General features: G+C 42.8%; 4 protein-coding genes across 5 annotated transcripts; all 4 read left to right on the top strand.

Annotated features, from left to right (window-relative positions):
* Positions 1–29331: 29331 nt before the first annotated feature.
* On the top strand, positions 29332–63689 carry NPFFR1 (neuropeptide FF receptor 1). The gene is made up of 4 exons (XM_032232222.1): positions 29332–29347; positions 42672–42983; positions 59764–59863; positions 62798–63689. Exons 1-4 carry the CDS (start codon positions 29332–29334, stop codon positions 63687–63689), a joined length of 1320 nt encoding a protein of 439 aa, XP_032088113.1.
* Positions 63690–69486: 5797 nt separating this feature from the next.
* PPA1 (inorganic pyrophosphatase 1) lies at positions 69487–95216 on the top strand. Its single transcript, XM_032232314.1, has 11 exons — positions 69487–69605; positions 78582–78646; positions 82075–82128; positions 82836–82955; positions 84952–85038; positions 87696–87822; positions 90482–90609; positions 91382–91467; positions 91682–91751; positions 93675–93714; positions 94631–95216. The coding sequence occupies exons 1-11, from the start codon at positions 69533–69535 to the stop codon at positions 94654–94656; spliced, it is 876 nt and encodes a 291-aa protein (XP_032088205.1). The 5' UTR covers positions 69487–69532; the 3' UTR covers positions 94657–95216.
* A 6125-nt stretch (positions 95217–101341) lies between these two features.
* Positions 101342–111061, top strand: SAR1A (secretion associated Ras related GTPase 1A). Of its 2 annotated transcripts, none has more exons than XM_032232044.1 (7): positions 101342–101540; positions 104186–104261; positions 105140–105259; positions 106130–106195; positions 107307–107410; positions 107974–108105; positions 109515–111061. In XM_032232044.1, exons 2-7 carry the CDS (start codon positions 104204–104206, stop codon positions 109629–109631), a joined length of 597 nt encoding a protein of 198 aa, XP_032087935.1. In that variant the 5' UTR covers positions 101342–101540; positions 104186–104203; the 3' UTR covers positions 109632–111061. The 2 variants fall into 2 exon arrangements, with proteins under 2 accessions (XP_032087935.1, XP_032087936.1); XM_032232045.1 differs by lacking the exon at positions 101342–101540 and adding an exon at positions 101616–101866.
* Positions 111062–129211: 18150 nt separating this feature from the next.
* TYSND1 (trypsin domain containing 1) lies at positions 129212–140127 on the top strand. Its single transcript, XM_032231476.1, has 4 exons — positions 129212–130621; positions 134636–134766; positions 137989–138174; positions 139779–140127. Exons 1-4 carry the CDS (start codon positions 129474–129476, stop codon positions 139994–139996), a joined length of 1683 nt encoding a protein of 560 aa, XP_032087367.1. The 5' UTR covers positions 129212–129473; the 3' UTR covers positions 139997–140127.
* The last annotated feature ends 4052 nt before the right edge of the window (positions 140128–144179 follow it).

Genomic DNA, 144179 nt, shown 5'->3' with positions numbered 1-144179 from the left:
ACTTATCTGATTTGCACAAGCTTCCCACGGATCCACTTCTTCTGAATTCACACAAATAGGAGGCACCTAACAAAAGAAACCGCAGGAGTAAAATCAATGAGCCAATCAGTTTGAGCTCTTGTCGATCCAACTGGGTAGAAATAGGGAAAGAATAGGAAGTGGAACATGATTTTTTTCCCCTACTTGTATCATAAAGATCTTTGTTATAGAATACAGCAAGGGAAAAACACTTCCTGACAGCTGTGTTTCCTAGCTTTTCTGAAGGGTTTTGTAGGAGATGACCAGGCTAAGCTTGAGCGGGGTGGATGGGGGTGTCAAATGTGTCATCAGTCAAGAATCCCTTCATGCCCACAAGAGATCTAAGTCCAGTTACTATGAATACGATTGACTGTTATCCCCTGCTAATTTCACTTGGCAATTATTAATTCAGATTCATGTAGAGAGCTTAAGCCAGGGATGTCAAACTCCCAGCCCGCAGACTGGATGTGTCACGCACTGGCCACGCCTAGGTCTGGTTTAGTGGAGGTGGTGGGGGGGAGGGGAAGTCCCGATAGTTCATGTGACACCGCCATGACGACGTGAGTTTAACACCTTTGGGTTAAGTTTACAATAAACCTTTATACCCATTTGAACTGTCTGGATCTTCTGAAATTCCTAGTGCTTAATAAGTTCCTAAGTTTAATCAATATCCATGCCAATAGGACATTGATCAGAGTTGAGCACCAAAAATGATGACTCGATGGCCCCTAAGAGTGAGCTTTTCTATATCTTTGTGCTACTATCTAGTGCTTATCACAATTTTTACAGCCCATATCTGGTAGCCCTCAGTAAGGTAGTCATCAGATCCATTACAGTAGTCCTCAACAACTACAATTGGGACTGGAATGCCCATCATAAGTTGGTGCAGTTTTAAAACAAGTCAACCCATGACCAGACCAAATTTTATGACATTTTTACTATAGTCATTAAACAAAGCACCATGGTCATTAAGTGAATAATGGGGTCATTACGTGAATCACATGGTTGTAAAGCAAATGTGGCTTCCCCAGATGACTTTGCTTGTTAGACAATCACAAATGACAATCACGTGACTGCAAGATGTTGCAATTGTCATCAGTGCACAAAGTGTGATCACCTGACTGCGGACATGTACAACAGTCATACATGATGAGTTATATCACTGTTGCTAAGCCTGTTGTAACTTTGAACCATTAAACAATGATCATAAGTAAGGATACCTGAAGCTGGATATAATGGCTCTTTAATAAACTTAAGAATCAGGGAGAATAGCAGACTAATAGAGTTGGGAGGGACTTTGGAGGTCTTCTAGTCCAACCCCCTACTCAAGCAGGAAACCCTATATCATTTCAGAAAAATGGTTATCCAACATCTTCTTAAAAACTTCCAATGTTGGAGCATTCACAACTTCTGGAGGCAAGCTGTTCCACTGGTTTATTGTTCTGACTGTCAGGAAATTTCTCCTTAGTTCTAGGTTGAGTCTCGCCTTAATTAGTTTAGCAATAGCAATAGTTTCCACCCATTGCTTCTTGTCCTGCCCTCGGGTGCTTTGGAGAATAGCTTGACTCCCCTCTTCTTTGTGGCAGCCCCTCAAATATTGGAACACACAGCTATCACGACATCCCTACTCCTTGTTTTCATTAAACTGGACATGCCCAATTCCTGCAGCCATTCTTCATATGTTTTAGCATATGAAGATGATATATAAGAGGATATAAGGTATATAACAGTGATGGCTAACCTTTTCCAGACTGAGTGCCCAAAGCACCCAAATCCCCAAACAACGCACATGCTCCCTATACTCACACATGCATGTGCGTCCCCTCTTCATGCCCCCTTGCATGCACGGGTAGGTGTTCGCACGCCCCCATCCCCCAATGCATGTGTGGCAGAACCCTGAAGATCAACTGGCTGGCAGGGGCGCACACGCATGCTCAGCGAAGCCGAACCGGGGTGACTGCTGGCGTGCCCACAGAGAGGGCATGTGTGCCACCTCCAGCATGCATGCCATAGGTTCACCATCACGGGTATATAAGAAGAGCCGCAGCCAAAACAATGATCAGATAAGAGAAATCTTAGTCCAACAGCCAAAGTTACTTGAGAAAGTATCCCAGATTTGACTCTTCCTACTTATGTTTAGGAAAAAGAGAGAGGGGAGGCACATCCAGACTTGCAAGTTTCTGTTCCTTAAATCTATAATAAAAGTAGTATTAGCTTATTAATCTTCATGACTTTCTTAATCTGATCTATCCTGAAGGACTGATGCTGGTGAGGAAACAATTCCATCTAATTGACTATCCTGCATCAGAAGTTGAGCAATATTTCATCCTTCTGATGTTGGGCTGGACGTCAATAGCTATCATGACCTGTGATGAAAACAAAGAGCTGTGTTGCATTTATTTCCTCAAGAGCAGCTAATGACTCCCACAAAGCGATTGCATTATTTAGATTTGCACTACTTGAAATGATATTTCTATGGAAAATAGAGTCATTGGTTACATCTTGACAGATAAGAAAACATTTTAGGGATTCGTTTTTGTATGCATAATAATGAAACATTACAGTTAAGGATAAAAAGAATTCACTTATAATGTAAATGTATGGTTAACAAAGCCAGAGTAGTTATAGAAAAGAAAAGAAAAGCAAAAAAAAAATCTACTGTATATTCCAGCAATCCTGTCCTATTTTGCGATACTATGCTAAACACTCACCTTATTCAATTACGGTACATTAAACATTTGCTCTAATGTAATAAGAAATGTATTTTATTTATTAATTTATTTTGTCAAGAATGTATAAGATAACAGATATAAGGATAAACAGGATTATGAATTACAGGAAATGGATACGAATAAGGGTTCCACCACAAATGCGCGAACAACAAAAGCGCGCCTGACTAAACCGCGGTGAGAAAACCGCGCTGACAAAACCGTGCTGACAAATGAGCGCTGAAGCGCGCCGACAACAGCGCGCCGACAGAAGCGCGCTGTAACCCTAACCCTAAACCAAACCCTAACCCTAACCCTAACCCTAACCCTAACCCTAACCCTAAACCTAACCCTAACCCTAAACCTTACCTTAACTTAAATCGCGCTTCTGTCGGCGCGCTTTTGACATCGCGGTTTTAGCGCCGCGGTTTTGTCGGTGCGCTTTTGACGTTTGCGCATTTGTCGGGTCACGACGAATAAGTGGGGACAGTAGGACAGGGACAGCAGGCACATTGGTGCACTTATGCACGCCCTTTACAGACCTCTTAGGAATGGGGTGAGGTCAACAGTAGAGAGTCTAAAGTTAAAGTTGTGGGGTTTGAGGATGAAACCATAGAATCAGGTAGTGCATTCCAGGCATTGACCACCCTGTTGCTGAAGTCATATTTTCTGCGATCGAGTTTGGAGTAGTTTACCTTAAGATTGTATCTATTGTGTGCTCGTGTATTGTTGTGGTTGAAGCTGAAGTAGTTATTGACAGGTAGGACATTGTGGCAGATAATTTTGTGTACTATGCTCAGGTCAGACCAAAGGCAACGTAGTTCTAAGTTGTTTAAGCCCAAAATGTTAAGCCTGGTGGTATATGGTATTCTGTTGTGAGCAGACGAGTGGAGGACTCTTCTTGTAAAATATATCTGGACTCGTTCGATTGTATTAATGTCTCATATGAAGTGCGGGTTCCAGACAGATGAGCTGTATTCGAGAATAGGTCTAGCAAAGGTTTTATATGCCCTAGTTTGCAATACAATATTACCGGAGAAAAAACTTCGCAAGATTAGGTGAACAACTCTTAATACTTTTTTGGCAATGCTGTTACAGTGAGCTCTGGCACTTACCGTATTTTTCAGACTGTAAGATGCATCGGAGTATAAGACGCACTGTGATTTTGAAGAGGTAATTTTTTTAAAAAAAAGTTTTTGCACTTTGCAGACCTCCCAAATCCTCTGCACACCTCGTTTTTTGAAGGAAAAAAAAAGGCAGAGGGTTTGGGAGGCTTATAGAGTGCTCCTGGGGCTGGGGTGGAGGGGCTAAAAACGAGCAAAAACATCCTGTTTTTTGCAAAAAAAGGGGGCATGCAGAGCTTTGGGAGGCCTTGGGAGGCTTCTGGGGGCTGGGGAGAGCAAAAATGGCACATGTAATCTGAAAAATATGATAAATCATTAGAAATGAGCACTCCAAGGTCCTTGGCAGAGTGAGGGTCATCCATGAGGTCGCATCCACCCAGCTTGTATTTTGTGTTCTGATTTCATTTGCCAATGTGTAAGACAGAGTATTTGTTGGTTGAGATTTGGAGTTGCCAATTGTTTGACCATTCTAACACACAGTCAAGATCTCTTTGTAGGGCAGCAGCATTGTCAGTGGTGTTGAATAGTTTTACATCATCAGCGAAGAGAACGCACTTGCGTATGATATGATCACAAAGATCATTTATGTAAATAGATTCCGAAACAGAATTAGTTAAAGATTGTATGATAAAGTGGGCACAAAATTTTGAAGAACCAATAATGATAGATATATGGTAAAAGATATGGGTAAGAAATGTAAAATTTACGCAAGCCCAAAATCTGAGGGAGAATTTCTACAAGATGTTTTATAGATAGCATTTAGATTGCAAAAAATTGGCTTGTATGTATCCGAACCTACAACCTAAATGCTGGAGATGTGATTGTGCAGATGCTATGTATTATCATATATGGTGGACCTGTAAAAAGGTCAAAGCATTTTGGATAAAAATATGGTGGATTATGCAAAATATCTTTAAAAAGAGGATAAAGTTTATCTCTCAGTTATTCTTGTTAGGTATAACTACTGACTGTGCTGTTATAGAGACTAATTTGATTCTGAACCTAACAACAGCAGCAAGACTGTTGGTGGCGCAGTACTGGAAGAAGGAAGATTTGCCTACCATTCAAGAATGGACATTAGCAGAGATGGCTAAAATATCAGCATATCTCAAGGATCATTCAGACGAGAAATATAAGCTGGAGTGGAGAAGATGGATTGATTATATTCAAAATAAACATGGGACTAAGAAACTCCAGATAGCTTATGATTGAAGGAGCAAGGAATCATATAATTTGTTTAGAGTTAGCTTAACAAAAGGCGAGTTAAAGTACAAGTGAGGGATGATGCTAAAGTCTCTTAGTTTATTTTGGAATATGATTGTTAAAGATTTATACCCTGTATTTGCTCTGGGAGGTTGGGGGGGAGGTGGGTTTGGGTGGGGAAGGGGAGGGGAGGTAAATATTTGTAAAACTTTTTCAAAACTTTTAATAATAATAAAAAAGATCATTTATGTAAAATATAGAGAGTGTGGGTCCTAATAGAGCCGAGGTGGCGCAGTGGTTAAATGCAGCACTGCAGGCTACTTCAGCTGACTGCAGTTCTGCAGTTCGGCTGTTCAAATCTCACTGGCTCAAGGTTGACTCAGCCTTCCATCCTTCTGAGGTGGGTAAAATGAGGACCCGGATTGTTGTTGGGGGCAATATGCTGACTCTGTAAACCGCTTAGAGAGGGTTGAAAGCCCTATGAAGCGGTATATAAGTCTAACTGCTATTGCTATTGCTATTGCTAATAGGCTGCCTCGGGGGACACTGCTGTTAACGGGTGCAGGGTTTGACAGAGTGCTCCCTATTTTGACTACTTGTTGCCTGTTTGACAGGAACACAGCTATCCACTTATGCAGGGATCCGGAAATGCCGTACGATTTTAGTTTTAGAAGTAGTTTGTCATGTACCACTGAATCAAAGGCTTTACAGAAGTCTATGTAAATTGCGTCTATTGCTTTACCCTGGTCGAGTTGTGTAGTCCGTATGTTTTTGCAGTGTAGAAGTTGCAGATTACAGAACAATTTTTTCCTGAAACCAAATTGTTTGTTACTAAATAGTATAGGTTCTTCTTTTTAATAAACTATTTAATATACTATTTTTTCCCCCTTTGGCAGAATCTTCTTTTCCCCCCATTTTACACACACAAAGGTTAGCAGGGTCTAAAATCCCAACTGCAAGTGCACATGGACTAGCCTCAATTGCACATCATCAGCTACTCACATTAAGTGAATTTCAGGTCACATTATCGTGACCTGGCATCAGTTTACAAATTGCTCTAAATCGAACAACACATTATTCAAATTCACAATAACCACGTCCTACCTGTGCCTACCTGTACATTTTTCCACACCACCTGCTACCCATTCTAGGCACCCCATGAATAAAAAAAACCATGCACAGCACGGTATATTAACATAAATAAAACACAGATGTGGCATTAGATGAAACAGTGGCTTAAATTATTTTGCACCTTCTGGCCTATTGAAAAAACATGACAGAAAAAAAAAATCAAAAATTAGTTGGAGGAAGTAAAGCTGCTGCTTTTGGGAATAATAAAAGGAAATATAAGCAAAGAAATTCAATATATTATGCTTTATATAATTACCGCAGTCAGAATCTCGTTTGCCCAAAGCTGGAAACAAAACACCATCTCCTCAAACGCAGAGATCATTTAAAAAGGTGCTAGAATGCATGGAAATGGAAAAAATTAACTATGGCACTAAGGGATAGAGAGGAAACAGAGCATTATAAGATATGGAATAGGTGTTATAATTGGCTTGAAAAGAGATGTAAAATTAATGCATAAGGAGTGTATAGAAAATATAACAAAAGGAATGGCGTACATTCAGAAACCAAGAGAGATGTAACTATTGTATATATGTTGTATATATTCTAAAAATAATATGTATGAAACGATAGGCCATAGAATGGAAAAGTAAAAATTAGAAAAAAGAACACCGATAGTGTAAACCTGTAAAAGTGTAATTGTGATTTTTAATGTTTAAAAAGGCTGAGTAAAAATGATATTTTAAAAAAATCGTGACATTCATACTTTTTTGAAATGCTGGCAGAGTAGAATCCTGTAAAAAGATAGCCTAGAAGAATTAATGAAATATTTTAGGAAATATTTAAAAAGCAGGATAAAATATTTCCCCCAAAGGAGAAATAAAAATCTTAAAGGAAACAGAAACCCAGCTCTCTCCCCAAAGCAGATATTTTGGTGCACATTAAGAAAGACTGGGCCAGCCTATCAACAAGACAACTATCTTCAGACAAACTACCTTCAGCTCCAGGGTGATGGGATGACCCCTCAGGACATGATTAGCCCTCTACCCATCTAGCACCAGGGCTTACTGCATTTCAAAATTCCCTAAGGACATTGCATCACCCAGCAAGGTTCTGATGAAAGAAATGTCCTTCTGGGTTCAGATCCAAGTGGGGAAAAAGACACTCCCGTTACTTGTCCCAGCTCCTGCCAACCTAGCAATTCGAAAGCATGTAAAAAATGCAAGTAGAAAGATAAGGACCACCTTTAGTGGGAAGGTAACAGCATTCCGTGCGCCTTTGGCATTTAGTCATGCCAGCCACATGACCATGGAAACGTCTTTGGACAGCGCTGGCTCTTCGGGTTTGAAACAGAGATGAGGACTGCCCCCTAGAGTTGGGAACAACTAGCACATATGTGCGAGGGAAATCTTCACCTTACCTTTACCTAGCCCCAAAATAGGCAACAGTGGACATCTCCTATGGCACTCCCAGCCAATCTATTCAGTGAATCCAACAAAGTCTATAATGTTTGTTCTACCAAAAATCTGGCTGGGAGAAGAGAAAGATAAGCAGATGAGCAAGGTAGATTTAGACAAAGCAGACCCACAAGGCACTAGTGGGCCATCTACCAATTGTTAATTTAAAAAAAATTGGACAGCAATACCCTTATGCTTTTATCAATGTAAAATTGACATTGATTCCAACCCAAGGCATAAACTCCAACACTTAGATTTATCAGCGGATGGCTTGTTTTGCTAACGAGGAGGGAGCATGAAAACATGGTCGCTCAAGTTAACTATAATAAAGCTGATTGTTGTCTTGCAGAGGTTCCAATCTGCCAAGAGGCGAAACAGAAATTTAGCTCCCCTCCTGTTTAACATCTCTCTCTATATTTAATTTAATGGTTGCTGTAAGCTGAAGGACAGATATTTGGCAACAGGGCTGTATGCTGAGAATGCAGCATCATTGCTTCATAGGTGGCCTTTAGGAGATGCTTGCAAGCAAAATTCTGCAGGAAGAGGGGCTTGCAAGTAAAAGTTAAGGTTTTCTCCGGAAGATCTAGCCATAAACATGAATGGAATAGGAATTAACAAAATGGAGCAAGTTTCAGCTTTCAAATATCTTGAGATTATTTTTCAAACTTCTGGACATTGGCAACCTAGAGCAGGGGTATCAAACTCAAGGCCCGCGAGCCACATCTGGTTCACGGCATGCTTAGATCTGGCCCGTGGGGCCACCCTGGAAACAGCGAAGGACCGCTGGCCTCTGCCAGCAAAAACGGAGCTCTGGCAGAGAACTGCAGGAGGTTTTTGCAGCTAAAAATGGAGCTTGGGAGCCTGTTTTTGCTGGTAGAATGCTTGGGCCACCACAGGTGTCCCCAACACAAGTGACATTGAGCTGGCCATGGCAACCTTGGCTATGCCCACCCCAGGCCCCCGATGTCAAAACACAACCCTAATGTGGCCCTTGGTGAGATCAAGTTTGACACCCCTGATCTGGAATCATCTTTGCCCAAACCATTAATACTACTAAGGCAATAATGAACATGATTTACTCCAACATTGGTAGATACTTACAGGTAGTCCTCAATTTAGGACTACAACTGTGGCTAGAATTCTGGTCAATAAGCAATTGGTTTTTTAAGTGGGTCATCATGTGACTAGGCCCAATTTTACAACAATTTTTATTGCGGTTGTTAAGTGAATTCCACAGTATCCTTCAGCAAATCCAGCTTCCCAAATTAACTTTGCTCCTTGGAAGCCAGCTGGCAACTAGTCTTAGACTTACTTCAGAATCCTTTATAGCACTCTCTAAACAGTTTAAAGCATCAACACATTGCTTCCAACAATCTGGGTCCTCATTTTTAATCATGATCACGCAACTGGCGCACACTGCAACTGTGGTAAGTGCAAGCAAGTTGCCAAACACCTGAATTGTGATCACCGGACTATGGAGATGGTACAACAGTTGTACCTGTAAAGATGAGTCATAAGTCACTTTTTCTAAGGCTGTTATAGCTTTCAACCACCATGAAACAAATGGTCATATGTAACTGGATGTAATGGGGCTGTGAGAATAACCTTAAGGGTCAGGAAGAAGAGCCACACAGCCAAGACAATAGTCAGATAAAAGAAATCTGAATAAAATGCTGAATTAAAAATGGTTTTAAAAAAACAACGAATCTTTAAGACCGTCCCCTCCCACACAGACAGGCAAGACACCAGAGCTTGGCGTAGTAGTTAGAGTGCAGTTCATCAGGCTACTTCTGCTGCCTGCCGGCTGCCTGCAATTTGGCAGTTGAAATCTCACCAGGCTCCAGATTGACTCAGCTTTCCATCCTTCCAAGGTGGGTAAAGTGAAGACCTAGATTGATGTGGGCAATAGGCTGACTCTCTAAACTGCTTAGAAAGGGATATAAAGCACTAGGAAGCGGTATATAAGTCTAAGTGCTATTGCTATTGCTATATAAACTGACAGCAAACCCCAGTCCTTTCTAGCACTAGTTCAGTTAATGAAATGTCGCCAAGAAAACAAGCAAGCTCAGAGAACACCAAGAACCCCTCATTTCAACCCTGAAACTACAAATATTCTCCTTTATTGGTAACAATTTAAGCTAATTGGCTATCCTGTGCCAGGACTGGGCAGCCTTTCATCATTCTTAGTGGAGAATGGATCAGTGGATCAACTTGCCTCCAGAAATTGTGAATGCTCCAACACTGGAAATTTTTAAGGAGATATGGGATAACAGTTTGTCTGAAGTGATGTAGGGGTTCCTGTCTAGGCAGGGGGTTGGACTAGAAGATCTCCAAGGTCCCTTCCAACTCTGTTATTCTATTCTGTTCTGATGTTGGGATGGACAGGATGGCAATGAGTGGATGTAGATCGATCAGATGTTTCAACCAAAAGCCATGCAGCTCATCTTCACCTGGTGCTGCTCAATCCTTGATCTTTCTTTTCTAGGGCTGTCAAACTCCTGGTCCACGGGCCAAATGCATCACATGCTGGCCACACCAACACCTGGTTCAGTGAAGGGGAGGGGAGTCCTAATATGTCACGTGACACCACTGTGACAACATAGGTTGGACACCCCTGCCCTTTTCTCTACCTTTTCTGCTGTCATTACAACTTCTTTCATTTCACGTTCTCTTTTATTCTTATCCACCTAGCAGTTCGAAAGCATATAAAAATGCAAGTAGAAAAATAGGAACCCCTTTGGTGGGAAGGTAACAGCGTTCCGTGCGCCTTCGGCATTTAGTCATGCTGGCCACATGACCCTGGAGATATCTTCATACAGTGTTGGCTCTTCGGCTTTGAAACGGAAATGAGCACCACCTCCTAGAGTCGGGAATGACTAGTACATATGTGCGAGGGGAACCTTTACCTGTAGAAATGTTTCTGATATAGCAATACCACTTATTTATTTATTTATTTATTTTATTTTATTTTATTTTATTTATTTGTCTTGTATGCCGCCCACTCTCGGAGGACTCCGGGCGGCTCACAAAAGACAAGGGAAAGGGGGGAAACGAGACAAAGACAACATATTAAAAACAAAACCAACATTCACAATTTCCGTGGAGGTAGATGCTTCTCAGCTCCCCCCAGCCTGCTGGAACAGCCAGGACTTGGTGGCTTTGCGGAAGGCCGGGAGGGTAGTAAGGATCCGGATCTCAACAGGGAGCTCGTTCCAGAGGGCCGGAGCTGCAACAGAGAAGGCTCTCCCCCGGGGAGTCGCCAGCCGACATTGGCTGGCAGATGGAATCCGGAGGAGACCTAACCTGTGCGATCTAATTGGTCTGAGAGAGGTAATCGGCAGGAGGCGGTCTCTCAGGTACCCAGATTTATATTTGCTTCACAGCCCTTTCTAAGCAGTTTATAGAGTCAGCCTATTGCCCCCAACAATCTGGATGCTCATTTTACCTACCTTGGAAGGATGGAAGGTTGAATCAACCTTTGACTGAAATTAGAAATTCTGCCTATAGTACGCAATTTGAGTTTTGTATCTGCTGATCTTCAAGAATCAATACAAAGCTGGCCCTTGACTCACAACAGTTCATTTAGTGACATCGGTACTGAAAAAAGTGACTTATGACCTCTTTTCATGGTTACGACCATTGATTAATAGTATTACTTGTGGATAACTAATTTAATGAAATGTTTATTATGTAAAAATAAATTTGAGGATATAGGTTATTATTAGTAAAACAGAACAATAGATGGAAATGATATGTTAAATTTGATTAATTTGGAGAGGCAGCTAATGATATTGTTTATATATTAGGAAGAAATTAAAATTTAAGCAGAAAAATATGGAATGAAAATAAGATGACTGAAATGTAAAATGAAAATATGATGTAAAATGAACTATGCATAATAGAAGATATAAAGGGGGGAAACCCGGACAACACTTAGTTTAAAAAAAGAAGTTAAAATATGTAACAAAAAAAACACCTTTTTAAAAAAAAAAAAGAAACCTTGGGCTCAATTGTGACTGTACCTTTAGTCGGTTTTGGGTGGCCATGCATGGCATAGCTCATAGGCCTTCACCACGACAAGACAGTAATCCATGAAGGTGAGTTTAACATACTACTTTAAAATCTTTTTGTCTTTAAAGCAAATTTTAAATTAATCTAATAATTAAAGATTTTTTTTTAAATCCCAAAGCTCCGCTTAGGAAATCAAAAGAAGGGATGATGTTTTTGGCTGGTTGAATCAAACATTTGATTGTATTACTTTTCAAGCTGAAGCTCTCAAATGTGGCACAAGAAGCCTTTTGATGATGATTTCTTTCCAGAGTAATCATCTTTCTTGCTTCTGCTGCCCATAATGGCTATTTTCAGAGGGTAGGAAAGCCATCTGCGGCAACAAGTGGCTTTTCTCTCATCCATCACGCAAAGAGGTGAGGTTTTTTCCCCCTTTCTGAACATCATGGCGCTGTTTTCTTTTTCAAAGCATGAATGATCACCTGCTACAGATGCCAAGGGAACTGGTAGACAGTTGGTGCTTTGGCAAGTCAATGGAATGAAAATGAGGCTTTTCCGATTTTCGGTGGTTTCAGCTTGGCACTGAGGGAAGGAAGAGAAGAAAAGAGAAGGGGGAAGGGAAGGAAGAAGGAAGGGAGGGAGGAAAGAAAAGAAGGAAGGAAGGAAAGGAAAGGAAGGAAGGAAAGAAAGAAAGAAAGAGAATGAATGAATGAATGAATGAATGAATGAATGAATGAATGAATGAATGAATGTCTGGTCATTTCCAGCTCATTTGTTGATGAGGTTACCTTTTCATATGAGCAATGGAAAAATATATTTTAAAGCAGAGGTGTCAAACTTGATTTCATTGAGAGCTGCAACAGAGTAGTGTTTGACCTTCCCTCCCACATGCACGTGTGTCAGGGGCCCAAGCTCTCTACCAGAGAAAACAGGTTCCCGAGTTCCATTTTCGGCTGTGATGGCCTCCTGCAACCCTCTGCCAGTGAAAATGGAGCTCAGGGCCACATTTTCGCTGGCAGAGGCACCAAGGGGCGGTCCTTCACTATTTCCATGTGGCAAGATGGCCAGCTAATAAATTTTGCAAACAAACACACACACACACACACACAAGCAAACAAATAAATAGGGCCAGGCATGACCAGGTATATAAAATCTTATAAATACCACTTGACTCAACAGTCAATCACTAAGGGGGGATAATTCTCAGTCCACAAATTCACAAGGAAGTAATGCCAGGGAGGGCTGGACTTTCTCAGGTTGGACAAGGCCTGCAGCCCATTTAGATCAGGGACCATCCGAGAGGCCCCTCGGGACTCACCTCCTGCCCAGCCTCCAGATCAGGTCTCCAGCCCAGCTGCCCAGTGCCAGAATCAAAAAATGGGGAACAGAGGCACTGGCAGCTGTGGTGTGTCCTCTCCCCATCTATAATCTCTGGACCAGAGGAGAGATGGGAAGAGAGAATTCGGATGCCATTCTTGAGCCTTTCCATCTAAATGCTGAAAGAAACGCCTGTCTGGTTGAAGGTAGTGTAATATTGGTGGGCAGACTGAGACTCGGCACCTGGAGTTGTTCCTGAAGTGGCTGGTTAGAGAAATCAGGACACCCGGTGGAGAAATGGCCCAGGTTCAATGGTGTAGGTGCATGTGGGAGGGAGAGGGAGAGGGAGAGGGAGAGGGAGAAGGGTAGAGGGAGAAGGGAAGAGGGAGGGAAAAGGGAAGAAGGAGAGAGAGAAGGGGAGGGAGAGGGGGAGAAGGAAAGAGGGAGAAGGGAAGAGAGAGGAGGGAGAAGGCGAGAGGGAGAAGGGTAGAGGGAGAGAAGGGAAGGGGGGGGGAGGAAGAGAGAGAGAAGGAGAGGGAAAAGGAGAGAGAGAAGGAAAGAGGGAGGGAGAAGGGAAGAAGGAGAGAGAGAAGGGGAGGGAGAGGGGGAGAAGGAAAGAGGGAGAAGGGAAGAGAGGAGGGAGAAGGTGAGGGGGAGAAGGGGAGAGGGAGAGAAGGGAAGAGGGAGAGAGAAGGGACGAGAGAGAAGGAGAGGGAAAAGGAGAGAGAGAAGGGAGGAGGGAGAGAGAAGGGAAGAGAGAGAGAAGGAGAGAGAGAAGGGAGGAGGGAGAGGGAGAAGGGGAGGGAGAGAAGAGAAGAGGGAGAGAGAAGGGAAGAGAGAGAGAAGGAGAGGGAAAAGGAGAGAGAGAGAAGGGAGGAGAGAGGGAGAAGGGGAGGGAGAGAGAATGTGTGAGAAAACACTGTGAAGCAATTACAAAAAACGTACCTTCTCAGATGTGGGAAAGTCCAAAGCGTGAGAAAACTCAAAAGCACTCCACCAAGAATCCCAGTTAGATATCAGTTGTGGGGGGAGAGAGAGAGAGAGAGAGAGAGAGGGAGGGAGGGAGGGAGGGAGGGAGGGAGAGAGAGAGAGAGAGAGAGAGAGCGCTTTTACAGACTACCAAGTTTCTGTGAGAATTCCCTAACTTCACTGAAGTACGTTCCTACAATCCTGTTTCAAGACCTTGATTTTCTCAAAGGGTTGAGAGGCTGACCTCAAGCAGGGAAGATCAATTTGGCTTTCCTTCCCCAGTGGTACATCAGGGTCATCAGGCCAGGGGTCACTTGTTCCTGAAAATGCACCTTTCCCTAATTGGCTGGAAGACCAGCAGGCCCTACTTCATACTGTCATTCCGTGGACGAGAGTAACCCAGAGCAGGGATGGAAGGTTCTTATGCTGCTGAAGAGCATATGATTTCTTGTGCAGGGCTGCCAGAAGAGTTCTTCTCAGCCGACAGCAGCCAAAAGGCGATGCACAGACAGAAATGGGTCAAGGAGGGATAGGAGGCATATGTTTCCTCCAAGGCAAGGAGGTTTGGCACAGCCCCCCACATTTGATACTGCTGTCACTGGCAAATGCTTCTGGAAACAGTCATTAGCTGCATCTTCTACAAGGTGTCAAAGGAGTTGCGGAATTATGAATGCAGGGTTGATGTAGGACAGGAGTGTCAAACTCGATTACATTGAGGGCCGCATCGGGATTGTGTTTGATCTTGGGGGGCCAGGGGGGGGCATGACCAGGAAGGGTGTGGCCAGCTTGATATCACTCATGTTGGAAGCACCCATGATGGTCTGAGCACTTTGCCAGTGAAAAGGGGCTACCGAGCTCCGTTTTCACCTGTGACTGCCTCCTGCAATCCTCTGCCAGTGAAAATGGAACTCGGTGCGGTCCTCCTGAGCTCTGTTTTCACTGGCGGGGGCACCAGGGGCCAATCCTTCACTGTTTCCAGGGTGGCTTCACAGGCCAGATCTAAGCATCCTGCAGGCTGGATCTGGCCCACAGGCCTTGAGTTTGACACCCCTTAATCAGTTTGGAGTCTTTATGCCCCATTGTCCACCCCCACCCCCATTTTGTCTGGCACCAATTTGCCTTGACCGTTAGTAGATCAGATTCTTGTGCATAGGTTCCATGAAATAAACTTGGACAAGTAGACATGGACTTGCAATTACAACTGAACCCCAAATTTCTATGGCTGAGATCATTGTTAAGTGAATTTTGCCCCATTGTAGGACAACTTCTTGTCACAGCTGTTAAGGGGATCACTGCAGTTGTTAGTAACCCAGTTGTTAAATGAATCCGGCTTGCCCATTGACTTTCTTTGGGTGATCACATGACCCCAGGACAATGCAATTGTCATAAATACATGCCAGTTGCCAAGTGCCCAACTTTTGATCACATGACCATGGGGATGTGGCAACGTAAGTGTGAAAAACAGTCACAAGTCATTTTTTTCCAGTGCTGTTGTAACTTCAAACAGTTACTAAATAAACTGTTATAAGTTGAGGACTACCTGTAATACTTTTGAACTCTATCCTGGCTCCTGACTTGTTGCATCTGACAGCTGATGCTGATGACTTGTGCACATCTTCCAAAGGAAGCATTCCAACAGTGTAATGCTGCCCTCATCAATTTGATGAAAGCAGGAAAGAAATACACGGTGGTTAGGAAAAAGAAATTAGATTCTTTTCATTTCAAATTTGTCTCACCTTCTGAACACTGCACTTTAAGAAGGTGTCAGCTACCACTTATGCTTGTTCTTTCCTTTGCTACCATGCAGAGACAATCTGCCATGAACTCTGGGGAGGGAGAAAATGCTTGGGCAAAGTGAAAATAGCTGCTGTATCTCCCTGAGATGCTGCTTCAAGGTTGCCCAGTTGGGAGAAGAAGACAGCTGCATACCAACCAATGCTCTGAAAGCATCTTGCTTGAACCTGTTTGGTCATGGGAGGGAGGTCAGTGATGGGAGGTAGTTAAGGGAGAGAAAAGTTGGGATTTTGGTACATGCTTCTCAGCTCTGGCTATGCATTATTGTGGTGCACTTCTTATAAAACTAAACCTTTCTCAACAAATGGCGCCAAGGATCATTTTTATTTAGAGCAGTGGTGGGTTCTGGCTTGGCGTTACCTCTATTTGAGCCAACCGGGGCATTTGCACACGTGCATGCAGTGTACAGTGCCTGCGCGACACTCTGCCAAGCAGCTGGAGCATCACAGGGCAGTGGTATGCATGCATGCGCAGAGCGCATGCATATGGTGGACGCCTGGCCCCCTCGCAGCATAGTGGATGCAACGGGATCCAGAACACACCACTGAATTTTAGAGGTTTAAGCGATGGCAGATGTGACAGAAAGATTCTGAGAGACTTGATCAAGACTTATTCCTGGTCAAGTTCCTGAAGACCTCCCCAGTCAGAAAACAATTCTCAATTAATCCAAGTGATTCTTTCCAACAGATGCCTAGACTATTCCTTGTTAGTCCAAAAATTCATTTATCATTTTAGAATATATTGCAGTAGCAGAAAGTTTGAGTACACATAAAACAATAATGCAATTGTTTCTGTTCCAGAGTATGTTGCAAACAATGGTTAATATTTTAATATATTTAGGCTACAGAATACATCAAACAATATGTTTATTAAATAATGGTTGGGCTGTTGGTGAGAAAAGAGAGTAGACAAAGAAAAATGGTGAATGACAAAACATTTTGACTCTGAACTGAAAAACTGAAGGTTTTCTTTGCTTTTCTTTATTTTTGGAGGACTAATTAGATGAGACTATACCCATTTTATCCAAAGATTTTATCAAGACTAATTAGACCCAAAGAAATAAACAATAGCTTGTCCACCTTTTAAAATATGCATGCCAGGGCTAATTAGCTTGTCCTTGATGGTTAATTAAAATGCAAAAGTCTTTTACAAGACAGAGAAACAAAGACAATTGCAGTATTCCTTTAATTAGTAACACCGGAGATTGGCTACAAGAATTTTAAAAGGTTTTATGTGTGATTATAGGATTGCTAGAAGCTAAAGTGGTAGAAAGCATTTTAATTACTTCTAAATTGTAATTGGTGGACGACAACTCTGTTATTGTTTCTGTTTAAAACAGAGACCATTTTGCAAATAATAAAAATAAAAGTATGTCATGCATATAAAAAACCATACAACCTATATTAAAAATAAATAAAATAATGCATATTATATATAATATGTATTGTTATTTACATTTTATATATAATACTTGTATTATATAGTGAGAAAGTGCATAGAATAATGTAATATCTATATTATAGATATATCTGTACAATATACAGAGAGAAATTGAAAATTGTATTTATCTGTGCAGAGGCAAGAAGGTTCCACACCCATTTGCACTATTCAGGGGACCTTGAGGTCACAGATAAACTTCCAAGTGGCCTCAGCCACTCTCAGAAAGAGTACTAATGACCAGATGACTGAAGAAAATATAAACCCTTCATTCTTCCACCATTCAGTCAGAACTGAAGAAGCATCTTGGATGAGAAGCAAAAGGAAAAACAAACTCCAGTTGCCTTTTGGGACAACCATGACCTAGATGACTTAGAACTGTGATGGCGAACATATGGCACGTGTGCCCAAAGTGGCACGTGGAGCCATGTCGCTTGACATGTGTGGCATCGCCCGTTCATCTTCCAGGTTTCTGGCGCACATGCCCGTGTGATGATCATCCGGCTTTCGTGCGTGCAGTAGTGCCAGAAACCGGAAGAGCTGCTTTTCCAGTTTCTGACATGTGCATGGCCCCTGGGCTGCTCCTCTTCCAGATTGTGGCCCTGACGAGACGTGTGCGCTCCCTTTTCAGCAAAAGGTTTGCCATCACTGACTTAGAATCTCCATAGACATAAAAACAATTAAAACACGATAAAGTAAATACAATTCAAGTAGCTTCCAAGTTCCAAGAGATATTATAATCCATCAAAATGTCATCATACAAGAAATTCTGTGCCAAAAAAAACTAGAGAGGGAGGGTGGGAGGGCGGGAAAGCAGAAACAGTCATTCTTTTAAAAAGAATCGATCGTCTTTTTGGATTCAACTGCTTTGCTGTTCCAAACAGCCGAAGATCCTCAACGCTTGACTGTTGGCAGTTCCCCGATCCTTCTGTGAAACGGCTTCTGTGGAAAGAGGTTTTGCTCTATGCTCACCTCTTAACAAAGCAAAGCTTAGCAAAACATGATGGGACACTGCTGTGTGTGTCTATGAACGTTAATCATTTGGCATGTCAGAGAGCATGACACTGATTAGAGCTGAGGTGGAAATAACGACCCAGCTGGTTGCCAGTCCGAAGAGGAGGCTAAAATGTGGGTCTTCCCACTTCTATTATGTTATCTTAATGCTGCATCTGCATCTAAAAAATGGAAATGTTTGGCATGGGTTTCCTGAAGGTAGGTGATCCGAACATTAATCTTTGCAGAGGTAATTTCCTTTGCAGCTATGAGAAGCACAAAGCACAGCTCTCACCTATAATGAATTGGAAAAACCATCAATTCGGAAGCAGTGCCTATGTAGGAAATTAGTTACCCTTTCTGTGGGCATGTGTTGGCACGAGAAAGGAGTGAGAGCACATCTTAGGAACAGCTGTGAATTAAACAGTATACAATTCCTGCTTTATAATTACAGACTGCCTTGTGTAGAGAAAAAAAGGGTGAAGTAAAATGTTTAACAGAATAACTGAGTTGGAAGAGACCCCGGAGATCTTCCAGTCCAATCTCCTGCACAAGCAAAAGCTCCAGAGGTGGTATTCAGCAGGTTCTAACCAGTTCTGGAGAACCTGTAGCGGAAATTTTGAATAGTTCAGAGAACCGGTAAAGAACGCCTCTGACTGGTCCCGCCCCCATCTATTTTCTGCCTCAATGGTGTGATTCAAAGAATTTTACTGCTGGTTCTGTGGGCGTGGCTTGGTGCGCGTGGTATGGCTTGGTGGGTGTGGCAAGGGAAGGTTACTGCAAAATCCCCATTCCCTCGCAATCAGCTGGGATTTGGGAGGCAGAGAATAGATGGGGGCAGGGCCAGTCAGAGGTGGTATTTACCTGTTCTCCAAACTATTCAGAATTTCCGCTACCAGTTCTCTAGAACCTGCTGAATACCACCTCTTCTCTGCCTCCTGAGTCCCAGCTGATCAGGAGGGAATAGGGATTTTGCCCCCTCCCCCTTCGTATTTGTAAGCCGCCCTGAGTCTTCCGAAAGTGGGCGACATACAAGTTTTTTTTTTTTTAATAAATGTTTTTTAATTTTAGTTTAAAACAGGTACACATCTTTCTTTACATCTGTAGAAAATGTATCAATCAATTACAGATAAGTTTTGGTACATCTCCTCCACAGTCAACCAATATAACTCATATTAACTAAAACATTATTATATATCCATTTTCATTTAACTGTAATTATTATTTAGAAATATTGATGAAAGAAATAATCTTGAACAATCCCTGCCCACACCGGTGGGGGAGGAAAAAAGAAAAAAAAAAGAAAAAAAAAAAGAAAGGACAGATAAAAAATAAAAATTAAAATAAAAAATAAAAAATAAAAATAATATAGAAATAGACAAAAACGACAAGAGACAAGGCAGGAAAACAAAACAAAACACAGGTGTCTATCATGAGAAAAAAAAGAAGTATATCAACTGGTTACAACATGCTTTGGTGCTTCTCTTCCATTAACTCATATTAATTCAAATATCTTAACTCGAATATTTACCATATCAACATCATTATACCTCCAGTTTTAATTACCTATGGTTATTTAAACATCCTTCATCCTTAGCTATGCATTACATAATTAATCCATAACACATGCTGACAATTCATTTACTTATTTGTAAAATCCTCTATTATCATCAAATCCTCATATCCTATTTTAGCTGGACATCCATAATATTTAATTATATCATATGTCATAACATTTTCCCAGTGTTGATTAACATTTAATTGTATGTATTTTATTTAGTTTTTTAATAGTGATAATTATTGTAGTTAATACTCTTTATGTATAATCTTCCAATTGTTAGTTGTCATATCAACTCCACATTATATACATTACTATCAATATCAATTGTTATTCAACTATATCTGTTACAAGAAAAAGCAATTAGGTTTAACTAGTTTTCAATTGTATTCTTCAATCTATCAGCCAGTTCCAAATTATATATATTACTATCCATATCAGTCATTATTCAGCTATATCTATTACACATTAAGGTAATCAGATTTAGCTAGATTTTAAATTACGTTCTTCCATCTATCAGCCAGTGTCTCTCCAATAGCAAGATCTTCTCCAGCCAATTGCCACGTGTTGGATAAATTTACCAAATGTTTTCATAAGCAAATCCAGACAAAGATATTTTGGCACCTTTAGACTCTGAATGTCGGTGATGAAATAATAATGTTGTCCTAGGCTTGCAAAATTTTCCAAATTAACTTTAATTCTCAAGGGTGGATTTTCCATTCCTCCTGCACTCTGTCTTTTTAAATGAGTCTTCTTTATAACTCCCCCCCTCCTTTCTTCCTCTGAGATAAACCAGACACCATTTCTCACATTTTCCGTTTGTATTTCAGGAGCATTTAAACATTCAACGATCTCAGTTTTTGCTTCATATTTTAAAATCAGATGATCCAATTTTCTTTCCAGTTTTTGATAAGAATCAAAGAGTCCTCTGCATGCGGAAAAAAGTATCTGAAATGAAGGGGAAGAAGGCGGGGCTTAGCAGTGAGAAGATGGAGTTTCAGGCTACTCCTGAAATTCCTCTATACCGAAGGATTTTTGGACGGGTTCTTTGAACTCTAGCTGTCCCGTAGACGACAGTGAAGGTGAGGAGAGACCCAGGACCTCAGAGACACCCGCAAGTCTCTGGGGGGGGGGTATTAACTCCTCGTGCCAATTCCTTTTTGGATTAGCTGCGTGCTAACTGAAACTGCAGGTTGCCCCTAAGAATGGTAGAAGTGATGTCATCTGGTAAGCTGATTTTATTATCCAAGAGAGACTGTTCGCGTTAAAAACTTAAGATAACTGAAACCAAAGAACAGGAAAATTTAGCAGCGAATTGGCTTTTTTAATGGATTTATGGCTGGTGGTTACTTTACTTCTTAAATGCTTCAAGAAACTCCTCGACACCCTCCCCCCTCTGAATCTCCCTAAGTGGATCGTAAAATTTATTTTCTACTAATTAGTCCGTCACGATTCGACACTTTTATTACTTTATTACTTCGCTTTGTTTACGATCAGATAAGATTGCACAGCATGTAAGAAACTAAGAAGTCTGTGGGGAAAAAAAAGAGCTTGCAATTTTTAACTGCGACACATCATGGCGTCCCAAAATACCTCTAAGACATACAAGTTTTAATAATAAATAAATAAATAAATAAATAAATAAATAAAGTATCCTTCCCCTGCAATGTCCACCAAGCCATGTCCATCAAGCCACACCACACTCACCAAGCCATGCCTACAGAACTGGTAGTAAAAAAAAATTGAATCCCACCACTGAAAAGCTCCTATTCCATTTCAGACAAATGCCTGTCCAATCTCTTCTTAAAAACTTCCAGTGCCCCCCCCCCCAACTTCATGAAGGCAAGCCATTCCACTGGCTAATTGTTCTGACTGCCAGGAAATTTCTCCTTCATTCTAGGATCTTCTTAGCTTTTAGTTTGGAGTTGCAAAAGGGAGGGGCTCTTTCTCAAAGGGCAAAGAGATAGTGAAGCTTGGAATATCCAATGAGCAGGTAGAGGGCAAAGTCGGAACCTCCCTAACAATTCGCAGTTTATAACTATGCTGATAATTGCTTTAGTCTGGCAAGATTCTGTCTATAGGTGAACAACAATAAAGAAACTACTCAGAAGTATTTGCATGTTCTTGGTTCTTTGGGCCTGACCAAAGGAGCCATAACTAGGACCCATTTTAAGAGTCTAATACTTGTGGCTTTATTTTATTTATTTATGGTATTTTTCAGAGTATAAGATGCACTTCTCCCCCACCCTAAAGTGGGTGGAAATGTCTGTGTGTCTTATACAGTGAATGTTGCCAAAGTCCCGGCCACCCACCGGCTCCCACCCTTCAGCCATTTTTGGCCTCCACGCATCACATTTTCACCCTCCATTTTAGACTCATTCCAGGCTGCGAGGATTGCCACAGCCCATCGGCACTGATTGCTGCCTCTGCACATTGAGTTTTAGGCTTCCATGTTTTTGGCCACCGTACACCCTGTTTTTGGTCTCTGTGCATCACGTTTTCAGCTGATTCCAGGTGACAGGGATCGGTAGCAGCAGCAGCAATCTCTGCTGCCTGGAACAGGCCAAAAACGTGATGCACAGAGGCTGAAAATGCAACGCATGAAAGTGGCGATGGGCTGTGGTGATCCCTGCAGCCTGGAACAGCTAATTGGCAAATTCTGGGAGGCCAATCCACCCATGCTGAAGCTGACCAGATTGTTTGCTGTTTGCTGCAAGGACACTAGCCATATAAATATCAATGGATACTGGTAAGCAGAGGCAGATTTTTTTTTCTTGTTTTCCTCCCCAAAAACTAATGTGCGCCTTATACTCAGGGATGTCATACTCTGAAAAATATGGTGTGTGTACATACATACATACATACATACATACTTAGTTAGTTAGTTAGTTAGTTAGTTAGTTAGAGTCACAACCCCTGGTAAGCCCCAATTATAGGAGGAAGCTGGGGGCTTACCAGGGGTTGTGACTCTAAATATATACCTTCTTCCCTGGCTTCAGCTGATAAGGAGGAGACCTGTGGCTTAATGGCTAAGACGTTTGCCTAAGATGCAATACAACACAGGTTCGAATCCCAGTAAGGGTATGGCTAGCTGTTGAGAGCTAAATAGCTTGAAATAGATCTATACTAGTCTCCCTTTATTTATTTATCAGCACAAATACAACAAAATGTAACAAAAAGGCAACAGTAAAAATATTGGGTTTCTGCCTGGATGGTCTCTTATGACGAGCCGAAGGACAGAGAATGGAAGTAGTGATCTTCCTCCCATATTTGGGCATACCAGGGGTTGTAAAAATCATATATATATATATATATATATATATATATATATATATATATATATATATATGTGTGTGTGTGTGTGTGTGTGTGTGTGTGTGTGTGTGTGTGTGTGTGTGTGTGTGTGTGTGTATATGCATACCAGGGGTTGTGACTTTAAAGTATATACCTCCCACCCTGGCTGGCTGATAAAGGAGTCATTCTCTGTAGCTCAAATGGTTAACTCCCTGCCTGGGAGGCAATAGAGCACAGGTTCGATTCCCAAAAAAACTTGGGTATGGCTAGCTGATGAGAGCTAAATAGCTTGAAATAGATCTATACTAGTCTCCCTTTATTTATTTATCAGCATAAATATAACATATATATATATATATATAGATAGATAGATAGATAGATAGATAGATAGATAGATAGATAGATAGATAGATAGAGAGACAGAGACAGAGAGACAGAGAGACAGAGAGACAGAGAGAGATGATAGATAGATAGATAGATGATAGATAGATAGATAGATAGATAGATAGATAGATAGATGATAGATAGATAGAGATAAACAGACAGACAGACAGACAGACAGACAGACACACACACACACACGTATCGATATCTGATAGACACATACATTGAAAGTTTTATATATAGAGAGGTCTAGGAGCCTAAAGGTATTAAAATATCCAGAAATTCGGTCAGTGCATTTGAGCTCCCAGAAATAACGCAGAGTTAACCTTCCTGGACAATACCCCATTAAGCAATATTGAATGAAGGCTCCGCTTGTTCGATGTTTCACACTGGCAGAAGCACTCTGCATCAAGCTTCAAAGAATGTCAAAAAATGTGCTTTTGCATCAAAGGATTTGCAATTTCACAGTGGGTGAGGCAAGGGAAAAAAACAACCCAGAAAAAATTGAAGGTGGAGACTGAAAGAGAAAGGCAAAGAAAAGGCCGTTGCCCGCTTGTACCACAGGTGACAAACTTGGTGACAGAACAAGTAATAAATGGCAACCTTTCCAGACTAGTTTTCTTTAAACAATCCCTTGAATTTAAATAGCAGGTGGCTACAGAGTTGGTTAGGCTGTCTCCAATTGAATTGTTTCTAAACAATTGTTTCTAAAGCTGAAATGCTGAACAGTGGCCTCTTGTGGACCGTGAACCTTTTTCTGGAGCTCGAAAAAATGCTTGGCGGGGCTGTCCTCCATAGGAGCACATCAGGGGTGGTTTTCACTTACTTTCCCTACCGGTTCGCAAGTGTACGTGTGTGTGTGTGCACACGCACGCGAGCACACATGGTATCGGACCTGGGTACTTGAGAGACCGCCTCCTGCCAATTACCTCCCTACTCCCACGGATTAGGCCTCCTCTGAATACCATCAGCTAGCCAATGTCGACTGTCGACCCCTCGGGAGAGGGTCTTCTCTGTGGCTGCTCCGGCCCTCTGGAACGATCTCCCCGTGAAGATTCGGACCCTCACCACCCTTCAGGCTTTCCGCAAAGCCGTCAAGACCTGGCTGTTCCGGCAGGCCTGGGGCTGATGAGTTCCCAGCCCCACTTGAATTGTTGCGGCTGTTGTGTAGCTTTTAATCTGTTTTTTTTGTATCTTGTTTCTGTCTTGTTTGTTTTTTGTATCTCCCCCTTCCCCACTTGTTTGTTAGCCGCCCTAAGTCCCTCGGGCGGCATACAAGTATAATAAACATAACATAACAAACATAACACACGCTTTGCGCACACACGACTGGCCATGCAGACGCGCATATGCTTTGCTCAAAAAAGGTTCGTAAATAGAACAAAATAGAGCCTGGGTGCAGTGCAATAGAAATTATTCTGTACATGCGCAGAACTGAAAAACAAGATGGCGGGAAACTGGTTTTGGGGGCATGGCAGGCCTGGGTCACTGCCTCTTCCAATGACCTAGTATTGGTTCAGTCAAACCAGTCCAAACCAGTAGGAAACCACCACTGATGGGTATAAGTTGTAACATTGAGGAGGTGACCCACTCATAAACACCCTTAATCCTCTACAGGCAGCTCATTCATTTAGTGATGTTCAAAGTTACAACAATATTGAAAAAAGTGACTTATGACCATTTTTCACCATGGCCATGTGATCAAAATTCAGATATTTGACAACTGCTTCATATTTATGTGATCTTTCGCAACCTTCTGACAAACAAAGTCAATGGGGAAGCCGCATTCACTTAACAATTTGTTCCTTAACAACTGCAGTGATTCACTTAAGAACTGTGGGAAGAAAGGTCATAAATTGGGGCAAAATTTGATTCTTAACTACTGTCTCGCTTAGCAACAGACATTTGGGGCTCAATTGTGGTCGTAACTTGAGGTACACCATATTTTTCAGAGTATAAGACGCACCATCATTTTGAAGTGGTAAATTTAAAAAAAAAAGGTTTTTGCACTCTGCAGGCTGCCCAAACCCTATGCATGCCTCATTTCCCCCCCCCCAAAAAAAAGTACATGCAGAGCTTTGGGAGGCTTTTAGAGTGCTCCTGGGGGCTGGGGGGGGCAAAAACAAGCAAAAAATGGGCCATTTTTCACAAAAATGGACCGTTTTTGCACCAAAAAAGGGCATGCAGAGGCTTTGGGAGGCTTGTAGAGTGCTCCTGGGGACTGGGGGGCCAAAAACGAGCAAAAACGGCCCTCCCCAGCCCTCAGGAGCATTTTGCAAGCCTCCCAAACCCCCTGTACATCCATTTTTGCAAAGGGGCTGGGGTTTCAGTAGGCCAAAAATGCTGTAGTCAGTGTATAAGACGCACCCAGATTTTCACCCTCTTTTTTGAGGGGGGAAAAGGTGCGCCTTATACTCCGAAAAATACAATACCTGTACTCAGTATAAAAAGAACATGAAGCCGATTGTGAGAACTGTTGAAGACTGGACTGATTGAAGAGACGTGGAATGGCTGAGGTAAGTAGAACAGCTTTTATTGCAAAGGAACAGCAACTAGAATAACCATGTACAGAGTTCAACACCTCGCCCTGCTTTACAGCTATTTATACGCGAGCTGTCAAGCAGGGCGACCAATGGAAAAGGTGCAAACAGCCTGCACTCAGCCAATCCGGTCACAAGTCGAGGACTTAACAAGAACCTCTTTCCTTTTCCTCCCCCTCCACATGTTGTCTGGTCATTTGCTGAAAACCGGAAAGATGAGAAGCTGCCCATCACGCCACTGAATATGAAACCCAATGTGAAATAGCCACATATTTGCTCTTTCCAAAACCAGGCAATTTTCTTTATAAGTGGAAACCAGGGGTCCAGTCATTACAGTGGGGGGGAAAATAGACTACAAACAACCAGAAGGCACTAAACTTCTACCCCAAAGCACTCATAATCTGATGGAAGAAGCTATGGGCTGGCAGGATGTTAGAATTGCCTCAGAATAACAGATTTGGAAGTGTTTGGAAGTCTTCTAGCCCAACCTCTGCTCAAGCAGGAGACCCTATTCCAGTAATGGCAAACCCACTAAGCACAGGGTGCCCAAACCAAAACATGCGTGCATGCTTGCTGGGGATACCAAATTAAGGCGGGACGTTAACAAAATTATCTCAGCGACAGAGTACACTGCTTTTTGGGGAGGCCCTAGATCCTGTCCTTGTTGAAAATAAGGACAAAAAAAGGTCATGCCTTTGGTCAACAAAAAATCTGTCCGCAAGTGTTCCCAGAATTATAGGAGGCAGCCCTTTTGGAACTCGGAGCAGCCATCTACCTACTGCCTATTTTCAAGGCACAGATAGGTCCCAGGACCGTCAGCCCTTTCATGACAGAAACCGTCAACAGTCCTTCTCTAAATGTCCCTATCGCAGAGGGTCCAGCTCCAGACGCTTCAGATGTTATAAATGACCATCAGTGGACGGCTCCCATAGGAGGGTGTCTCCAGCTGTTCCATGCCCAATGGGAGTGGATCACGTCGGACCAGTGGGTCCTTCAGACAATACACATACGTCTAACATTAGAGTTCGTTTCCCCCCCTCCCCGACACTTCGTTCGGTGTCCAACCCCCTCCTGTCCAGTCAAGAGGGCTACTACTTATTTATCGCAAAGTACCAACACGGCAATTTAACCTGAATAATGAGGTTTTACTACCTAATATAATGATAAACAAGGCAGAGTTCAGCTAATTGTTCTAAGAAAAATGTGATAAATGCACTTTTATGGCCTCTTTTTTCTACTTTTGAAATGTCACGTTTAGCAACAATAAAAGAGAAAAATGTTTATAATATCATTTCTCAAATTTTCTCCCTCTCTCCCTTTTTTCCCTCCCTCTCTCTTTTTCCCTCATTCTCTCTTTCCCTCCCTACCTCTCTTTATCCCTCCCTCTCTTTTGCTCCCTCCCTCTTTCTTTCCCTCCCTCTCTCTCTTTCCCTCCCCCTCTCTTTCCCCCCCTCTCCCTTCTCCCCCTCTATCTTTCTCTCCCCCCTCTCTCTTTCCCTCCCTCTCTCTCCCTCCTCTCTCTTTCCCTCCCTCTCTTTCCCTCCCTCCATCTCTCTTTCCATCCCCCTCTTTCTTTCCCTCCCTCTCCCTCCCTTCTCCCTCTCTCTCTTTCCCTCCCTCCTCCCTCTCTCTTTCCCCCTCCTTCCTCTCTCTCTTTCTCTCCCTCCCCCCTCTCCCTCCCCACTTTCTTTCCCTTCCACTCTCTCCCTCCTCCCCCTCTCTCTTTCTCTCCCGCCCTCCCTCTCTTTCTCTCTCCCTCTCTCTCTTTCCCTCCCTCCCCTCTTTCCTTCCCTCCATCTCCCTCCTCCCTCTCTCTTTCCCTCCCTCTCTTTCCTTCCCTCCCTCTCCCTCTTTCCATCCCCCTCTTTCCTTCCCTCCCTCTCTCTCCATCTTCCCTCTCTCTCTTTCCCTCCCTCCCTCTCCCTCCTTCCTCTCTCTCTTTCCCTCCCTCCCTCTCTCTTTCCCTCCCCCTCTCCCCTCCCCCTTTCTTTCCCTCCCTCTTTCTCCCTCTCTCTTTCCCTCCCTCTCTTTCTTTCCCTCCCTCTCTCTCTCCTCCCTCTCTCTCTTTCAGTCCCTCCCCCTCTCTTTCCCTCCCTCTCTCTCCCTCCCCCTCTTTCTCTTTCCCTCCCACTCTCCCCCTCCCCCCTCTTTCTTTCCCTCCCTTTCTCCCTCTCTCTCTTTCCCTCCCTCTCTCTTTCTTTCCCTCCCTCTCTCCCCCTCCTCCCTCTCTCTCTTTCCCTCTCTCCCTCTTTTCCCCTCCCCCACTCTCTCCCTCCTGCGGGATAAATGCGATGGAGCTGGGCTGGGGTGACAGAATGTGTGCCCACGGAGAGGACTTTGAGTTCCACCTCTGGTACGCATGCCATAAGCTCGCCATAGGCTACTGTAGGTGATAGGAGAGATCAAAAGTTCTCAAATCATAGACAATTAGAAAAACTAACATGGTATATGAAACTGTGGATAATAAGTCGCAGTCATCCAAATCATCCAAACCTTCAGGAGCAAGGATTAGATCAGACTTTTTTTGTCATACTATACACTCTGCCTTGAAAATTCTTCATGTGTCCCATTTGATAAATGAACATTCTTAGGCGGGGGGGGGGTGGGAGGAAGATTATTTATCTGCAATTTGCCTGATCAGTCACCAAGTGTCGTAACCATGGTAGTGGGGGGGAGGTGTACCCTCTCCTCCTTTTCAGGCCATCCTTGTCTTCCCCTTTTCCTACGTGCCGACTGACTCAGTCTGACAAGCTTTGCCTCCTGGCTGAGCAAGAAGCTAGAGGAGAGAGACTCGGAGGCTCAGGAGGGCAAGATAGCAGAGTAAAGGTAGTTAGCTGGCTGTGTTTCAAGCACCAGGGAGCTGAGATTTCTCTCCTGCTGCGTTGCTGTGGATAAAATACCAGCAACTTGGAATTAAAGGAGATGGGAGATATAGAAGAGACCCATCCTTGACCCATTGCCCTGAAGTTGGGGGGGCTGACGGGGATTTCAACAGGACCCTGTCCAAAACGCATCTCCGGGCATGCAAGGATGTTTCCCACTCTCCTTTTAAACCAGGGAGGGAAATAAATTGAAAAATCTCTTTATCTGTTCCCCTGCAGTTCTAACTGAGGACTTCAGCTGCCTTTAACCAAGTGCTGCTTGCCAACCACCTGCTCTTGAAACAGAAAGGAGAAAGAGGCACGCCGCTTTTATTCATTCCGGAACCCCAAAGGTCAATTTAGGAGGGAAATAGAAGTGTAGAAGGAAGCAGGTATCTCAGCAAGCCATCCGCAGCTCTTGAGAACTGTGGGGATAGTTTCAGGCTAGCTTTCCTGCAAAGAAATAACCCCGTTTTCTTGCCTCTGTGTAAAGAGGGGGTAAGCCTCTAAAAAGGAAACATGGAGCATCCCTCAACTCACTACTGAACCATCGGTTCAACTGATACCATTGGAGAAGAAGCTGCGAATTAACCACAGCATGGAAAACGAGGAAGGTAAGGGCCTCTTCTTTTCTTGGAAAACCTGGTCTGTTTATAGTTTGTTTCAAAGCCTGCTAAAATCTTGGCATTTTGTTTTCTCAAGTGACTAATTCAAAACCTGTAAAATCAAGGAGTTACCCGAGATCTGGCAGCAATCCCAAATAACTTCTTTCTTACATTTTGTTTTTCCCATGTGGAGAATATGCTTTATTGTTGGAGAGAGACGGAGAGAGTGTAAGTGAAAAGAATCCACCCGTGTTTGTTTTCTTTTGGTTTTGGAACTTATACATTCTGGATGCTTGAGAAATCTACATGTTTCTCCCACCCATTTAAATTTAAATTAAGTTACGGTATTTTATGCAATTTCTCATTCATACACTTTCCACGGCTGATTAGGTTGCTCTTGGCACATGCCATTCCAGGATAAACTTGGGAGTATTGTATTCTTGGGTTATTTGAGGCATACAGCTTAAAGCATTCCCTAGGAACATCTGCTAAAACTACTGTATCTGCTGTCCCTCTAGCACCCTTCCAACACCTGTTGCAGGAAATGGAAGAGGGGGAAACAAAAGTCCATTCCATATACATTTTATTAATTAGAATATAAGCATAAAATCTGAGAAGTTCCAAAATGTAAAACTATGGCAATCCATTCTGGTTGTCCATCCATGGAGTTTCATCACGTAGCTCTCCTAGAATTGAACCACCGCAAGATCTAAGTCCTTTTGAGATTAATTGGGGGGGGGGGGGATAAAGATCAAATATTTCTCTTTCCCAGATGTTTTCTTTTTGCATGGCTAGAGGCAATAAAATTGTTTGCTCCTATCACAGCCATGTTTTTGGGCGACTCCATAAAACTAAACCCTTTTGGCTTGTGCATATAAACAGGATAAAAGGTATCATTTTGGGAACAATGAGTAACCTGCTTTTGTGAGTGCGTGTGTGCGTGTATGTGTGTGTAGCATCTCCCTTCCTGTCTGCGTGAGGATCTATGTGTTTCTTATCATCTTCTGGACAATAAATCTTGACTCTTTAGATTCTTAATTTCATGCTCAGGGGCTTGCTAACAACACAAGCATACAGATAACAACTTTATTATAGATCAGATACTTAGTCTGTCTCCCTAGGGAACACATGCACAAAAATCAAGCTCTTATGTGTATATCTGCTCCAGACTGTAAATGCAAGGCATTTTCCTCCTGTCTTTTGGTGTCAATGGAATTTTGGCTACCGTCTTCCCAATCTTGAGATTGGGGCTTCCCAATCTTCTCACTGTTTATATAATGGCTCTGTCAAGCCTGAGAAATGATATTCTTGCCTCATCCACTTCAGCGCTTAATCTTTCCACCTTCATGAAGAACGTGCATCTTTCATTAGGTTGATTTTTCTCTTAAAATAAACATTTGATCTTGCTTGGGGTATCCAAATGGCTCCTATGTCCCCTGGTTTTAGATGTTCCTCTAGCTTTTTTCTCAAGTTGAGAGAGTTTCAAAGGTGCCAGTTCTTCTTGGGATTTCAGTTTTCCAAGAAGGATATGAAAACTCAAAACACTTGCTAACCAAAAGGGTGGCAATCTACATGCTATGGCGGTGTTTGAAATTGCACTGCTAGCATTTGGTGTCAGAATCAATTTTTCAGCAAATTCCCAAATCGGTCCCAAATCATGCTGCCAACCCATTTTGCCACCACTGATCCAATTTGTGCATATTTTCAGAGAGATTTTTGTTCCCATATTTAAAAATGGCACACACTGTTATTGCACCTTCTCCTCCCAGTAATTTCTCTATCCTTCTGATGGCATCATCATCTGTGGCCAGTGGGGACAATTTTCAGCCCATAGTCCACGGAAAACTTCCACCTTTACATTAAAGGTAAAGGTTCCCCTTGAACATATATGCTAATCATTCCCGGGGGGCGGTGTTCATCTCTGTTTCAAAGCCAAAGAGCCAGCGCTGTTTTTTTTTTTTCCAATTTATTTTTTATTTTCCATTTTCATAACATATAATCACATGTATACTATTACATAGATAATATCATATTGTATTAATTGATAATTACGTGAGTTCATCTTGCCATCAACTCCCAGAAAAAAAAAAAAACTAAGAAGGATAAGAACCAGTTATTGGCTCTTCTGCTCTCCATACACCACTTTCTTCTGCCTCTCTCCTCCCCCTCCTTACCTCCTTTCTTCCCTCCATCATCCTTTTCTACTCTACTTCCCCCTTCCTTTCTCCTTCTCCTCTCTCCTCTTTCCACTCCTCCTTATTCTCCTCCTCTTCCCCCCCTTACCCTCTCTCCTATCTCTCTCTTCCTATCTTTCTTCTCTCCTCTGCTTCCCACTCTTCCTCTCATTCACTTGGTGTAACAGAGCCAGCGCTGTTTGAAGACATCTCCATGGTCATGTGGCCAGCATGACTAAATGCTGAAGGTGGATGGAACGCTGTTACTTTCCCTCCAAAGGTGGTTCCTATTTTTCTACTTGCATTTTTTACATGCTTTGTAACTGCTATGTTAGCAGAAGCTGAGACAAGTAACGGGAGCTCACTCCATTACGTGGTGCTTGGGATTCGAACCAACAAACTGCCAACCTTTCTGATCAACAAGCTCAGCATCTTAGCCTCTGAGCCACCATATCCCTCTACCTTTAACTCCCCATAATTCCTACGTTCACACAACTTGTTATACCCAAAGAAATAAACCTTTTTAAAGGTTGGATGTCCCCCTTCACATAGCATGTTGACACAATAGTCAAATTCCCACAATAACTATAAAGGATCCAAGCTCCTTAAAGTTCAGTCTAGTATACTGAATCTCCTTTTATTCTAGTCTAGTGTACTGAGTAGCCCACATTTTTGTTTTCTGCAATGGTAGGCTATTCGTGTAGACCAAAGATAAGATGAGGGATTTGCATTAAAGCCCTACAACTAGCTTGTAGTTTCTAGAGGACCTCAATGCTTTCATATTGCAGAGAAGCCCACTCTCTTTCTCCTTTTAGCTCAGCACATATTTTCTGTTCTAGGGGGGATGCATTTCACACGTCCTGGTTTTTGGGACAAAAAGATGACTCATTTTTTTCTCTGGCAACTCCTCTGCAGAAAGCTGCTGTTTTCTTTGTCCCTACTCCGGGCTCAATATTTTAATTGGGAAAAAAAGTCCCATCTCCGGATGTGATCTGGCTGATTATGGCTGACGTCTTTTAAAAGTCTCTTGGCACAACTACAGTGTCGAAGCATCCTATCTGAGAGATGGGAACAGCTGTGGTCAAATCTCATTACATCTTCAAATCTAGCACAAAAAAAGGAGCTGTAAGGAAATCCTGAATACACCTTGATTTATTTATTCTCAACCAAGATCCAAGAAAATATTGGGAAGCCAATGTCAGAATTGAACTGCTTAAATCTGACATTAGGTTTAATTTTCCAAGCTGATGGAGCAGAAGTCAGAGAATCTCAGCATTTTCAAATGGCATGTGGACTTCAAGGAGGGAGCTGGCAGGTGAATGGTTACAAAACCTCTGAGATGACAGCCCAGGTATCAATAAATAAAGACTCCCTCGATATGAGCAACAAAGGATCAAATACCATTTGAATGACTGGCGTATTTATTGGGTTACAAACCTGTGTCCTCAATCTGCTGCCCTTCTTCAAATAATCTGTAGCATATAGGAGATGGCAAGAGAAGTATTCTGGAGGAGGCTTGATAGGAGAAGGCACTCATAGATGTGTGCAGACTAAAAATCTGTTTTCAAACAGAACAGTCGGCTGGGCTTCAAAAATTTCAGCAACACATTCTCTGCTCGGTTGCTGGGTGGATGTGGCCATGGTGGGCGTGGCCTAGTTGGCCTCCTGCACCACGGGGGGAAAGGGGGCATTTTCACCTTCCCCAGGCTCCGGAGGCTTTCCTTGAGTCTCAGGGAGGGTGAAAAATGCTTCCCCCAGTCTCCAGAAATCCTCCGGAGGCTGGAAACAAGCTCGTTTCCATCCTTCTGGAACTTCTGGGAGGACCATTTTCCCCCCTCCCCGAACCTCCGTGCGGGCCCTGCACGACTTACCTAACATCCAAAATGGGCTCTGTGGAGTCTCCGGAGAGGGGAGGGATGGGCAGGGCCAGTCAGGGGTGAGATTTGGAGGTTCTCTGAAGCAGCCATAACGTTAGCTACAGGTTCTCCCAAACCCAGGCAAACCTGTAGCAGCCCACCTCTGAGAACAGTCCCACATAGATTTCCATAGAAGTATGTCCCGTTTCTTATACTCTTAAGTCCAGATCAGTTACTCCAAGTTGAACAATTGCAGCCTTTAGTGTTTCCTTTTTAGGTTAAATAATTATTCCTTTAGGAAGAAAATTCTGAAAACAAAGGTTATGTGCTGGTCCTTCCTAAAATACTGCATAGTTCAATTAATTTTCAAGTATTTTAAAATGTTCCCATAGAAGAGGATATATACAGGCTCAAAGTGGAACTGTGGAGTTCTTGGCAATCTCTGTGGTTGTTTCTTTACAGATGTTGCCTTACCCAACTAGGTAACGCCATCAGTGCAGGGGAATATGGTTTCCTGCCTATTTACATGCAGCTGTTTGTCTTGGCAGTTTTGGGGGTGGAGGTGTTCCTCCTTGGTGATTCCTTGATTAGATTAATATTGCTTTTTGCTTAATGGTTTATATGGTGCTGATCCCTGCTTATCTGAGTATTGCTGCTACAGTGGCTATATTGTAGTCTTTTTGTTTCCTTGTTAGGTTTTCTTATTGTCTCCTTTGAATGGTGGGGAAATGTGATTTATCTCTACATGTCTATAGATGGCTGATTTGTCTAAATGTCAAACTTCCATGAATTCCCTAGTATTTTTGGTTTGGTTTAGTCTAAATTACTAAAGGATTCGTAGTTGAAACTGTGGCTGAATCTGTCCATGTGTTGTGAAATTAAGGAGTTTTCATCATTGTCTTCTGAAAGCAGTTGGTGTTTTTAGATGTGTTCTGTAGTCTTCTACCTGTGGCTGTTGCAGACCTGCTGTATATTTCTCCATGAACCCTGTATTTTCCTCTTCTTGGGCTACTGGGTTATTTTGCTTGCTTAAAATATTTGGGAGAGCTTTAGTTGGTTTGTGTGCTACAATGATGCTGTATGGTTCTAGCAGTCTGACAGTTGTTTCTGAGATGTTTTTGAAGTATGAACATGTTATCCTTTTCACACATTGTACTGGTTGTGGTGTGAGGCACTTTTTTTGATAAAATTGTGTTGGTAACCAAGATGTTGCATAAATGGTCTGCTTCCTCTGGTTCCTGTTTGCCACAGTTTGTTTGTGCTTCTCTGAGTTACATTCATATATAGCCCCTCTTGCGAGAGGTTGAGTTATTACTTTGGTAATAAGGAGCACTAGGATACCACAGGTTGCTAACTTTGGGTTTTGCCAATTAGATACATTCGATGTTATAGAAATCGGTTATATATATCATTAAATAAAAGTAAAAAGTTGAAGTTTTATGTTACTACCTTATTCTACTGTACCAAAAAGAGTCAGAAGTCAACACCTCTTTTTTCTTTTCTCTCTTCTCCTTCTCTCTCCATTATCTTTATTTTCCTTCATATGTTTTTTATTTTATATTTTGATAAACCAATATGTGTTACCTAGGATACTACAGGTTACTTTCTGGTAGACTTGGGTTTCCATTTGTCATTGTGTCCTGTGCTGATGAGTTTATTTAGAGGTCAATACAAGGCATGCATCCATAGTTTCAGGCAGTGGTGAAATTCAATTTTTTTTACTACCGTTTCTGTGGGTGTGGCTTGTGAGCGTGGTGCAGCTTAGTGAGCGTGGCTTGGTGGGCATGGTAGGGGAAGGATACCATAAAATCTCCATTTCCACCCCACTCTGGGGCCAGCCAGAGGTGGCATTTGCTGGTTCCCCAAACTACTCAAAATATCTGCTACCGGTTCTCCAGAACCTGCTGGATTTCACCCCTGGTTTCAGGCCTTTTTTACTAGTGCTTCTTATTATGATGAAGAGGTTGTCTATATAACAGATCCATACTTGTGGCTGTATCCATGGGAGTGCTGTTTTGACACTACATTGCAGCCTCTGTCATGAATCCTATGAGTGGTGATCCCATGGATGTCTGATTTGTTGGTATATTTGTGCATCCAATTGAAACTAAGTAGTGCGGCAGAGGATGATGGCATCCATAATGCTTGGTATTTTGACCTTAGTTTTATTTGGCTAAGTTGGGTGTGTTGCAGTGGTGAGTTCCTACCAGGTTGGACCACTTCGGACGAACCGGTAGTGATTTGGTGGCCTGGGTCGCTGGAACCGTTGGCGCCACCATCTTGTTTTTCAGTTCTGTGCATGCACAGAACAATTTTAATTGCACTGTGCATGGGCGCACAGCGCACATCAAGCTCACACACGAGCGAACCAGCGGTAGTGCCAGCCAGAACCCATCCCTGGTGTGTTGTGTAGTATTTATGCAGTGAATTCTTTCACTAGTTCTGGATCGGTGGACATGAAGAGGGTTGTGTTCTGACCCAGCCTTTGCAAGCAAAGAGAAACCACCGACTCACGAGTAACACAAACTCTTTTTTTTATTTAGATCAGGGCAGTCTTTGTTCCCACTGGATCAACAAAGCCAAAAGTAAGTAGTCACAAATGAAAGTCTTTTCACCTTCTAAAACAGGGCCTGAAGCAGTCTCTGTTCACAAGAGAACACAAGATAAAAAGTTCTTTCAAGCATTAGCCAAGCAGAAGTAGTCCCTCTTCACATCAGCTGAGGCAAATTCACTATTATTTCCCAGCAGGGAGATTCCGTTGACATCTCAAATATAGAGCAATTAGTTCCAACAAACCTGGCTCTGGCAAAGGAATCTGACGTGATTGATGTACACTGGAAAATGAACTGTTGTCTGCCACGACTGGCCACTTCCAAAACCCCTACCATTTATTTCCCAGCCAGGGAGGGGCTGGCTATTGTCTGCTTTTCCCTGAGATCCGGCTTATTGCTTTCCTTTGCTCTCCTCTCCTGTCTTCTCTAAGCATATGTGACTCTGGGATGGGCCACGTGTTAGTGAACCTGCGATGATAATTTTATTTATTTATATATTTACAGCACATACCCCTGTTTCCCTGAAAATAAGACTGGGTCCTGAAAATAAGACTGGGTCTTATTTTCTTTTGTGTCCCAACATCAGATTAGGGCTTATTTTTTGGGGAGGTCTTATTTCCCCCCCCCCCATGTACAGGAGGCCCACTTCTGCTTGTTTGCAGTGGGGCAGGAGGCTGCGAGGCGTGCCAGTGCCACTGCCATGGGGAGCGTAGTTGCCCCATGTGTCCTGCATGGGCTTATCTCAGAGCCCCCGCAGCCAGGCCACCCACGCCCTGACACCTGCCTCCCCTCATGGCTGTGGCACTGACACACCGCTTGGCCTCCTGCTCCATTGTGGCCGTGAGCAAGCAAAAGAAGTGGGCCGGTGGCCACGTGGGCTCCTGATGCACATAGCTGCTGGTGCTGCTACTGAGAAGCAGGTGTTGGGTCGTGGATGGCCTGGCTGCGGGGGCCCTGAGGTAAGTGAGTGCGGGGCACATGGGGCAGCTATACTACCACCCTGCCTCGTCTTGTGGCCGTAGCACCATGAGCAACATGACGGAATGGGTGGGTGGCTGCACAGGCTTTTAGGGTTTAATTTGAGTGTAGGGCTTATATTAAGCACACACATATAAAAATATGCTACGGCTTATTTTTGGAATAGGTCTTAGTTTCAGGGAAACAGAGTATATGACCACCTATCTCATATAACAATTCTAGGCAGCTCACAACATTCACTAAAATACAGCTAAAAACAAAACTACCCTTCTCCTCAGGAACCAAAGCAAACAGCCTCCCAGCTCAACTTCCATCCTAATCCAATACTTGAGGTGGAAAACCCAGGTTTTCCAGCCCTCTTGAAATCTACAAGGGTACAAATAATTCTTGGATCGATTGAGTTAATCATGCACCTGAGCAATATAGTCTTATTCCAACTCAGATAAGAGATGGTCTAAATAAATGATCTTTCATAGGAGAACCCCGCTAGCTTGGAATAATAGCCTTTTATTAAGGGGGTGTTTCAAAGTCTCTTGATTTGCTGACTGAAAATAACAAAAATGGAAATCGTTCTGCTTACAAAAAGTGCTCTGGCTAAGTTCCAGGTCTCATACTGTGATCTCTTCATGCGGACAATCATAACACAGTTCACTGAATCAAAAGTGTGGGTTCTGGCAATCTCCACTCAGAGTAACTTGATTATTTTTTTTAAATCACCCTTCTGTGGACAGAGTTGTACCACAATTTCTCCAGAACTGATGTAATATCCCATGTGAAACCTTAAAATTTGGACCTTCATTCAATGGATGCAGGGGCCAAACTGAGATTTCATCAAGCAGCTAACAGAACAAATAACCAATTGTTCTGAATTGCTCCCTTGTTCCGAAATCTGATTACAAACAAATAACAATTGTTCTGAATTGTTCCATTGTTCTAAAAATCTGTCTGGGCAATATATGTCCTTTGTGTTGTTTAATCTATGTGGTGATTAGAGATAGAACATAAACAGAAGGTGCATGTTCTGACCTAGGATTCACAAAATCACGAAGTAGACTCCTTGTCCTGACAAAACCCCATTTTTATTAAGCTAATGTGAATTCCTCTCATTCATATCCTGCAAAGTCCCAGCAAACAGTCTTTTAAGGGTGAATTTTACAACCACAGACCTTATCAAGCTTGGAGAGCTGCCAGGCCGATATCTTCACAATGCTGTACAAGAAAATACTTGCCAAGGAGTCTCTGAGAGTTATGAACAAATCTTCACACTAATGAAACAAAGAAATGGTCTCCTGCAAACTCCACTCCTCTTTTGCTCCTCTTCCCTCTGGGAGGGGCCATTCACCATCCACCTGTTGCCTTTACTCCTGAGTCGGCCCTTGTTCCTTAACTGTTCCCTTCTCCTGGCAGCTCTGTGCATGCGCACATCGGGAACAGACTCCAGCTGTTCTTCCCCACTGAACTCCGACTCCGAAGGCAGCTGATAACTTTTGGACGGCTCTGGCCCCATCTCTGCCTCCAATGCAGTGCACTCATCAGAGCATTCCCAAGACTCCAGGACTGGTCCATGTTCCTCCCCAACCTCTGAGTCTGCCACCAGCTCCGCTGGCAGGCCACAACAGTGCACAATGAAAAACCATGAATGATATTATTATGCAGTTGATGCAAATTGAGACAAATGGATGCAAAGGATGAAAACCCATCAATTACGTAGACATTCAAGGGGATCAGATATGTCAATTATGTACATTTGGATTGAACGGAATGGGTGGGGATAATGGATGTGGCTCATTCTTCAGGAAGAACTGAATTTGGCAGGCATATTCTGTGCTGTTAGACCTTGGAGTCTAAAGAAGGGTTGTTGTTTTTTTCCAGTTTTCCCCACTAGACTAATTATGCAAAATGAGTTGATTGACTGATTCTAAAGGTTTCCTATAACATAAGTGAATGAAATTAATTTAACCTCTGTGTACGATAGTGTCTCTTTGGGGCAAATTGAAGTCTGTGGGAGTTCCCTGGGTCAACTGTCTATTTTGGTGGGTATTTTATTGGTTTATCTATTTACCCAATTCATATAGTCATCTACAGTATCTCACAAAATGTCCATTCTTCTACATACAGCACATTAATCTTCTAAGTGACCCTATGTTGTGGAAACATCATTTTTCTTTCTGATAACCAGGTGGCATTATGTTTAATCCTTTTCACTCCAGGGTAGCTTAGCTATCAAGAGCCTAAATGCAGAGTGGGTAATTTCAAGGGTTTCAGCAACTACAAACCATCTCTGAATTAACAAATTCAACTTTTCCTTGGCATTCATTATTAAAAGAGAATATCATATGCTACAAATTGACATTTTCTTCAGAGGGCTTAAAATAAGAGGATAGAAAAACCTCATGCTTGGAATATAATTGCTTTATTTTCCATAGTTTATCTGGTTGTCTTGAAAAACAATCCATGGCCACTGAGATGTGGGTGTCCCCCAAGCAGAGGTGGGATTCAGCCGGTTCGAACTGGTTCATCCAACTGGTAGTGGCAATTACAGAGTGTCTTATACTCCGAAAAATACGTATATACATCAGTGGCAGTGACGTGCGGTCAGCTTTAGCCCTGGTGAGGCACATTTTAGACTTGTGGACTTCAACTCCCAGAATTCCACAGCCAGGCATGCTCAGTTCCAATTTAAAGCGACAGCATTTTTCCCCCTTGCAAAATAAGTTTTCTCATTCTTTTTCTTCTCCCTCCCCCTCCTTCCTCCCTCTCTCCCTCCCTCCCCCCTCTCTCAAACAGACACATGCACACAGAGAACTTCGATCCCTCTCTCATTCACTCACTCTCAAACACAAACACAGAAGTTGGATTGGATATATTTTCCAAAGGCTTGAAAACAGCTCCTCTGCCATACCCCCTCCTTCCCCTGCTGCCTTCCGATCAAACTTTTTGAATTCCTCCCCCCCTCCCCACACACGCACCTTTTCCAGCTGTTTCAGAGACTATTTCAACTCTGCTTCTCCCTGCCCTGCCCTGCCCTGCCCTCCCCTCTTGAAAAGCCAGAGCTCTGTCAGACTGAGCTAGTTGCTCCCAGAGAACTCTAAAAAGCCTCTAAAAATGCCCTCTACAGGAGGCGAGAGAATACGTGCCTCATTTCCATAAGGAATTCTTTGCTTGTTAACCGTTGCTTAACTCTTAAAAGGCAAAAAAATCCTTATGCAAAAGAGGCCCCTAGTTCTCTGGCCTCCTCCTAGTTAATACTGAGAGCAGACACCAAGCCACTGTGACTTGAAATCTGGTAGCAACTACCCTGGCTTTAATTATTTTAAGAAAATTATTTAAAATCCTTTCCTTTCTCTGAGGAGACTGGTGAGGCCCCGCCTCCCTTGCCTCTAGTGACTGCACGTCCCTGATCAGTGGTGGGTTGTAGGCGGTACACCACGGTACGGGCGTACCGGAGCCTGCCCAGAGCACCAGATACCATTCCGGTATGATGCTTCGGAGGGCCCAGCCGCCTGCCCAAGCTCCTTACTGTTCTTTTAAGTCTTCAGCACTTACACGCATGGCACGTACAGGACGTGTGCGATGCTCCGCTGAGCAGCTAGTCGTGGAGATTTGCAGAAGTGGTAAGATGCATGCGCGCACTGCACATGTCCATGTGGACACCGCTGGGCCCGTTCCAACTGTACCGGTTGGAACAGGATCTGGAACCCACCACTGATATACATGTGTATATGTGTAGCACGATTAAGCATATTTCTGTCTGATCTTTCCTTCTAGCCAGCTTTCTCCCCCAAGCATTGAGATTGGGAGAGGTTGGAGCCCCAGAGATGGTTTGATTGGATTCATCAGGGAAACGGCTGCTCCACTTATTTAAAAGTAGGGCTGGACCTTTCTGTTTTTTTGAACCTAGCCCTTCTTAACATTCAGGACACACCAGGGGTGGGTTTCAACCGGTTCGTGGCGGTCCCTGCGAACCGGTTGGTCGGCGAACCCGGAAGTAAGTAACTTCCGGGAACGGCGAAGGGCGCGCCTGCCTGCGGTCCTTACCCGGTTTTGACGAGTTCTGCGCTTCTATGCATGCGCAGGACGCATACAGCGTCTGCGCGATCCTCCAGGAGCAGCTGGAGCATCGCGCAGACGCTAGTATGCATGCGTGCACCACGCGTGTGCACGAGGACGCCGCCGGCCCCGTTCCAACCGAACCGGTTGGAACGGGGCGAGAAACCCACCCCTGGGACACACATAACATACTTTCATACTTCAACTATCAAGTTACAGGGATTGTGGTTCTTTTGGTTTTGAATCTGGGCAACAAAGGTGATGAGGGAGCTGGAGGCTAAAGCATACGAAGAAGGGTTACAGGAATTGGGTTTGTGTAGTCTAGTGAAAAGAAGGACTGTGAGTGACGTGATAGCAGTGTTCCAATATTTGAGAGGCTGACAAAAAGGGGAGTGGGGTTCAACCTATTTTGCAAAGCACTAGAAAGCAAGGCAAGAAACAATGGATGGAAACTAATCAAGGGGAAAAGAAAACTAGAACGAAGGAGAGATTTCTTAACAGTGAGAACCCAAAGGTGCTTTTTTCAAAAGGCAACTGAACCATCTTGTTTTTTCTTTGAAGATGTTTCACTTCTCATCCAAGATGTTTCTTCAGCTTTGACTGGGTGGTGGGGAAAGATTTATACTCCTTGCATTTGCATTCTTTTAAAGAGTCTTTGAGGCCACCTGGAAGTTTATCAGTGTTGTCGGGGTCACCTGAGTAGTGCAAATGGGTTTAGAGTCTTCTTGGAACTGTGTTGTAGCCTGGAGATAGATGATGTCATATCTCTCCCCCTCTGTTGAGAGGTGTTCAGTTTTGACATAGATGGCCTCTTTGACCCCTCTCGCAAACCAGTGTCCAAAATGTGGACTTTGCTATCTTCGTAAGAATGGCCTATGTCTTTTAAATGCAAATGACCAGCTGTCTGCACGGAGTATAAATCCTTCCATTCCCCACCATCCAGTCAGAGCTGAAGAAGCTTCTTGGATGAGAAGCTAAACGTCTTCAAAGAAAAATAAGGAAGTCCAGTTGCCCCTAAAAAAGCACCTTTGGGATAACTATGATCTGGATGACTGAGAATCTCCATAGACATCTAACAGTGAGAACAATTAGCCAGTGGAACGATTTAACCTTCAGAAGTTGTGGGTGCTTCATCACTGGAGACTTTCAAGAAGAGACTAGACAGCTGGAATGGTATACAGCAGTGTTGGTGAACCTTTTCAGCACTGAGTGCCGAAAGGGGGGTGCATGCGTGCATGTGTGCCAGAAACCAGAGAGCAGCTGTCCAGTGCTCATGCACACGTTGGGAAGATGATCTTCTGGTTTCCAGTGCATGTATGCGCACCGGCCACCTGGTCTTCTGGTTTCTGGTGTGCATATACACCGGCCAACTGGTCTTCGTGCACACATGTGCACCAGAAACCAGAAGACCAGGTGGCCAATGTGCATGCACACACCGGAAACCAGAAGATCATCTTCCCAGTGCACGCATGCGCACCGTAGGGCTACTCTTCCGGTTTCCACTGCTCCTGCACATGGGAAGACCAGGTGGCCAGCACGCAGGAAGAACAACAACTGATGGCTCGCGTGCCCAGAGAGATGACTCTGCATGCCACTTCTGCCACACGTGCCATAGGTTCTCCATCACGGGTATATAGGGTCGCCTGTTTGAGTAGGGAGTTGGACTAGAAGTCCTCCAAGGCCCCTTCCAACTCTGTTATTCTTTCTTCCTTCTCCTCCGCAGGTGTCATTCCACATCCCACCAAAAGCAGCCCACCATTCTCTAAGAACACGAGCCATGGCGAGACCTACAAGGGGAACTCCACCTTCTCCCCCTACTATCAACATTCTTCTCCAATAGCATGCATGTTCATCGTTGCCTATGCCTTTATCTTTTTCATGTGCATGATTGGCAACCTGTTGGTGTGCTTCATTGTGCTAAAGAACCGGCAGATGAGAACAGTCACCAACTTCTTTATCCTCAACCTCGCGATCAGCGATGTCTTGGTGGGGATTTTTTGCATGCCAACCACACTGGTGGACAACCTGATTACAGGTAAATGAAAACCGAAAATATTCAGAGAATATCGAAAAAGGGGAAAGTGAAAAGAAATGCTAAGATTCCCCCCCAAATATTTAGGGTTGCCAACTAATTTACAAGAAGAATGGGCTTTGAGGTTTCATGATTTTGGAGAACATCACTAGCTCTGATATGAATGTCTTAAAATTTTAAATTATGAAATGAAGTGATGCAAATTTTCCATTAAAAAATTATTGTTCCGACAGCATTTGATTTGATTTGAAAGTGCAGCCTTCATTTTGTAGCTTAAGTCAGCTCAGGTGCCAGTGGCACAAATACTAGTTTTGGATTTTATACACAGGTTATACCATATTTTTCAGACTACAAGACACGCAGGTATATAAGACGCACTAAGATTTTGAAGAGGTAAGTAAGAAAAAAAAGTTTTTGTCTTCCCCAGCCCCCAGGATCACTCTGCAGGCTTCAACAGGGCTGGGGGGAAGGCAAAAACGCCCCCATTTTGTGAAAAAACGGGCAGAAAACATGCTTGCAGAGTGCTTCTGGGGGCTGGATAAAGGCAAAAATGGGATGCAGTGGTGGGGCTTCGGGAGGCCAAAAATGGCTGTATTCGGTGTATAAGACATACCAACATTTCCATGCTCTTTTAGTGGGGGGAAGGTGCGTCTTATATTCTGAAAAATATGGTAGTTGTAAAACACCGTAGGTATATTACTTGCCTGCATTTGCTCGGGGGTGGTGGTGGTGGAGTAAAACATTTTACTTTTGTGATTAACTTGTATGAAATCTTTCCCTGGAGAGGGCATAATTATGAAAAGTGATGGAACGTGTAGTTTGGATGTTGAATCGGGACTTGTACTTTTGTCTTCTTTCTGAGACATTTATTTATTTGTCTAATTTATATAACTGCCCATCTCAAAAACAAGTGATAAGTGCAGCGGGCAATGAAATTATATTGCTGAATGGCATCATCTATCTAATCTATCTAATATACTCATGTTGGAAGCACCGAGGGACTTCTGGATTGAAAGGATTAGCCAGTGACATCTCTGTTGTCCATGGCAAAGGACACCCTACTGGGCACCAGGCAGATGGATGTAGGTTTTTCTGCGGACTGGGATGGGTGTGGTTTCATATGCTGCCTGGATTCTGTGTGTACATGGATGGGGCTTTGCTCATTTATGCGGGGCAGTTTCTGGCGGGCCGCAAACCAGCACCGGTCTGTGGCCTTTATTCTTATCTAGGCTTCACAAAATCATGAAGCAGACTCCTTGTCCCGACAAACCCCCTTTTTATTAAGCTATCACATCCAGCAAAGTCCCAGCAATCAGTCTTTCAAGGATGAATTTACAATCAGAGACATTATCAGGCTTGGAGAGCTGCCAGGTTGATATCTTCGCAATGTTGTACAAGAAAATACTTGGCAAGGAGTCTCTGAGAGTCGCGAATAAATCTTCACACTAATGAAATGAACAAATTGTCTCCTGCAAACTCAACTCCCCTTTTGCTTTTCTTTATTCCCTAAGGGAAGGGCGATTTACCATCCACCTGTGCCTTTACTCCCAAATTGGCCCTTGTTCCTTAATTGTTCCCTTCCCCAAACTCCAAGACTGGCCCTTGTTCCTCCTCACCCTCCTCACTGTCTGAGTCTGCCACCAGCTCTGCTGGCTACTGGGTGGCAACAACAACCTTGGGGACCACTGGCCCAGGGAATGCCCACTTGGGGGTTCCTTTCATGTTCCTGGCATGAGTTGGAACGAAGAATGAGAACTCACCCCACCCCATGGCAGGTCTCAAACACAGGCTTGTCAAGCCAGCATCTTAACCACATGAACCACTATGCTCCTATCTACCAAATAATGAAAGTCTTATAGACTTTGCTTCATGCAATGATACAATGACTGTAACTGTGAAAATGAACGACACAGAGATGGAAAACAGTGAGCTATTTAACAGAGGTGTTAGATGGAGAATTTTGCACATAGGAAAAACATAACCAAATGCCTAGAAGCCGTTAGTTCTGTCCAGGGTTATGTCTATTGATTAGATTTGTCTACAAAGCTTATCTTGACTTTTGTTTCCAAATTCCAGTGGTCACTTACAGATGAGTGCCAGACTTTCGAAAGCAAATATTCCGAGGAAAGGTCTAGATTCAAATCCCTATTTGAGTACAGTATGTACTTGATAGCTTTGGATTTGACATTCTCCGTCTCAGCTCAATTCACCTGATACGGTTGTTGTTGAAAGAACATTAAAGAAAAATCTCTTGTAAGCCCTCTTGAGCTCTCAAAGCAAAGTTCAGCTATAAACACAGTAATAAATACATAAATAAAATCAATGTGTATCTGATGTTCAGAGAGTGGAAGGTGAACCTATAACGAAATACCTAAGAAAACAGGTAAGGTATCTATCCATGGGTTTCTCTATAGGTCAATCAACACAACCATAGAATTAAGAATGAGGCATCCAGATCCCAAAAATAGATTTGGTCTGCTCTCTATTGCAGGCTGTAGTTCATCATGTGGGGCTGCAACAATTTCTAAATCCACAGATGTTGGGTTATACAGAAATCAAAGATGTCATTTGAAAATCTCTGACTCTAGTATGTCTAGACTCAGGGATGTTTTTCAAAACTTTTAGCAACCGATTCTCTGCCCAGTTGCTGGATGGGTGTGACCTACTTAGCCTCCTGTACCATGGTAGGGGGGGAGTTTTTGCCCTCCCCAGGCTCTGGAGGCTTTCCTCGAGCCTCCAGGAGGGTGAAAACTGCCAGACATCTGGAACTTCCAGAAAGACCATTTTTCACCCTCCCAGAGCCTCTGTGTTGGCCCTGCACTTAGGTGGCATCCAAAACAGGTCACGTGGAGATTCCTGGGAGGGGCAGGGTGGGGTGGGTGGGGCCAGCCAGTCCTTTCAACTACTGGTTTGGCAAACCCAGAGGTGGGTTCCTACCAGTTCGCACCAGTTCGGTAGAACCGGTTCGTCAAATCTACTGAACCAGTTAGAAGAGGTTCCACCAGAAAGCAGGCCACACCTACAGAAGAGGTTCCAAATTTTTTTGAAACCCACCACTTACACACACACACACACATACACATACACAGACAGACTCACACACAGAGAGAAAGAGAAAGGAAGAAAGAAAGAAAGAAAGAAAAAAGAAAAAAGAAAGAAAAAGTGAGAGAGAGATGAAAGAAAAAAAGGAAAAAGGGACAGAGAGACAAAAGGAAGGAGAGAGAGAGAGAGAGAGAGAGAGAGAGAGAGAGAGAGAGAACACATGGCCGGCAAGCCACTCCCACCAGGTCACATGGCCGGCAAGCCACTCCCACAAAGGAGGCCACACCCACAGAGTAGGTTTGAAAAAATTTTGAAACCCACCACTGGGCAAACCAGATGTAAAATTAGCATCCGGTTCACCCAAACCGGTCCGAACCAGCTGAATCCCACCCCTGTCTTAACTCCCATATTTGTCAGTTAATTTCTACGTAGCCACAAGAGGATGAAGTCCAACCCTTCTTCAATGCTGTTGAACTTTATCCAATTTTACATGAGCAGGAATCATCAATCCAGGACGACCCCTCAGTTACAGACCGGTTGTGTCTGGGGCATTGCTACCCCACCCAGAACCATGAATCCCCAGATACAAAGGAGCTGCGTCCCCACAGTTTTACTAGCTGAAGTTAAAATAAATTCAGCTTACGTTTAAATAGCAATAGCACTTAGACTTATATACTGCTTTTTAGTGTTTTACAGCCCTCTCTAAGTGGTTTAGTCAGCATCTTGCCCCCAACAATGTGGGTCCTCATTTTACCCACCTTAGAAGGAAGGAAAGCTGAGTCAATCTTGAGCCTGGTGTGATTCAATCTGCCAAACTGCTAGCAGCCGGTGATCGCACAGACTAGGCCTTCTCTGGATCCCATCTGCCAGCCAAGGTCGGCTGCGACCCCCCAGGGGAAAGCCTTCTCTGTTGTAGCTCCAGCCCTCTGGAACGAGCTCCCTGTGGAGATCCGGACCCTTACTACTCTCCCGGCCTTCCGCAAAGCCACTAAGTCCTGGCTGCTCGGGCAGGCCGGGGGGCTGTTGAAGTATCCAGCCCCACAGTAACTATGAATGTTGTGTATTTTAAATTGTTGTTTTGTCTATTTATCCCCTTCCCCTTTTTATTGTAAGCCGCCCGGAGTCCTTCGGGAGTGGGCGGCATACAAGACCAATAAACTATAACTATCAGCAGAAGTAGCCTGCAGTGCTGCACTCTAACCACTGTGCCATCTCAGCTCTTGTTAAATTTAATATATGTTAAATTTACTTTTTGTTCTGGCTTCATCTCCAACTGTCAAAAGCCAGGGAGAAAATAAGTTTTACATCTTTGGGCTAAAATCCAACCTAAATGATTCTTTCGATTCTAGGCAATATTTTTTATGCTTCACTGAGGCTGATATTTATTAGATTCTGGTTTAGGGAAGTACAAGAAAAGATAGTGGGATGACAGACAATTCATTTGCTTTCAATCCCTTTGACCTAAAATAAATGATAAGAAAAGGTTAAAATGCAAACATTGCAAATAACATATGGAAATGAATTGGAGGTTTGGCCAGAAACATCACATACCTTCTCCTTCATTAACATAAATCCTCATTCCAACAGAGCAACTTATTTTATCTCTTCTCAGAAATTCTTCAGGGCACAATTTATTGACAGCTTTAAACCGATATGTGGAATTATCACTCTCTAGGGAATGCTTGGATCTTTACTTGAATAAGACAAGCCTATGAATTTCGCCTGTTCCAAAAAAGAGAAACTGTTTGGTGGGGCTTAAGATTATAACATAGGACAGTGTTGGCAAACCTTTTTGGCACCGAGTGCCGGAAACCGGAAGAGCAGCCGCCCGGAGTGCATGCGTGCCCCAGGAAAACGATCTTTCAGTTTCCAGCACGAACATGCACACCAGCCACCTGGTCTTCCAGTTTCTGGCATGCATGCATGCGCAAAGGCCAGCTGGCCAGTGCGCATGAGTGCTCTGGAAACCAGAAGAGCAGCCGCTCAGTGCGCATGCGTGCACCGGGGAAATGATCTTCTGGTTTCCAGTGCACATGTGTGCACCGGCCAACTGGTCTTCTGGTTTCTGGCATGCATGCATGTGCGAAGACCAGCTGACTGGTGTGCATGCATGTGCCGGAAACTGGAAGATCATCTTTCCGGCACAGGCACGTGCATTGGGTGGCTGCTCTTCCGGTTTCCAGCACTCCTGCACGTATGAAGACCAGCTGGCCAGCACACCAGAATCCGGAAGAACAATGGGCAACGGTTCGTGTGCCAAGAGAGATGGCTCTGAGTGCTACATCCGGCACATGTGCTGTAGGTTCACTATCAGGGACATAGGGCAAGGCTGCTGGGTACCATAATCTGGAAAGCAGCAAAAACCAGATAATAGCATGAATTGAACATATCTCTGGGGACATCTTCAAATGTCCTAGCTACAAATACAGAAGTCCATCAGTCCCTGCTCAGTTGCCTGTGGTCGGTGTAGCAGAATATTTGGTCTTTGAAGATGCTACCATGGTTACTGGCAAAACGTCTGAAAATCATCTGTCCAGACCACTAAACCCTGAAACCCAACCGTGCCCAGCAGATACAGGTAGTCCCCAACGTACAACCAGAATTGAGCCCAAAATTTACGTTGCTAAGTGAGAAATTTGTTAGTTCAGTTTTGCCTCAGGTTATGATTTTTCTCATCACGTATGTTAAGCGAATCATTGCAGTTGTTCAGTTCGTAACATGGTTCTTAAGTGAATCTGGTTTCCTCATTGAGTTTGCTTGTCAGAGGTTCGCAAAAAGGGGGACTCGTGACCCCGAGACACTGCAACCGTCATAAATGTGAGTCAAGCACCCAAATGTAAATCACGTGACCATGGGGATGCTGCAATCGCCATAAGTGTGAAAAAATGGTCATGACTTTTTTCAGTGCTGTTGTAGGTTTGAACAGTCATTAAATGAAGTCATTTTAAGTCAAGGACCACCTGTTTTGATGAAAATCCACACACCCCAAGATTGACTCAGCCTTCCATCCTTCTGAGGTGATTAAAATGAGGGCCCAGATTGTTGGGGAAAATATGCTGACTCTGTAACGCACTTAGAGAGGGCTGTAAAAGCACTATGAAGTGGTATATAAGTCTAAAACTCTAAGTGTTACTGCTATCTCTCATGTTCCTCTCTGCCTGTCAAATAGATGTTTAAAAATTATATTAAATTACAGTTCCATATTTCTGTTCAAGGCACCCGGTGGCTCAGTGTCTACGATGCTGAGCGTGTCAATCAGAAAGGTCAGCGGTTCGAATCCCTAGCGCCACGTAACGGAGTGAGCTCCTGTTACTTGTCCCAGCTTCGGCCAACCTAGCAGTTCAAAAGCACATAAAAATGCAAGTGGAAAAATAGGGACCACTGTTGGTGGGAAGGTAACAGTGTTCTGTGCGCCTTCGGTGTTTAGTCATGCTGGCCACATGACCACAGAGACATCTTTGGACAGCGCTGGCTCTTCGGCTTTGAAATGGAGATGAGCATCACCCCCTAGAGTCAGGAACAACTAGCACATATGTGCGAGGGGAACCTTTACCTTTACCTATTTCTGTGTAATTATCAGAGCTAAGGATAAATTAATTTTCCTCACATTATACCTACACATGAGCAGAACTGAAGATATGTTTATTTTCTCAAAGCAAACTGCAAATGAGTTCTGAGGTGCACCAATCGATATAGAAAGATGGAAAGCATTTTTGAGAATGTCCCCCCCCCCCCTGTAGCTTTTTATCTTGATTTTTGTAACGTAACCAGGAAGTTGCACTTATGCAGCCAGCTGGCACTTTAAAATAAATCAGATTTTTTTCATCAGGGCTTATTCAGTGTGGGCAGGCAAATTTTGAGCGAGTGAAAACACACTTTCTTGTTATGTAAAGTGTTGGACATCTTAAAAGCATATTTATGCTTGTGAATGTTGATTAGCTCTTTAGAGCTACATTTGGCAATCCATCGAGCGCATTCTAATTTTAATCAAACAGCATATTTTGCTTTTAATATATTTAAATGTTAACAATTATTGTTTTATATTTTTATAATGATTGCATTTTAATTGTTGTTTTTGTTTGATTATTGTACTCAGCCCAGAGTCATTTCTTCTAAAGGGGTGACTGTGCCAATTTAATAAATGAATGAATGAAAAATACACTTAAGAACCCACGACAATGTTATTTTTGCCATATATTTCCATCAAATGACCACATTTTCTGTCTTGATTTTAAACATTTGTTTCGAAAACCTGACTGTAACCTTGTAGGCGAAATTGGGATGGGGGCATGGGAGGAAATCCGAGAAAAAGTCAATGATGAATGTATTTTTCCTCTGCAAATGTTGTCAAGAAAACTATATGGATAGAGAGCTAACAAACTGGTACTCAACCCGGAAAAGACCGAGTGGCTGTTGTGTTTTCCTCCCAAAAATTTGGCTAATGTTCCAACAATCAGGCTGGGGGGGCAAAATTTACACCCCTCAGACAGGGTCCGCAACTTGGGAGTCCTCCTGGATTCACAGCTGAGTTTTGAGCATCACTTGTCGGCTGTGACCAGGGGGGCATTTGCCCAGGTTCGCCTGGTACGCCAGTTGCGGCCCTACCTGAACCGGGAGGCTCTCACAACAGTCACTCGAGCCCTTGTGACCTCTAGGCTGGAATACTGCAATGTGCTCTACATGGGGCTGCCCTTGAAGAGCATCCGACGACTTCAGCTAGTTCAGAACGCGGCCGCGCGAGTGATTATGGGCGCACCACGGTTCGCCCATATAACACCAATCCTCCGTGAGCTGCGCTGGCTACCTGTTGATCGTCGGGTGCACTTCAAGGTCCTACTTACCACCTATAAAGCGCTCCATGGTAGTGGATCTGACTATTTGAGAGACCGCCTCCTGCCAATTAGCTCCCTGCGTCCCATCAGATCGCACAGAGTAGGCCTCCTCCGAATTCCATCCGCCAGTCAGTGCCGACTGGCGACTACGCGGAGGAGAGCCTTCTCAGTTGCAGCTCCGACATTATGGAACACCCTCCCCGTGGAGATCCGTACCCTCACCACAGTCCAGGCCTTCCGCACAGCCCTGAAGACCTGGCTATCCCGTCAGGCCTGGGGATAGGATTACTCTCACCCCGCCCGAATGTTGAATGAATGTTGTGTTTTTATGGATAATTTTCTTTTATTCACGATTTTTTTTCCTTTAAGTCTTGTCTTGCACCCCCTTCCCCTCACTATTGTAAGCCGCCCTGAGTCCCTCCAGGGAAAAGGGCGGCATATAAATTCTTAATAAAATCACTAAAAAAAAAAAATGTGTACATCCACCCAGGAATATGTTCAAATTGATATGAATTTTTTCACACTGCTTTGAGAGATGGCAGAGCTCAAAAAAAAAAAAAAAAATTCATATGAAGGGAAAATTCAGAATATATTTTTGGACATATTTCTGGGTTTCATTTGCCAGCACTACTTCTGTGCAAAATGTTTCTTCTGACTAATTTCTCTATAAACAGTCTCCATATAATGAATAGACAAACCGCTTAATCTACCAAGAAACAATGTATATTTACTTCTTTTTTGAACAAAAGGGGGGAAATAGTGTTATGGCTGAAAGGAGATGAGAATTTATTTCCAGGACATTTCCCTTATTCTTGCTAAAATGACAGGGACAAGGTTCAGTGTAAAATGTAGGCCAGACTAAGAAATCCAATGTTATGTAGGACAGTACTAATTTTTTTGTACGTTCATAGCAGGGGTGGGTTTCAGGCGGTTCGCAGCGGTCCCTGCGAACCGGTTGGTCGGCGAACCCAGAAGTAAGTAACTTTCGGGAACGCTGAAGGATCCACCCGCCCGCCCGCGTTTCTTACCCGGTTTTGACGAGTTCTGCGCTTCCACGCATGCGCAGAACGCATACAGCGCCTGCGCGATCCTCCAGGAGCAGCTGGAGCATTGCACAGGCGCTAGTACGCATGCGTGCATTGTGCGCGTGCACGAGGACGCCACTGGCCCTGTTCCAACCGAACCGGTTGGAACGGGGCGAGAAACCCACCTCTGGTTCATAGTAACAGAATCTTGCAAATCTGAATATTATTTTCCTTTCTTTCCTTTAACTTTGAGGGCCAAGCCCCGTTTATTGACTTGGCAGCAACACTCCCTGCATTATTCAAGGTCATTCCCTATAACCTCTACAATTCCCCCTTACATATTCCTTATCCAAGCCAAAGGAATTATTTCCACCCCTAAACAAAGTCTCTCTCTTCATGCTTTCCTTGCAGAAAATAAAGTAGTATAGTCAGAGGTGGGCTTCAAAAATTTCAGCAAAGTACTCTGCCCAGTTGCTGGGTGGGCGTGGCCATGGTGGGCGTGGCCTAGTCAGCCTCCTGCACCACCGGGGGGGAGGGGGGCGGACGGACACACACGTTTTCACCTTCTCCGGGTTCCGAGGCTTTCCTCAAGCCTTTGGGAGGGTGAAAACTGTTTCCCTCAGGCTCCAGAGGCCCGTTTCCAGCCTTCCAGAACTTCTGGGAGGCTCAAATTCTCCCCCTCCCCAAGCCTCCGTGCAGACCCTGCACTTCCTTGTATCCAAAACAGGCTGCGTGGAGACTCCTGGGAGGGGTAGATGGGGCCAACCAGATTTGGAGGTTCTCCAAACTGGATATAATGTTAGTTACGGGTTCTCCCAAACTCGAGCAAACCCGTAGCAGCCCACCCCTGAGTGTAGCACAGGTAGCCCTCAAGTATCGTGGCACGACAAAACCGCGCTCGTCAAAATCGCGGTGATAAAATCGCGGTGCTAAAGCCGTGACACCATCACCGCGCGTCACCACTGCCGCGGCAACAGCGCGGCAACAGAAGGGCGCTTTAAAACGGCGCCGCGGCAGAAAGCCGATTTCAATTAAGGTAAGGGTTAGGATTAGGTTTAGGGGTTTGTTTTAGGGTTTGTTTTAGGGTTAGGTTTAGGGTTAGGTTTAGGGTTAGGTTTAGGGTTAGGGTTAGGTTTAGGTTTAGTGTTAGGTTTAGTGTTAGGTTTAGCGTTAGGTTTAGCGTTAGTTTTAGCGTTAGGTTTAGGGTTAGGGTTAGGTTTAGGGTACTGACTGTTTGGGAATGCGCGGATTTGCCCTCCGTGATTATGTCATAGCGGTAGGGTCGCATTTTTCCTTAGCGCTTAGAACGGCGCGAATTAGTCTTCGCGCTTATGTCTCCGCGGATAAGGGCTTCGTGGATTTGTGGTGGAACCCTCAAGTATAAGACTACAGATGAACCAGAAATATCTGTTGCTAAGCAAGACGGTTAGATGGGTTTTGCCTCATTTTACAACCTTTCTTGCCACAGTTGTTAAGTGAATCACTGCAGTTGTTAAGTTAGTAACACGGTGGTTAAGTGAATCTGGCTTCCCCATTGACTTTGCTTGTCAGAAGGAAACACTGCAATAGTCAAAAATACCTGCCAGTTGCCAAGCATGTGAATTTGGATCATGTGGTCACAGGGATGCTACAATGGTTGTATGAAACGTGTGAAAAACGGTCATAAATCACTTTTTTCAGTACCATTGTGTTTTTGACCAGTCACTAAACGAATGGTTGCAAATCAAAGACTTACCTGTATTGCTCAGCTTAACAAAGGCAGAATGAAAGTGATTAGCTACCAAAAATCAAGCCATCTGCAATTGAGTGCAACAAAATAAAGAAATTGCCCAGAGTAACTTGGGGGAGGTGGGAACAGGCATTTCTCCACTTGCTAATAAGAAAGAAGAAAGTCAGTTTGGTTCAGTGGTGGGTTCTGGATTCCGTTCCAACCCCGGAGTTATCAACATGCACGGGCGCAGTGCGCGCATGCGTTCTAGTATCAAATGACACTTCCGCAAGCCTCCGCAATGCTCCAGCTGCTCCACGGAGCATTGGACAGGTGCTGTATGTGCCATGCGCATGCGCAGACGCGTCAAAAGCATAAAGCACAGATAAAGAGGGCGGGCGGGTGGCACTTAGCCACCTCTGGAGCACCGGAACGGAACAGTACCTGGTACTCCAGGCAGGATCCGGTATACGTACCACCTGCAACCCACCATTGGTTTGGTCTAGTGGTGAAGGGATCAAGCTAGAAACCAGGAGTCTGTGAGTTCTAATCCCGTTTTAGGCAAATGTAAATATCATTTAAATATTTAAATCAAAACAACTGGGTGACTTTGGGCCAATCCTTCTCTCTCAGCCTGACCAGGGGTGGGATTCAGCCGGTTCGCAACGGTTCAGGTGAATCAGATGTTAATTTTGCATCCGGTTTGCTGAACTGGTTGTTGCAAGGACGCAGCCCGTTTATCATGCCAGGTAAGTGCAGGGCCCACGCGGAGGCTGTGGGAGGGCAAAAAACGGGCCTCCCAGAAGTCTGGAATCGGGCCCATTTCCGAGCTCTGGGGGGCCACCAGAGTCCAGGAGAAGCTGTTTTCAGCTCAGGGAAAGCCGCCGGAGCCTGGGGAGGGCAAAAAATGGGCCTACTGGAAACCCTGGAAGTCCGAAAAAGGGCCCATTTCCAGCCATCTGAGAGCCTCCAGAGCCTGGGGAGGGTGAAAATCCCCCCTCCATGGTGCAGGAGGCCGAGTAGGCCACACCCACCGTGGCCATGCCATGGGATGAGTGGCACATACATTTTATAAATAAATACACTGGACATTTTTAAACAGACTTCAAGAAGAATAGTGCTCTCTCATACATACAGTAGCTGACAATCATGTGGGCATGGAGACCCCTAGTGGAGACTGCAAAACATTGCAATTGCATATTGCTGTAATTTTGCAATTGAATGAGCTTTCTAATCAGCCCAGTGATATAAGCTTGTGATGTTTGGTATTTAAATTTGCAAACCCAAATCATTCTCTATAATGAAATAGTAATTACTAGTCTGGAGTGTCCATGAGGGGGTGGAGTGGTGATCACAAAAATAAAGATGACAGTTTCTTCATCACCCAGGCAGATAATCAGAATTGTTAATCAGGTAGAAAATGGGTTGATTATCCCCTTTTGAGCAAAACGTTTTAAGCTGATTTAAGATTGTTCTATATTTTTCTTATATTGTTTATGCATTCCTTATTCTGATGCCTCCCAAAAGAGATCAGTCCCAAATTTCTCACCCTGGGAATATGGGAAATTGAAATCCAAGTTTTATGGAAGATACCAGGTTTATTTACTTATTTATTTACTTACTTATTTAATTGAAATCATTCAAAAAGCCACCCATTTTATGTCAAACTTTGAGAAGCACTCAAACAACAATGAAAACAACATTACTGAAAACAGCATAATACATACATCAACTAAAATAATGATGGCTAGCCTTTTAGTTGTTCCGTGCTAAAAGTGTGCATTCGTGTGTGTGCCCACACCCATAATGCAATACGTGCGCGAACCCCCTGCACTCCCCCTCTCCTGCTCATGGGCATGTGGACCCTCCCCCACACTCCATTTCAGGCCTAGCAGTCCTCCCTGAAGCCTCCTGGGACCAGAAATTCCCCCACACTCCCCCCACCCCTGCACATTCACATGCACCCCTGCCCCCCCAACGTTTGTGTGCATATCCTGCATGCACCCCGCCACCCATGCATGCGTGGCAGAGACCCAAAAATCAGCTATTTGGTGGGAGCGTGCATACACGATGGAGTTGAACTGGGGTGATGGCTTGCGTGCCTGCAGAGAGGGTTCCACGTGTCACCTGTGGCATGCGTGCCATAGGTTCGCCATCATGGCACTAAAACCGATGTCAGCCTCTGCTTTGCTTGCTTGCTATTGGCTACCATAGAAACGGGGAGGGTGGGGGCATGGTATTTGGGACAGGAATTGTATGGTACTGGAGGAGATATGTAAAGGGGAGTTTTGTTCTCACCATCTTCTGCGCATGCTGATGGTTGATGTCAGTCGTGCCTCCATCAGTAACTAAGAAAGAAAACTCCCAACTCCATTGTTCATGGAATTAAAGTTACTTTTACTGGTTATGTAAAGATAGCAGTGAAAGAAAAGCAAGATCTGAGCCAAAAAGGCGCGAACAAGTACATATCAATGTACTTGTCTATTACCCAGCCTCCTCCCTCCAATTACCCCATCCCAGTGTCCAGTCTGCAGCTCCCTAAGGTGTCATGTGGAGTGCATCTTCAAAAGGCCTCATCAGGTTGGTATGTGAGAAAGTTGGTCTTGACCAGGTCTAAACATCGGCCATCAGCAAGCACAGAAGATGGTGAGAACAAAACTCCCCTTTACATATCTCCTCCAGTACCATACAATTCCCGTCCCAAATACCATGCCCCCACCCTCCCCGTTTCTATGGCAGCCGATAGCAAGCAAGTGAAGCAGAGGCTGACAATAACAAACATTCAAAATCTGGCATTGAAGTTAAACTTCCAACATCCTTGTTTGACAGCAGTACAATTTTATTTGAATGAAATAAATGATAGCCCTCCTCTGCAAAGCCCCTTTCATCTTTTCATTAAGACGAAAGGTCCATTTGGCACAATGTTTTGCTGGACCTCCTGCTGTGGAGAAATTGAATTGAATTGAATATTCTTTATTGGCCAAGTGTGATTGGGCACACAAGGAATTTGTCTCTCATGCTGAAGCTCTCGGTGTACATATAAATAACAAAGATACCATAGATACCAATAGGTTATCTAGATACCAATAGAAGGTAATAGGAAAGATGAAAAGGATGATAGCAATACAGTCCAGGAGTGGGTTGCTGCCGGCATTGCTGCTGGTTTGGTGTGCGGACAATTTTGCGTGTGTGCCTGCACATTTGATCATAAATGCAATAAAAATTGCTCTGCGCATACGCAGAAGCAAAAAATAAGATGGTGCCGCCTATGGCATTGCCGGGGAACCAGTTCGAGTGTGTGGCAGGTTCCAGCGACCCAGACTACCAAACTACTACTGGTTCGGCCGAAACGGGCCAAAACGGTAGGAACCCACCACTGATACAGTCCTACTACATGGTAAGTGTACTTAGGCAAACACAATGTTGTGGGCATTATGTGTTTGGAAGAGTGCTGGCATGGGGAGAAAAACTGTGTCTGGTTCTTTTGGCATAAAATGCCCTATAGTCGTGATGGTGAACCTATGGCACACATGCTGGAGGTGGCACAGAGCCCTCTCTGTGGGCATGTGCACTGTCGCCAGCTACATTTCTGGATTCCATTGTGCACATGTGCACTGGACAGCTGGTCCGCCGTGCTTGTGCATCAGCCAGCTGGTCTTCGTGCAAAGACCAGCTGGCCGACGCATATGTGTGAACCAGAACCTGGAAGAGAGTAGCTGGTTGGTGCACATGCGCTCTGGACCACCTGGCTGGCGTGCATGTGTGTGACTGATCTAGAAGAACAGCTGGCCGCAGAAGAGAGCTGATCGCCATGCACATGCGCACCCGCCAGCTGCTCTCTTTCGGGTTCTGGTGTTCCGGCGCCCGCTCCAGTTTCAGTACTCAGTGCCGAAAAGGTTAACCCTCACTGCCCTATAGATCACTGCCCTATAGCAATGTCCCGAGGGGAGGAGCTGAACTACTTTATGTCCAGGATTTGAGGGGTCTGTAGATATTTTCAAAAATGTTTTGGAGGATAGTAAGTTAGTATCATCTACTGTTATTGGCTAATCATCTTACTTTCATTCTATGTATTTATATGTTTCTGTTATATGTATTATTTTATAGTGTTGGCTGACAAGAATCTATAGCTGATGTACAAAAGTGTACAGCAGTGCAAACAAGTAAATCAGAGAAATTTTATGGATTTTTTTCCCCAACTGTGTTTTGGATGATTTTATTCTATTAAACTCGGAATTCAACCTACTATTTCAGAGGGAATCATGGTATTTACTATTTTTACTCATTATTATTGTCTTAAATAAAAAATATCTCCCAAATTCATACATTTTGGGCCTTATCCCTTGGACTCCACCATTTGTACGACTGGACATCTTAGATATGAGCATGCTCAGACCCAGTTGAAGCAATGGATTTCAATCGTGGCACGACAAAACCGCGCTCCACTAAAGCGCGCCCGATTAAACTGCGTCGCTGACGTCATCAGCAGGGCGACAACAGCAACCGCGGAGAAAAAAGGGCGCTTTAAATAGCGCTTTGAAAGCAAGCCGATTCAAGTTAAGGTAAGGGTTAGGTTTAGGGTTAGGTTTAGGGTTAGGTTAAGGGTTAGAATTAGGTTTAGCGTTAGGTTAAGGGTTAGGTTTAGGGTTAGGTTTAGGGTTAGGGTTAGGTTAAGGGTTAGGTTTAGGATTAGGTTTAGGATTAGGTTTAGGGGGGTTAGGTTTAGGTTTAGGGGTTAATTTTAGCTTTAGCGTTTACAGCGTGCTTTTTTCGTCGCGCTGTGATGACGTCAGCTACGCGGTTTCGTCGAGCGCGCTTTAGTCGAACGCGGTTTTGTGGTGGAACCGATTTCAATATATCTAAAAGTCCATTCGGAGCAATCAATCAAAATATACTTACAGTCTTCTCTAAGACCATACATCATAAGAGACGAGCATGCAACGTCTATAAAAAAAAATCTTGAAACTGTGAAAAAATCCTAACACAATTTTTAAATTGTTTATGTCTCATTTCATAATCCTAGCATCCACATAAATAGATATTCTCCAGGACAACCTATCCCTAATCTTATTTTTCAGGTCTTCCAAACGTGCCCCCATTATCTCTGTAACTAATTCCATCTTCCTTGCTGTTAGTTGTCCTCTTCTTCTGTTTCCTTCCATCTTTATCAGCAATCAAGCCTTTTCCACAGGTGGATATTTGCATAATATCATGCAGGGTGGGCTGCTGGGGGTTCGCAGGGGTTCGAGAAAACCTCTAGCTAAAATTCTGTGCAGTGCGGAGAACCCCCATTTCCCACTCCTGGCTGGCCCCATGGATGCAGGTAAGTGCAGGGTGCACTCGGAGGCTCAGGGAGGGCAAAAATCTGACCTACTGGAAGTTCGGAAAGACCACAAACGTGCCTGTTTCCAGCCTCCAGAGGGCCTCTGGAACCTGGGGAGGCTGTTTTCACCCTTCCGGAGGATCGAGGAAAGCCTCTGGAACCCGGGGAGGGCAAAAACACACACATACCCGGCTATGGTGCAGGAGGCCAACTAGGCCAAGCCCATCATGGCAACGCCCACCCAGCAACCAGGCAGAGAACCCCTTGCTAAAAATTTTGAAGCCCACCCCTGATATTATGTTCAAAGGAGGATAATTTGAATCTGGTCATTTGTGCTTCAAATGAGAGTTTAGTGTTGATGTGTTCAATGATCCCCTTGCTGGCTGGTTGGTTGGTTGGTTGGTTGGTTGGTTGGTTGTCGACAGTATTCTCAGAAGTCTTCACCAAGCCCCCTTAAAACAATTAGCCGCTGACAAATTAATAGCACGAGGAAGGAACTAGAGAGATTGTGATCACAGGTTTGATTACAATAAATCAGGGGCGTCGAACTCAAGACCCAGGGGTCGTATCCGGCCCACAAGGTGCTTAGATCTATCCCACGGAGCTTCTGCCAGCAAAAATGAAGCTTGGAAGCCCATTTTCGGGAACTCGGGAGCCCATTTTCGCTGGCAGAGTGCTTGGGCCTACAGGCAGGCCTGACACAAGTGATGTCGAGCTGGCCATGCACACCCTAGCCCGCGGTCAAAGGTGTCCCTCTTTACCAATCTGAAAATCTGGTCACCTAGTCCTTCTTTTCATCAAACTAAACATACTCAGTTCCTGCAAACATTCTTACGTTCTGCTTATCTTCCAGGCTGGCCATTTGATACTTTTATGTGTAAGATGAGTGGGTTGGTCCAAGGCATGTCGGTCTCGGCTTCTGTGTTTACCCTGGTGGCCATTGCAGTAGAGAGGTAAGCTTGACTCACTAATTTTCTATTCTTTCCCTTCAGTCTGAAAATGAAACTACAAAGTCACCTGACATTCTAATGATCTGAAATTTCTTCTCTTAGTTGACCTTTTTCTTCAAGCTTCTGTTCTCCCTACTTGCTCCAAAAAATCCCCACTTTGCTGCCTGAAACAAAGAAGAGAATAGTCTCTTAATTCCAACAAGCTGGGATAATGCTTTTAAAAAATGATTACCTAATATTAAGCATTATTTATGTATCTCTTCTTATAATTGTACTTTCTATTAAAGTGAACTCTGGATTCTAGCCCTTATGAACCTCTCTTTATTGATGACTTTTGTAAAAATCTCTCTCTCTCTCTCTCTCTCCTCTACTCCCCCTCTCTCTCCTACATCTACAGCTATCTACCGTGTTTCCCCAAAAATAAGACAAGGTCCTTATTATCAGGGGAGGGCTTATGGTTTTGGGTTTGCCACAAAATATGGCTTGGGCCTTATTATCAGGGGAGGGCTTATGGTTTTGGGTTTGCCAGGCAGTTGCTCCCTTGCGAGCGGGCCCCCGAAGAGCCGGACACAGCCTCGGGGGCGAAGCAACCATGAGGTGACCACGCTCATGAACAGCCGCCCGGCAAACCCCTTCTCCAGCCGGGCAGAGTGCCATTCACTGACTTAGGGGGTATTCCTAAGGCGCCAAGCCACGTGGCGCTCTGCCCGCTCCCCAGCTCCCGCGGCTTGGAACATTCGGGATACCTCCTAGGTCAGTGCATGGAGCTCTGCCCGGCTGGAGAGGGTGGTTGCGCGAGCACCTGTTCTGCCCACAGCTCGCATACTTCCCAGCCTCACCATGGCATGGCCCAGCTTTCCCTGCAGGGCCAGGGCACTGCCACCACTTTCGCCGCCACCACGCTTCAAGCGTAACTTCTTCTCCGGCTTCCAAACTGCGGAACTCGGCTTCCAATTCTTCCAGCAATGTCCACTCTAGGACTGCACTCTATGGTTGTGGGCCGATAGAGCTGGGGGCAGAACAGGCGCTCACGCAACCACCCTCTCCAGCCGGGCAGAGCTCCATGCACTGACCTAGGGGGTATCCTGAATGTGCCAAGCCGCGGGAGCTGAGGGGTGGGCAGAGTGCCATGTGGCTTGGCGCCTTACGGATACCCCTAGCTCAGTGAATGGCACTATGCCCAGATGGAGAGGGGGTTTGCCGGGCGGCTGCTCGTGAGCGTGGTCACCTCATGGCTGCTTCACTCCTGAGGCTGTGCCCAGCTCTTTGGGAGCCCGCTTGCAAGGGAGCAGCTGCCTGGCAACTCCCCCCTCTGGCCAGGCAGAACGTCACTCCTCAACCTAGCGGTATCCCAAAGGCGGCAAGCAACGTGAGCGCCTTTCTCCCCCCACTGCTCCAGCAGCTTGGCACCTTCGGGATACTGCTAGGTCAGTGAGTGGTGCTCTGCCCGGATGGAGGGGGGGTTGTCCAGGGGGATTATTTTCAGGGGAGCTTATATTTTTGCCCACGCGAAAAATGTGGCAAGGCCTTAGTTACAGGACAGGTTGTATTTTCAGGGAATCTATCATCTATCTATCTATCTATCTATCTATCTATCTATCTATCTATCTATCTATCTATCATCTATCTATCATCTATGTATCTATCATCTATCATCTTATCATCTATCTATCATCTATCTATCTGCTACTTCTACCTCTATCTATCTATCTATCTATCTATCTATCTATCTATCTATCTATCTATCTATCTATCTATCATCTATCATCTATCTATCATCTATCATCTATCATCTATGTATCTATCATCTATCATCTTATCATCTATCTATCATCTATCTATCTGCTACCTCTACCTCTACCTATCTATCTACCTACCTACCTACCTACCTATCTATCTATCATCTATCTATCATCTATCATCTATCATCTATCATCTATCATCTATCATCTATGTATCTATCATCTATCATATCATCTATCTGCTACCTCTACCTCTACCTCTACCCCCCCTCTCTCTCTCTTCCTACCTACCTACCTACCTACCTACCTATCGATCACATCTACAGCTATCTATCTATCTAGTATCTATCATCTATCTATCATTTATCTATCATTTATCTATCTATCGTCTATCTATCATCTATAAATCATCTATCAATCTAGTTATTCTTATAAAATTTATATTATGAATTTATGTTAATATATAGGATGAACCTCCTAGGTGGTGAGATGTTAATATATAAATATATAAATTTAAAATCAGGAAGATATTGTCAGTATTTTTTCTGACAAATTTTATTATATGATTAATTTTTTATATTGGGATTATCCAATCACAGTAATTCCTGCAAGGTAGGTTGGGTTGAGTAATAAAAATTGATGGTTTGCAGCAGAAGAATAATTTGAGCCCAGGTCTCTCTAAATCTTTTGGTGCTTTTTTTTTCCTTTCCTTAACGCACTATTCTTTGCCAATGAGTGCTTGTTATCAAGTTGTAATAAATATTCCTTTTTAATAATGTTGGTTGATTGCATGTTATAATTAACACGCCAGGCAGAGATCTAAAGATTCCCAAGAGATGGGAAAACTCTTCCCAATAGATGGTTGAGTACCGTAGATATTACAGCAAACCTTGGTGGTGCGCTGGTTAGAGTGCAGTACTGCAGGCTACTTCGCTGACTGCAATTTGGCAGTTCGAATCTCACTAGGCTCAAGGTTGATTCAGCCTTCCATCCTTCCAAAGTCTGTAAAATGAGGACCCAGATTGTTGGAGGCAATATACTGACTCTGTAAAACCCCTTAGAGAGGGCTGTAAAGCACCGTAAAGCAGTATATAAGTCTAAGTGCAATTGCAGTGCAAGTGCAAACCGCAAAAGAAAGCTTGTTTCAAACAGCGGTTCCGATATTTGAGCCGACCGCTTCTTCTTTTTCTTCCAGGTTCCGCTGCATTGTGTATCCTTTCAGACAAAAACTAACCCTACAAGTAGCTCTGATCATCATCATCATCATCTGGGCCTTAGCCTTCATCATTATGTGCCCCTCCGCAGTTACCTTGACTGTCACCCGAGATGAAAACCACTTCATGCTGGATGCTTATAATAACTCCTACCCTTTTTACTCCTGCTGGGAGGCCTGGCCAAACCCCCAAATGCGCAAGATCTACACCACTGTCCTCTTCTCGCACATTTATCTTGGCCCTCTCATCGCCATTGTGATCATGTATGCGCGGATCGCCTTCAAGCTCTTCAAGTCCTCCGCACCTGTAAGAGGCTCCCAGTCGGAGGACAGTGAGGGAAGAAGGATCTCCAAGAGGAAAATAAAAGTGATCAATATGCTGATTATTGTGGCGTTGTTCTTCAGTCTCTCTTGGCTGCCCCTTTGGATTTTAATGCTGCTGACCGATTATGGGAACCTGAACTACCATCAGCTCAGCCTCATCACGGTTTATTTTTTCCCATTTGCCCACTGGCTGGCTTTCTTTAACAGCAGCATCAATCCAATCATCTATGGGTACTTCAATGAAAACTTCCGGAGAGGATTCCAAGCTGCTTTCAACATCCACTTTTGCTCGGCAGAAAAGGAACACCAAGAAACGTACTCTGATCGCAATCACGGCAGGCCTCTTTTTAGAGCACGCAATCGGATATTCGTCGAAGTTCAAGGCTCTGATTCGGTGCAGCCCTCCGATTCTGGAGAAAGCAGTGTTTTGAAAGCAGGCTTGTTCCTTACCAAAAATGGGCAGGCAGTTCACCGCGGGCTGAAGGTGGAGGATTTGGACAGTAAAAGTTGCTCTCCCAAAACCGTTAGCATCCCTGCTTGGGACATCTGAGCGCGTTTCAAACTTCTTTGAAATGACGAGTTGAGTTTACTAGATGCGAGATATTTTCAGAATACAGTGGTATCTCTGTACTCATCGTTAAGTGGTTCTGGGAAGCGCAATGAGTACCAAAAATGATGAATGCCAAACAATTTTTGCATAAGGAATAATACAGTGTGTCATAAGGCAGACATGTTCTAGCTTGTGTATTATGTACCAAACAAATGATGAGTATCGGGGGGAAATGTTTTTCCCCCCAAAATACATTGTATCAAATTGGATGAGTTTCAAAGCAGTTGAGTACCAAGATACCACTGTGTGTTCATAGTCGTTTCAGAAACATGGTTTATGCAAACTATGAAGATCAAATGCTTTACCATTGTTGATACTAAGGAAAAGATGTAAGGTGGTGGGAGATAACCTCATCTTCGAATCCCCACCTTTGGTTACATGATATGGGACGGATGAATGCTTCTAATGTGTTTCAGTCTGCCATAGCATATTTCCCCTTCCCTGCCTCTGTTTAAAGGAACATCTGGTGTAGTTGGAGGAGGGTTATGTATGGTGAGTATACATTGATAATGCAAATACCTCATCCAATGGATTCCACTGGCTGTGCTACTTCAAATGCAAATAATAAACTTTGCATCATACTCCTAAAGAGACGTAAGTCATTTTCTTGTTGCTCAAAATCAGCCCGGCAATAATTCCAATAATTTTTCTGAGACTACACCAGGGGTTTAGTGGTTAAGGCAACAAGGTTAGAAACCAGGAGGCTGTGAGTTCTAGTGCCTAGGCACAAAGTCAGCCGGGTCACCTTGGGCCATTCACTCTTTGTCAGCGCTAGGAAGAAGCCAATGGCAAGCCATCTCTGGAACCTTGCCAAGAAAATGACAGGTACTAGTCCAGGCAGTCTCCAGCAGTCGAGTTCTAGTCCAGGAAGTCCCCAGGAGTCCAGTTCTAGTCCTGGCAGCCCCCAGGAGTCCAGTTCTAGTCCAGACAGCCTCCAGGAGTCCAGTTCTAGTCCTGGCAGCCCCCAGGAGTCCAGTTCTAGTCCTGGCAGCCCCCAGGAGTCCAGTTCTAGTCCAGACAGCCTCCAGGAGTCCAGTTCTAGTCCTGGCAGCCCCCAGGAGTCCAGTTCTAGTCCAGACAGCCTCCAGGAGTCCAGTTCTAGTCCAGGCAACCTCCAGGAGTCCAGTTCTAGTCCAGGCAGTCCCCAGGAGTCAACAACAACTGAAAGGTATCACCACAACAACAGTACCATGGGTGCTTCTAAATCAGGGTTCCAAATCATTTGAAACCAGGCCTTGCAAGCAGTGGGTGGGAGCACGTGTGCACACACAGCTCCACTTGCATAAACAGTGGGGAAGTGCATGCAAGTGCAAAGCTCCCTTTATGTGAAAGGCATGTATGCGCACCCGCCACTTGCTCAAAGGGAGCTGCGCCTGCGGCTTGCCTGCCACTTGCCCAGAACCATCCCCTCTCGCCACCTCCGTCACCAACACCGGTCTGCAAAGCTGGAAAGTTTGGGAACGGCTGTTCTAAATGATAGCTTCATATTATGCAATTGTACGACCTGGCTCATGGAATCAATCCCACTCTGGGAATGAATTGAGGCCCTGGTAAACAAAGGAGATCTAAAGTAAAATTCAGCTTGGGGACAGATGGTCTTACAGAAAATGTGCTATGCAATAGCTAAGACTTGACACCAACTTGAAGGTGCATAATCAGTCCTTGTCATAATAGGCTGGAAGACACTGAGGTCTGGCACTGCTGCTGGTAGACAACCCTGAAGTTGATTAAGTCAGTGATTTGATAATACCGTAGGATAAAGTGACCAGACGTCCAGATTTCAGCGGGACAGTCACGCTTTATAACAATTTGTCCGGGGTCCCGGGGCGTTTTTAAAAAGTCCCGATTTTCTGGCTTCATGTTGAAAGCCCAGTGGATTTGCTTAAGAAATCCTAACCGGGGCAAGACAAAAGACACTCTGTCTAACCTCTCTCTCTGTCTCAGTACTTTCATTGAAGATATTAAAACGTTAAAGCAGCAAAACAGACCCCCCCGCCCCTTTTACTCAGTTTTATAAGAAAAAATGACCCATTACCATAGAGCTGCAGGAAATACTTGGCTAGAGAGGGAAGCGATTGTTACTTCCTGGATTTTCCAGAGGGGAGGGACACAGAGGTTGGAGGTCGGCTCGTGTGGGAAAAAATGGTGGCTCCTCATTTTTCTTTGAAAAATATTTCCCTGGGACTATTTAACCATTTTAATTTGCTCAGTTCTTTGTATTAACATCTACATCATTCTGGATTGACCTAGATTAGATTGGATTGTTCCTGCCTACTGGTAAGTGAGCTGGGTTTTTTCTTTTTATTTTTTAATGTATTTTTAAATAATATTTTATTTATTGTGCTTAGGATTTATTAAAATAGTTTTATTCTGTGTGGATTTAAGTTAAGAACTCCCTGTTATTAAGCTTTCCTCAATTAATCTCTGAGTAGATTCCCACCAACTTCAAGATCCCAAGGGCACATCTTGGAAGCTACAACTTTGCTTAGTTTATAGATGATGCCTTTCCTTAAATATGAAAATAAATATATTTATTGTTAAATAAAAAATAAATAATATAAAACAGTAATTACAAAAACAGGAGCAACTGTTATGAAAATTATTATTAAAAATAAAGAATAAAAATGGAGTTATTAAGTATATTAATTGCAGCAACCACAATACAATACCTCGGTCCTTCTTTTCATTAAACTAGACATACCCAAGACATACCCAATTCCAAGGAATTAAAAGACGCTTGCTCCTGGGGAGGAAAGCTATGGCAAATCTAGATAGCATCCTAAAAAGCAGAGACATCACCCTGCCAACACAAGGGCGTCTAGTCAAGGCTGTAGTTTTCCCATTTGCAATGGATGGCTGAGAAGGTTGGACCAGAAGGAAGGCTGAGTACCAAAGAATTGAGGCCTTTGAACTCTGGTGCTGGAGGAGACTCCTGCATTGAGTCCCTTGGACTGCAAGGCTATCCAACTGGTCAGTCCTAGAGGAGATCAACCCTGACTGCTCTTTAGAAGGCCGGATCCTGAAGAGGAAACTCAAAGACTTTGGCCACCTAATGAGAAGGAAGGACTCCCTGGAGAAAGCCTCATGCTGGGAATGACGGAGGGCAAAAGAAGAAGGAGATGGCAGAGAAGGAGGTGGCTGGAGGGAGTCACTGAAGCAGTTGGCGTGAGCTTCAATGGACTGGATGGTAGAGGACAGGAAGGCATGGAGGAACGTGGTCCATGGGGTCGCGATGGGTCGGACACCATTTGCAACTAAAAACAACAATCCAATTCCAGCAACCTTTCTTTAAATGTTATAGCCTCCTATTTTTCCTAATCTTCTTTGTCGCTCTTCTCTGCACTGAGCCTCAACATCTGATCACCAGGGGGTTGAGAGTTTATTGGGTTTTGTAATGAAGTTTTACTTCAGTAAATTGCCCAGAGTCATCATGAGTGAGTTGGGCGGCCATATCAATTTTCTTAATAAATAAATAAAATGTTTAAAAGAAGCAATGAATCAAGGAGAGAAGTAACCTAGAACTAAGGAGAAACTTCCTAACAGTGAGGACAACCAGGGGAACAGCTTGCCACCAGAGGTTGTAGGTGCTCCATCACTAAGGTGACCAGATTTTCAGTAAAGAGGGACACCTTTGACTGGGGGTGGGGGGGGCTTGATTAAAAATTTTATATGGAGCAACAAAAATAGTATTGTAATATTTTTTTTATTTCAACATAACTACAATTTACAAATATAAATTGTAACTGTTGCCAAACATCAAAATTTTGATCACGTGACCATGAGGATGCTGCAACGGTCGCTAAGTGTGAAAATTGTCGCTAAGTGTGAAAAATGGTCATCAGTCACTCACTTTTTTCAATGCCATTGTAACTTTGGTCATTAAGCCCCTTATACCACCTTTCTTGCCACAGTTCTTAAGTGAATAACTGCAGCTGGTATTTTGTATTTTGGATAGAATCTTTTTTTAAATTTGTCTAAGACAATTTAAAAAAAGATTCTATCCAAAATAAATTGAAGTGAAACCATTTTTAAAAATTCTATGCACAATACTTTGAAATATATTGTGCATAGAATTTTTAAAAATAGTTTAACTTCAATTTATTCTGTGTGGAATAGTTTGAAATGTTTTACTTCAATTTATTCTGTGTGGATTCTTTTTTTAAACTGTCTTAGACTATTTTAAAAAAGATTGTATCCAAAATACAAAATACCAGCTGCAGTTATTCACTTAAGAACTGTGGCAAGAAAGGTGGTATAGTGACCAAAGTTACAATGGCATTGAAAAAAGTGACTGATGATCATTTTTCACACTTAGCGACCATTTTCACACTTAGCGACCGTTGCAGCATCCTCATGGTCACGTGATCAAAATTTTGATGTTTGGCAACAGATTCGTATTTATGATGGTTTCAGTGTCCTGGGCTCATTTTAATTGCCTTTTGTGACCTTTTGACAAAGTCAAATGGGGAAACCAGATTCACTTATGCTACTAACTTATCAGCTGCAGTTATTCACTTAAGAACTGTGGCAAGAAAGGTGGTATAGTGAGAAATGCTAGAAAACTAATTTCTGACAGTATACAATAATATAAGCAGAAGCCAATATTGATTCATATTGATTCATATACTCCTTCAAAGAAATCCCATTAGAGGTTTAAATTTAAGAACTAATATTAATTTCAAATAAGAAGCTAAACAAAGATGATGAGAATCATTAGTCAAATCAATACAATTATAAGATAGTAAGACGTAATAACAAATTCTAACTAATCAGAAGCAGTGCCATTATGGCCAATTTAAAAAATAGGTGTTTTATAACCTGGTTGTTAAAAGAAGCTCAAACTTTAACCCTTGAGCTTCTTTTAACTAGAACACAAGTCCCCGTGTGATTTAATTCATAAACCATTATATCTCAAGATGTCTAAACTTCAACTCCCAGAATTCCCTTGACCACATGCTAGCATATGAATTCTGGGAGTTAAAGTTCAAACCTTAAATGTCCTGAGATTGAGCAATGCTGTTATAAGCGAAGAAACATACCTATCTTGCGGGTATGATTCTGGCCATAATAATTTACTATTTTGTTGCAAGGAAGGAAAGATACAATCAGATCCAGCAGTAAGTGTCCATGGAGATACTCAGTCATGGTTGTCCGAAAGGTGCTTTTTTCAAGAGGCAACTGGACTTTTTGTTTTTTCTTTGAAGACGTTTCGCTCCTCATCCAAGAAGCTTCTTCAGTTCTGGCTAACTCGGAACTGTTGACTGAGTAGTCAGAACTGAAGAAGCTCCTTAGATGAGAAGCAAAACATCTTCAAAGAAAAACAAATCCAGTTGCTTCTTGAAAAAAAAAACCACTTTCGGGACATCCCCGAGTAACTATCTCTTCAAAATATATCACACAATATTTAATAATAAATGCTGGATGATAATTGCCCCACTTCCCCCGTCCGCATGTTGAAATCGGACCAAAGGATGAGCTCAGCTTTCCAAAACACGAGAGTCGGAAGCGAACGGCGGGCAAGCCGCTCTCACTTTTTCCTACTTCTGCAGGCGAACGGGAGGTGTGGCGGAGGAGCGGCGTTGAAAAAAAAAGAAAAGAGAAAGCTAATGGAGCCTGCGCAGTACGGCACCAGCGTGGCGGCATGCGGCATGCTTGTTCCATGCAGCGAGAGGCGGGCTCACCGAAAATGGGGGGAGCCAGGTGGGACAAATCAGGGGCCGCCTTGAGCGGCTGCGCGGTGCGTTTGCCTTTCCCTTGTGGCTCATTTCAGGAGCCGGTCCCGTATGAGCACCATGGCTGGTTACCAAGTGGAGGAGCGAGGCGCCCTAAACAGCCTGGACTATAGGCTCTTCTTCAGTGAGTCCTTGGCCGGGAGAACGGGAGAGCCGCTCCTTTTCCCGGGGGCGGCTGGCGGGGCGCGTAACTAGGGTTTAGCCAGCCTTGCAGGGGATCCTTCCAGTGCCAGCTGTCCTTTGACACGGGCAATGAATGCATGCTGCTCAATGAGATAAGGCAGCATTAGGGCTCCGTTTGCGTGGCGCCAGCGGCTATTAAGGGGGTGAACCGGGCTTCCAGCGGGAGATAAGTGTAACTAGCGTTTGGCTTTCCTCTGGGGCGGCTGCAACGGTCCTCTAACCTGTCGTGTCCCCGGAAGCGTCTTTCCAAGAAGCTGAGTAAACCTGGGTGTGCCTCCTGAAAAATAAAGTTTCTGGGTCATCACAAAATACGCGTCCTCGGAAATAAGCCAAGTTTCAGTCCATTGGAGCTTAGTTGCAGCTTTTTGTAGGGAGTATGGATGGGGAAGGCGTTCATACTTCAATATTTTAGAGTTAGAATAAAGCTGGAAGGCACCTTGGAGGTCTTATAGTCCAGCCTCTTCCCCCCTCTCCCCCTTGCTCAAGCAAGCATCTCAAACGATCCCTGGTGGGTTTGGACATTATCTGTATTTATCTCGTGAATTTGGCTTCTTCCTTTTAGAAAAGGAGAATGATAGAAATCTTCCCTCCAAGGACCATTTTGTTAATGTATCGGAAGCATAGATGGGGCTGGGTGGAAGTTTTTTTTTCATATGCCTGTGTGTCCTACTAAAATGATTTATTTAAGAGGAGAAACCAATACAAGTATGGGAAAAATAAGGGAAATGTATGTTTTCTAGAACCTGGGGAGAAAGTGAAGGGGAAGAAATTGGAGTATGTCTTTTGATAGTATATGTGTTGCAATTGCAACCTTACTTTCAGTTCTTTAAATTTTTAAGGCTATCAGTCTTTTCTCTCTCTCTCTCTTTTCACTTAAATGACTATTTGAAAATTGGTTCTTGAGATTCAAAAAAATGTCAGTGACCTCTATTACTATTCATGCAAAGATATTACATAAATGGTGTCCAAAAACATAGTCTCTTTTGAAACAAGTTCCACTACCCATTTATTTCTTGTCGTCTTCTCAGCACTACAGAATTGGTTTGCCCTTTACTGTTCAAGTATAGCCAGCAAGCCTGATTATCTCCCAACCAAGTCTGATCCTGATTAGCTTTTTGAGATCAGCCAAAGTTGGCTAAAAGCAGTTACCTTCTGTACTTGCTTGATTATGCATTGTAGATTGTTTTATCATCTTCTTGTGCCATATCCATCATCGGACATTGGCGATCATGTTGGCAATCCTATTTTTTTCAACAGCCACATGAAGAAATGCTGCTGAGTTTTGTCCAAATCAGTCCCTTAGATTTTGAAGCCATGATATTGTTCTTCTGCTTGGACCTCATTTGCCTTCAATCTTTTCCTGGAGGATTAGGTGATTGCATCACATGTCCAAAATATTCTAACTTTTTCTTTTTAATAACTTTGATGATTTCCCTTTGCTTTCTCCTCATTCGTGATTTTGCCAACCCAGCTTATACATAACAGCCACCTGTAAATCCACATTTCAAATGCTTCTAGTTTCTTCAAGTGGTTAGAAAAGATGAAACATCTAACAAGCCTGATTTTCAGATTTAGGCTTATGTCGTGACTGCAGAAGACTTTTTTTCATTTTGAAGAATGTTTTATGATGGGCTTAAATTCCAAGATGGTATTACACAATGTATTTGTACTGCACTGCTTTCAATTAGTAAAAAGAATTGAAACAGGGTAGGCATCTGGCTATTTTGAAAAATTACCTAGAGGTAAAATGAAACTTGACAATTTAGCAATAGGAGATGGGATTACAAAATTATTTTGCCTCACTGGAGGGAATTTGGGGTATAGGAAAGGGGAAATCACTTCAGTGAAGTACTGGTATAATGCTTGCATAAAAAATCTGTTGTGAAATGGTGATTTTGGGTTATGTAAACTATTTGTAACCTCCCTGGGTTAAGTAAATTGGCTGTGTTTGCAGATTCTAAATTGGGGTGGGGGATATAGAGAGAGATAATCTCCAAAAAAGGTCTCTTTAAACCAGATCAGTGGTTCCCAAAATTTTTCAGTCCACCGCCCCCTTGGTGCTACAAACTGATCCTCAATGCCCGCCCCCCACCCAGTGGTGGAATTCAATTTTTTTTACTACTGGTTCTGTGGGCGTGGCTTGGTGGGTGTGGCTGGGGGGGGTTTCATGTGACTGGGCAGTTTGCACGGAAGGAAGATGGTAACAGTAAAATTCAAAACTGTAACAATTAATTGCACATTCAAAATCCAATTTAAAAACCTTTTTAGTTGATGTTAATTCAACAAAATTGTTGAACATGATTCAGTGACACCAAGTTTTCAAAGTCTGATTGTCATTTATCAAGAATCTTAGTGACTGATAACTTAGTAAACTCAGTAAATTTAGTAACTACCTCACTGTTCAGTAAATTCTTAATGTGATGGATGGGCTTGATGAAGTGATACCAGTTTCCCAATGTCTGGTTTTAAGTCACTTAGCAGGAGTTTTAAATCACCCCGTTCAGTAATCTGGAGTCGATTTCGATTTGGACTACCATTATATTTATAATTATTGCAGGTAATTGCTGTAGTCTAGCAAGATTGTAGGTGAGCAACAATACAGAAACTGTTCAGAAGTAAGTCCATGTGTTGTTCATGGTTCTTTAGGCCTGACAAAGCCAGAAACCAAGTGTTGCTGGATTTCTGCTGGTGTCAGGAATGCAAGAGGTGTCTGTCTTGTGAACACTGGAGAGATGTGCCAGTGCCTCCCAATACTGGAGAGATGTGCCACTTCCCAAATTCATTTTTGTTCCCCATAATAGGTTGCTAGAGATGTTATTAACTTCTTTTTTTATTTATTTTGTCTTAATATATTTTAGACTGTTGTTTGTTAAAAATCTATACCGTGTAGGGCTCTGGGAAGTCAGGGGGGGGAGGGAGGTGGGGTGTTGGGGGGGAGGGGGGATATATAGTATGTGTTAGATTTCAATGTAATGCGATTGCACATGTATACTGTTGCTCTTTAATTTCACTGTAAAAATAGGACAAGCTGAATACATTGACATATAGTAGAAATACACTAAAGGGAGGAGTAGCGGGATAGAAGAAAGAGGGGTAGAAAGGGCAGGAGAGAGGATGGGAGGGAGGGTGAGAAGGAAGGGAGGGAGTGGACTGGGAGAGAGGAGTGGTAGAGGGGGAGGGGAAGTAGGGTAGAGGGGAATGATGGAGGGAAGATGGAAAGTTGGAGGGGGGCGAAAGAAAGAGGTGTATGGAGGGTCGAAGAGGTATATTGGGTTTCTATTTTGGGGGGTATTGTTGACAAGAGGAATTGCTGTGTTTATTGTTTAATGTTGTATGGCCCTGGTTATGCACAGTATATATGTGACTGTATGAAAATGGAAAAAATAAAAAAAATAGGTTGCTGATAGGTTGATTAAAGATATTTCACTCATTACTGGGAATGAGAATCAGGGCAATGACAATTCATTTTGGGGGGAAACACAAGGATGTAGTCAGGACATGATGTTAAACTGCACTGTAAGGTACTTTTGATAGGTGTGTCAGAGCTTGAGAACCACTTGCCTCAATTCCACAAACTATTCTAAACAAAACGTGCCTCCCTCTTTCAGCAGATCAGCCAGCCAGCTAATGGTATAAAAAATATTACTAATTTAAAATACATTTTCTGGAGTATTTCTAGCAGTGGGCAAGATTAAGATTGTTTATTAATGCAGGTGATTTTAAAAAGAATCCTATTAACAATACTAATACTATATAAAAAAAATGTGCATCTATGAAAAATCATGCCCTGCCCCACCATGAAAGGAATAGAATCCACAACCTCTTTTGTACGCTGTTCAATCTTTATTTACCAAAAAAGTAGTTCAAGCAGAGTAGACGCTCTTCCCCTTAAGAATCACATTCCAAAATTTCAGCTTCCCCTGCAATTTTTTACAGAGGCAGCAGTTCAGTTTCTACATAGCATGACAGACCGACCAAGGGTCTCCGTGCGCTCATGTCGGGTGGGGCAGGACCTTCGGCTCTTGTGAAGCTCTTCACCCACATGCCCATACAGCGGGACGCAGAGAAGGAAGGGGTAAAACGGCGAGAATCAGGGAAGACAACTCCATTGCTACGTTTAGGGGTTCATGGCCTCCCCCCCCCCTGTAGCTGGAGGAACAGTTTTAACCGCTAGTCTCACGCAACGAAGAAGAACCCAGCCCTTCCACCCGTTGAAGGTGTGCGTGAGACCCAAGCCTTCCCAAAGGCGTGCCTCGCCGGTTCCTGGTGACACGAGACTGAGCTGCCACCTCCACAGAAGCCGCGCAGGGAAGAACTCCCGCTTTCAGTCCCATCGCATTCCCTTCTGCACCTGCGCGCTAAGCTAGGCAAGTCAGGAGTACAGTACAGCAGACCTCCTCTGCCACCTCCCTTGCCTCTTAGCACCCCCTGCCGCCGCCCCCATGCTCATAGTGCCCCCCTGCCACCCCCTTGCCTCATAGTGCCCCCCTGCCACCCCCTTGCCCTTTAGCACCCCCCTGCCGCCCCCTTGCCTCTTAGCACCCCCCTGCTGTCCCCCTTGCCTCTTAGCGCCCCCCTGCTGTCCCCCTTGCCTCTTAGTGCCCCCCTGCCACCCCCTTGCCTCTTAGCACCCCCCTGCCGCCCCCTTGCCTCTTAGCACCCCCCTGCTGTCCCCCTTGCCTCTTAGCGCCCCCCTGCTGTCCCCTTGCCTCTTAGTGCCCCCCTGCCACCCCCTTGCCTCTTAGCACCCCCCTGCCGCCCCCTTGCCTCTTAGCACCCCCCTGCTGTCCCCCTTGCCTCTTAGCGCCCCCCTGCTTTCCCCCTTGCCTCTTAGTGTCCCCCTGCCACCCCCTTGCCTCTTAGTGCCCCCCTAAGTCGTCCCACCACCCCCCAGGGGCAGTACCGCCCACTTTGAGAACCACAGATAGATCAACGAATGGAAAATGATCTAATACAGCAACTGTATTCTAAATTTATAAATTGCTGTTATCCAAATAATAGAGCGTTTACTGTTTGGCAGCTAACAACTCGATCTTTCTGTTTGGTTCAAACCAGAAAATTTAACTCTCCATTAAAATATTCCATTGTGATGTTCTTTACATTTGATCCCAAGAGCAAAAAGGTCTTTGCACTTAGCCAAGGTTAAGCAACACGATTTAGCAAGATTTGAAATACCACATGAATGATCTGGGTGACACTTTTCTAAAACTGGCATCCCCACATCCTCAAGTGATTTTTTTAAAAAAAAATCTTGCTAAACTGTGTTGCTCAATTGTGGCTTTTTTCTTTGGCCAGCACTGTAAAGGATTACAGCAGAGTAATGCCTGTATCATCTGTAGGGCTTAGGACAGATCCCCCTCCCTTTGTTTGAATTGTGTGATAAAATGAATCACTGTGATTCAGTTGGAAAGGGTCCATGAAATAGAGATTGGAGTGAATGGAATCTATACTTGGGAAAGTTTTTAAAAAGCGCCCTGGAAAGAGGCACCAACCAAATACTGCTATATTACTGCCAATAAACTATTTGGGGGCATCTAGGAAGTCACCAGAAACTGCTCAGTTTGAGAGGAAAAGAAAAATATAAGTTGATCCAGGTATCTATAGTATAATGGCTTGACTATTGCCTTTCTTGTAGTTTTTAAAGGCATTCTCTCTAGTTTCCTTCTAGTTGGAAGGTGATTTTTATAGTCACCCATTTCCTGCTGCCATTCTACAAACACAAGTTGAGTTTAAAGTCTGACTGTACTAGCTGTAAAATTAAAACAGCCTTCTGTACTGTAATCCTTTAAGGCAATTTCCTTCTTATCAATGATCGACCGCAAGAATTTCCATGTTCACCATACAGGAAATGTCTGGTGAGATTATCCAAAGGTTACCAGCCGTAGTTGGCGTGGTGTGATAGGCAAATTCCATAATAGCAATCGCCATTCCGAATGACTATTGGCAAACAGCTGGAAAATTACTACCAAAATAAAAAAGTCACACAGGAGTACCAGACGTCTTAAGTGACTTACAAGTGGTCCTCACACAACCGTCGCAATGCCCCCAGAGTCCTATGCTTGTGATTTGAGCACTTGGCAACCAACTCACATGCTTGTAGCAACCTGCAGACACGTGATTGACATTTTCCATCTTCCTAGCAGCTGGCTTCTGACATAAAATGTCAGTGGGGAACCCAACAGAGAAGGTTGCAAGTTTACAGTTGTGGGATGCCTCATTTAATGATTGTGGTGATTTGGCTAACAATTGCAGCAAAAAGGTTGTAAAATCAAGCCGGTCCATGTGGTGCCCTCTTAATCTCTCTTTTCAGAGCTTTAAAGTGTGTGTGTGTGGGGGGGGGCATTCTAATCTCTGGAGGAATAATGTTCCAGAGAGAGGAAGCCACCACGAAGAAGGCCCTTCCTCTGGGTCCCACCAGGTGTAGGCTGCTAGGGGATGGGACTCTCAACATTCCTTGTCTCCCCGCTCTACTGGGTCGCGTAGATATCACCGGCAAGAGGCCGTCCCTCAGATAACCTGGTCCCAAGCCATGAAGGACTTTAAAAGTGACAACCAGCATCTTGAATTGCACAAGGAAGCAAATTGACAACCAATGAAACAGGAGAGGTGGCAATATGTGCACATCGAGGCCTGCACAAAACCATGCAAGCCTGTATGAACAAAGATGTGGTAGACTTCATTGTGGCTATTTTTAATGTTGATAAAAAGGGGCAAGGAACCTATGTATTTTTCCTTCATACAGAATTACCACCATTGGATCAGGATAGATATTCATCTCCGCAGTTGCCTCAACACTTACACCATATGGGAAGAGTGTGCAGTTTTTTTTTCAATCTGTTTAGGCAGATTTAAAGGGAGAGATGCTGTTGAATCTCAGCTGATGATTATGTCCTGTAGGATTTGTGCCAGGTTGCTAGCTATTTTATAGTAATTACTGCATTAAAATGTAATTCATGGATTATATTTAGGTTATGATATTTTTCTATCCAGACTTAGCATTTGTTAACTAATTTGAATCCCACAATTGCCTTTTGCATCTACAGGTTTTCTACCACTCGGCTATTGCTGTCAGTGTAAATGCAACTGGGGCCTTCATGTTGATAAAAACTCATGCTCTAACCCAGGGGTGAAATGCTACTGGCTTACGCTGGTTCGCCCAAACCGGTAGTAAAAATGCTACTTGTTCGCCAGAACAGATAGTAAAAAAAAGGCTTTAAAAAGTAAAAAAAAAAGTTCCAACAATCACATGGCACAACTGATTGTCACACAGCCGATTGTCAGAGAACCAGTAGGTAAAGAATGCTTTAAAAAGTTTTTTAAAATTTTTTGACAATCTGCCACATTATTGTCGGAACTTTTTAAAGCATTTTTAAAGTACCAGTTCGGGAGAACGGGTAGTTAAAAAATGCTTTAAAAAGTAAAAAGAATATTGTCACACCCACCCAGTCATATGATCCCCACCAGGCCATGCCCACCAAGCCATGCCCACAGAATCAGTAGGGAAAAATGTTGAATTTCACCACTGCTCTAACCCACGGGTGTCAAACTTGCGGCGTCACATACCTGTGTGTGACACTTCTAGCCCGCAGGCCACCAGTTAGAAACCCCTGCTGTAACTTATAAAAACTTCATGTTGTAATTTGTGGTTAAATGTAACTATGAGTATGTCACTAATTCTTTCATCTTCTCCATTAAATCAGAAATTTGTTGAGTGGGCAGAATAGTGATTAGCTGAAAGGAGACATGAGGAAGTTTGTTTACTTTTACTGTTCTCTGTCTACACATACATAAATGGAAAGAGTTTTCCCAGGGTCTGTGTCATTTCAAGGTTGCATTAAATTCCATAGGTTTAATTTATAAATATTGGTTAGAAGAATTTAAATCAACATGATCACTGGGAGTCATCTGAACAGAACATCTGGCAGATAAAAGTTAAGGATATCCTTAAGGTTTTTTACAGACTTGATCATAAGTGCCACTTTCTTCTTATTACAAGTGAATAATTCGAGACGAAGCACATGGGAATTCTGTGTAAAACTTCTGTTTTGACTTAATTGGAATGCAAACTAACTGCAGAGACTATCAAGTCTTTAAATTTGTGTTCCTAGAGATGCTCATCTTATTGACTCAAATCCATTGCGTCTGTAATTGAGTCTTGGCATCGTCTCCTCTTTTGCCGCCTTTCTGCAGATGTGCAGAATCCTCCAAATGAGATTTTACCAATTTGGAGCAGATTATCGAGGAGGGGAGAGGGCCCATCCAGAGGTGGTATTCAGTTGATTCGGACTGGTTCAAGCAAACCAGTAGCTGAGATCAGGGTGGGCCTGCCCACCTGCCCTGGTGCTATACCGTCTTATTTAGCCACCTTTTTTGAGGCCAGGCGCATGTGCGGAAGGCGCGGGCACAAGCAAAGTGCATGCGTGAAAGTGTGCAAACTGATGGTAAAAATAAGTGAAACCCACTGCTCCCTATCAGTGGTGGGATTCAGTCAGTTCACTAAGCAGTTCAGAGAACCAGAAGAAATCGCCTATTATTTTTTCCCACTTTACAGGGCTAATCCTGTAAGGAAGACAGGAAGGAAACATTCTGGTGGTGTTTCTAGCCCAATCTTTAATGCCCTGCTTACAGAAACTGCCTCTCCGGTTAACCCTTATTACATTGTAATAGCTAAGCGCCCATTGATGTGAGTGACATTGAGTTGGCCACACCCACACGGTCACATGACCACCAAGCCCCATCTATCCAGCTGGTCATTAGGGCAGAGAACCAGTTGTTCAATTATTTGAATCCCAACTCTGCTCCCTATCCTACTGATAAAACAGAAATTGTTTCTTGTCATAAATGTCCTATTAAGGTTCTTTTGTCTTAGTGTTGAATTTATTTAATAATAATCATAGGCATCTTCTTTCGTTTCCAGAAAATGATCAAGGACAGTACATCTCTCCTTTCCATGACATTCCAATATATGCAGATGCTGCCAAGGTAATATACATGCTTTCTTTTCTCCTTTCACCTGTTCCTCTGAACTATATGATTATGTGCTAAATAGGTAATTCATCTTAAAGCAGGGGTATCAAACTCGCAGCATCACATTATTATCATGTGACTTTTTTCCCCATTGCTGAAACGGGTGGGCGTGACCAGCACGTGACGTATCTGGGCCACGAGTTTGGCACCCCCATTTTAAAGGAAACATTGCTTTTATTGTGTATCTTTTAATCACAATCTAATCTCTGTATTTGCCATACAAGGCAACTGCTGTAGAGGTAGTCCTCAACATACAACAGTTCATTTACTGACCTTTCAAAGGTTATTAATTAATTAATGTACAATAAGTAGAAAACTATCTTTAGATAGATTTTTATTCCAAAAACATTTTATTAAAATAAATTTGATAACAATAAAAAAAAACCGATTTAAATTTTTTAAAAAATCATTTTTTTAAAAAAAGCATCGATTTGTATCCACCCTGGTGCTTGAATAAAATGACTTTGTCCATCAGACTAAGAACATTTAGTTTGGAGAAACCTTAATTTCTTTCATCTCCCCAGCATGATTAAATGGCCTAGCTGGCTGAAAACGCTGCTGTGCCAGACATCTAGTCTAGCTACAGGCCTAATTTATGCTTCGTTGGGATTTTACATATCTTTTATTCCAGCTGCTATAGGAAATCAGCAAATAAGCCCCAGACATTATGTTTTACTGGTTCAATGAAAGTGTCAAGTTAAATGAAATACTTGAGCTTCAGATAGAACAAGAAAAGTTCTTATGTGTTGTGGCCCGCCAGCGGCCTGTGGAGCTGGCAGCAGATTCAGACAGTGAGGAGGTTGGGGAGGAAGATCGGCCAGTCCTGGAGTCTGGGGAAGGCTCTGATGAGGGCTCTGTGTCAGAGGCAGAGAGGGGGCCAGGGCCGTATGCCAGTTATCAGCTGCCTTCAGAGTCAGTCATCAGTGGGGCAGACAAACAGCTGAAGCCTGTTCCCAGTGTGCACATGCGCCGGACGAAAGGAACAGTTAAGGACTAAGGGTAGACTTGGGAGTAAGGCCAGGGTTGGACGATGAATGGCCCCTCCCAGAGGGAATAAAAGAGGAGCAAAAAGAGAGTGGAGTTTGCAGGAGACAATCAGTTCGCTTAATTGGTTCGTGACTCTCTGAGACTCCTTGCCAAGTTTTGCAGATATCAGCCTGTCAGCTCTCCAAGCCAGATAAGGTCTGTGATTGTAAATCCTCTCTTGAAAGACGTTGCTGGATATGAATGAGCAGAATTCACAGTAAATTTATAAAAGGGTTTTTTGTCGGGACAAGGAGTTTGCTTCCTGCTCTTGGGTAGACTTGGTCAGAACATTATAGCAATAGCAATAGCAGTAGACTTATATACCGCTTCATAGGGCTTTCAGCCCTCTCTAAGCGGTTTACAGAGAGTCAGCATATTGCCCCCAACAATCTGGGTCCTCATTTTACCCACCTCGGAAGGATGGAAGGCTGAGTCAACCCTGAGCCGGTGAGATTTGAACCGCTGAACTGCTGATCTAGCAGTAGCCTGCAGTGCTGCATTTAACCACTGCGCCACCTTGGCTCTTATTATGAACACTTGGCCTCCAGATTAGGCAGCAATACTGCATGGACAAGCGGTTGAGATAATCAGGATTTATGGTTACATTTCAAAAACGTAAATGCCTCAAATGAACTTCTTACTGCCACATTGCCAGTTTAACTAATAAAATAAATAGAAAAACAGATATGAGAAAAGAATGCAAGTGTTTGAAAGACCGAGAATCTGCACGCACTGACAGCGGCTTAAATCGAAGATGAGTTCTGAGGATAAACAAGAATAGCCAGCTTTAAAGTTAGAATTGCAAGGTCATCACTCCAATCCGGGACACGGTGGCTCAGTGGCTAAGATGCTGAACTTGTTGATCAGAAAGGTCAGCAGTTCGGTGGTTCAAATCCCTAGTGCTTCGTAATGGAGTGAGCTCCCGTTACTTGTCCCAACTTCCGCCAACCTAGCAGTTCGAAAGCATGTAAAAATGCAAGTAGAAAAATAGGGACCATCTTTGGTGGGAAGGTAACAGCGTTCCATGCACCTTCAGCATTTAGTCATGCCAGCCACATGACCACGGAAACATCTTCGGACAGCACTGACTCTTCGGCTTTGAAACGGAGATGAGCACCGCCCCCTAGAGTCGAGAACGACTAGCACATATGTCAGAGAGGAAACTTTACCTTTACCCCAATGCAGCTTGTAAGAGCTTTTTTTTAAAATTGCAAGTCAGCGTTCGGTAAAATGCAGAAATAGGAAGCAGGATTCAAAATTCTACCTAGAGCAAAATATTATGATCTTTAGTCTCTAGCACTTTCCAATATTCACATTGTCATGATAAACTTAATCGTATTATAAAGCATCATTCACTCTGGTATTGGAGACATTTCAAATTTATTCCTACCAGGATTATTTCCATCATTATATTCCAAATTAATATTGCTTCACCGAACCACGTAAACATGATCTGAAATTGTGTGTAAACAAACGTTCAAAACCTTTTGTTTCTTCTGAAATTTTGCTAAAATTGCTTCTCTTTCCTAACTTGCAGAATTTGATGGTGATTTTTTTCTCAATGGGTTTGTTTTTTTTTTGAAGCATTTCTGTCCAGCAGTTGCTTAACAGCAAAGATTGAGCTTCTATCATAAATGGACAGACCTAGACAGTGAAAAGGACTTTTAAATAACTTAATCTTTGAAGGGAAAAAATAGTTACCTAAGCTGGTTGTGTTAAAGTAAGCTGATCTGCCCTCTTGTCCTTAAGCTTATGGAAAACCAGGATTAGGGTTCAGGACTGCTTAAATCCTTTTAATGGGCAGTGAATAATGCAAGAATAAACTGGTAAGTAGGAAGTGGCACCAGATGTGCATAGCCCATATATATTCTGTATTCCAATAATGTATTATTACCTTCTCTAGTGTATGAAAGATATTTGCTGCCGCATTAGCAAATGAAAGATTTTGGGGTTCTCCCCACTGCTTCGATGTCAATAAAATTTTGTGTCTGAATATTCCAGAGAGCCAGCACCCTTAATTAATAAAGCAAAACAGAAGAGAAATTTTTTTCTACATCTTTTTCTGAAAAGTCAAAGGTTTCTTCCCATTCCCTAGGTAAGGAAAAACAAGCATCTCCTCCCAATTGAAAGTTATAATAGGGCCAGTTTAACATTTGGATAATAGCTACACTCTGGGCAAAATTTGTGGGCAGGAAGGAGAAAAAAAAATCATAGTTATAATATTCATGGGAATGGAAACATTTTGGGGAGCTCCATGGAAGGATAGTTGCTGGATGACAATTCAGGAAAGACGACCGACAGCACATTTCTCTGTGTTATATTTTATATGTACTTTGCTGAATTTATGTTCTTTTCAGCACATCTTCAACATGGTTGTGGAAATACCTCGATGGACCAATGCTAAGATGGAGGTAATTCAGCTTGAGTGCTGTAGTCGATGGCTTCATTAATTACTTCATAAAAACTAGTTTACTTTAGAGGTAGTCCTTGACTTACAACCATTCATTTAGTCACCTTTCGAAGTAACAATGACACTGAAAACAGTACTTACGACCGCTTTTCATAGTTACGACCATTGCACCCACGGTCAGGTGATCAAAATTCAGATACTTGGCAACTGACTCATATTTATGATGGTTGCAGTGTCCCTGGGTCATGTGATCCCTTTTGGCAACCTTCCGACAAGCAATATCAGTGGGGAAGGCAGATTCAGTTAACAACTATGTTACTAACTTAACAGCTGCCGTGTTTTACTTAACAACTGCGGCTAGAAAGGTCGTAAAATGGGACAAAACTCACGTAACAACTGTCTTGTTTAGCAACAGAAATGTTGGGCTCAGATTTGGTCATAAGCTGAGGACTAACTTTATTAAATTTCAAATTGGCTGCTATTAATTGTATATAATCTAGTAAGTGTTTTAAAGCGAAAGTCCAAAGTATACTTAAATTGAACCTTTTCTAATGAGACACACTCTGTTTTTGTGTGGGTGCGCGTGTGTTATTGGTTACTATTAATCAGGATAATTATCGCTGGAAATATTAAGTAAAACATCTACCCAAAAAGTTACATTTTTTTCATTTTAAATCTGAGTACTAAAGTAAGTACATTCTGTTTTAGATTGCAACTAAGGATCCTCTCAATCCAATTAAACAAGATGTGAAGAAAGGAAAGCTACGTTACGTTGCTAATGTATTTCCCCATAAGGGATATATCTGGAACTACGGCGCTATTCCACAGGTACTCTAATATTACCGTATCTTTTTTATGAATTCCAAACAACAAACAACACTAATGAAAGGGAACTTTGTACCACTGCATAGACAACTGTGGGCAAACTCTCTGGAGGAAGAAGAAAACACCTTAGGTTGTAAACAAGCAAGCTGCCTGTGTTACAAGAGAAAGAACTGTTTTATTAAAGCATAAGAAGCCTTAAAAACACAAAGAGATCTCATAAAGCCAGCATAGATTGAACGAACTAAACCAATGTTGATAGGAATGATAGGAATGCTCCATGAATCAATTTTGGTTTCATATTTATTTCAATCGATGCTGTCTTTTAAATTTGTCCATGGAAACCATATCAAACGCTTAACATTAAATGAGTTGGATTAAAGCATATTAAATGAATTGGATCAATGTACTTTAATCCAATTAATGGATTTATTATTATTAAAATACAATTTAACAGTCTGATAAAGGGAAAAGGCTGTCCATCAGAGCAGAACATCTGGGTTTTTACGCATGTAAATTTCAGGTATTTTAAGCACGAACTTATGCATGCACAGAGACTAATGATGTGGATAGATTTTATTTCCATTGTATCCAAAATCTAGTAACCCAATATACTTTAAAATGGAGTATTTTATTATTGTCTTTTCTGTCAATTTTAAAATGGAGTATTTTATTATTGTCTTTTCTGTCAATTTTCCTTCTGACTGATTTTTCTGTTCTTCTGTAATTTATGGGAAAAGATAATGAGGCTTTCCTTTTCTTTTTGACTTGTTGGCTTTGTGAGTTTATTTTACTCTTAACTTCTTTCTTAGATTTCAAAGCTGTCTTGATCATAAGTTTGCTTTTCCGTAGAAAGTGGCACATAACTTGCTTTGTGTTCATCTCATTAAGGATCCCCCGCCCCCCTTATATCCTTTGTATTCCCCAAGCTGGTATCCTTGGTGCTCCAGATAGCATGTGCTGTTATATGAAATACAATGTGTTCCATAGCTGTCTTTGCCAGATTTTCATAACACTGTTTCTCAACCGGAAGGAAGTTAGGTCAATTTCTATTAAAGCAGACCTGAACTATAACTTCCTGTTAGCAAGCATTGCCCCTGCAATCACATGGGATGTGAGATAACCTCTTTACATTGAAGTAGCTCTGATTTCATGTGAAGTGCCGTGGACTCTATATCAAATTGTTTTGCCCTTTGTATGTTCATAAACAATGCTTGCATTATCCTGTGAGAAACTTGAACTTGTTCACTCTGCACCTGTTTCTGGCAAAATGGCCATAAATCACAGTATATCATCACAAGGCACTGTAAATGGTCGTAAATGCAGGCCAGTTGCTGAGTGCACAAAATGTGCACTGTGGGGAGGGGGAGGGGGTGACATCAGAACTTTGAATCCGGTACCCTTTTGTGGGGGATCTATTATATTAGGGGTGTCAAACTCAAAGCCCGGGAGCCAGATCCAGCCCACAGGATGTTTAGATCTAGCCCGTGGGGCCGCCCAGGAAATAGTGAAGGAATGGCCCACTGTGCCTCTGTCAGCAAAAATGTGACCCTCCCAAGCTCCATTTTTGCTGGCAGAGGGTTGCAGGAGACCACCCCAGCCTAAAACGGAGCTCGAGAGCCCGTTTTCTCTGGCAGAGTGCTCATGCCATAGATGCCCTGACACGAGTGATGTCAAGCTGGCCACGCCCACCTGGGCCCTGGGGTCAAACACAACCCTGATGCTGCCCTCAGTGAAATTGAGTTTGACACCTCTACATTATATCTTTGAAAGGATACGAATTCCTTATTTTCTTGCTCTTCTAGCAAAGACATCACAAACTACCAGCTACCCAGTTCTTGTATGGTTGTCAGTGGAAAAAGAACAGTTTTGAATTCCTTTATAGAACGCATAAAGAGCAAAATATTTTCATACTGTTACCGTTTTGAATTTTAATTGAGCTGTACTGAGATGAAAGGAAGGTTGCACAGCAAGTACTTAAAGGAAACTATTTATTTTGCAGACATGGGAAGATCCAATGCATAAAGACAAAAATACCAACTGTTGTGGAGACAATGATCCAATCGACGTTTGTGAAATTGGAGACAAGGTAACTAAACCCTTTTCAGGTGGAAACTTGGGGTTTGCTAACCATCTTTGCAATGTTACCAGTAAGTTATTATGAAGATATTTGCAATCAGGCTGTTCATCCAGCTGTCACTATCAATATGCAAAAGCAGTAGTGGCTAATTTTTACACGTAGAAGAGTTTTGGTTAACAGCCACTTGTTCAACAACCATTTGAAGTTATGATGGCACTGGACAAATGAGTGTCACAACCTATCCTTGAAGTTCCAGCTGTCCCAGCACCTCTGCGATCACAATCTGAGCACTTGGCAATCGGCTCGCACCTGGGATGATTGCAGCGTCCCGTGATTACATGATCAATAATAAATGACCTTCCCTGCCAGTTTGCCAGCAAAGTCAGCAAAGTCAGTGGGGAAGGCAGCAGGGAAAGTTGCAAGTTGCTCAGGTAAGTCTCACCCATCCACACATTCTCCCAGCGTCTCTCCTTGTGTCTTCCCAGCTACTCACACACGCTCCCCATCCCCAGTAGCAGGCAATCTCCCCCTTGCTTTTTTCCACCTGGCAGTAACTACTTGCCTGCCAGCTAGTCTGCATACAAACCACCTGGAACTTGCAACTTTCTGCCAAGCTCCCCATTGACCTTGGTTGTTGGAAGCCAGCAAAAAATGGCAAGGAGTACTCTTAACAGGTGCCAATCCTTGGATCCTCACTTAATGAGGGCAATAGGGACGTCAGGGATTATGAGGTGTGGTGGCACAGTGGTTAGAATGCCATATTGCAGGCTACATCTACTGACTGCTGGCTGCCTGCAATTTGACAGTTCAAATCTCACCAAACTCAAGGTTGACTCAGCCTTCCATCCTTCTGAGATGGGTAAAATGAGGGCCCAAATTGTTGGGGGCAAGAGACCGACTCTAAGCTAAAAAGCGTAGAGCAGGAGTGGCTAAGCTTTTCTGGACCAAGTGCCCAAAGCGTGTGCAGCACCCATGTATGCGCCCCCATCCCGCGCTTGCATGCCCCATTGTTAAGTGAGTTTTGTTCCATTGTATGACTTTTGCCACATTTGTTAAGTGAATCACTATTAGTAAGACAGTCATTAAATGCTTTGCTTGTCAGAAGGTCGCAAAAGGTAATCACATGACCCCTGGACGCTGCAACCATTATAAATGTGAGTCAGTACTCAGGCATCCGAATATAAATCACGGTAACATAGGGATGCGACAATGGCCATAAGTGTGAAAAATGGTCATAAGTCACTTTTTTCAGTCACGGTCACTGTTGTAATGGACTGTTGTAAGTTGAAGACTACCTGTACATTGTTTAATGATAAAAAATTCCGGTCTCGATTGCCATCATAACTTGAGGATTACCTGTACAGAAAATGTTTAAAGAATTTTAAAGTTTTATGATAGGAAGTGTATTAGCTCAATGCAATTTTAACATTTCAGAACAGATTCTACTGGGGGTGGGGGTGGAGAAGGGTTATATTTCAGAATGGCAGGGATACTTTAAAATAATAAGGGCTTATCCATCCAGTGTCTCATTAATTCAGTGGTTCTTAAAACTGTTTGATCCAATTATATCCCTTTTCTCATCTGAAATAATGTGATTACTCCCCCGGGGGGAGCAGAAAACAGTGCTCTTGCTTGGGGAGGGAAACTTCTGGTTGTGGCTGGACCTGTGTGAGTTGCAGCCTGGCAGTGCCCCCCATGTATCCTGGGGGTAAGGAAAGGTCCAGGGGGGCATCACCCCACTCTAAATCTTGATTATGCAAAACAAAAGAAAACATGGCATTTTTGACAAAACACCAAATTCTGTTGTTTTACACAATGTTTTGAAGCTGCAATCCCAAACTGGATTTGTGGCTCACAGACAAGCAGTTACAAGCAGTTCCATTGCCCTGCAGGGTATATCCAAATTATTGTAGTCTAAGAACCGCTGTTTTAGAAGTTGATAGAGAGCCTACTAGATGCAGAAAGGGCTAATCTTTCAATACAGTATTACGTATTTTTGGTGCAGCTGCAGCATTAAAGCTAAAATGTTATGGAATGCAGACATGCCCATTTCTATGTATAGCCTGAATATTTAAATACTATGTGGAAAGCAAAACCAGTAGGTGCCCAGACATTATGCTTATATAGTATTGGTTTGAAGATATTATTGTTAAGGCATTTCTTGGAAGAATGTAATGCACAATGAAAAGTACCTATCTTAGCTGAAAATAGTCTCCTCTTCACCTGAGAAAAGCTTGCCTATAGAAATTGTTGTCCAAAATCAGCCTCTGAATAAGCTGCTGATTTAGTGAAATATGAACACTGGAATTCTTTCCACAAGATTCATGTTGCTGAGCAATCAGGCAGAAGAGGAAATATTGTTACTTCACCTGTTCTGGCTTAGTAAAACCAGCTGTGCGAATTTGAAGCCAAGGTGGCGCAGTGGTTAAATGCAGCACTGCAGGCTACTGCTAGATCAGCAGGTCAGTGGTTCAAATCTCACCGGCTCAGGGTTGACTCAGCCTTCCATCCTTCCGAGGTGGGTAAAATGAGGACCCAGATTGTTGGGGGCAATATGCTGACTCTCTGTAAACCGCTTAGAGAGGCCTGAAAGGCCTATGAAGCGGTATATAAGTCTACTGCTATTGCTATTGAATCCTACCTAACGAGTAAATTTATTCAAACAGGTGTGCAACAGAGGCGACATAATTCAGGTGAAAGTTCTGGGCACGCTGGCATTGATTGATGAAGGTGAAACGGACTGGAAGATCATTGCAATCAATATTAATGATCCTGAAGCTGCTAATATGAATAGTAAGTAGCTTTGAAGTGAGATTTCCGACATGTTTGTGCCTTATTTTTTCCAGTTTTGAAATTCCACATATGGAAAGTGTGTAACAGTGGTGGGATTCAAAAATTTTTACTATCAGTTCTGTGGGCATGCCTTGATGGCATGGCAGGGAAGGATACTGTAAAGTCTCTATTCCCACCCCACTCCAGGGGAAGGTTACTGCAAAACCCCCATTTCCTCCCGATCAGCTAGGACTCAGAAGGCAAAGAATAGATGGTGGCGGGGCCAATGAGAGGTGGTATTTACTGGTTCTCCAAACTATTCAAAATTTCCGCTACCAGTTCTCTAGAACTGGTCAGAACCTGCTGAATACCACCTCTGGTGTGCAACTGATACAGAGTTGGGCTGGTGTTATATTCTTTGTGTTAAGGATTACAGGTAGTACTCAACAGCAATTCACTTAGTGAGCATTCAGAGTTACAGCAGTGTTGAAAAAAGTGTTTATAACCATTTTTCAGACATAACGACTGTTTGCAGCATCTCCATGGTCATGTGATTTACCTTCACATGCTTGACAAATGACTCACATTTATGATGATTGCAGTGTCCCTGGGCCATGTGATCACCTTTTGTAACTTTTGACAAGCAAAATCAGTGAGGAGGCCAGATTAAGAACTCCCATGATTCATTTATCAGATGTGGCAAGAAAAGCTGTTAAGTGGCGCGGAACTCATTTAACCAATGTCTCACCTAGAAACATAAATTTTGGGCTCAATTGTGGTCCTAACTTGAGAGCTACTTGTCAGTGGTAGGTTTCGGCCGGTTCGCATCGGATCAGGAGAACTGGATGGTGAAATTTACCAATCTGGTGAGAGGAGGTTCCACTGGTAGATCCGGAAGTACGTTCTGGAATGCCTGCCCCGTCCGTCTCCCCATGCTCAGAAAAGCACTGTGTGTGGAGGTCCCTTACTGGCGGGCAGGTGTCCTAGAACCTGCCTGCCAGCAAAGGACTTAAATGGAATCACTTTTCTGAGCACGGGGAGACAGGAAATAGTTTGCACCATCCGTCTCCCCGTGCTCAGAAAAGCGCTGTCCAGGGAGGTTCCTTACTGGCAGGCAGGCGTCCTAGAACCTGCCTGCCAGTGCCGCGCAAACTTTTCTGGTCCGCTGCACCCGAGCTGGTGGAGCGCCCGCAACCGCCCGCTCGTCACCAGTGAGACAGCCAGTGCATGTGAGCCACACGGTTGCTCTGATCACACGGGCGATCCACCAGCTTGGGTGCAGCCAGACCGGAGAAGTTTCTCTTCTCAGAAATGTCTTCTCAGTGAAGTTGTGGCAGCCTGTCTGTCCCTTTCAGGTGTGCAAAGCTGTGCACAACAGTATTAGATTTCTGTGGTTTTATCTTTCTTGGTTGGTGTTGGGGAGAGCTATGGAAAGCTAAAACAAATGCTGTGTAACAAGGAAGCATGAAACATTCCTTTTGATTCATTGGTGAATTAAAACCAAATATTATTTCAAAGGAGAGAAGTTTCATATCATGCCATTTTAATCAAAACTGTTTCACATGCCCTTAAATCTTGGGGCGGGGGGAGGAGAGACAATAATGAACATCTAGGAAGTAGGGTAGTAGCGGCAAATATCTTAGAATAATACTTTGATGCAACTATTATAAATTGTTCAGCAATAATTTAACTAAAAGTATTGTGCATACTATATATAAATTGTTACTTCTTAGCAGGAAGTCCAATTTTTTTTCCTCTGGATTTTCCCATTTGGCTGAGTTTTTCAGTACTCCAACATATTCTTTTTTATTGGGCATATATTTATGAATTTATTTTTTTAAGCAACAGGCCAGAACCTGTTCATATTAATAATTAGGAAATCTGTTGGACATCAAACTTATTTTAAAAGTATAATTATGTAGAACTCTTTTTAGTCCGGATTATGGAAGAATTGCAGGAAAATATTAGATAAGACAAAAATAAGCTAAAATAGGGGTGGTGGCGGTGAATCAACTTCTTGTTTCTTGCCCATGTTCTGTTACAAACTACTCTAATTGCTGCTTGTTTTTTAGCAATAATGATTACATTGAATATGATATTAATATATAAAGCATGTGATATGGTTCCAGGATCACAACTAGTCTGTATTTGAATGGCCTGAAGGTGTGTTAACATTCAAGGAAGCTAAAGCTGCAATCTAGGAAGGGAAGTTCTTGGCCCTCTAAGTACTTGGAAAATGATGTCAGCATTCCCAGCCATGATAGAGGTCACATAGCCAGCAAGTCACTCCCACCCGGTCACATGGCCAGCAAGCCACTCCCACCCAGTCACATGGGTGGCAAGCCACTCCCACAAAGCAGGCCACACCCACAGAGTAGGTTCCAAAAAAAATGTAAAACCCACCACTGCTACCTGCATATAAATAGCTGTCATACAAAGTTGAACTTCATTTTGAATACTATATTCATCTGATTTCCTTTTGGCTTCCTACTCTTAAATTTGAAATGTCCTTAATTAAAGCCATCGATGTACAGTCAAATTCTTGATGGAATATAGGCTGTTTTTTACCAGAATGATTTCTTCTGCAAGATGTTCCCCGGGGAAATTAAGAGTAAAATATGCTAGGACACTTGAGCAAAACTTGAGTAGGTTCTGAATGTATGCCTTTTAAAAATTTAAGATATTGATGATGTCAGAAGAATTAAGCCTGGATACCTGGAAGCAACTGTGGACTGGTTTAGACGATACAAAGTCCCTGATGGGAAGCCAGAAAACCAGTTCGCATTCAATGGAGAATTTAAAGATAGGGTATGTATATATTCTGTCTACTGCTGGCCACTGCTTGAAGCTGCTTACGCTTTTCTTGTTAATGCAAACAATACAAGTGCATGAAAGTATGTCTGTGGCTGTTTTTGTTCAAAACCGCATTCAGAAGTTGTTCTTAACTAGAAAATATGTAAAGCCCCCCCCCCCAAATTACTGTATTTTTCAGAGTATAAGGTGCACTTCCCCCCAAAAAAGTGGGTGAAAAAATTCAGTGCGTCTTATAGACTGAATAGGGGCCTATTTTTTGTCTCCTGAACCCTCTGTGTGTCACGTTTTCACCCTCCCCAGTCCCCAGAAGCACTCTGCAGTGCTCTGCATGGTCCCATTTAAGCCAGAAATGGGTCCGTTTTTGCCAAAAATAGGCCCATTTTCGGCATCCCGAACCTTCAGTACACCTGAATTTTGCTCTCCCCAGCCCCTAAAAGCACTTTCTGGGCCAAAAATGGGTGCGTTTTTGGCCTGCAAAGTGCTTCTGGGGGCCAGGGAGGGCAAAAGCGGGATCCACAGACATCAAAAATTATTTCCCTCCCTTGTTTTCCTCCTCTATAAGACCTCTAGGTGCGTCTTAATTGTCTGAAAAATAGAGGTGCTTCACTACCCTTGTTAGTGTTTCAATCCAAAACCTTATGGTGCAGTGTAACAATATGGTAGATAAAATGTATGTATGTATCTATGTATGTTGCGGTAATCACAACATATTATTATATCAGGCTGCTGAGAAGAGACTGAATTTGTTTCCCCTTTTAAATCCCAGGACTTTGCAATTGATACCATTAAAAGCACTCATAACCATTGGAAGGCTCTAATAATTAAAAAAACAGATGCAGGAGAGATTTGTTGGTAAGTTGTTACACTGCGTGTTTTTTTTTCAGAAGTGACTTGGGAAGATGAATTAAATGAATGTGTTAACCTGTGTATAAAGTTAATGCTTTAATATCTTATGGAATTTATGTCCTATTTTATTCCCTATTTTGTATGTTTCAAGATATGTTACTTTAGTGCATTGGAGAAACACCTGGTTATTTATTTACTTACTTATTTGTTTGCTTTCCAGCACAAATGCAACTTTGACAGATAGTCCTTTCTGTTGCAGTCAAAATGCTGCCATAGCCATTGTGACAGCGGTAAGCAGTTCTGATAAACATTTGTTTCCTTCATGTCTTGGGACATCTATCGGGAAATACTGTTTGTATTCTGGGGAAACTAAGAAAGGAAAATACCAGATCAGATCCAAGGTCTAGTAGTTACAACAACATTTTGCTCCCAGAGACTCTACAATGGCTGGAGAAAGCCCACAAGCTTGGCCTGAGGGCAGTAGCATTCCTCCCACTTACCATTGTAGGGATCACCCTTTCTGATACTGAAGAGAAATTACCTTTATTAGTCAATATTAGTAATTAGTCAATATACATAGCCTTACCTTCTAACCCTTACAGCCATGATGGTGAACCTATGGCATGCGGCTCAAAGTGGCACATAAAGCCATGTCACCCAGCATGCATGGCCTTGCCTGTTTGTCTTCCGGGTTTCTGGTGCGCATGTGCACATGGTGATCAGCTGTCCTTCACACATGCAGCAGTGCCAAAAACTGGTGTATCCATGTCATGTGTGCACGCCACAATCCAGAAGTTCAGCTTTTCCAGAGCGCGATCCCTTCAAACACGTGGCAGTGCCAAAACCAGCGTGCCCATGTGTGCCGGCCAGTTGATCATTGGACACGCAGGCATGCTAGAACCCAGAAGTTTGGCTTTTCTGGAGGACAGCCCTGATGAGCACATGCATGTGCGCATGACGTTTCTGTGCCATCACTGCCTTACAGTATTGGTTGTGAAATTTAGCCCCATGAGGATCTAGTGTGTATCTTAGGAATCCACTTTACAAATAATCCTTACTTAATTATCAGAATTGGAACCAGTAGCCCCACCGCCAAGCGAAAGGTCATGTGACTGTGATAGATCTATGACATCCGTTCCCATTTGGTCATTAGCCGAGGTGGCGCAGTGGTTAGGGTGCAGTACTGCAGGCCACTTCAGCTGACTGTTATCTGCAGTTCAGCGGTTCTAATATCACCGGCTTAAGGTTGACTCAGCCTTCCATCCTTCCGAGGTGGGTGAAATGAGGACCCAGACTGTGGGGGCAATATGCTGACTCTGTAAACCGCTTAGAGAGGGCTGAAAGCCCTATGAAGCGGTATATAAGTCTAACTGCTATTGCTATTGCTATTAAGCAAGTCAACCCACGATCCTTAAGTGAGACATCACGTGACCACAGCTTGCAATTGAGTTTGCTTATCAGAATCTGACTAAAAAGCATGCCCATGTTGATCACATGGTCATGGACTTTGTGCCAGTTGTAAATGTCCACTGGTTGCAAAGTGCCGAAATTTCGGTCATGCACCCACGAGGACACTGAGAATTGTAAGTGCAAGGACCAATCATAAAGTTACTCTTTAGGGGAGTCATAAGCTCAGACGTTTGCTAAACAGGGCATTTGTTAAGCGAGGGCACAACAGGTAAAAGTATACTTTGCTGTAAAGTTTTCTTTCCCCCACAAACTCCTTTTAAGTCAGTTTAATTTATTAATTTATTGTATTTATTCATTCAGTTTCTGTACCTGTCCAACTCAACCAAGTGACTCTGGGCAGTTTACAATTTAGTTGCCTCTGATCTTTTCTACAGGCTGACTATACTAATTCTGTTCATCTAGTTTCATCTTGTTCCTCTGTTTCAAAAAATAATCTAAGGAACTTTGTTAGCAGAAATACAAAATAATGTTTAATTGATTTTACTTAGAATTGGCTTGCAATAATCTTAATACCCGTTTTTCTCACTAACATTGGAAACAGAAGCAGAAGAAAACTCACAGCCTAATAAACACATCTTGACACTTTCCATCTCCGGCTAGCTTCTTCCAGCTTGCATGCAGCCAACAAAGATATTTCCAAAACTATCAAAATTTGATTTTTATATTTATTATAAAATATTTGATATTGATTTATAGGCAGTTCTGAATTAAGAAAAAAATTCTGAATGAAATCTCTTTTTCAGCTACCTCCTTGTGGGACCTGTAATCCACTACCAGCTGAAGGTAAGTTATCTTAATTTGGAGTGAAATATTAATATATGTATTTTTGTGTTGGACAGTTAAGATTGACAATTCCTGTTTTTCATATTAACTTGAATATGCTGAATAAATTTGTACCTTATAGTTTGCTGCATATTGCAAAACAGATTTAAGGACAGAAGCAGTCAATCATTTGGTTGGGATACTAAACCTGGCTGAATGTAAGCCAGAGTAAGATATTTATCCATTATGTCTATACTAAACAGATATAGACCCCAATTTAGGTTGCAGTATTGGTTTTGATGTCTACTAAGATGTCTTGTTTTTTATTAAGAAAGAAGTAGGCATTTTAAAGACTAATAATTACAAGAGCATAAGTTCATGAGGTTTAAAATCTGATTTATCATATATGTAACTTTGATTAGACTGTGGCAATTTAGCATGATTGCTGTTCTGGAAACTGCATATTGGAAACCAAATGTACGTTCTGTTGCTTTATAGTGCTACAGAATTAAGCATTAAGAAAACCATAGCTATAAAACTTCCCACATTGAAATCCCTTTGGAACACACAGAAGCTCAGCCATCTCGGTTTATGATCCCTTCACTTAAAGATGCTTTCCCTTTCATGTTCTTAATATGTATGGAAAGAGTTTCCCCATACATTGTCGAAGGAATGACTTCCTGATATGCAGATTGTCAGATGTTCACATCATGCGCTGGCAAAGGCTGTTCAGCTAAAACCCATGTCCACTTCAATTTTTTTTTAAAAAAGTGTATTCAATATGAGTGTTTTTCCCTGGCTTTTCCCGGCTTCTGTCATTTTTCAGAGAAATTGCCTCCAAATGATTTACTTCTGTTAAGCCACAATAATTACTATATAGCTTGAAACAGATTGTGCTGACATTTTGTATTCCCCTATTTCTTTTCTCTCCAACCAGTGGACCGGTGGTTCTTTTGCCATTGAAATTCGACCAAAGGACAAAAGTTACAGAAGCTGCTGCCTACTCATCAAGATATTTGTGCAGAACATTTGTGAAGAACTGGCTAAGAATCCAAAACAATATGTTTATAAATAAGTAATTTATGACTCCCAGTCCACTGTACACATTAAAAAAAGAGAGAGATTAGATGATGTAAAACTCCAACTAAAGTCTTTAAATATATATCGTGAAACTCACAGACACATTCTGTATCAATATTATTTTGTCATTTGCTAGGTTTATCACAGTGTTTTCCAATATAAAATTTTAGGTTTGGGTTTTTTTTCTCTCTGTCAGACAGGTTTATTTTAACATGGTGGGGGAGGAAACCTCACACTGATTCTGAATGCTTAGCCACATTCTCATTCCTTGAATGCCATTTTTAAGTCTTAAGGTACCTTACAAAATTAACAAACCATGGAACTGAGATTAAATGTAGAACCAGAGAAGGTAATTTGAGTGGTGTTGCTGCTTATGGCTGCTTCCATTCATTGATGCAGTCAGTAGATAATAAATTAACAGTGTGCTAGGATTTAATGGAAAACCAATATAAAATGACCCAGGTACCAGTCATTATACAAAACAGTGAATAAGCTATAATAGCCTGAGACTGCCCATCTGGTCTCAAACCCAGTTTATTATTATTATGTGGTTAATCTTTGGTGAGATTCACAGTCTTTGGGGCTGGTTGGTAGCTCAACAGCTCGAGTCCTAATCAAGGACTTAGGAACTGTTAAGGTAACGTTGGAGGATATAAGCTGTTCCAAGTAGGGTGGTTTTTTGTAGAATCAGAATGTTCAAGTCTGATAAATTTAAAACTTCAATGTGCAAGTCTCAGTACTTAAATTAAGTATTTAAATTAAGGTAAGGGTTAGGATTAGGTTTAGGGGTTTGCTTTAGGGTTAGGTTTAGGGTTAGGTTTAGGGTGCTGAGTGCTTCGGAAGGCGCAGATTTGCCCTCCGCGATTATGTCATCGCGGTAGGGTCGCGTTTTTCCTTAGCGCTTCGAACGGCGTGGATTTGCCCTCCGCACTTATGTCGGCGCGGATAAGGGCTTCACGGTTTTGTGGTGGAACCCGTGTAAACTGGTCAGATATTTGAGCCAGAAACCATGTAATTGGTCCTTTCCAGGTGATGTCCAATTCTTTACCTTTTTTACTCGATTTTTAACCATCTCAGTTGTTATTTCTAATACTTGCATTTGTTTGTTACCAATGCTTTTCTCAAAGTCATGTATCCACTTTGCTTCCTTATTGTAGTCCTTTGCATTTTCACACAATTCTTTCCAGAATTCAACTGTGGCCTGCACTGCAGGCAGAACAAAATAGAACTCGATGCAGGGGAACGCTTCAATTTAATGCCTAAAATGATTCAATCAAAGGAACTTAATCCATATCCATTTTCTTTTCATTCGCCCAACCTTTTGTAGTTAGGGCAGTAATTTTAACCTGATTAAAGCTAGTCTGGGAAGATATTCTTGGATGGAAGGCAACAAGGATCTTTGTATGTGGCTTCAGAATTTGATTTTCCATAGCTTTGATGGTCTCTACTCATTACCTAGGCCAGGGGTCAGCAACCTTAAACACAAAAGAGCCACAAATGTCCTAACCAGAAGCCCCCTGTTCAATTCTGGAGCCGACCGGAAATTGGGTTCCCCCACCATAGAGTCTCCTGGCATGCCATGCTCCTCCCCTCAAATCCAGGAGCTCCTCTCAAAATTGTGCAACAGGGAGCCGCAACAAAGGGATGAAAGAGCTACATGCGGTTGCAGAGCTGTGGGTTGCCAACCCCGGACCTAGGCTGACACTGCTATAGCACTGATGAATTATTTCCTATGAAAACTAGTTCTGCTGCCTATTTGTGATATTCCCTGAATTCTAAGTTTCCACATCTTACATAATAAGAGGCATTTTCAAACCCGTGCTATGAGTTTGCCTAAAAATAATAAAATGAATCTCTGCAATTCCTGCATAGTTTCATTGTGATTAGGGTCTGTTAATTTGTTGAGACCGTAGGTGAGAAAGAAAGATGCTACTAAATTTCATAATTTTATTCTATCGAACAAAACTCAAAAGTATCTTAAAAGACTATAAAATAAGCTATTTCTTTGGCAATAAACATTAAAACCATATTTTAATGGAATGGATGACCTTGATTTCTTACATGCAGTTTTTTAACTTCTATATTTTATTTTGAAGACAGCCATTCTCATTCACTAGAGGAAGTGGGGCAAGAGATTACAAGAGTAAGCTTCTTTTAAATGGATCTTTAAATGCACTTGCTCAATATCTACCATACAAAGATCAGAATCGTGCAGGCCATGATATTCCCTGTGATGCTCCATGGAAGCGGAAGTTTAAAGACTTTAAAGAAGCAGGATAAGAAGATTATTGGTGCCTTTGAACTTTATTGTGATGACCCTTGGCAAGCACAGAGGCAACACAGTCAGCTGATAGATAAAATCTTCCCTTCATTGCTCCAACTTCCCCAAACGCTCCCACGTTAGGGCAAGTCCTAAAGCAAAGTGATCACACACACAACTCCAGCAGCCCCTAGCTGCAAGTAGTCGAGCAAAGTCCTGTGAGCAGAAGGGCTGCAAAGTAAGAAATCCAGTCGGGCAAGGGAATAAGTCAATGAGTCCAGGAAGCAAAGGAACACAGCAATGATTTCAGGAAGCAAAGGAACAAAGCAATTAATCCAGGAACCAACAAATAAAGCAAGAAGTCCAAACATCGGCAATGGCACACAAAACTCCATTAATTCAGTGTTTGTACCTGACAAACGCCCCTTCCCACAGTGTCGCCTTAAGTCTCAATCCCCAGGTGTGCCTTCTGAAGAGGGGTGGGGCGCTCTCCTCCCCGAGTCGTCAGGTTGGTCTGCGCAGTTCCATTTGCCACTCCACTCTTCATGCTGGGGGATCAGGAGGGGTCAGTTCTTGCTCATCTCCTGAGCTCCTCATTTCCATTGCCTGCCCTCTGTTGGTCATCCTGGCCCTGTTCCTGTTAGCAAGCTATCCCACTCCTCTGGAGCTCTGGCCTGCCTCCTCCCCACATTCCAATGAAGCTGCCCCCTGCTTCTCAGCAAATTTAGGCTCTGATGGGGACATGACAACTTCTGAGAATACTGTGGACAACCCAGAAATCAAATAATTAACAGTCACATGACCGGGGGTGGGTGGGTTGGTCATTGTAACTTGAGCCAGGTTGAAGGTACCCTTGGGGAGATCCATTGGTCACTAAGTAGCTAGTCGTAAGTTGAGGACTATTTGTAGCATTAGTCATTTATATACCTGTCCATCTACAAAAACATGGGATGTACAATAGTGAATTAAAAAGAAAACCCAATAAATATAAAAACCGTCATTAAAAACTTAAAAAATACACAAGCAGAGAGGATATTAGTTGTTGTAAGGGAGCTGTTGCAGGATCTCTGTCCCCTGCTATTCCTGGCTTTAAAGCAGAGCCAGGTCTTGGAAGATTTTGTGGAATGTTGAAAGGGACCGAATTATCCTTCCTTCTGGGGTGGGAAAAAGATTCTATAATGCAGGTGCTAAAGCAGAGAAGGCCCACTTCCTGATACCCCTCAAGTGTAATCCCCTTTTCTAACTAACATGAAAGCTACACATTCTTCAGTGGATAAAAATATACTTTAATACTGAATTTAAAAAAAATAGTTCTAGGATTTATTCTACATATAATATTTATTGCTTTTGGGAAACCAATCAGTTTATTTGTATTTGTTCTAGTGGATCATAAACCACTTAAAAACTAGATTTCCTTTATTTATTGATTGATTAAATATATATCCCACGTTTCCTCCAGAAACTGGAAGTGAAAAACTGAACTCTCCCTGACATTTTTTGCCCCACAACAACCTGAGCAATAGATTGGGCTGAGACAAATTGACTGTCCCTATAAGCTTCCATAGCTTCTAGGTTGGAAGTGGACTAGTACTTGGACCCCTCAAACCATTGAACTGCTGAGGTTTTGCAAGGTTTGGCCACAGTCCATTTTCCAGTCCAGTGGTGTTTATTTTAGCTAGTTGACTTGTTAACCATCACTGCAAACAGATCTCAGCTCAGTATGCCTTGCCCAAATAGAACCCAAGCCAGAAAGGTAGATAGGTACCTATATCATTAAAGGTACATAGATCATTATCTATGTATACCTATGAGGAGAGGCATCTTACCCAAGAGAGGAACAATTTAGAAAGGAAGAAAATATCTGCTGGGGGGCAGGGAGCTGAGGCTCTGAGTTTATGTATTTAGAAATATGTTTCTCCTTTAGGAAAAATATAATATTCTGCCTTTATAACATATCCTAGAATATTTCTAGGAAGGTGCTAACTTCCTACATCAGTATTAGATCCGACTTTACACACTGCACTCCAAATACATGTAGTCATCGACTTACAACTGCAATCGGGACCAGATTTAGTCATAAATCAAGGCACCCATATAAACAGTTCTGATTTTGCAACTTTTTTTGGCAGGTATTAAGTGGTCATTAAGCAAACACTGCACCCATGGATGCTTTTTGCCAGAAACTGGCAAAAAGAGTCACAAATCACAGTCATGTGACAATAGGACATTACAACCAGTCATAAAGGCAAGCAGTTGCCATCAGTGTGTTTGTGTGTGTGTGTGTGTGTGTATGTGCGTAATTAAAGAAGCCCAAAGTGTCCCATCTGCTCTGAGCCTATTGTAATTTCACTCATTAACCAACAGGTCATAAAATCAAATCAAACCTTTATTGTCAATGCACAATATGTTTACAATGAAATTGAATGAGCCTCCCTTGATGCAGCCCACCCAAGAACACAGAATACATATCAATAAATCAATAAGTAAAAAAATCCCTAAACCCAATAAGAAATAAACTAACACACATATCCACCTACATACATACATATATATATATATATATACATACATACATACAATTATTACACACACACACACATGTACACTATATACTATTATATTACACCGATATTTACATGTTGCATGTCGTGACCCGTCAAAAGCGCGAATATCATAAGCGCGCCGACAACACCGCGGCGCTAAAACCGCGATTTCAAAAGCGCGCCGACAACAGCGCACCGACAACAGTGCGCCGACAGAAGCGCGATTTCATTTAAGGTAAGATTTTTAGTTAGGTTTAGGGTTAGGTTTAGGTTTAGGGTTAGATTTAGGGTTAGGTTGAGGGTTACGTTACAGCGCGCTTCTGTCGGCGCGGTTTTGTCGGCGTGCTTTAGGGCTAATTAGTTGCTCATTCGTCACGCGGTTTTGTCACCGCGCTTTAGACACTGCGGTTTAGTCAGGCGCGCTTTTGCTGTGCGCACATTTGTGGTGGAACCGTTGCATGTTACTCTAGTACTGCAAGTCTATCACATTAGCTGATTGTGGTGTTATGTTGCATTTAAGAGTCTTGACAGCCCATGGATAAAAGCTATTTTTAGCCTATTTGTTTGGCTGGCTATACTTCTATATCTTCTACCTGATGGTAGGAGAATAAAGAAATGCTGTCCACGGTGTGAATCATCCCTGAGGATTTTCCTTACTCTGCTGTGACAGCGGGACCTAGCGACTTCATCCAGTAGGGTTAGGGGGCAGCCCATGATTTTTTGTGCTGTGCTCATCACCTTCTGTAATGGTGATAAATTGAGGATTATCTATGTACTTCAGTTCCATAGATAGAATAGAATAGAATGGAATGGAATGGAATGGAATGGAGTGGAATGGGAACAGGAACAGGAACAGGAATGGGAACGGGAACAGGAATGGGAATTGATATTATACCAAGAGAATATAATAATATAATATAATATAATATAATATAATATAATATAATATAATATAATATAATATAATATAATATAATATAATATAATAATATAGAATGGGAATGGAATAGGATTGGGAATAGGAATGGAATAAGTATGGAATAGAATAGAATGGGAATAGGAATGGGAATAGAATGGAATTCTTTATCAGCCAAGTGTGATTGGACACACAAGGAAGTTGTCCTTAGCGGGAATGCTCTCAGTGTAAATAAAAGGATATATATGTGTGGATATATGTGCGTGTGTCTATTTCTTAATTTAATTTTAGTCATTATAATTTTATTTAAATTACACATATAAATTTATTTATTTTATTTGAATTACACGTTATTTATTTATTTTATTTGGATAAACGGCGTAAACAAAAAACATTCGCTCAGTACCATAGTGATGGAGAAATTGACTTTAATCTTCCTGCGGAAATATTACAATTAAAACAACCGGTTTTTGTTAGGAAATTTTGGAAGATGAAGAGGTTGGGGTTTTGTTCCCCTTAGTTATCCCTCTTTTTCTTTGGTCCCAAAATAAAAATCCCCCGCCCGTTTCGAAACCTGCCGACCGAAACTGTACATCCCTCAGCTCAGGATTCCCTCCAAAAGACAGAAAAAAGTCCCCTCCCTTGACGTCAAAAGAGCCAACCAATCACGTCCATCCAACCCCGGGAACCAAGCGGCCTCTTCGGAAAGCCTAGTGAGTCAGAGGGGGCGTGGCTTGCACTCCCCGTCACGCGCCTGGGGGCGGAAACCTAGCGCGTGGCAGGAGCCCGTCGCCGGCGCTCTCTCTTTCCAACCGGAAGCTGCCAGCCGAACGCCGTCCCCGCGAAGGAGGAGATGCTACGTATTTCCGGCGTGGAGGTGGCGGCTTGGGGAGTGAGTGAGTGAGTGTGTGTGTGAGAGAGCGAGAGCGACGGGAGGCTTCGCCGGGACGCGAGAGAGAGCGAGAAAGAGAAAGGGGGAGTCGTTGCCGTTGTCGTGAAAGGCTTTATCTGCCTTGGCGAAAGGAGCCGCTCCTTGTTTGAGAGGAAGGTGAGGGAGAGACCACGGCCGATGGGTTGTCGGCCTGAGCCGGCCGGTGGGCGGGTTAAAAAAACCGAGCCGGGGGGGGGGGCGGGCGGAAGGCGAGCAAGTGACACGCAGGCGAAATGAGGGTGGGGAGGCCTCCCTCCCCCCCTTTTCTCTCGGCCGATGGTTTCTCCCGTTCTTTTTGAGACACTCGGCTTCGGCTCTCTCGGGTCTTTCTTGGGACCTGCCGGAGATTCCCGAGGCCATCCAGGAGCCCTTGGCGGATTGTATTTAGGCTCCCCGTCGCCCATATCAGGTTGCTGGGTGCTGATCCGATCCCCTCTGAAGAGGTGGGAAACTGGGCTTGGGGTGGGTTTCTCCCCCCCCCCCTTCCTGTGCCTGGTTTGGGGCTCCGCTCTCCTGCGGCTAAATGGGGGGGGGGGGGCTCGGTGACCTCGGTTCTCGCTTTTGTCGGGTTTCTCTTTCGGGGATGTTTCGCTTTGTTTTATAACCGGCAAGATCGAGGGTGAATCCCCCCCGTATGCTGGGAACCCCCCAAGGCGTACAATAATTATGATTTCCAAAATATAAAATTCGGGGGGGGGGGGAGTGCTGATGTGTCGCTTTTAATGGCTGTTTTCAATCCGGGCTGCTTAGTTTTGTCTTTTTTAAAAATGTTTTTTATGATTTTTTGTTAAGCTTAGTATTTAATTTTTTTGGATTCTGCTGGAGGGGATAGGCTCTAATAATAAAAAGCAAACCATGTAATGAAATAAATAGAAATAAAAGATGCTGATGCTTGAATATTATTGCAAGCTGGGGGTAGGCTAAAGATAAAGGTTCCCTGGCACATATGTGCTAGTCGTTCCTGACTCTTGGGGGCAGTGCTCATCTCCATTTCAAAGCCAAAGAGCCAGCGCTGTCCGAAGACGTCTCCGTGGTCATGTGGCCAGCATGACTAAAGCACGGAACGCTGTTGCCTTCCCACCAAAGGTGGTCCCTATGTTTCTACTTGCATTTTTACCTGCTTTCGAACTGCTAGGTTGGCAGAAGCAGAGACATTGCATGGCACTAGTGATTCGAACTGCCGACCTTTCTGATCTGACAGGCTCAGCATCTTAGCCACTGGGGGAGGGATAGTGGGCTCCAATAGTCCAATAAGGCCTTCCCTTGTTTTGGGACCCAGCAATTATTGAGTAGGTAGATTTTGGAAGCATCAATTTACTCGCTGCCACCCTCTGGGTTATGCAACTGCGGTAATTGTTGTCCAGGTTATGTACTTTACAAGATCATGTAACTGAAGTAAGATTGGTTGCTTTTTTAAATCCTTGATTTTGGTTTTACCCTGTACGAGTCCCCTTAATGCAGTGCCATTGCAATGTATTCTTCTCTATTAAAACAGCTCTCTTCTGTTTAGCTGTCAGTGATTGGAAACACTGTATTTGTTGTGTGCCTGTCCAATACTCAATTGATCTTTGGTGGAAAAAGTCCACCCCCAATCTGGTGAAAAGAGAAGAATGCTGTTTCTTTCATTAGTGCAAATTAAGAATGGTTTATTTGAGACCTTAGAAGTGTGCAATATCGTTTCTAAAAACAAAGGTTCAATTCTCTCTTAGGCCATCTAATCAAGTACGATTAACTTTTATTTAGTTATTTAGCAGTGTCAGTTTCTTAATTGAAAACAAAAATTCCCTGCTAAGAACTATGTAATTTAACTATTTAGTGTTAAAATTGTGTTTAAACTGGAGAAATCATTTTGGGAGCTGGAATAAGCTTGGGATTGATTTGGACAATTATATTAAAGCAATTACATGCCTTATCAATATGGTTAATTGTTTAAAAAAGAAAAAGCTGGTGAGAATTTTGTTTAGAATTTAAAATGTAGAGAATATAGTAAGCAAATAATAATGAAATATCTAGGCTTTGTGCTAATCTTCCCAACACCTTTCATTTTAATCAAATCATGCTCTTATAGTTTTAAGAAGTTCTTGTAGATTTTTTTTAATTTTTCTATACTGCTTTTCATTCCAGAGAAGCCTAGCATAGTTTATGAAAGAATAGTAAACCAACCTTGAAAAAAATAAAGCAGAAAACTTCTTAGAAACAATATATTAATATTAAATCTATTTTAAAAAACTGGCATTTTAAGCCATTATTACATCACCCTAGGCAATTTGTATTCCTTCTAATGTTTGTGGGATCAATTCAGTTTTCAGGGTTGTTGTTTTTTTAAAAGAAAACCATGTGAGGGCTACCGGAACATGTCACAGGGAAACAGGTTCATAATTAGGAACTGCCACTGAGTTCTTGCTTGACTACCATATTGTCAGCCAAGTGCACTGGTGGCAGCACAAACAGTGTGATCTTCTATTAAAAGGTCATAGCTAAGATTATCGCTCTGTCTTTTGCCAATTCTGTCCTTCCTCTGTTCAGAATAGAACTCGATTTCTGTTCATCTGAGGTTAGGAATCACAATCCTGTTGATACTGCACAGAATGACACTGAAGCTATTTTGTAAGTGTGATTTGTTCCTGCTAACTTCAGAAGTGAGTTGCAATATTTATTCTCAGGACTTGAATATAGAATTTCTACTGGTTCCTAGTTCACATGTGAATAATGTTTCCTTGTTGCATTAAGACATTTAATTAAATATGCCTATTTTTTTCCAGGTACATAATTCTTCCATTATGTCATTCTTGTTTGAATGGATCTATAATGGCTTCAGCAGTGTGTTGCAGTTCCTAGGTAAGACTTTAAATGTTTATCAATGAGTAATTTTCCGGGTCTTATTTATTAACTTAAAAATAAGAGGATTTTTAGATTGCTATAGTAAGCAATAATCCCTCCAGATAAAATCTTAATTTTGTGTGGTTAGGTGCCAATTTTATCTTTTCATTTTTTTTGTATCATATCATTCTATAAATGATAGGACAATAAAGTTATTCTGTAAATGATCGAGATGCAAATTACATTTTTTGTGATGTATTTTGCCTTATTTTATAATGCTAAATGAATGGCATGGATAGAAAATTGGGAAGTTAAAATTTTAAAATGAGTCTACTTTGCTTTTATATTTGCATCCTTCTAGAAATATAGGGAACTTTAGCTTAGTGTTACATATAATGTGGAAATATTTCAATCCTCCCTCCCTCCCCAAAATAGTGCATATCATAAATTTTACTAAGCCATTTTGATGGTTTAGGGGCAGAAATGAAGCCTAAAATGTCAATGTTAGGGGTGATAGAAAATCCAATTGGGATGTGTAATCTAAAATATAATAACAGTAACACCATTCCCCCCTAGTAGCTGCCAGTGGAATATGTTCCACTGACTGACTTACTACCTTGATCTTCCTTGTGCCTTTTCTCTCACCCTCCTGATGCCAAAGCATCATGGCATATCCTTTATGCCTACTGGGTCCTTCCTAATATATTTTCATTGCCAGTGTGCACTGCACCACACATACTTCCATCCACAATTTCCTCACATTTTCCCTTCCCTACCGAATACCTGCTGTGGGAGTCTGCAGATTGCACTCTCTGTTCACTTTGGGGAATAAAAATGCTCAATAGGCTTAATCCAATAAATACTTCATTTTATTTCATACATGCTTTTTTGCACAGGATTGTACAAGAAGTCTGGAAAATTAGTTTTCTTGGGTTTGGATAATGCAGGCAAAACTACTCTTCTTCACATGCTAAAGGATGACAGATTGGGTCAACATGTTCCCACATTATATCCAAGTAAGCACCATATAGTTATGGAATTGTATATTGATGTCATTTTAGAACATTATTGTATGATAATTAATGTTGAAGATTAGTATATTTAAAAAAATTAAGTTGCTTCATGTTTGGGCTTAATTGTTTGAAAATGACATTTAAATTTACTCCTAATCCCAATATTGTTTGTGAGGCTTATTACTTGGAAAGGATAAAAGAGATTAGGCTCAAGATTATGATTCAGTGTGTTATATTAAATACAAATATTACCTGATTCAATTCATGAGTTAGGAGGAATTGCAAGATTCAAGATATAATTTTCAGTTATTGGTGACCTTTTAGAGTAGCTGAAGGGCAATATGTGCCCTCCAGAGGTTGATGAACTTCAGTTCCCATCTGTCCTAGCAAAAGTGATTGAATTACAGGAGTTACTTTCCAACATCTAACCTGTCAAATTAACCTACATCTATTTTAAGATCTTACGCATCTTTCCTCCTACTATTGTTTATGGAAGTATCAGGTTTTAATCCCTAATCAGCATCATCTTTATCGGGAAGCTTGGAATTTGGGGTTGCCTAAAAAATATGCAATATCTATATGGAGTTTGTTATCAAAGTAAGAGATGAAATCCTTTAAGCTGCGTGTGTTCAATCAGACATTAAATAGACATTCATTGAGGGTGCTCTAAGTTTATTCTTGCACTATGCAGAAGTTGGATTCACTGGTTATATAAATCTCTCCAGTTCTTTATTTGTATCAATATTTCTGAAGGGCATTAGATTGGGGAAGGCTGATCTTAACGTATCTTGAATAGTTTATGTCTTATGGTAATTAACATTGTAAAGACCATATCCACTGCTAAAGGCTATAAAACACTTCTGTCTTCTCTAGCATCGGAAGAATTAACAATTGCAGGAATGACTTTCACCACTTTTGATCTTGGTGGCCATGAGCAAGGTAATCAGTAGTGATGCTTGTTATTTTGTTATTCTCTTATTCCTGGCTAAACAAAGAAGAGGGAGACAAACTATTCTCCAAAGCACCTGAGGGCAGAAGAAGAAGCAATGGGTGGAAACTAATCAAGGAGAGAAGCAACTTAGATCTGAAGAGAAATTTCCTGACAGTTAGAACAATTAATCAGTGGAACAGCTTGCCTCCAGAAGTTGTGAATGCCCCAACACTGCAAGTCTTTAAGAGGATTTTGGTAGCCATCTGTCTGAAATGGTATAGGGTTTCCTGCCTAGGCAGGGGGTTGGACTAGAAGACCTCCAAGATTCCTTCCAACTCTGCTATTGTATTGTATTGAATTGTATTGTATACTCTGAGAGAAAGTGTCCTTTATGCAGATAAAATGTTCTACTAATGGAGATGGCATTCAGTCAAATTAATGTCTGTGTTGCCCATATTTATTCTCACATTCATGAAGGTCACAAATAGGTTGTCTTCCTCTTACAGCAGAGACGTGACAATATATTGCTATATATTGGCTTTAAGGTAAAATAAGTGCACACTAGTGCAGGTAGTCCCTCAATTTAACAACAGTTCATTTAGTGGCCTTTCAAAGTTATAACCGTACTGAAAAAAGTGACTGATGACCATTTTTCACACTTACGACCATTGCAGCATCCCTAGGGTCACATGATATTCATTCAGATGCTTAACAACTGACTCATATTTATGACAGTTGCAGTATCCAGGAGTCATGAGATCCACTTTTGTGACCTTCCGACAAGCAAAGTCAATGGGGAAACCAGATTCACTTCACAACTGTGTTACTAATTTAACAACTGCAGTGATTCACTTAACAATATGGGTGACAAAAGACGTAAAATGGAGCAAAATTCACTTAACAAATTTCTCACTTTGGCTCAATTGTGGTCATACGTTGAGGACTATCTGTATGCCAAATCCTCAAGTACTGTATTAAGCACACATGTCAACCCACCTAACTTAATTAGTAGAAGACTCAGTGCGATAATAGGTTGAATTGTGATGCTCAAAATACATTTTTCATCCCTTTTTTGATGTTGGTGCTATATTTTCAAAAGTGCTCTTCTTTCCCTTGAAGCGCGGCGTGTCTGGAAGAATTATTTCCCAGCAATTAATGGGATTGTCTTTTTAGTGGATTGTGCAGATCACTCTCGTCTTTTGGAATCTAAAGTGGAGCTCAATGTGAGTAACTTTTTCCTTTGAATACACTTGTACTAGTTGTTGTATTTATATATCCCTTTTCTGTCTTGGACAAGTTAATTTAAAATGTACACCTATGAGCAAAAAGGAAACTAAATACTAGTATGAATTTGGTATGAAAGCCAGCTGGGTGAGTTTGGAGCAGTCTCATTCTGTCAGCCCAACTCATCTCACAGGGTTATGATGAGGAAAATAGGAGGATAGTATATTAGTTATGTTTGTCACCTTGAGTTATTTATAAAAATAATAAAGGTGGAATTTAAAAAAATCTTTAAAAAGCAGGCAAATATAAAGCAGTACTTGTACATAATTTGGAATGTGTTTCATACATTTGAATTGTAAGTTACATGTCATCACTATGATATTTAAATTTAGGAGATCATGTTGTGACTTAAAATATTCCAAATACAATCAATGAAATAATATGTATGTATCTGTTGTCTATTAGTAGCATTTTCTGAAATTGGGTTTGGCATTCCTACTTAAAATTATTAGTCGCTTTCTATGGTTACATAGTTGCACATTTCCTCCCTTTTTTCCCTTAGGCACTAATGACTGATGAGACAATATCCAATGTGCCAATTCTTATCTTGGGTAACAAGATTGACCGACCAGAAGCTATCAGTGAGGAGAAGCTGCGAGAGATTTTTGGTCTTTATGGACAAACAACAGGAAAGGTAAGGAATCAAAGCTTGGTTCTAAAATTAATGTACCTTATTTTTTGAAATATATTTATCTGAATACTATTGTATATCAACATTCTAATGTTGGCTCTTAAAATACCAAAGGAACACAAGTAACAATTTTTATTAGATCCAAGTATGGTACAAATTAATTTATTAGATTAATGTAGAATAGCCTAATTTTATACTTCTGTATGTTTACAAAAGAATGTTTTGTATGGTTGGTTAATGAACATAATTTAGTTTTTATAAATCAGAGTACACTTCCTTGGAAGCCTGAATTGTTAACTTTGTGATTGTATGTTGGTGTGTGGAGAATTTAAATTAGAATCAAGTGCAGTTAGGTGTTACAAAAATATATTGGGTTTAAATGGATACAAGACAACTAAACTGATTGTGGACTGTTCTGTTGAATAATACAACAGAATTAGAAAGGATATATTGACCAACACCTGTTGGGTATAATCAGTTTTATACTTGTACTTTCTTTTATAAAGACTTCAATTAATTTAGCCTCCAGTGATAACCTGGGAACTAAAATATTCTCACACTGTTTTTTTAATATCACCATTTTTGGTGTCTGATTAGTATTTTTTCATTCAGTTTATAGATTGTCTTGGGAAGCATAAGAGTATCCTTAGATGATAGATAAGGAAAAAGAAATGTAGCATATGCCCTTTACTGTAGGCTTAAATAGATTATTTGTGATATCCCTTTCCTGCCAGAATAAAGCAGTGTGATTTACCATTCAAAAAAAAATTAAACTGCATAAAGGTTTCTTTTCTTTTTTTGAAGCAAGCTTTATTCTTAAAATGTCTAGAGACTGCATAACCTCAGGGGACACGAGGTAAAGGTTGCCCAACAACTTTCTCTCCCTGCCCCTACCTTTCCTTCAGATGCACAGTTCTAAATGTTTTTGGGCAATCTTACAATTTCATTGTAGCTCTTGGATCAGTATCAAAAACTGATATTCCAGGCCACATAATCAAGAACGATCTTTCAACTTTTTGCTTGGAACTGAAATAAATGCTATATTGTAGGCTTTGACAATTCGAATTGTTCATGATTATAGAAATACTCTTGCTGAATTTCAGATTAAAAGCTTAATGTATTTTATATTTGCAACTCTATCAAAGAAAATCTGAAGTTACTCATTTTCATTTTCTTTGTCTCCCCTTTTCCCTTTAACCCTTACAATTTGTCCATCTCTATTTTCCTAAATTTTTCTGTCTTTTTTTTATATCTTTTTTTTTTTAGAAATTAAATTTAAAAAATTACTTTGCAGCTGTAACAAAACTGTGTTTGTCCTGGTCTCTGGGATTGAATGCCCAGAATTTTTGCCAATGCAGGTAAAAGGTTCCGCAATGGACTCCTTTTGAATGAATTTCTGTTTAATTCTCTAGGGGAATGTGCCATTGAAGGACCTGAACACGCGTCCTATGGAAGTGTTCATGTGCAGTATACTGAAGAGGCAAGGCTACGGTGAAGGTTTTCGTTGGCTGTCACAGTACATTGACTGATACTGGAGAGACAGATCTATTCCTGGACTGATCCTGTTCACAAATTCCTTATGGACTTTTCTATTAGAACATGGAAGACTCTCCATCTGCATACTGGCAACGACCAAGAGACTCCTTTCTTCAGTTACCCTACATCACAGTGGTGACACAATTCTTTTCCCTGTGTCTGGGAGATAACATTCTGTACACTGGTGCAGGTTGTCACTTCCAGTGGCCATGGATTCCTATGGAAACCCTGGCTTTCACTTACAAATGGGATGAGCAAGCTGGAATGCCAAGCTCTGTGTGCGGCACTCTTTGTGGCTGGAAAAGAGGACATGTCTCACCACTGTGGCCAATTGATTTCAAAGAAAGCAACTATATTTTTTAAAGGAAGTGTTTGGTGTAAATGGCGTCCCTTTAGATTTTTCTTAAGTTTAGCATTCATCCTGTTCAGGCCAGAGTCTGTTAGGATTATTTTTTTTTAAAGAAAAAATCTATTTAATGGTATTTAGGCGGTTCCCAAATGACCGAACCAGCTATCATGATATTCAAAATCTTTAGCAAACAGAGAGAGAGAGAGAGACGGCTTTCAAAGCCCTGTAAGGTGGTTGCGCTGTCACACTGCTCAATCATGAAGATGGTGCTATTGGGACTGACTTGTGCAATGATATTTTTCTTTAACTTACAGGGAATTTAGTTGGGGGGTGGGAGGGGGATGGAGTACACACAGAGGCACACTTATTTAGCCTTCCTTGTCATGTGCAGGAGTCTGAAATGTGGTTGACCCCCTTTTTTGCCCCACCTCTAAAAGTTACGATCACTTTCCTTAATGGCAGTTTTTTTCTTCTTCTTCTTCCTCCTCCTCCTCCTCCTCTTTGCAGCACCAGCAGAAAGTTTGTCTTGGACCTAATAATACACGATGTTCTACATTGCAGGCAACTGCAAAAAAAAAGCCACCGTAGAAATCATGAATTTATTTTTGGGGGGGCGGGTTATTATAGCATTAAATTGTTCCAACAAGTGCTTATCAAATGCTGTTACTGTAAACTAACCCTGTTTCTTTTACACTCAACAGAGCTTGTGTTTGAATTTTCATTACTTGCTTAGACATCTTCATTTTCACTTAAAACAGGCATTCTTCTCCTTGGCTGGAAGATGCTTTTAATTAAAACTATTTAGTGCTCGTGGACAGACTTGCTTTGGTGAATGCAGCGGACCCAATGTCTGAAGAGACTGGCTTTCTGACTCCCATTGCAAAACATGAAATGCAAAATGGTGGTACACTATAGGCATTTAACTCCAGGGAAGAATAACACTATATGTGTATGGGTGTATTCACTTAAATCAGGGCTGGGAAACGAGGGTCCTTTTATGACTGGTGGACTTCGACTTCCAGAATTCCTGAGCCAGAGTTGAAGTTCACCAGTTGTAAAGGAGCCAGTCCCCTCCACTCTGTGAATTAAATGCTAGTTATGGTTCAGTGTCTTTTCTCCTAGCATCAACTGAGAGGAGGGGAAAATTGAATCATTAACAGTTGGGCATCCCAGAAATCATCCTGTGATTTTGGACATAAGTTTTAATAACCTCTAAATTGTCAGTTTCACCCAGTGCATTGGCAGGTCAGAATGCATTGGTCTTTACCTAAAATTACTAATGCTTTAGGTAAAAGCTCATGGAGCCTTCTGAAGTATGTAATGCAGAGACATCAGGATAAATATTTTACTTCCCTGCCTGCAAAAGAGCTGCCTATTTTTACAAATATGAAGCATCTTAAAACTCTGCAGGTTGAAAAAGAGTCCAGCTTGCAATTCCAGAAGTAATTTCAGTCTCATAATTCCATTGGAAGAGCTATGACAGAGTAGCCACAATTGGGGAAGAGTCCATTATAATTAACCAGGCTCTTTTCTGATGTGGTTATTCTTGAACTGTTTGCAATATCTTCATCAAAACAATTACTTACAGCATCATTGTTGAGTTCAATTTGTGGTTTGTAAAACCTTTGGGTTTTATGTAAGAAGCTTTTTGATGACTTGTGAATATTTCCTAGGCCAAAGTGCCTGTGCATATGGTGCCAAGGAGATGTGGAAAACTCTTAAGTATACATGAGTCCACGAAAACAACACCTTGATTGGGTGTGAATAACGTAGCATCTGCTCCATTGAACATCTGTAATTCTCTTAATGGCTGTTCAATCAAGGGATATGGAGGGATGGCTCACCTTGGGTCAACATGAGATGTGATAACCCTTATCTCCAACTACATTCTTAAAAAAAGAAGGCCCTGGTAAGCAGAGCTATAAGATGGTGCCCAAAGGAGCAACTTCTATGAAAGTGGTATCTCAGCCACTGGAGAAGCCGGTTGTGTATAGCTCTGACCTGTTTTCTGCCTGCTGTGTTCTGTCTTTGGACATGTCTCCTTGCAATGTCTGGCTATAAAGTTTAATATATTCCTTAGGAACTGGGTTACAGATTGGAAACTAGAGTAAACATCACTCTGTTAGCAAAATGTTTTAACTTCCAATTTCTGGAAATGAGAAATATGTTTGCAGAGACGGTTTGTCTGTATCCAAAACATTTTAATAAAGTTTTTTTAAAAAAAAAAAACCCCACACAATTATATACATATACTTGGGTTGAATCTGGCCCTAATATAATCCAGGGGCAGGTGTTGTAGAAGGTGTCCATGTCCTGGGCGCGAATATACTCTTGATCAATGTCAAATTGGGAGTGAATCATTTGATATCTTTTCATCCATAAGTAAATTAAGTAATGAAGAAAAAATACAAGTTCTAGTAACAAAACACATTGAGGATCATAGTAAGAAGTCTGCTGTAATGGAAAAGCTACACGAGGGAGAAAGAAATAAGAATGCTTGTTAAATTGAAAAATAACTGCTAGATGCTATACTTCCATGATAGTGAATCTATGGCACACGTGTCGGAAATGGCATGCAGACCCATCTCTCCGGGAACGCACATGTTCCATGTTGCTCTTCCGGGTTCTGGCGCGCGTACGTGCACCAGCCAGTACATGCACATACCCACCAGAAACCGGAAGACCAGGTAATTGGTGCACATGCACATGCTGGAAACCGGAAGCTCAGCATTCCGGCGCACACATACTCTTCCAGATTTCGTCACTCCCGCACAGGCACACCAATAGCAATAGCAGTTAGACTTATATACCGCTTCATAGGGCTTTCAGCCCTCTCTAAGCGGTTTACAGAGTCAGCATATTGCCCCCACAGTCTGGGTCCTCATTTTCCCCACCTCGGAAGGATGGAAGGCTGAGTCAACCCTGAGCCGGTGAGATTTGAACAGCCGAACTGCAGTCAGCTGAAGTAGCCTGCAGTGCTGCATTTAACCACTGTGCCACCTCGGCTCAGGCAGCTGCTTTTCTGATTTCCAGCACTCTCCCCCTCCCCTGTCCCCGCTTCCATTTCAGCACTCTGTGGCGAAAAGGTTTGCTAACACTGCTATAGTTTAATAATTTTTTGACAGCATAAAAGAATATATGAAAATAATGTTCCTATATTCACCATCTTTGCTGTTAGACTCCTAGCCTGAGTACTGTGCTTCAGCAAAGGAGAACTGGTTGTACCTGTTTTATGCAAGCCATCTGAATCCACCCATCAGGAAGGCTGCCTATCCAATTCTTGGAAGAGTTGGGAGCCAGGGCTTCCATTCATATGAATAGGTCTGGTTATTGACTTGTAGATTTCCCTCTTGATTTTAAACCCCTCTCGCAGCTGACCTGTGGGAGCAGCTTCCAAGAAATGGAACAAAAAGCTGAAAATTCAATCCTCAGTGGTGGATTTGGGCTGGCAGTGGCTCGTGAAAAGATTTTTAGTCTTATATTCTGTGGTCTGGCCAGTACCCAATGTGAGCTTAATTTCCTCTTGTATTCTTGGCATTTAGCATCTGTGGACACAAATGCTGTGGATGAAAACAAAAAGTGTAAGAAAGAGGAAGGACGGGAAAAACTAGATACAAAAATGAACAATGGAGAAGAAGAGAAAAATAAGAGGATTTTCAGTAGAAATGGGCTCTTGAAGCAAAGATTTCATATGTCCGAATAGGAAGGAAAATCCTTCCTGGTCAAGAAACAGCTAAAGGAGAGCTCTCCATCACCCTCCATTGCAATGTAATGAAGGAAATATCTTCATTCTCTGCAGGGGTGGGTTTCAGGCGGTTCGCGGCGGTCCCCGCGAACCGGTTGGTCGGCGAACCCGGAAGTAAGTAACTTCCGGGAACGCCGAAGGGTCCACCCGCCCGCCCACGTTTCTTACCCAGTTTTGACGAGTTCTGCGCTTCCACGCATGCGCAGGACGCATACAGCACCTGCGCGATCCTCCAGGAGCAGCTGGAGCATCGCACAGACGCTAGTACACATGCGTGCACTGCGCGCGTGCACGAGGACGCCGCCGGCCCCGTTCCAACCGAACCGGTTGGAACAGGGCGAGAAACCCACCCCTGATTCTCTGGCTTCTAAAGTACAATGGTGATTCTAGGCACAGAGCCAAGATGTCAAGAATTAAAGATTTAACTCATGTTGCTAAGTATGGTTGTGCAATAGGGATTCTAAATCTAATCCTTTTTCTTGGAAGCAGAATGGATTATTTCAGATCACCTGAATTGGTCTTCCAAGACCTTGGAAGTATTGCAGGCAGGCCTTATTAGATTTGTGTGCCAACCATCTCGTCTAGAGGCCTGGGCACTTCAGCTGGCACCCTCCATGCCTAGCTCTGATTTGGACACACTTTAAGTTTTTAAAGGGGACAAAACCAGTCCAGATAGATGCTGCCATCAGAGAATGAGGAGTGCCTTTAAACAAGAGGTGAGCAGGGTTCAACAGCTTTATTCCTTCCCAACAAAAAAACCCCTAAAATATTCAAGGTTTTCTACATTTACTGGAATACTTTATGGATAGTGAGTATTTGAAGGGAAGTAAGACAGGATTTCCTGGAGAGGAAAGCTATGGCAAATCTAGACAGGATGCTAAAAAGCAAGAGACATCACCCTGCCAACAAAAGTGCGCATAGTCAAGGCTATGGTTTTTCCAGCTGCAATGGATGGCTGTGAATGTTGAGCTGAGTCCCAAAGAATGGAGGCCTTTGAACTGTAGTGCTGGAGAAGACTTCTGAGAGTCTCTTGGACTGCAAGACGATCAAACCGGTCAGTCCTAGAGGAGATCAACCCTGACTGCTCTTTAGAAGGCCAGATTCTGAAGATGAAACTCAAATACTTTGGCCACCTAATGAGAAGGAGGGACTGGAGAAGAACCCAATGCTGGGAAAGATTGGGAGTAAAAGAAGAAGGGGATGACAGAGAATGAGGTGGCTGGATTGAGTCACTGAAGCAGTCGGTTTGAGCTTCAATGGACTCCAGAGGAGGGTAGAGGACAGGAAGGCCTGGAAGAACGTTATCCATGAGGTCACAATGGGTCGGACACAACTTCACAACTAACGACAAGAAGACAGGATTTAGCTGTGCCACCAATTATATCTCTTGATGCACAGAGAGAGAGGATGGAAATTATGGGACCCAAGCCCAACAGTTGATTATTAAACCTTGTCAGGCACCAAAAACCAGAACTACGGTACACTTGCAGTTTTAATTAAACTGATTTATTACTACTCACGCATAACCAGTGGAATTTATGCAACTAACTTAACGCTATTGTAGCATTAGATAAGGTTCATCAGAATTTAAGAGGGGTTGGACTTAGTTCATTTGTGGCTATATACCGTATTTTTCAGAGTATAAGATGCACCAAGATTTTGAAGAGGCAAATTAAAAAAAGTTTTTCCACTCTGCAAACCTCCCCAAAACAGCCTTTTTTAAAAAAACAAATGCATGCATAGCCCTTAGGGGGCTTGTAGAGTGCTGCTGGGGGGTGCCCCCCAATGAGCAAAAAATGGCCCATTTTTTGTCAAAACAAATGTATGCATAGCCTTTAGGAGGCTTATAGAGCACTCCTGAGGGGGGGGGGGCAAAATTGAGCAAAAAATGGCCCATTTTTCACTCATTTCTACCTTCCCCAGCCCGCAGGAGCGCTCTGAAAGCCTTCTACAGCCTCTCCACGGCCATTTTGGTGAAGGGGGTGGAGTTTCAGTGTGGGAAATTATCCCATAATTGGCTGGGTGAAATTAGCTGGGATCAATAGGATAGGATAGAATATTCTATCTGGATCAATTCTATCTGGATCAAAGGTCCCAGTGAACATTTGCCAAAAGCCATATGGAAAGAACAGTCCTGGGAAAGCTTTTAGATAAGGAAGCCGAATTCATTTCGGGTGTCTATACACGGATACACACAGAGATGAGAGGCCTCTATTATCTGAGATATAAACACACAGAATTAGCCTTGCATCCTTTTGCCGCCTCGTGTAACAAATCAAGTCATTTCCATATGCCTAATGTAGCTCTCTGTGATTTACAATTCTAAGACCGTTTGTCCCTCCTCCCTGCCTTTCTGCCAGAATGTGTATCAAGAAGTGATTTGTAACATACTGTGAGATGCTTTGTTTGTATTAAACTGCTGACTAGCTTTCTTTGAACTTTCCTAATAAAAAGTGTTCTGGTTTAGCCAGAAGACGCCATTTTCACCCAGTCTGCAGTATGCGTGTGTGTCTCATTGCCAAAGCAGCCTAGGAATTAGAGATTCGTGGAATGGTCCATCGGATTGTGAGAGTATGCTTGTATTCCCAATGCAAGCTCGCTCTCGCAAGTGGTGACCTCCGACGTGATCCATTTCACAACGCCAGGAATCAGTCGAGGTGCGACGCAGGGAGGCCCGGACAGGTCGAACGGACTTTCAGCGTGCCCAATATTCCCATCTCTTACCCAGCGCACCTTACGTAAGTATGGGAAAAGATTTGTCTAAAGGGCGGGCGGCCCGTCTTAAGGAAACAGGACCCCTGTCCAGAGAGCAGAAGGCTCACCTTAAGGAAATTGGACAGATTATTGGAGCTCATAAAACTATATTAAAGGATAAAAGTGAACTTCCCACAAAAAAAGAGGTTAGAGAATTAATGAGGTACATTTGGCAATACTGTCCGTGTTACCCAACATTTGGATCTCTTAATATAGACACGTGGGAGAAAATAGGCTCCTATTTACACGAGGAGCCTAGAGCACCGACACCTATATTAATCAGCTGTAAAGCTGTTTTAACTGCTCTCTGTCTTCATCACGGAGACACATTCACGCTTTCCAAAAAGCAGGCAGATGAATTAACATCTCTAAAACCCACTGCCCCTCCCAAGTATGAGGAAATAACAACAAAGGCTATAGGGGGAGAGAAAAGGGAAAGCAAAGAGGAGATTTTAAAGCAAACTCCTCAGGAAGAAAAATCTAACACCCCAGAAAAATCTGAAGAAGTAACAACAGAAATTGTAGATGTTTTATTGCCAAATGAATGGTACTCAGTAGCAAAAATACTTTCCACTTGGCAGATCATCACGGAATGTTTAAAAACTCATGAACAAGCCGTGATGGGGGGACCAGACACCCCCCCGCTATATTTGAAAACCTCTTTGCTAAATTCACACTCTCACTCTGAATCCAAGGCTTTCTTTTTCCTTGTATGTATGCCTTTGAAGCTTCTCAACGTTAGGCTTCTGTCTGTTTCACGGTCGGGAGATTAATTTTGGGGCATTCGGCCAGCCCCACACAAAAGGCTGCCTTTTATTTTCCTTCTCATTTCAATCTTTTGGCAAGTGAATCTGCCTGGCTCTTCCTATTTCTTCCGGTGATTCCGGCTACCTCTATTTCATTTCTTGTCTCAAGGAGTTCTTGTTACTCCCTTTCTTACTGACTCATCTAATTTTTCTTCTGATTGCTTTAAGCACATTTTTATGCCTGAGCACCTGAAACTTTTTCACAGATGTTTCATTTCTCAGAAACCTGCACTCTTTGCAGCTCTAATTACAAAAGCCCGTGTCAGATCTGAATTGGAATGGAGAAAAAATGTTTTTGTGCGTGTATGAATGTGTGCCTAAGTTTTTGTGCACCCTCAAGGTAATTGTAGATAAGATGTTTTCAATCCAAAAGACAGGGATTTTAAAGTGTTCAATTTTGTAACAAATTTGCTGACTTTCTGGCCACCATCAGATGAAAATTGTTGCAGCTGTAATAGTTGTCTTTTAAAAGAAAAGTAAGAAATTTAGTAAGTAATGAGGTAAAGCCTGACTGAATGGGAAGACCTAGGTAATTGGACTTGATTACTTTGATGTAATGTCTGTTTAAAAAATTCTTAGGTGTCTATCCCAGGTTCTGTAATTAAGGCACGTATCCGACCGGTCGTTTTAAAACTGCATGTTAATTTGTGGGGGAGAGATTTGTTGTCTCAGTTTGGGGCAACCCTAACTTTAGAGAGAGGTAGAGGGAAAAAAGGAAGTGAATAGAGGAAAAGAGAAAGAGGAGAATTGAATTGAATTGATGTTTGAAGTTTGTAAATGGGCTTTTGGCTTGAAGCTGTGAGGGTGAGAAGATTAGTTAGGATTTAAACTGCTCTCTGAAATTCCTCGCTGTTTGAAGAATGCATGACTAAGGATTTTGCATGTGAAATTAATTTACACAAGCAGTTTGATTGCAGTGTTAATATATGTTAAATGGTAAAAGTTGGTATGCACGTACCTTGATTTCTTTAATATAAAGAAACAGTAAGTTGCAAAAGTTGTTTAATGGGATGTGTGTATGCTTTTGTGATATCATTTCCAAATTTGTTGAGAGAAAGCATGTTTTAAAGAGCAGGATAGCCGTTTGTAGAATTGTTCAACCCTGGGCTAACTTAAAGTGATTGTGTGCGTGAGTTCCACCCCCCCCTTCCCCCCTGAGTCATTCCTTGGAGGGAAACAGGAGAAGGGGGGGAGAGAGAAGCTTGTTGAGAGAAAGCAGAGTGAGAACAAAGGAGAGTTTGTGAGAGGTTAGCCCAGCCATTCCCCCCCCCTTTTTTTTCCCTGAGCCTTTCCTTGGAAGGAAACAGGAGAAGGGGGGAGACAGAGAAGCGTGTGTGTGTAACTGCTTTCAGACCTAGAGGGAGAGAGACAGTAAGAAAATAGAGCTCATTGGCTTACGTATAGCTTTTTGAACTGATGGTAATGAATGTTTTGTATTAAGAATAAATGAAATGGACCCTTTAATGAAACTAACATTAAAAAACAATGACCCAATTTGGATTGAACAGTGGCCCCTCCCCATTGTCAAGTTAGAAGCCTTAAAAGAAATTGTGCAACAGTTGTTATTAGATAAAAAAATAGAATTGTCAAATAGCCCTTATAATACTCCTGTATTTTTAATTAAGAAAAAATCAGGGAAGTGGAGAATGCTTCAAGATTTAAGAAAGATAAATGAAGTAATTTGTCCCATGGGGCCCCTGCAGTGCGGTTTACCAAATCCTAATATCATTCCTCAAAATTATGCTTTAACAGTCATTGATTTAAAAGATGCCTTCTTTTCAATACCTTTACATAAAAAGGACAGAGTATTATTTGCATTTACAATTCCTGTACTAAATTATAGTGAGCCAACAGTAAGGTATCAGTGGAAAGTTTTACCCCAGGGAATGCTAAATAGCCCAACGCTTTGTCAATATTACATTAATAAAATTTTAAAACATTTTAGAGCCAAGTATAAAGGTATCCTATTCTACCACTACATGGATGATATCTTGCTAGCAATAGAAAAAGATGCACAGAGTGCATATCCACAGATTTTAACAGAGATCATACAAGATTTTAATGATAAAGGATTTAAAATTGCTTCAGAAAAAATTCAAACTATACCACCATATTTATATTTGGGACATAGAATCATGACGTCTCACGCCTCACCAGTAATTCCAAAACTACCTGAGATGGATAAATGTAATTTGGTGCAGTTACAACAATATTTGGGTTCAATTAACTGGGCACGTCCCTACATGGGATTAACTACGAGTCAGTTACAACCTTTATTTGCATTGCTGGCAGGAGGAAAAGAGCCTGCTGCTATACTAACCATAGGGGACAAAGAAAAAGAGTGTATTCAGGTGATTGAGGCAGCCTTAACAAAAACCTGGGTAGACAGGATGGTTTCACACGTTCCTATCTCAGCTGCTATTTTCAATACCAAAAACTTGCCCACAGGGTGTTTGCTGCAAATACAACAGAACAAAGTGTTAGTGATTGAATGGATACACTTAGCAAACAGCCCGGGGAGAACAGTTTCAACAAAACCTCTATTGTTATCCCAGATAATTATAAAGTTAAGAGAGAGAGCTCGAGCTACACTGGGAACGGATCCAGAAACTTTTTACATTCCATATCCACTACCTTGGTGGGAAAAATATTTTCAAATATCAGATGCACTTCAATTGGCCTTAAGTGACTATTTGGGGACAATTAAATACCACTATCCCACAGATTATAGGTTTTTGTTACTGAATCTACAACATTTACAATTGACTTCCTTACAAAGTAAACTGCCAATTAAAAATGCAGTTACAGTTTTTGCTGATGGAACTAAGAACAGGGGTGCATGTGTGTATCAAATCTCAGGACAATGGGTGATTTACCACACGCACCCTCAGAGTTCAGCACAGCGTTCTGAGTTGGCTGCATCCATATTAGCATTTGAGAAATTAAAAGATCAAGCATTTAATTTAATTGTGGATTCATTGTATGTTTACCAAGTGATTAATAACTTGTTTGATGCCTATCTTTCACCAGCCCTAGATAAGCAATTGTTAGATATGTTTTTACAGTTACAGCAATTAATAATGGATAGAAAATTTCAATATTTTGTGGCTCATATTAGGAGTCACCAGTCACTTCCTGGAATGCTAACAGAGGGAAATGATTATGCGGACAAAGCCGCTAGGGAAAGTTTTATTGGATTTGCAACTCCATGGGAAAGCCATGAGTATTTTCATCAAAATGCAAAAGCCTTAGTGAAGATGTTTGGAATTTCAAAAACTGAGGCTGTAGCGATCATCCAACAGTGCTCAACCTGTAGCAGGCAAGGTAACGCAATTCCTATGGGAGTTAACCCCCGAGGAATTAAACGTTGTGAGATATGGCAAATGGATATCACACAATATTCTTCTTTTACACCCTGGAAACATATTCATGTCACAGTGGATACCTTTTCAGGTTTTATTTTTGCAAGCCCACAGCGGGGGGAGACAACCAAACAAGTGATCAACCATTGTATGCGCTCTTTTTCAGTTTTAGGAAGCCCCCTGGAGATTAAAACAGATAATGGACCCGCATACAGTAGCGCTGCATTCGCTACCTTTTGTGATCAATGGAAAATTGTCCATAAATTTGGCATCCCATACAATTCCCAAGGACAAGGAATTGTGGAAAGAGCAAATTTAACACTAAAAATGATGCTTGATAAACAGCAAGGCCCCTTTAAGATAGGGTTGCCTGAAATCCAAAACCGTTTAAGCAAAGCCTTATACACACAGAATTTTTTGAATCTTACAGGCTCACCCATAGCTTCCACAGCTGGGGAAAGACATTTTCAGCATAGCGTAGTTTCTCCCCGCCCTCTTGTTTATTACAGACAATTGCCAGACCCTCAGTGGAAGGGCCCAGTGGAGCTCGTTACTTGGGGACGTGGATACGCTGCTGTGCAACTCCCGGACAGAGTGTTGTGGGTTCCTGGAAGATGCATACGACCGTTTCATGAGAGACCAGTGAAGACAGATGATAACAAGGATCCCGAAGCAAGCCTATCCCTTTTGTTTCAAGCCACAGACGACTAACATTGCTCCCTGCGAAGCCTGTTGGTGTTTCCATTGCTTCTCCTGTGAGCTGACTGCAAACTCCAGTGCGACATTGTGGTGATTGAACAGCTTTTTGAAGAATATTTTGATTACACAAATCCTTTCTGCACTACTACTTGCCTTCGCATTACCCTTACTGTGCAACAGGCCCTTGACAGTCATTGGGTTAACAACTATCACGTAAGATCTCTTGACCCCTCTTTTGATACTCAAGATGAAAATCCGTCCGGAACAGGTCGTTGGCCGGTCATATGTTCCCAGAGTACATCAGCCCCGATGCCCATTTTTCAGAGGACCGTCGCCTGGACAGGAAATGGGATTTGGGGATTTTTGGGCTCTTCCGATGTCTTGTAAGCATTTTCTGTTACACCTTTTGCTAATGATGTTGGGAATGGGAATTGTGCTTTTAATTACATGGGGGGCATGTGAATATGAACGCAAAAATAAGAAGGGAATAGTGGAGGATATTCAAGAAATTCCTTTCACACACAACCACTCAAAAAGAGCGATCATTCCATACTCCAATGGGGAAAACTGCAATTCTCAAGGGATATGCATCTACCCTCACAATACATACGGAGAAGCCAATACACAAGTTACCTTAACTTGTTATTTGAAAAATCCAGCTGCAGCATGTTTAATTACACGGCAATTTTTGCCTGCAAAATACAAAAAGGCAATCCAGAATGTGAGAGGTATTTCACACCCGAAAGAGAATGGCTGCTCTTCACATATTAGAATAAGAATTACAGAGAATTCTATAGGTTGGTATCGATGCACACAATACCAAAAAGGGTTGCCTAATAAAATGATAAAAACAGAAGTAACTTCAAGAGCAAGTATAAAATTTCCCCCAGTTAGTGAATGGTTCTTAACACTATTGAGTTATCAACAAGAGATAGGAGGAGACAACTCTCACCACCTAACAAAAAGAGAGATAAAAGAGGACATTTGCACAGCCTGTTTACAAAAAACCAAACAAGGCACAAAAATTTCCATGACCTTAATATATTATACTATGAAACCTGAATGCAATGGAACTTTAATACCACCATGCACACATAATAATACACAATACAATCAGTGCTATACACCAAATGGAATACAGTGTTATGAACCGAAAGCGGTAGGACCTATAACAAGTAGCATCTATGTTTATGGCTATAAAGGAGGATCAACTAATTTAAAACATCAATTTCTTACAGCACAAAGATTATCAGGATACATAGCCCATAATGTTTCAAAGGGAATGGCACCCATTACTGTTTGTTTTGATACATGTTTAGCAATTGCTATAGGGCAAGGAACAGGATCCGCGGGGGTAACCTGTGGAGGACAGTCGTGGGAACAATCATACATCCAAAACCATAGATATTTATTTACTCGCTCAACACTCTCAGCACATGGAGGCTATACCCAACCGAGTGTATATTGGTATACAAGTGGCTATGGACCTAACAATTTTGATCTTTCTATTACTCCAGTCACTACTGATTGCCAATCCCATCACTGCACACCACTCTGCCTTACTGCACAGGTAGCAGGTACTTTAGGCACCCGATACTATCATTATGGTATTGGTATAGATAAAGCAGGAAAGGATCCTTATGGATACATCATTGTAAAGACTGAAGCAACAAAATTAACAAATCAACCTGTAAAGTTTTTTTGGAGCTATGAGCAGGAGATTGCTAAACTCAACGATCTACCTACACCTCCAAAAGCAAAAAATATGTTTATTAATTTGGCTCAAGAAGTTGCTACAGAACTTATGTTAAAAAATTGTTTTGTATGTGGAGGAACCACTATGGGAGATCGCTGGCCATGGCATGTACAAGAAGCAAATTATACTGAAATAGCTCAATGGAAAGGGAACTTCACCTTTAATAACAACTTCAATGAAACCTGGCAAGTTACCTCTCATATAATAGGTCACATATGTTATACCAGAAATAAAAATAATCAGACTAAAAGAAATAAACCTATGGGATTTTTAAAATGTTCTAATGAGTGGGAAAATAACACTTGGGTTTCACAAACTAATATGACCCAACCTGAAAACTCATTGCTGGAAGTAACTAAGTTACGAGGACTTTCAGACCCTGAAAATGATACTATTGTGTGGAATTCACCTGATGGGTTATATTGGATATGTGGTAATTTTGCCTATAATATGTTACCCACGGGTTGGTATGGGTCATGCATCTTAGGGGCGATTCAGCCTTCATTCTTCCTAATGCCTATAGAGAAAAAACAAAAACTGGGAGTCCCTGTATATGATACTCTTGAAAGACGTAAACGTACCATAGATCTTGCTAAAGGGATAAAAATAGGTAACTGGAAGGATGATGAGTGGCCCCCTGAGAGAATTATTGCATATTATGATCCTGCGACGTGGGCACAAGACGGATCATGGGGATATAGAACGCCTATATACATGATAAATCGCATTATTAGATTACAAGCTGTATTAGAAATAATTACAAATGAAACTGCATTGGCATTAACTAAGCTTGCAAAAGAAAGTGTATTGTCAAGAACTTATATTATGCAAAATCGTTTAGCCTTAGACTATTTGCTCGCTGCCGAAGGCGGAGTGTGTGGTAAATTTAATCTTAGTAATTGTTGTATACAAATTGATGATTCTGGAATTGTGATAGAAAAAATAACTCGAACTATGATACAAACTGCACATGTTCCTGTACAAACTTGGAAAGGCATATTGGACACTGACGGTTGGCTTGGAGGTATTTTTAACAATTGGAAGCAAGGTCTATTTTTTATTGGGATGATATTTTTGGGATTAACTATGTTGCCATGCATAATACCATTATTGAGATCCACTATGCAGAGTATTGCGGACGCTGCTATCCAGAAGCATCACGCATTATTAATAAGTGTCAATACATCAGAATTAATAATCCCTGGATATCCAATGGAAGGGGGATTTGTGAGAAAGAAACAACCCATGGCAATTGCTTCCATTTAAAAAATAAAAAAGGAGGAGATGTGGGAAATTATCCCATAATTGGCTGGGTGAAATTAGCTGGGATCAATAGGATAGGATAGAATATTCTATCTGGATCAATTCTATCTGGATCAAAGGTCCCAGTGAACATTTGCCAAAAGCCATATGGAAAGAACAGTCCTGGGAAAGCTTTTAGATAAGGAAGCCGAATTCATTTCGGGTGTCTATACACGGATACACACAGAGATGAGAGGCCTCTATTATCTGAGATATAAACACACAGAATTAGCCTTGCATCCTTTTGCCGCCTCGTGTAACAAATCAAGTCATTTCCATATGCCTAATGTAGCTCTCTGTGATTTACAATTCTAAGACCGTTTGTCCCTCCTCCCTGCCTTTCTGCCAGAATGTGTATCAAGAAGTGATTTGTAACATACTGTGAGATGCTTTGTTTGTATTAAACTGCTGACTAGCTTTCTTTGAACTTTCCTAATAAAAAGTGTTCTGGTTTAGCCAGAAGACGCCATTTTCACCCAGTCTGCAGTATGCGTGTGTGTCTCATTGCCAAAGCAGCCTAGGAATTAGAGATTCGTGGAATGGTCCATCGGATTGTGAGAGTATGCTTGTATTCCCAATGCAAGCTCGCTCTCGCATTTCAGGAGGCAAAAAATGCTGTATTCAATGTATAAGACACACCCAGATTTTCACCCTTTTTTGAGGGAAAAAGGTGCGTCTTATACTCCGAAAAATACAGTAGTATCTCTAGGCTAATATCTGTTTTGACTCTTGCCACTCCTACACACTTGCTCTAATGTAAATCTTCCCTATAGCCCATGGGTGTCAAAACTTGCTGTGTCATGTTGCCGTCATGTGACATTTCGTGGTGTTTTTATCTGAGCAGCTGGGGTGGGTGTGGCCTGCGCATGACACATCTGGCTTGCAGGCCAGCAGTTTGACATCCCTGCAATCAAGCTTTCTTGATTGATTGTCCTTAGAACAGACACAAAGCCAGCACATTTTCACGCCTGTCCTGATTTTTTAAACTTCCTTTCAAAAAACAAAAATGCATGCAGTTCTCTTTAAATTAAAACAAGTAAAGATGCTTTGAAAGTAAGCTTGATTCACGGACAAATCTGTATAGTTTTCTCGACAGCAATCCAGGAATAGTTTGTTCTTGCCTTTCAGGGTTTTTTTTTATTTTGTTTGGTTTTTACCTTTCAATCTAGATCACTGAAGGTTATCCAGTGCCACTACCTGATCATGAAAATGCTAAATTGGGTTGGGCCTCTTTGGGGCCAGAATGATGTACATCAATTAAGAGGATATTATGGCTCATTTTGCTCAAGAACAAGCACAGAGTGTGCCTTTATTTTAGAGTCCGCGGAAGCCGGTTCAAGCATTTCCCATGAACACACGATCTGTCAAGTTTTCACCACATAAGGAAAACACAAGCTGTAACTTCTGTGGAAAAAAGGTACCGGCACTTGGAACAAAAAAAAGTCAAATTACAGTATAATTTGTCAGTCCTAATATTATGCTTGGGATGATGTCACCTTAAGAAAGAATATTGTAGACCACCAGAACATGTCGAATGGGCCATTCTACATGTACGGGTAGTCCTCGCCTTACAACACTTCATTTAGTGGCTGTTCAACGTTACAATGGCACTGAAAAAAGTGCCTTATGATTATTTTTCACACTTATGTGCCGAGGTGATGCCGGGGTTAGAGTGCAGTACTGCAGGCTACTTCAGCTGACTGCTAGCTGCAGCTCGGCAGATCGAATCTCACCAGGCTCAAGGATGACTCAGCCTTCCATCCTTCCGAGGTGGGTAAAATGAGGACCCATATTGTTGGGGGCAATGGGCTAACTCGGTAAGCCACTTAGAGAGGGCTGTAAAGCAGCAGTCACCAACTGTTGGTCTGTGGACCACTGGTGGTCCGCGAGAAAATTTTGGTGGCCCGCAGAAAAATTATTTGCATTTCTTAAATATTGCACCAAATCAGGGGTCTACAAACTACGGCCCCTGGGACGGATACCTGCAATGAACACTTGTGTTGATGCAGAGAATCGCCCCCTTCAGGGTATTTTTGTGCAGGTCAGAGAGGGGGAGAAATTCTGACTTGGGATCTGTTTCAGCCTCCTGGTGCTCCTTTGGATGAAGGCAGGAGGGAAGCACTGCTGGTGGCAAAGAGGGCCTCATTCCAGTGGTACTGCATCATGGCCATATGACTATCTCAGCCCGCTGAGCCACCAGGCGCTGGCACCTGGCCTTGTATTCCAGCAGGCCATCCCTCTGCTTGGAAAGCCTATGCTCATAGTCTTCAGTGAGGTGCTTCTGCTGAGCCTCCTTCTCAGTCAGATCCAATCTGAACTAAGCCAGCTGTTTTGCCAACTCTTTCTCTTGATAGCTGCTTAGCTCCAGCAACTGCTTCCTATTGGGGCCCTAAGGAGCCCGGGCAGGCAGGCAAGAGGCTGACTCTGTAAACCACTGTAAAAGCACTATGAAGCAGTAGATAAATCTAAGTGCTGTTGCTATTATGACCATTGTAGCATTCCCATGATCATGGGATCAACATTCAGATGATTGGCAACTGACTCATATTTATGACAGTCGTGTGATCCCCTTTTGTGACCTTCTGAGAACCGAAATCAATGGGGAAGCCAGATTCACTTAACAACTGTGTTACTAGTTTAACAACTGCCGTGACTCACTTAACAAATGGGGCATGAAAAGTCATAAAACGGGGCAAAACTCAATAAATTTCTCACATAAATTTTGGACTCCATTGTGGTCATAATTCGAGGACTACCTGTAACTATGTCAAAACAGTTCCCCTGCTGGGAAACTTAACAACTCGGGGTTTGTTTGTTTTTTAGCTTCTAAAAGATGGACATAATGGAGGTGTGTGACAGTTATGGCAGGACAGATTTCCTCTCATATTTCTGGAACAAGAGATCTCAAAATGGAAGTAAGCAGCAGGAAATGAAACAACTAGAATAAATAACACATAAAAAAATAAAGGTTCCCCTTGCATATATGCGCTAGTCATTCCTGACTCTAGGGGGAGGTGCTCATCTCCGTTTCAAAGTCGAAGAGCCAGCACTGTCCGAAGACGTCACCGTGATCATGTGGCCGGCATGGCTAAAGGCCGAAGCCGCACAGAACGCTGTTATCTTCCCACCAAAGGTGGTCCCTATTTTTCTATTTGCATTTTTACATGCTTTTAAAATGCTAGGTTGGCAGAAGCTGGGACAAGTAACAGGAGCTCACTCCGTTACACAGTGCTAGGGATTCGAACTGCTGAAATGCCGACCTTTCTGATCGACAAGCTCAGTGTCTTAGCCATTGAGCCACTGTCCCTTTTAAATAACACATACTTGGTTAATTATGCTTGCTTTTCATGTCTGTCAGAATTCAGAAATATATACTTGTTTAATGGATTGACAGACGACATTGATTGGTGTTTTCCCAAAACAACACTAGAAAATTCTTGTTTATCTTAAAAAAAAAAACATGAATTGCCAACTAATCCTACAAGCCAACAAAATTAGTAAGTGTTGGAAGTAGAAAAGAGCAAACAGTACAACACCCACACCTTGCAAGAATCCAGCTCTAAGCGTCCCCAATAGATCTCTCTGTGTCCTTTGCCAATGGCAAAGTAGGGCTCATTCCCTTCCTAGTGAGTTGGTTTCACAATCAGAAAGCTCTTAGCACATTAGTAAGTTTTCTCAAACACGCAACAACATATTGACTTCCTTTCATGCTCCTTAAGATGTAAGAAAGTTGAAAAGAAGCCACCTTTTTCATAAGACACTCTTTCAAATACCTAATGAGGCCTAATCTCTTGCTAAACCTCAGTTTCATAATTGGCATCGGCACCTTTATTTGAACACCTTTGCTTGTACTCTTACCAACAAGTCAGAGAGCACCAAGGACTCCAGAGTGTGAATGACCTGAAATCACAACAGTGAGTTTCCTTGGTTGAGATGGGATTAGAATCTGGGTCGCCCTGTTGCAATATAGCACCTTAAACACTTCCCCACACAAACTGGACACAGTATATGGAGTGGGATCTGAAGGATGGAGAATAAACCAGAACAATTACATCCCCCATTGTGGAGTGGTGCTGCATCCTAGAGATGGAGCTCCCTCCTCAGAATCATGGGGCTATGAGTTTGATCCTAGGTAGAGGCAGATATTTCTCTCTCGGGGCACAATGAGAATATATCTGCTGAACAAAAACTCCGTATTTGTTCAGAGGGCATACGGCCATTAAACACTCTGCGAGCTCCATTCAGTTGCTCAGACTCCACCTCGCAACGGATTATGGGGTCGTTATAAGATGATGAATTACATCCCCCATTTTAGAAATGCTATCAATGCATCTTAACATTGCTTTCTCCATTCTTTTCTCGATGATAGCTGCAAAACATTGCTCACTGGTATCCTGCATGCGATCAGCTAGAATTCTAAGATTCTGGTGATACTATTATTAGGCAGGTATCTTTCGCCCTATAGACTGATGCCTAAGATATTTTGATATGAGAACTGGGGAGTAATGTGATGAGGCTTAGCCAAATCGAATTTAAAGACTTTTTTTTCAGAGCTCTTCTTCTCTTCTTTCTTTTTCTTCCTCTTCTTCTTCTCTGTTCTCTTCAAGGCGAGAGTCCCTCGTTAGTAATCAAAACAGATTCCCAAACCACAGGTCTAAAAAGCAGCCAATGGGAGAGGACTTTCCTTGCCCCAGTCTCCTCCACCAATCGTAGCGCTGCAATTGACGGATCGGCCAATGGGAGCGAGTTTAGCTCTCTGTTTTGCTCTCTCAGCTTATTCCGGCTTTGCCCGATGCTTCTTCCTCTCCTCTGCTAGCCCGGCGCGTCCCACGACTTGGTGCGGCTTTGCAGCAGAGCTCCGCCGGGCGGGGTACAACTCCGACCTCCCCGTTTCTCGGGAAGGGGCGAGGAAGGATCAAGGCAGCACTGCAGGGGCGACCCTGGAAGCGACGCGCTTCCTTGGCGTTAAACTCTCCTAGCGTTTTTGCAGGATTGGGATTCCCTCGGGCGATCAAGTCGAGAGATCCGCTGGCGAGGGGATCTCGACTTTTATTTTTCCCCTATGTCCGAGACTTTAGGATCGACAGTAGCCCGGGCTGGCTGCGTGATCTCGGTGTCTCATTCCCGGGACACCCGCGGGTGTTGCAGCGGCAGCGGCGTCCTCTTGAGTCGAGATCCCCCGGGTATCGTTCTTTGCCCCGGGATCCTCTTTGCCCCTTTCCTTCTAGAATTCGAGCACCCCGATTGGTCACAGGAGAAAGTCCTGCTCTCCGATCGCTTCTTGCCGGGCCTCCAGATCCAGGTTCTTAAGGCAGGTGGGGACAACAGCAGCAAAGCCAACCGGGATCGCCTGGCTGGAGACCTCGGGGGAAATAACCCCGTGCTGAGGTTTAATCCGCTTTCGAATCGGGGTCGATCCCCCAACGGTTGGAGGCACTGCGAGGCTGAGCTGCTGATGGTAGCCGCCTGCCCGCAGTTCCAGGAGGCCTTCTCCCAAATCTTCAGCACCTCCGATCGGTGGCATTTTGGTGGGAATGACTTTGAGGAAGAAGTCAATACTTTGGAGAAGGACTTGCCTTGCCTGCATTGGTTTGCCCTGCTGAGGATCCTGGAGCCCGATTCCCATGAGGCGAGTTGGGTGAGCTGCGTCCCAGCCGGATCCCTCAGGAAGGGGGACACCGTCTTCACCTGTGGCTCCCCTTTTGGCTCCTTGTGCCCGGAGATCTTCATGAATACGCTTAGTAAAGGGATAGTCAGCAACCTGGCAGGAGCAAACAATGCCCTCCTCTTGACTGATGCCCGTTGCTTGCCTGGCACCGAAGGTGGCGGTGTCTTCGTCACGTCAGGAATGGGTCCTCATCTGGTCGGGATCATCGTGGCTCCGCTTTGCTGGAAAGCCACCGAGTGGGTTGGCTTGACTCTGGTTTGTGCCGTTGACGCCATTCTGGAGAGTGTCGCAGGGATCCTTTCAGGGTCTCGGGGTTTCCCGAAGCCCTGGTTGCTCCCCGCAGAACTTGTGACCAGGTCACATGCTATGATGGCACTCAGAAATGGACTGGACAGGCATCTGTTGGATGTTGTAGTTCTGGTAGAATGCGGACCCACCTGGGGGTCCGGGGTGATGATGAATTCAAAGCTGATGCTAACCTGTCGACATGTAGTCTGTGGAGCATCAAGTGTCTGTATCAGGTTTGTAACTGATCCTAAAAGGTGAGTCTGAATATTAATAATTGTTTAGGTGTTTCTTTGTTCTCCTGGGTGTCTCTAATACAACCTGAACATGTACATCTGAGCAGCGTGGGTGAAGTTTAGGAGACAGCAGGTGTGGCAGTCTTGAGGTTGTGAGTATACACGGTCTTATTCCCAGACTGAGGAAGTTTCAGCATCCCCAGCAGTTTGTATGTATGTGTGTGTGTGTATATATATATGTATGTATGTATATATGTGTGTGTGTGTGTGTATATATATATATATATATATATATATATATATATATATATATATATATATATATATATATATATATATATATATTTGCTATATTTATGCTGATAAATAAATAAAGGGAGACTAGTATAGATCTATTTCAAGCTATTTAGCTCTCATCAGCTAGCCATACCCAAGTTTGGGTATACTTGGGCATACCAGGGGTTGTGACTTTAAATATAATATATATATATATATATATATATATATATATATATATATATATATATATATATATATGTCGATAGACAGAGAGAGAGAGACAGATAGAGAGAAACAGAGAGAGACACACATAGAGACAGAGAGAAAGACAGACAGACAGAGAAACACACAGAGACAGACAGACATAGAGAGAGAAAGACAGAGAAACAGAGAGAGAGAGAGACATAGAGAGAAAAAGACAGACAGAGAGAAACACACAGACAGACAGAAGCGAAGAGTGTTTTCCAACTTTACAGATGTATGTGAATCTAAGAGCAACTTTGGGATGCTGGGCTTCTGGATCAGAAAGGTTGGTGGTTCGATTCCCTAGTGCCACGTAATGGAGTGAGCTCCTGTTACTTGTCCCAGCTTCTGCTAACCTAGCAGTTCAAAATCATGTAAAAATGCAAGTAGAAAAATAGGAACCACCTTGGTGGGAAGGTAACAGTGTTCCGTGCTCCTTTGGCGTTTAGTCATGCCATATGACCATGGAGAAAGTCTTTGGACAACGCTGGCTCTTCGGCTTTGTAACAGATGAGCAGCGCCCACTAGACTCGGGAACAACTAGCACAGATGTGCGAGGGGAACCTTTACCTAACAGCAACTTTAAAGATTCTGGGTGGGTTCTAAGAATGTAAACACAAGAAGAGAGTAATAAATTAAAATGATAAAAAAGAACAGTAATAATAAATCAACCCTCTCCATACACAGATATCAATAAGAATTTACCAAGCTTTGAAGGACCAATGAAATAAACCTTTAAAGAGTTTCCAAAAATGTTTTTATTTTTAAAAAAGTTTCTTAAAGTGAAGAGAAATGGAACTTTATGGACCTTTGCAGGTAAGAAATTCCAAACTAGAGGTCCCTCCACATAGACTATTGTTACCCTGCCACTTCAGAGAGGAAAAAAGTCTCTTCACAGGGCTTCCTAAGATGTCCTTGCCAGATGGACAGGCTTGATAATAGCAGAACAACAGTTGACTGTGGTAACCCACAGCACTGCAGGGTACATAATTATCCATCTGAATCAATTCACTGCGGGATGTAGGCTCCTCATGCAAAGTTGTAGACCATGACACGTAATCCTTGACTTGTGACCCCAATCGGGTTTCCATAGCTAAGCAAGGCAATTGCTAAGTAAGTCATGCCCAATTTCATAACCTTTGCCACGTGTTACTCGGTTTCCCTGAAAATAAGACCTCCCCGGATAATAAGCCCAATCAGGCTTTTGGGCGCTTGCACTAAAATAAGCCCTCCCCCGAAAATATTGCAACACAGCAGCAGCCATGAGGTGACCACGCTCGCCGCCTCCCCAAAAATTAAGCCAAGTGCTTCTTTGGAGGGTCAAAAGAAAATAAGACCCTGTCTTATTTTGGTGGAAACACAGAAATACAAGCTGGTGAGCAGAAAAGTATCGTGATGCTTTGACTGGTTGAAAAGAATCTTCAGCCCCATAAAAAGTAATCCAATGGTTGCTTTGGCCAGTAGCTGATTATCTGAACAGATTAACAGAGATGGCCGTCCAGTCTCTTCTTGAAAGCTTCCAGTGCTTATAATGAGCTTTGATTAGACTGGCATCATGGCCCAGCTTGATATGGTAGTTGAATGAATCTGGGTCTCGATTCATTCAGTACTCATACTCGAAACACAGTATTAAGCAGATCACTGCAGTTCTTAAATGGATCATACAGTTGAACGAATCTGGCTTCCCAAAGACTTTGTTTATCAGACATTGGCTAGGAAGGTTGGTCACAAATGTTGGTCACCTGGCCCCAGAAGGCTGAAACTGCCATAAATGCATGCTGGGTAGCAAGCATATAACCATGGGGATGTTGTGATGGTTGGTAGTCCGAGGCCTGATTGTAAGTCACTTTTTTTCAGTTCCATTCTAAGCAGGGGTGGGCTTCAAAAATTTCAACAATGGGTTCTCTGCCCAGTTGCTGGGTGGCTGTGGCCATGGTGGGCATGGCCTAGTCGGCCTCCTGCACCACAGCATGAGGGCTGCTTTCGTCTTCTCTGGGCTCCAGAGGCTTTCCTCGAGCTTCTGGGAAGCAAAAACTGCCTCCCCCGGGATCTGGAATGCCTCCAGAGGCAGGAAACAAGCCCGTTTCCAGAACTTCTGGGAGGCCCATTTCCCCCCCCCCCTTTCTGAGCCTCCGCGCGGGCCCTACACTTACCTCGCATCCAAAACAGACTATGTGGAGACTCCTGGGAGGCATGGGGTGGGAAGGGCCAGCCAGGTTGGGATTTAGAGGCTCTCCGAACTGGCCATGACATTAACTGTGGGTTCTCCCGAACCCAGGTGAACCTGTAGCAGCCCACCCCTGATTCTGAGTCTGAATGGTTGTTAAACAAATGGTTATTAAGCTAAGGACTACCTATATTTGCCATGCCAATACATTGCATGGTGGTGGATGATTTTCAACTTCCCAAATAAGGGTGGAGGGAGAATAATTGGCTTATAGTAACTCAGCTGACTTCTTTTCTTAAGGTAGGGCTAGAATCCAGTCTTCCTGTTCTTAGTCCAGCAATTTAATCATTGCACTTCACTGGGGATGGATGGATGGAGAATTCGAGTTACGTTGATTATTCCTTTTGTGCTAAACTGTGCAAGAACTGTATGTTCTATTCTCAGTTAAATTTTGGATTGTGGTCAAATACAAATTCTTGGAGAAGCAGCAATTGGAGTGCAATTACGGTGGCTTTGGATTCCACCATATCCAAAGGGAGTCAGGTTAGAGGAGACTGTTTTAGAAGAACTGATAACTTGAGCCGCAGTGGCGCAGTGGTTAGAATGCAGTACTGCAGGCTATTTCTGTTGACTGCCGGCTGCCTGCAATTTGGCAGTTTAAATCTCACCAGGCTCAAGGTTAACTCAGCCTTCCATCCTTCCGAGGTGGGTAAAATGAGGACCCAAAATGTTGGGGGCAATAGGCTGATTCTGTAAACTGCTTAGAGAGGGCTGTAAAACACTGTGAAGCGGTATATAAGTCTAAGTGCTATTGCTAATATAGTGCAGTTCCCATTTTATGCATTGAATCATAAATTCAGAGAGCTCTACCCATAGAAAAGAAAACAGACACATGAAGGTGAAAATCCATTCCAGACTAAAATTCTTGGTAGTTACATTTAAATTTAAGTTGCCGGCAGACCACAACACACAATCTCATTCTTAGACTGGAATTACAACCTCCCCAATTTTTCCCAGGCAAAGGCTGACTGTAGCCTAGTTCAGTTATGGAAGGAGACTGGTCTCTAGCCTAAAGAGATGCAGAAGAAATGAAATGGATTTGAATCCTGATTCTGGTGGTTTCAACACCCCTCTGTTTTACATCCCAGGAAGGCATGATCCTGCTCTCTTACCGAAAGTATCTGGCGCACACCTAAAAATATTTTGATTTACTTCGACTGCTGTTATGTGCAAAATTTCCTGTTGGATTTTGTCCCCGTCCTCATTTTGACCAGCTGAACAGTGGCAAATTATGTTTTGCTTTCAGTCTCCTTCAAATATTGTTTTCTTTTTTCTTTTCCTCCTAGGGATTCTGTAGTGAAAGGAAAGGTAGTGTTTTCAACAAAGGACTCTTCCCCCTATGATATTGCATTGGTAGAGTTGGAAGAAGGTTTATCCACATTGCCAGAGCTTCCTCTAGCATCAGCGTTTCATCCAGGTGAGAGCAGAGTAATGCATCCAGGCTGGTGTCTCTTTTTTGTTATTTTGTCTACATAGGGCTGTAAAGAAGAATAATGGAATAAGAAAGTTAGAAGGGACCTTGAAGGTCTTTCTAGCCTGGGGGTCGGCAACCGGTGGCTCTGGAGCTGCATGTGGCACTTTCATCCCTCTGCTGCGGCTCCCTGGCGCCAGTCGGCTCCACAATTGATAAGGTTTTCAGTTAGAATAGGTAGAGGAAAAAGGATGCCGCACTAGGAGGAGACTCTATGGTAGGGGAACCAGACTTCCAGTCAGCTCCAGAATTGAATGGCTTCCGGTTAGGACCCTTGTGGCTCTTTGAGTTTTTAAGGATGCCGAGCCCTGTTCTAGACCAATCCCCTATTGTATAGGCAGGAAACCCTATGCAATTCCAGAGAAATGGCTGTCTAATCTGTTCTTTAAAACCTCCACTGATGGAGCACCTACAACTTCTGAAGGCAAGCCATTCCACTGATTTAGTTTTCTCACTGTCAGGAAATTTCTCCTTAGTTTTAGGATGCTTCTCTCCTTGATTAGTTTCTACCTTTTTCTTCTTATTCTGCCTTCAGGTGCTTTGGAGAATAGGTTGCCCCCCCCCCCCCTCTTTGTGGCAGCCTCTCAAATATTGTTGTATTAAATATTGATGACATTGGACTATGAAACAATTAATTTTGAAGCTGACATTGATAAATAATGTATCAAACATTTAATGGGAAAGTATGAAGCCTTACATATTGAAACCATCATTGAAGAGATAGGCAAATATATTTTAAATTAAATTTGACCTGAAATTGAGTCCCAAACGATTCCTTTGAATGAAGCAGATTAACAGAGTTGGAAGGGGCCTTGTAGGTTATCTAGTCTTTTTTATAGTGTGGTGACCAGAGCTGGACTCAGTATTCTTAGGTGTGTCTTACTAAGGCTTTATAGAGTGGTAATAGTACCTCACTGGATTTTGAATGCATCCCTCTGTTAATGCAATTTAGGATTGCATTTGACTTTTTTGGCTGCTGCTGCACACATTTAGCTCATATTTAATTGGTTGTCCACTAAGACTCCAAGATCTCTCCCACAGTTACTGCTATTAAGCCTGATTTCACCCAGTCTATATGTAAAACGTCTAAGTGTATATGCTATATGTATAAAGCAGGTTTTTTCCAAGATGAATCCAGGGCTTCTCCTTTGGAGCAGGTTATTTTAATCATGTTGGAAATATTTGGAGCTTGCAACAGAATTGTTTGCTGCTTGAAATACTTGTGAAGCATTCAAAAGAGCTCTTACAAAATAAGTGTTTGGCACACACAATAATTACTTCATACTCGGGAGTTTATGCCTTAAGTGTTTTATAGCTGCCATGTTTTTCACAGCACAGCTATTTATGGAGATCTGCATGATTTGCAGGCGAAAGAGAGGTTTCTGATGAAAAAAGTGACTTACGATTGATCCTCGTACTTATGACCATCGCAATGACCGTTTGGTTACGTGATCATGACTCAGCTGCTGAGCAACTGGTATAGATTTAGAACAGTTGCAAAATTCTAGGGTCATGTGATCACCAATGACAATTTTCCGACTGGCTTCTAATAAGCCAAATCAATGGGTAAGCTGGTAGGGAAGTTGCAAATCACAGTGAGTGAGTTAGTGAGTTAGTTAGGAAATTTCACCTAGAACTAAGGAGAAACTTCCTAACAATTAGAACAATTAACCAGTGGAACTGCTTGCCTTCAGAGGTTCTGGGTGCTCCATCACTGGAGGTTTTTAGGAAGAGACTGGATATTGTGTTTCCCCGAAAATACGACCTGTCCTGAAACTAACGCCTTGCCACATTTTTTGTGTGGGCAAAAATATAAGCCCACCCCTGAAAATAAGCCCCCTGGACAACCACCACCCCCGTCCAGCCAGGTAGAGCACCACTCACTGACCTAGCGGTATCCCGAAGGCGCCAAACCGCAGGACCCGGTGGCGGAAAGGCCCTCACGTTGCTTGGTGCCTTCGGGATACTGCTAGGTTGGGGAGTGGCGTTCTGCCTGGCTGGAGGAGGGAGTTGCTGGGCAGCTGCTCCCTTGCAAACTGGCGCCCGAAGAGCCGGGTACAGCCTCAGGGGCAAAGCAGCCATGAGGTGACCATGCTCATGAGCAGCCTCCCGGCAAACCCCCTCTCCAGCCGGGCAGAACGCCATTCACTGACCTAGGGGGTGTCTCTAAGGTGCCAAGGCACGTGGTGCTTTGCCCGCTCCCCAGCTCCCGCAGCTTGGCACATTAGGGATACCCCCTAGGTCAGTGCATGGAGCTCTGCCCAGCTGGAGCGGGGGTTTGCCAGGCGGCTGCTCATGAGCGTGGTCACCTCATGGCTGCTTCGCCCCTGAGGTTGTGCCCGGCTCTTTGGGAACTAGTTTGCAAGGGAGCAGCTGCCCGGCAATCCCAAAACAATAAGCCCTCCCCCTATAATAAGCCCAAGGCCATGTTTTGTGGGGCAAAAGAAAATAAGACCCTGCCTTATTTTCGGGGAAACACGGTTGCTACTTAATTGGTATAGAGCAGTGATGGTAAACCTTTTTCTTATAGCGTTCCAAAATTGTGTGTGCCCACACCAATTCAATCCTTCCTGACACACACACCCAGCACATGCGTGCACGACCCCTCCCCAGGCTCCAGAGGCTTTCCTGAAGCCTGGGGAAGGCGAAAACGGCTTCCCACGGCCCGCCAGAGGCCCTCCAGAAATAGTTTGTGAACGTTCGGTTGGCCCATTGGGGGCTTTTTTTTGCCCTCTCCAGGCTTCAGGAAAGACCCTGGAGACTGGGGATGGCAAAAAACTGCCCCAATGGGCCAACCGGAAGTTTGGGAATGACCCGTTTCCAGCTTCTGGAGGGCCTCCGGGGTGCCGGGAGAGCCTGTTTTTGGTTTCCCCAGGTTTCACGAACTTCTGGTTGGCATCTTGGGGCCGTTTTTCACCCTACGCAGCCTCCAGAGGCTTTTCTGAAACCTGGGGAGGCCGAAAACAATCCCAAATTATTTGCAAGGATTGGGTGTTGTATATTGCATATTTCATCTGCCTTTTTCTTAATGAATTTTTGAGTTAATGTACCAAAAAAATGACAAAGAGTAAAGTATATTTTACCATGCAAAAAATATAACGGTGGCATCCAGAACATCATGAGAAGGTTCTTGATGACTGTGGTCTGGTTTGTGTGTTTTTCAATCAGGAGAAGATGTCAGTATTGTGAGCTTTGGTGTGTTCGGTCAGGCCTGTGGACCGTCTGTTACATCGGGAATCCTCTCAGCTGTGATCACCGTAGAAGATAAGCCAGTGATGCTCCAGGCAACCAGTGCAGTTCACGGTGGCTCAAGTGGAGGCGCCCTCTTTGGCACCCACAGTGGGAAACTTCTAGGTAAGGTGGATAGATAAAGAGTGGATTTGCAACCAACCAAATTCTCTCAACTGTTGACCCAAAATAGGAACATCCAGAGCAGTAATATAAAGAAAAATCGGTGGTGTGTAATGATTACACTTTCTTTGTTCTTGAACTCACTTCTTGAGGATATCAGCTTGAAGAAAATAAGTTTCTAGCTTTCAGTTCAAGAAAGGCAAAATTGTTGTCCTTTACACGTCACTGAACTACAATTCTCAGCAGACCAGATGCCTCTAGCACGGTTCCACCACAAAACCGCGTTCGACTAAAGCGCGCTCGACGAAACCGTGTACCTGACGTCATCACAGCGCGACGAAAAAAGCACGCTGTGAACGCTAAAGCTAAAATTAACCCCTAAACCTAACCCACCTAAACCTAAACCTAACCCTAAACCTAACCCTTAACCTAACCCTTAACCTTAACCTAACCCTAAACCTAACCCTTAACCTAACGCTAAACCTAACCCTAAACCTAACCCTTAACCTAAACCTAAACCTAAACCTAACCCTTACCTTAACTTGAATCGGCTTGCTTTCAAAGCGCTTTTTAAAGCGCCCTTTTTTCTCCGCGGTCGCTGTTGTCGCGCTGCTGATGACGTCAGCGACGCGGTTTAATCAGGCGCGCTTTAGTGGACCGCGGTTTTGTCGTGCCACGCTCTAGCACAGGTGTGTTCAAACTCATTGTGAGTTTGCCCTACATGGTATCGGACCTGGCTACTTGAGAGACTGCCTCCTGCCAATTACCTCCCTGAGGCCTATAAAATCGCACAGACTAGGCCTCCTCCGGATTCCATCTGCTGGTCAATGTCAGCTGGCGACTCCCCGGGGGAGGGCCTTCTCTGTTGCTGCTCCGGCCCTATGGAACGATCTCCCCGTGGAGATCCAGACCCTTACTACCCTTCCAACCTTCCGCAAAGCGACCAAGACCTGGCTGTTCCGGCAGGCCTGGGGCTGTTGACCTTGTCCAGCCCCATCCTAAGTTGTGAATGTTGTGGATCTTTTAATGTTGTCTTGTTTTTGTATGTCCTTCCCTTTCCCTCTTTTACTTGTAAGCCGCCCTGAGTCTCTTTGAGAGTGGGCAGCATACAAATTAATTAAATAATAATAATAAATAATAATTGTGGGCCGCATCAGGGCTGTGGTTGACCTTGGGGTGTCAAGTCAACTGAGTGAGCATGGCCAGCTTGTTGCCACTCCCCCAAATGCTGGCATGTTTCTGCTTTGCACTGAGTAGACCAGGCCGAAGCCACACTGGCCTAATGTTTTCTCTGCACTGGGTAGACCAGGCCGAAGCCATATGGGTCAGCCTCTTTGTTTTTCCAGGACAGACCTGCAGGCTGGATCCAACCACATCGCGGGCTGGATGTGGCCCGCGGGCCTTGTGTTTGACACCCCTGCTCTAGCACAATTTCTCACGTTAGCTTCTACAAATTGTTCAGCTTTTTGAATGATTCATCTTAACAGCGCAACTCTCCCTAAAGCCTCTCCTCAGTCTCGTCTCCTTTAATGTTGCATTTTGGCCCCTTTGAATGCATGTCGGGATATTGAATTCCGTTCTTTTTGTCCTCTGTGTTCTGTTCACAGGAATTGTTGCCAGCAACACAAGAGATAACAGCGTTGGTGTGACCTATCCTCACCTCAACTTTAGCATTCCTGTTACAGTCCTGCAGTCAGCCATCTTGCAATATATCCACCATGGAAGCCTGCATGGCTTTCAAGAACTAGACAGAGTAGGAGAAAGAATTCAGGTTGTCTGGAGACTACAAAGAGAACCTGTGGAGATGCCACGCAGCAAACTATGAGAATTTTCACCGAATGAAGAAGTATAGAAGAATATTGGCTTCATATATCTTAGGTCAAGGGTAGTCAACCTTTTTATACCTACCGCCCACTTTTGTATCTCTGTTAGTAGTAAAATTTTCTAACTGCCCACTGGTTCCACAGTAATGGTGATTTATAAAATAGGGAAGTAACTTTACTTTATAAAATTTATAAAGCAGAGTTACAGCCAACCCCTACTGCCCACCATGAAAGCTGGAACGCCCACTAGTGGGCGGTAGAGACCAAATTGACTACCACTATCTTAGGTCAAGGCTACCTGTTGAAGTGTCTCATCCCTCGAAGACACTCCTTGTCCCACATATACTGGCAGAGAGGGCATATTTTCGTTCCCATTGATCAAAAAACTCCCAACTGTTGGATCTAGAAGATCCTTCGTCCGTCCATCCATCCATCATCCATCCATCCATCCATCATCCATCCATCCATCCATCCATCCATCCATCCATCCATCCATCCATCCATCTATCTATCTATCTATCTATCTATCTATCTTCTGACCTAGGCTTCCACAAACCACGAAGCAGACTCCTCATCCTGACAAAAAACACTTTTATTAAGTTACTTAATTCCTCTTATTCACATCCAGCAAAGTCTTTCAAGGGTGAATATATAGTCACAGACCTTATCTGGCTTGGAGAACTGCCAGGCCAATATCTTCAAAACTTAGCAAGGAGCCTCAGAGTCATGAACCAATTAAGCGAACCAATTGTCTCCTGTAAACTTCATTCCCCTTTCGCTCCTCTTTTATTTCCTCTGAGGGGCATTTATCATCCACCTGTGTCCTTACTCCCAAGTTGACCCTTGTTCTTTAGCTCTTCCCTTCTCTTCTGGCAACTCTGCGCATGCGCACACTGGGAACAGACTTCAGCTGTTCGTCTGCCTCACTGATATCTGACACTGAAGGCAGCTGATAACTAGCATGCAGCTCCATCTCTGCCTCAATACTTGGCAAGAATGCAGGAATGAACTAATTGTGTCCTGCAAACTCCACTTCCCTTTTGCTCCTCTTTTATTCCCTCTGGGAGGGACCATTCATTGTCCACCTGTGGCTTTACTGCCAAGTTGACCTTTGTTCCTTAGCTGTTCCCTTCATCTAGCAACTCTGTGCAAGAGCACATCAGGAACAGGCTCCAGCTGTTCGCCTGCCTTACTGATGTCTGACTCCAAAGGCAGCTGATAACTGTCAGATGGGCCTGGCGCCCTCTCTGCCTCCGACACAGAGCACTCATCAGAGCCTTCCTCAGACTCCAGGACTGTCCCATGATCCTCCCCAACCTTCTCATGTCCAAATCTGCTGCCAGCTCCACTGGCTCTCTCTCTCTCCCTCCCTCCCTCCCCCCCTCCCACCTTCTCTCATCTATCTATCTATCTATCTATCATCTATCTCTATCTTATCCTTCAAAGCGAGATCTACCTCCACCCTCCTATCCTTCCCTAAGACTTCCCTAGCGAAGACCTGGCTGTGGGGAGTTCCACACTGAAGGTGGTTGTTAGATTGATAGCAAACCCTACCTCACTGCTTGCTCTCTGTTTCTCTACCCACCCATCTTTTATTCTCATATCGCTGTATCATTGTTTTCTTTTTCATTCTTTATTATTGACTTTGCTTGTCAGAAGCTGGCTGGAAAGGTTGCAAATGGTGACCTCAAGAAGGTGCAACTCACATAAATGTATTCCATTTGCCAGGTGTCTGAATTTTGATCATTTGACTGTGGGGATGCTGGAAACAATGTTAGTGTGAGGACCAGTGCCTTTGTAACGTCAAGCAGTCATTAAATAAACGGTTGTTAAGTTGAGTTGTATTTAAAATGTGTGGCTCCATTATGCTGCTCCTGAAAGAGATATACATTTTAAAGTGCACTTGAGTGTAAATTGGCAATCTCGGTCATGGATAAATAAACATTCATTGAAATTAGAATGAGATCAACCTGATAATTTGTTATTTCACTCTCTAACTGAAAGACAAAGCACATGAGGATTTGCCCACAGGTGGAATAAACTTTGCACCAAGCAGTAAACGAATAATGACAGTGTGTGTTTAAAAAGATTGTTTATTTAGGAATCCTATTTAATGCTGCCTTTCTACTGGGAAGCCGAAGCACTATACCAAATCAAAGGTAAGGAATATAAAAAGCCGTATTCTAAATTCTATAAATTTAACAAAGAAGCAATATGAGATTACACAGATTAAAAGGACATTTTCAACAGTTTTTTTCAGTAACTGGCCATTGCCATGGATTATGGGTTACTTTTACCTGATTTCATTTAGCAGACATGAAAAGTGCTTTCCTGAAATAAGGCCCATTAAGGTGCATTTTATTTTCATAAACTTGTGTGGCTGTCCCTCATAAATACCATAACTCTGGCAATTCACAACCTCAACAGTACAAATACATAACAGACACTAAAAAACAACACAACAATAAAGAAAGAGCACCTCAAGCAGCGTTCCTTAGTAACAATAATTATCACCAGGTTTCATCTTAATATTAAACCAACTTTTTAAATCTTCTGAAATATTAGTGGGGCAGAGGCCTATTGGAATGTAAGAAGAATAATTTTTGCAAAACCAGACTCTGTCCAAACTCCCTTTTTCCTTTGTCTGAATGGAGGAATTGCCTGAGCTGATCCTAGGCAGGGAGGGAAATGGATGATGGGACTCAGGTACACTCTGCTTGGGGAAGGAATGTTTCCCAAAGAAACAGAAACCGGTTGTGTCCCAGGGATGGGAGGGGGTCCGAAGCCCCCACTGGTGCCTCCACAGGAAAGAAAGGGAGGGGGTGAAATTGGAGGGGATGATTAAAAAATTTTTCCTCCTGAGTGGGAAGAGAAACAGCCTCAGTTGTGAATCCAAGGACCACAATAATCAGCGCAGGGAAGGAAGAGGAGAGGCTGTCCAGGAAGACCCCCCAACTCCAGAGAAGGACCGAGATCAGACAGATCAAGATCTGAAGGGGAGGAGTGGGGAATAGGAATTCCACCCTTTGGCTGAGTGCAGGACTTACCTTCGCGAGTCCCGTGGGCTGGAACTGGAAGGTAAGACCAAAATTGTTGCCCTGCAGAGGGCTTCTGGAGAAATGAAAAACGGGAAACACAGATGCCCCGGGAGGCCAAAAAAGGCCATTTTAGCCCATTTTGGGACTGCAGAATGCTTCTGGAGGTGGGAGAGGTGAAAAACAGGACCATTTTCACCCACCCACCCCATCTCCAGAAGATAGACAGAGAGAGAAAGAGAGAGAGATAGACAGAGGGAGAGAGAGAGAGAGAGAGAGAAGATAGAGAGGGGGAGGGAGGAAGAGAAGATAGAGAGAAAGAAAGAGATAGAGGAGAGAGAGAAAGAAAAGGAGAGACAGCAATAGAGAGAGAGGGTGGGAGAGAAGATAGATATATAGAGAAAGAAAGATATATACAGAGAGGGGGGAGGGGGGAGAGGGAGGAGAGAGAGAAGATAGAAAGAAAGAGAGTGAGCGATAAAGAGAGGGGGAAGAGAGAGAGGGAGAGAGATAAAGAGATGATAGAGAGAAAGAAAGATAGAGAGAGGAGAGAGAGAAAGAGAGGGGGAGAGAGTAAGAGAGAGATAGAGAGAGAGAGGAAGAGAGAAAGAGGGGGGAGAGTGACAGAAATAGAGAGAGAAGAGAGAGAGAGAGGGAGGGAGGGAGAGAGAGAAGATAGTGAGGAAGGAGGGAGAGAAGATAGAGGGAGAGAAAGAAAGAGATAGAGGAGAGAGAAAGAGAGAGAGAAGAGGGGGGGAGAAAATAAGATATAGACAGAGACGAAGAGAGAGATAAGATAGGGAGAGAAAGAGAGACGGAGAGAGACTGAAAGAGAGAGAGAGATAGACAGAGAGAGGAAGAGAGAGAGGAAGAGAAAGAGACAGAGGGGGAGAGAGAGACAGAAAGCAAGAGAGAGGAGAGAAAGAAAGAGGGGGAGAGAAAGAAAGAGAGAGACACAGAAAGAGAGAGTCAAAGAGAGACAGAGAGACAGAGGGAGGCAGAGAGTGAGAGAAAGAAAGAGAGAGAGAAAGAGAGAGGGGGGAGAGAGAAGAGAGAGAGAGAGAAAGAAGGAGGGAGAGAGAAAGAGAGAGAGACATATAGAAAAAGAGAGAGGGGGAGAAAGAGAGGCAGAGAGTGAGAGAAAGAAAGA

This window comes from Thamnophis elegans, chromosome 15 (genome assembly GCF_009769535.1).
Source record: "Thamnophis elegans isolate rThaEle1 chromosome 15, rThaEle1.pri, whole genome shotgun sequence".
Lineage (NCBI taxonomy): Eukaryota > Metazoa > Chordata > Lepidosauria > Squamata > Colubridae > Thamnophis > Thamnophis elegans.
The sequence above is the reverse complement of the archived record's forward strand: the minus strand, read 5'-3'. Positions and strand labels throughout refer to the sequence as shown.

Bases quoted from the DNA above. Each gene is read 5' to 3' on its own strand.
- TYSND1 (XM_032231476.1), top strand. From the start codon at position 129,474: ATGTCCGAGACTTTAGGATCGACAGTAGCCCGGGCTGGCTGCGTGATC. The intron at 134,767-137,988 runs GTGAGAGCAGAG...TTTTTCAATCAG, and splicing joins AGCATCAGCGTTTCATCCAG to GAGAAGATGTCAGTATTGTG. The intron at 138,175-139,778 runs GTAAGGTGGATA...TTCTGTTCACAG, and splicing joins CCACAGTGGGAAACTTCTAG to GAATTGTTGCCAGCAACACA.
- SAR1A (XM_032232044.1), top strand. From the start codon at position 104,204: ATGTCATTCTTGTTTGAATGGATCTATAATGGCTTCAGCAGTGTGTTG. The intron at 106,196-107,306 runs GTAATCAGTAGT...TTTCCCTTGAAG, and splicing joins TCTTGGTGGCCATGAGCAAG to CGCGGCGTGTCTGGAAGAAT. The intron at 107,411-107,973 runs GTGAGTAACTTT...TTTTTCCCTTAG, and splicing joins AATCTAAAGTGGAGCTCAAT to GCACTAATGACTGATGAGAC.
- NPFFR1 (XM_032232222.1), top strand. The intron at 42,984-59,763 runs GTAAATGAAAAC...CTTATCTTCCAG, and splicing joins GGTGGACAACCTGATTACAG to GCTGGCCATTTGATACTTTT. The intron at 59,864-62,797 runs GTAAGCTTGACT...TTTTTCTTCCAG, and splicing joins GTGGCCATTGCAGTAGAGAG to GTTCCGCTGCATTGTGTATC.
- PPA1 (XM_032232314.1), top strand. From the start codon at position 69,533: ATGAGCACCATGGCTGGTTACCAAGTGGAGGAGCGAGGCGCCCTAAAC. The intron at 82,129-82,835 runs GTAATTCAGCTT...ATTCTGTTTTAG, and splicing joins GGACCAATGCTAAGATGGAG to ATTGCAACTAAGGATCCTCT. The intron at 90,610-91,381 runs GTATGTATATAT...TTTAAATCCCAG, and splicing joins ATGGAGAATTTAAAGATAGG to GACTTTGCAATTGATACCAT.